This window comes from Seriola aureovittata, chromosome 20 (assembly GCF_021018895.1).
Source record: "Seriola aureovittata isolate HTS-2021-v1 ecotype China chromosome 20, ASM2101889v1, whole genome shotgun sequence".
NCBI classification, from domain to species: domain Eukaryota; kingdom Metazoa; phylum Chordata; class Actinopteri; order Carangiformes; family Carangidae; genus Seriola; species Seriola aureovittata.
Genome location: NC_079383.1, coordinates 15,189,153 through 15,333,331, shown reverse-complemented (window position 1 = coordinate 15,333,331; position 144,179 = coordinate 15,189,153). Strand labels below are relative to the sequence as shown.

The window sequence follows — 144,179 nt, the reverse complement described above, 5'->3', positions numbered from 1 at the left end:
AATATTTCTATATTTTGCCTGTCAATTTTATTTTCCTTTGAGGCTATAGAGTGCAATATAAGTTTAGCTCATTAAACAACAATATCTGGCAGAATAATCTTAATATCTCAATAATTATAATATCTCAAACCTCACTGGTATTCAAAGGGGATTTGTTACAGCTGTTGTTGGTTTAATTATGGTGTTAGCAACCTGCCGATAATTTTGATGGTGTTCGATTTTACTGGGCAGGGTTTGTAAGTTTTAAATGTGGTGATTGAAGTGCAATATTTAATATATACATGATTCTTTTAAAAAGATTTTTATGCTGGTTTTATGTGAAACAAACAAGGACCTTCCTAGCTAAAGCTCTTTTCTTTAGTTTGTTTACAGATGCAAAGCACCGCCATCGGCATACTTCATTTACTTACTGTCATTGTTTTTAAAGGAAGAGGTGTGAAATGAAAAGTATTTTCATATGAAAAAGTCTGTGAATATTATTTATATTTTATTGTTTTCATCTGCCCAAATAAAACTCCTGTAACAATTTCCTTTTTGTTTGCCGTCTTTGTACAAGAACCTTCAGCTGGAAACCAAATAATGACAAATAATGTTTGACTTGGTCAGCTGAGATCAGTCAAAGCAAGTACGCTCTGCTAAGCATGAGAAAGGATCAGGTGTGTGTAATGTGACTCTCACATGGACTGGACTGCTGGGAAGTTGGCTGAACAGCTGACTGTTTTCGAGATTTCACACCTGAGCGGCCAGAGAACAGTCTTCAAGGAGAGAGAAAACAAAGCAGCAAGTAAGTTCAAATCTCAGAGGCAGGATCTGCATTCAGGAAAATGTATCAGCCATTGAAGCCCCAGCAGGTCAAGTTTTTCCATAAGTCTTTATTTGTCTTTCTGTTGAAAACAATGGCTTTCCTTATTTACAAAAAAAGTTTGAATAGCTGAATAATACATAGGGGGGCCTGAGTCTGGGGGCTTTGGTGGAGAATATGTATTTTTCTAGTTAAGTTCCAGGTTTAAAAGTTTGCCTCTCTGTTTCAAAGAGCAGAGTTTTTGCACATGCTCGGGTCACACAGCATCCCAGATAAACGAGAAGCAGAGGTTTTGTCAAGAGGAGAGGGGAAAAGAGGGGGAGAGATATCTGGTCTTTGTTTAGCTCCTCGGGTAGAACATGGCATATTTGGACGTCCGGAAGCCCAGCAAATCCCTCATCTCGTTGCGAAACTTGGAGAGGTCTTGGCGTAGGTCGTTCAGATTTTCCACCGTGGCCTGATCTGTGCTTTGCATCTTTTGGCGCGTGGAGGTCAAGTAGCGGTGAACCAGACAACACATGATTTTTTGGTAGTTCTCATCACGCTTCTGCTTCAGGTTCTTCCACTCCTGGATAGAAAAAACAGTGAAGGGATTCAGATTGGTGAAATTGCACAAAAGCACAGATGACCATTGTTTTAAGATTATAGGAAAGGATTGGATTTACGCTTCCTGGCAGCCATTTGCCTACTACCTTTTTGCTTTAACAAACAATTTTTCTTACCTTCAAGCTGTTCTGTCTCTTCACCTTGCCCTTCGATGTATGTGAACAGATCCACTTGCTCATGCTGGTCACCAAGTAGCACACAGTCTTTGGGGAGGGGAGGATATTGAACGGTGGTGGCAGGGTACACTTGTCATCAAAGTAGCTAAGCCACAGCTTGGCCCGTGCAAACTTCCACTCCTTATCCTCGTGATTCTACAGAGGTCCAAAAGCCAAGAAGAACATCGAGAACACAGGGATGTGAGATAATTAACTTTCACATGCTGTTCTCTAGAAGAAATTCTGAAGATGCAGACCCACTATTTCTGTGGAAATCTTTGAAGGAATGGATTTTGTTTTTTGCACAAGGAGTTGTTTTGTCAAGCATAATGAAAATCAAACGGCGGTTCAAAGGAAGCATAAAATGTGCAGCTGGGTTCCAAAGACTAAAACAATTAAACACATGTGCAACATTTTGGGAGTTACAGTAAAATGAAATCAACAGCAAATTACACATTTAAATTACCCATGACAGTGTTGACAAACCTGTGGGCCAAAAGTTGTTTACACTTACAGCAATTTGTCTGAAGCTTTTATGGAGCATTGCCACCAGCAGCTTGGTCAGGACAATAACCACGACAATGTTGTAGGTGCCTATGATCATGGCACCCACAAAAGAGCGCAGCTCCTCTGTGTAGCTGATGCGGGTGACGAAGAGCGCAACATGTGCAAGGGAGAATATGTACCAGAACAGAGCGTAGCAGGTCCCCATAAACCTGTGAAATGGAAGAAGCAGAAAGCAGATAGATTTAACTGGGCATTTGGGCAACATGTCTGCCAGATGCATTGCACAGTTTAACCTGAAAAACATATTCTGATGACATCTAATTTTACACTTAAATCATGCATTAGAAAAACAGTCATTATGGTACCAGCTGTGTTTACTCAGCCACATATATATAACCTCTAACATCTCTCAACAAGTATTCTGAACATTCATCACGGTTGTCATCACTAAAATGACAGACTTTGGTTGGCCCATACGTGTAGAATGCATCATTGCTCTGTTGCTGGCAGAAGATGCCCTCGCAGTCCTTGGGTGGATTCTTGTCTGGGTCTTTATGGTCTTTTCCATAAAGCTGGGTGAGTCCAATGGTGAAAGAGAATAACACCAGCAGGAAGAGGCCCAAAAACTTTCCAAACTCCTGCAGCATCTGACCCATGGAGATCTGGTGGGAGATTAATATTTGTCTGTTAAACATGTGCTGCTTAGTCTGATCTGATCTAATAAAGTAGACACGAGTCTCTTTTTTTTCTATTTTTCAAAGTCAGTTTTCTGCCAGCATTTCCAGCAATCCTCATTAACCATCAAGGGGGGGTAGCTGAGGTCAGATCTGGAATTTTTTTCTAATCTTTGCAGAGTTTAATTGATTTCTGAAGAACTGAGAAGTAAATATGGCAAAGATAGAGCAGTATGTTTGTCTTCATATTTCTAGGATTCAAATCAAATTCTCCTTTGACTTATGCATTTGGATGTCAGGGTAATGTGGTCTGCAGCGTTGATGTAACTACATTAGATTAACTAGATTTTCTTTTTACTCTCCTCGAGTAGCTTTAGTGTAGTTGCAAACCTTTGAGAATTAGCCTAAGGCATTACTCCAGAAATAAACTTATATAACTACTATCCCAGCAGGCATTTTGATGTTTAGCAGGAAAGACACGGTTGAAACTAATAGCAATAACGACTGGAAATATTCCATTCCAGCTGTCACAGTAAGTTGTGCTATATAACAGCAGGATACACCTAAATGGAATGCAGCCAATGGAATTAACATTATGAGTTACACCTGTGCTTTTCCTACTACGATGTATCAAAATGTGTGCGGCAAAAAATGTCTGTTGACATCATAGCCAGTGTATGGTTGGCATCTGCATTAACATGACCTTGAAGAGGACTCTGACTGTGACATTATAATGCTTTATTATTTACTATAACACCAGTTTATTCAATATAAGTAAAGAAAAACTGCAACAGTATTGTTTCAATCAATGTTAGCACAGTCTCTGCTAGCTAGGTTAGCCCTTTAGCCTGAGCTAAAAGGACACATCAGCATAGCTTAGCAGTGATCAAATTAAAGGGTAGACATTTTAAAAACAGTATGTTTATAATGTCCTTTTCTCCTTTAAATATGGCATGGAAAATACACATGATGCAATGGTTTTGAATAGTAAAAATGTATCAGATTAGCTTACTGGGTATTTTTTCTTTCTGATATCTTGGATATTTAGAATGAGCTGTATTTCAGTTTATTTTAAAACCTCGGATTCCTTACTAGCTCTTTAAACCATTGTTTTCGTCTGTACCTGACATATTTAGCAAGGTAGCTCCGGTATATTTCTACTTGAGTGTGATGTTTGGGTACTCTTTCAACACTTATCCCATGTAAGCAAACTTTCTGACCACTTGTAGCTATTTTTCCCCCCCATGTTCTTGTTTAGCAGCGATTCCCCGAGGAAGTTGAAAAGGCAACATATTCTGGCAGCTGCAGTGCTCTCACCCTACCTGAGGGACGACAGACAAACAAGGTGGAAGCCAGAGAGAGCGCTCGAAGACAGAGAAAGTCTTCTCACGCCATTTGAAACCCACTATTTATAGACCTGAGTGGCTTATCTGTTTACTAGGACCTAGAGATGCTCAAACAAGGTCAGAACACACTCGCCCTTGCAAAACACAAACACACACGGTGTCCAGTGTGAGGGATGACCACTTCGCCTGCACCTCAAGGTGAATGGCGACTGGAGTGTTTGCGCTGAAACCCAGGCAGCTTGTTTGAGGAGAAGGGATAGTCTATTAGGGTGATTCATTCTCTTGTCATGTCTAAATCCCCCCAGTGTATTCCGCTGCCACTTTGTATATGTCTGATTTAGGAGCTGAGGTGTTGCCTGACAGTTAGGCTAACTTAGTTACTGTACAAACAGAGCAGGAATGTAGCAGGTCAGTAGTTCTTAACCCTGACTGGAAGTGGGGGGTCTAATACATTTAAGGTACCTCAAATGCATCTACAGATGCACAAACAAACACTTTCTACTAAAAAACCCAATAAAGCATTCACTACACAGTTATTTGCCAGCATAATATACTATTTTGGCTGTTTATATATAAGAAATTATATACTTTAGCATTCTATCGTAACAGAAATACAAAGTGTGCACCAATAGATGTTTATAATTGATATTTATCCTTTCATTATTTAAATGCATTTCACTGCAATTTCCCTGTACATTTTTGTTGAAATTTGTTTTTTTTTTTTAATCCACTCTATACTGACTCTATTTCCGATTAAATTTAGCAAAGCGAAAGCAAATTGTTTGTCCAAAGACTTTATTTTTATATTTTTTGTTCCTGGAGCCATCTCAACACTGTTCACCATTAGCTTAAAATTTCTTCCAGCTGTGAGTCTCTCCCACATTTTCTTTTCACTATAAATTGTGGGGTAATAGTATCCACTAATGCCACATTTAGAAATCAGAATACTTAATTTAGTTTTTAATTTACAGTGCAAACACACTACTCAATAACTTGTCAGAATCTAGTTTGGAACTGGGGCATAACCTCTGTCTTTTCTCTCATGCTCATACATGCTTCCTCGTGTGCCATCAGTTATGGTAAATGAATACTGTCAGTGAGGTTAAGTTTGGGCCATGAGTGAGTTCACTGCGTGCACACTGGTGATAGCAGATACATACAGACACACATTCACACTTTCAGTCACTCTTTCCAACCTCAGTAGGGGGCACTAGCCAACAGAATGTGAGCTGGCCTCTTCAGGAAGGATGGAATCAGAGAAAGCTGCATTACTCCAACCCACATAGTACCGACTCACTGTCTGTGTATGTTTGTGCATGTGTGGGCGCGTGTGCATTAGTAGAGAGGTGTGTCTGCCATGTGAGTGTCAGCACGGCCACGAACACAGCCACATCTATTTCCAAAGCTAATAATTTTTCCATCTTGCCAAGCCAGACAGTGATGTCACAGAGTGAGTGAGTGAAAGAGATGCGAGAGAAGAAAAAAAAAAAAGAGGGAGGGAAGCAGAAAGATGGAGGAGATTATAGCTGAAAAGTCCTCGTTAACAATCTACAGGGCACCCATAGTGTTTTATAAGTCAACCACAAACACGTCCTCGGCTTAATCACAGGAAGGTATCCCTACAAATAGACTAAGTCACTGAACACCTGAAGGCTGCTTTATTTCATAAAGTCACACACGAGGGAAACATGAAATCCTAAAGGCTGCCAGCACAAAGTCAGACATTGGCTGGCTTTACAAACTCTCTCTGCCAGCTGGCTGGATGATACATAATATCATGATGTGATAAAAAGGGACACCTATGGCACTGAAATTGTTGAGGAGCCTGAGAAGAAAATATGTAAACCAGATTTTTGGCTTAACTGGAAAGCTGGAAAAACAGTGACATAACAAGAACTATAAACACAAACTTTGCTAAGTGAATCACTTTTTGAAACATGTGAAGCTTTAGGCTTTTACCGGCACAGTTTTACACATATTCACCATTTACACGGGTAAGTGGTGAATATTGCTCTTCCATCAGAAAAAAAAGAATAGCACAAATAAATCCTCAATAAATTAATAACAGCCATATTAAAGAAAGGCAACAGTCTTATAGTTAGGTATGAAGCAGTAAACACATTGGCAATGGATAAATCAATGAGAGGGATCAAATAAGATGTGAAAAACAATATCGACATGACATTCATGTTCACATACTGTACATGTAAACAAATGTTTTATGCTAACAAAGGGGAGATATGGACACATTAGGCAGTCCGAGGGGCAGTTAAAGCTCTAAAATGCCCAGTCTTGCAAGATGAAGTGTTTGCTTTTTACAAATTGAAATAGTTTTGTTTGATGTGGGAGGCATGAAGCAGATCAGTAAGTGTATTGCTAATCATTTCCATAATCTTTTGCAAAATAAACAGTGAGGGTCAATCAGGCCAATCCAGAACAGATTTTCCAGGATTCAGAAAAATCTACTAAAAACTTTTCACTTGGATCTTTTTTTTAGACCTAAATCTGCTCCTAATGTACTACACTCATAATGATTATAATTTTAGATGTTTGTTATTAAAGTTATCAGTCGGATCTCCATGCATTTTTCTGCATTAAAATGATTTAAAAACCTGCTTTCTCAGCCTGCAAAAGACAATCAAGAATAAATCCATACATTTTAAACTTTTTCAGCTGTCACTGATCACACGTTATGTAATGACATTATCTTTTTCTTCCTTTATTCCCAGGCAGCCAAATTTGCTGTGAAGCTGGCAATGGATCAGAATTGTTGTATGAGCCAGATTGCAATAAAAATCAATTGCAGATCTGACGAAAATGTGATGTTGGCGAACACACAGCTCCTCCAGCTTTGAATAAGATGAAGTTAGTTTGAATAATAATTTTTTTTGTAAACTAGGCTCTCATTCATTTTGATAATGGAAATGATGATACATATGGTAACTAAGCTGGAAAGCTTTATGATGTTGTGTTCAGTTTTTTATGAGCATATTATTACAGCAGAACAATTTCACTTCCTCAGTTCACTATGCCTTTGCTTCATACTTATGAGGATGGTTATGATATTGCTGCACACAGCTGGTGTGATGTTTAGTGTGGGCTTGTCTTTGAGTGTTCACACTTTACACAGAGAGGAACGGAGTGGGTGGTGTATGTGTGTGCGTGGCGATGTTGAGAGAAGGATGGAAAGGGAAGCAGTTTTATTATCATTACATAAGAATTTGCTCTTTTTTTTATCATCCAAAGTGCTTAAGAGATACATGATTTAAAACCCTATAGGGATCACAATGAAATATTTTTACTGCATGTCTGGCTTTACAACGAATCAAACCTATAACTCTAAAAATGTTAGTTTTGTGCTTTTACCAATGAACTACAAAATCTGAAAAACTCGAGTGTTTCCCTGCTGCTTTCTTACCTGCAAAGGTCCCAGTATGGAGCTGGTTGTGTACATAAAGAAGAGTCGCAGGTAACTGAGAACATTGGCGAAGGCAAACAGGCCTTCAGCCACCAGGATGGGATGGAAGGCATCCCAGTTCTTCCTCTCTGTTTCCTCCACATTCTTGAACTGCAGAACAAGCAAAACACGTTCAGAAACATGCAGCATACAGCAGTCAAACAGTCCGGGATGATACTGACCACTACATTTGTACAGAACTACTTAGCTTAGCATATAGACAGGAAACAGGGAGAACTTGTCTTGTCTTTACACTCAGGCTTTTTCACAGATTAAACTAATGAGATACAATGTTTTAAGTCGTGAGCTTTAGAGGTTCTGGTAAAAAGATTCTTTTGCCAGACAGCTAATCGGCTGCAGACTGTAGCTTCACATTTAATATGCCTTCTTATTGAATGCTTGGCAAGACGGCAGATAAGCATATTTTTCAAAAATATCAAAGTATTCCGTTGAGTATAATATGAATAGAACATTTTTTAATGTTATTAGATACCTCAGGTTTGTGTAAAAAGGACTTGACTTCTCAAGCAGGCAAAGAAAAAAAATACCTGCAGTTATTTATCTCCTAAATCTAAGGTGTGTTATGTGTAATTACCTTGCTATGAGCGACAATCTTGAGGGCAAAGGTGGCTAGGTAAAGGGAATTCATCACGAAGCTCAGCTGGTTCCTTGACTCTTCCAGAAAGTCTTCCAGCCCTTCATACCACAGACGCTTCACATCCGACCAGACCATCCCTATGGGAGAGCAGGAATTCACAGTCACCATACACAGATATACACACACCACTAGAAAAAAAAAAAGGTATCTAGCTGTCAACATTTTAAAACTGCTTCCAGATTCAGCCGTAAGTCATCTCACAGAGGGACCCCTGGGAAAACAGGAATGTACGAGACACAGAAATCAAAGATTAATGTGCTGAAAACATGTCATCTGTGGGGTTTAGAGAAGTGTGTGGAATTTAATAAAGATTGGTGTCTGGAATGGAATTTCATCAATTCTGAATGTACAGTAGGGATAATAAAATTGAGACATTAGTGGCATATTCTCTATGCCTTGATTAAGAAATTATTACAATAGATTGAACCTGACTCATCTGTTACTGGTGTCCATGGTTACAACAGAAACTAAGCCGAGGAGTGACAGACAGCCTTTGGCACAGAAAATCCCTTAAGGTATTGTTTCACACATGAATTGTTTCTGTCTCTGAATAATTTCCATTCATTTAGCCTGCTGAGTAGGATCTTGATACTACGGAAAGTCTGAATTTGAGATCTAATGCAGAAATCAAAGCGCGCACACTCGTAGACAGCGAGCAACGCACTGAGACACATTATGACACACCATACATGTATGTACCAGCACACAGACACACTCGTAGTTTCTCAGAGCATCTGATTTCCATATTAATGTGAGGCATCTGGCTCATGGGAATAGAAGGATGGAGGGAATAGGGGAAAGATGAGAGCAGGAAGGGGGGAGGGGGGTAGTGTGGGAGAAAGAGAGAACAATGCAAACGCAGAGTGAATGACAAGCTGCTTTTTGACTTGTGAGTGCTGTCTGTACACACCCAGCACGTGTAGGAACTGTAATAGCTCTTGTTCACATCCTGATACCATTTCAATCATTAGCATGATCTCATTCCTGTTATTTCACTCATCTTGGATGGTGTGTTGATGCTGCAGGGAGCGTAGAGCGTAAAACCTGCACCACTGCCATCACATCTTGCAGTGAAGCTGTTTTGCAATGAGGCAACCTCAGAGGAAAAAAACTGCTGAACTTGTTGGAATTTATCTTTGATGCTGCTCTTTTGCGGTACTTAAGAGTCTTTGGCCCTCTGGTGGGTTATCTCGGCCCATGGAATAACGCATTACACTTCTGTCTAATGACTCAACTACTGATCTTACTCCTGCAATATACAGAATAAATTGCAAATTACACCGCCACCATCTTAATAACATTGAATAATAGAAGTCAATTGCTTCTACATCCTTTCTATAAACTGTGAGGTGCAGTTATTGGGATGATTTATCAATCTGACAATGAGAGCAATGAAATCCAGCCCAATGTGCTGTGGTTATCGTGTTTAGTGTCTGGTGGACAGGGGAAGGATGTTGCAGCCATGAGACAAATGCTGAGGCAGGGCCATTAAAGTGATTGAATGATCATGCTAATGGTTTCTTGGCAGAGGAGGAAGGTAGAGAGGCTTTTCCCCAGAGATTTCTGACTGTCACTATCCAGCCTCATCTGATAAGATAGCTTGTGCCCCTGCTTGTCTTTGTGCAAATATATGTTTGAATGTATGCATGTTTGTGTGTGCTGAGTCCGGTGATAGCACCACTCGGATGGGCCACCGGGGAGAAAGAAGAAGCCACAGTTCCTTTCTATAGAGCTCAATTAGAAGCAGAACTGAGAGATTTAATCCAGTCAAGCCAGGCTCTCTGTCGTTTACTATAGAACCAGCTGTTTGTCATGTTCTGCCTGATAGGATTATGGATACAGGATACTGGACTTTGGCCAGACCATAACAGGAATCTCTCATTTTCACTCCACTATGAAATTTAATTGTATTAAATTCTCATTTGTATGATTGAAATCTTATTCTGTTTTCAATTCTATTGTGTCTATTTGGAGACAAATAATTCTTTAATGACAGAAATCTGACACCATAATAACTACATACAGTACATGACAATCTGCACATTCCATACACACATGACTATGTGGTTTACTGGGTAAAAAGCTGACCTATGATCCAGAGGATGAGCAGGAAATCAATCTTCTCCAATTCAGGGCCCATGGTGTTTTTCTTGCCTTCGACCAGAGAGTAGAGGTTCAGCAGCAGCAGGAATGTAAAGTAGGAGGCGCTGTGGATGATGAACTTGACAAAGGGCGTGTGGATGATCTGGCCAACACGGGAACGCGGCACCAGCAGGTAGCAGACAGAAAGCAGCGGCCAGAGCATGGCTACGCTCAGCACTGTGGCCATCTTCAGACAGGTGTGTTTGCGCCGGTAGCTGGCCGTCTCCCCGAACCACACGGTGTTGAGGAACTGCTGACAGTTGGACTGAGCCACAAACTGCGGAAGGGGCAACAAGAGACGATAAAAGGAACGTATATACAGGAAAAAGTGATAGTGATTATAATATATAAATTACAGGCTGAATTTTAGGTGTATTATTTATAGCTGATTTGAAGTAACCCGGCAATGTTCTAACCACAGCAACCACACACATGCTGTTTGCCAAGAAATAAATAGGAGTCAGGAATAAGTGAGTAGTTTTCTAATCCAACCTTTAGAAAGAGCCTTATCTGTGTTACTTCTCCAAAAGGAATCAATGCTATGCTATTAGCTGTACTGTGATATACGAGTCAAACTATTCACTCTGAGCCATCCCAGCTGTAAATTGCCCCACAGCCTCAAACTTCCAAGCTTTAGTTCGTCTTTGACTGCTGTTGCCTGGAGGAAGTACTTTATCCTGCCAAACTCATATTTCCCAAAGACAAGCACTACTGTACTGGAGCAGATGTTTAGTCCAAGATGAAGACACTAAATAAGAGAACATTAATAACGGATAGTTACATCATTATCTCTGCACTAATCTGTGAACATTTATCAAATGAAATTATCGGGCAGAATAGCTCAACCCACTTATGTCGCAGATTGACTTGTTCCTCGCATTCAAACATTGATGTGACAGCTGCAGACTTTGCCTGCCTAACCTCTTTTTGGTTGTACTTGATGGCGAGTTTAAGTCGGCTGAGGTTCATGCGCTCCTCGAGCAAGCCTCTCTTGTCAATGTGATCTTCGCTGGACGTGTGATTGAGAATAACTTCTAGCTCTCGAGAGTTTCGAGCCTGAGCCAGCAGGTCCTTGGCAAACATCTTACACTGCTTCGCCAGCTCCTCATAGTCATTCCTTCAGTAAAAGAAATCAGATACAAGCAGACGACATGAAAGATTAGGATTCTTATCTGTTCTCGACTATAAAGGAAAAGGGTCTGTGAGCGTGTATGTACATATGTTTGTGAGCGTGTTTCTCTATGTATGCCCGAGTCTTTATGTGCAGAGAAGTTAGATAAACTTGCTCTGACATGACCGACGGACGTGCAGCAGCCGATAGCAATCGTACCTGAACTCCACCTCGACCAGACTGAGCTCCTTGAGGTCTGCACTCAGCTCAAAGGCCCTGAGTATGGGATCTTCCTCAGTCAACATGATCAGAGAGGGGCTGGCCAGGCACCGGTAGATGTCCAGGCGGAATCTGACCCACGAAGATCAGCGAAGGTGAGGAGGTAGAGGTGGATGGCGAAAAAGAAAGAGGGGGAGATGAAAAGAGACGCAAGACAGATGGAGAGAAGAAGGTCGAGGTGTAGAGATAAAGAAAAGGGAAAATGGAGAAACATTCAGTCCTCTTGCTGTTTCATTTGTACCTGCTTTGACCTCTGTGCTGTTTGCCAGCCAAATTGCAGACTGATTCATTTAGTGAACTGTGTGGGAAGATACACTGCCCTGCAGAGAGAATAAAAATGTCTAGCAGAGGAGATCAGCAAAATCTCATCTGCAAGTCCAAGATGGTATCAGAAAGCAAGAATCCCTACCTCCCAACGGAAACACTGCTGTTTAAAGCTTTTTTTTTTGTTGTTGCTGTTTTTCCTTAAATAATTATTTGTAGTGATTTCATATTTCAGTGTAAAACGATTACTTATATTGAAAAATGAGTATACCACAACCGGCTAAGTTGAGCTTGGCAATACCAGAGAGCACAGAGACAAAGAGTACGCCCATATAAACATTCATGGTACTGTAAAAAAGAAAAAAAAAGAAAAAGACAGCATTTCCCAAAAGTCAAGACATAACTCACTTACTAACCCATCTCTCTCCAGATGCTCATCTCTCGCCAGATGACATTTTCAAACTGATGCTATCATCATAACAAGGTGCCGCAATGTTTTACAAGAACCTTTCCCGAACACTTCACTTGACAGACCAAAGAGATTCATAGCTGTTTTTAAGCCCCAACATACCATAGCAGCGACCAAAACAGTCATCACACAAAATAACGCAGGCATCATCTGCAAGTGCTGTTGACCATTCCAAGTAACAATAATTCAGAGCAACACTGGTCCTCTGGTTTAGATCAATGGGGGCCTTAATGCAGCCATCTGGGCAAAGTCAACACCATTTGTATTGTAACACTTTCTCAATTCTAGCTGATGGAGGAGGCCCGTACCTGGAGTGTCGTAAGCTGTCTTTCTTGTTTTTGGCATTGCAGAGCGTGCACTCGCAGCCTACGGCGTGGGGCCGGGGAAGCGAGATGTCCTGTTTCAGCAGCATAGTCAAGATCTCGTAGTTGTTCCTGTGGGCTGCCAGGATGACTGGAGCCACATCCATGGTGGTGGAATACTCTGGGTTCTGAATCCTCTGCATCAGTTTCTAAAATGAAAAGAAGATAAAAATCTAAAATACTGTGCAGAGGTTATAAGAAAATATGAATTATACTAGCCTGTTCTTTTCATCCATAGTGTAAAAGGAGACTCACAGCAATGGAGGGCTTGGAAGATCGCCTGGGCCTGTGGTTGAGGAGGATGTCAACAGCTCCCACCACCTCTGAGTCTATGGCCACGAGCAAGGCATCTGTCCCCTACAGGAACAACCATTTGACAAACTATCAGATGGCAGATTTTATGTCGAAACAGGGCACAGAGCAGCGGGAAACTTACAACATAATAACACTGAAAAAGTGACATCTTGTGCATGTATTATTCTGTGCTGAATGTGTGTGTGTGCGTTTACTACCTGGCAGCCATGTTCCAGAAGAAGCTGTAGGATGTCTAGGTTCTCGTTCTCAATGGTGATGGTCACGGCGTCTCGGCCCAGCACGTCTACGCAGTTGATGTTGAGCTCGCCGTGTCGGTTCTCCTCGAGGAGCTTCTTCACCATGTAGTAGTCGCCTGAGGAGCACGCCCAAAAAAACTAAGCAAGATACGATGAATGGAATCCACTTTACCGAATTCTAGCATATGTCAGGTCTATAAAAGCTAGTGAAGTATCATCTGCGGGTGACGCCAAGGAGACACACCAACACACACACACACACACACACACAGCTTCAGTCATGAGGCAAACAGTCTCACAGAGCAGGCTCAGCTCCAGCAGTCCTCTTAACCTCATTGGGGTATAACAATAACATCTCCCTCAAAGGACAATTTCTGTTGCTGAGCCATGTTTAGAGAGACTTTATATGGTCACACTGGCAGTTACTGGTCAGCACACCTACAACAGCATCTGCCTGTGCAATGTTCTTAACTTATCAATGAAACATTCCCCCTCCTGTCTGACTAGTTGAGAATGCCCATGCCTCTTTGCTATTTTACGCTTGTACTGTCTGCATCTTGCGTAGCTACACTTTAGTTTTGTTTGTGCTACAACTTTCCTTATCAAAAGACAGCAGACCAGGAAGAAAAACTTTCACAAGAGCAGACATTCAGCTAAATATATCTTAACCTCGGTGGGCAAATATCCACAGTAGCCAACATGTAGGCAGCTGTGAGAAGAATTCACTGGAGGAAAAAAAAAAAAAAAAAGTGATCTGACAGTTTGCTTGCTGCAGTGACCCTGCTGGAACTCTCTCAAGCTGTTAGTCATTGTGTATTTTACCAACAATACATGCAGGCCTGCTGATATCAGATGCAATACTGCAGGGATGTCTTGATTGATCAATATTGAACAGCAATAACCTGATTCCAACAATAATAAGATCTTTTCTATGATCTTAAAACACATCAAATTGAGCTTAAAACAATTGAATAGAAGATTAGGTTAACTCTGATGGGGAAAACAAAGACACAAATAACAAACCTTTCTCGCATGCCAGCAAGAAAAGCTTCTCATCCAGCGTCGTTTCCTCCTTCACCTCTCTCACGTCTTTCAAGGCCAGAAATTTATCCGGAGAGGAAGCGTCCGTGCCCTGGTACAGAGCTGCCATTACGACGGAGAGCGAGTACGGCCAAACACTGATGTGCATCCCACTAGAAACCGTCGACCATTACACAAGAAAGCCCGTCAAGATGGGATGACATGAGAGGAGTCCTTTCAGCTGTCTGTCGCAGCGCAGCAGAGGCTTAAAGCGTCGTCATGAGACTAAACCAATGTCATCAAAGTGTTGTTATTGCCGTCGCATCTCTGCTGTTGCCTCAGCTTCCTACAAAAAAAAAAAAACTCACCTCGTTTAGCCTCCTGTCGCACTAAAAGACTTTAAGACTCGGATTCAACAGAAATACGCGGCGACTGCAGGCTGACTAAACGTTTCCCTCGGCGTGTTTACATGCACCATCTTCTCGCATCGCAGGATCCTGGGGATCTTTTTGGTCCTGATGCTGCTGACGGGGCTTCTACTGCGCATGTTTCCTCCTCCACCTGCTCGTTCATTTCGCAGGCGTAAAGCCTCGCTGCTTTATGATTATGTAACAGGGCTATTCAGTTCAGCGCAGCTCTGTACTGTCAATCTCGCTGTGTATACAGATGCAGATATACAGTGTAGCAATCCTCATACTGCAAAAGTAGGTTTTACAGATACTTGCAAGTGATGGAGATGAGATTTTATAGACATCTTTGGTCATTGTGTAGTTTATAGCGCTGGGCTGTGTGAAATATATATACTATGGCTCTAGGTGGTCTGCATGTATATGGCCATACCAATGTGACAAAGGATACAAAAAAAATCATAGCTATGGCTCCTGGTCCATGTAGGATTGTGTGTCCATACCACTGGACAGGCTATTTCCTCCATGTAGCTGATGTGTTTGGACATGCGTGGGTGAAATTCATCACATATGGATAATGGAAAGAGAGGGCAAGAGATGTCTGTATATGGTGTGCGGCAGGCTGTGAGGGAACACATATGGTAGATATTTTATGTATATATTATATATATATATATATATTCAAATGAGGACATATCAACCTCCACAGTCAGTCTGTAACACCTCTCACAGCCCAGTAAACATTGATGTAAATCATGACGGAGAAATAGAGAAAATGATAAAGCGATTTCCAACTCTGCATTTGTCAAAGGCAAAAAATGTGATGGTAATACAACACAAGGAGTCAAGTCATAAAGTACATACTGTACTGAGAGGCAATGAAGCAATATAATCAGGATCATAAGGAGAATTGTGACATATCAGCTGGGTGTAATTGTCCTTTTCCGCAGGCTTTCACTCATATTATTTAGTCCTGTGCTTTTCCTACTGTGATGTGTCAAAATGTTTTCCATGGAAAAGTAGTGGAATCAAACAGCTGTTAAAAAAATAATTTAAAATCTATAGGCATCCTAATTACAGAGAATTATGTGATAGGCTGTTGCTACCACATCTTGCATATAAACTGCTGTACATGATAACAGGTAATAGGTTTCTAATAATAGAATAGGATTTTTTAATGTAATAAAAATTCATATCAATACTCTGTTGTATATCATATAAATTAATTACTCACTATGTTCTCACTGGTAATGAGGTGTCCTCTTACGTTTCCCGACTTTTCACCCACCTGCAAAAGCCCACACAAAATGTTAGAAGTTTGTTATAAGAATTCAGAGGAAAGCTCAAAATAGTAGCTCCTATAAAAAAAGAAACAGCTCCTTTATTAAGGAGCTGTTAACTTTTATGAGCATTTTAAAATAAACTTCTCCCCATCCACTCACTCCATTTCCACACAATTATACCTGAAGAAAAAGGTCCTGTAGCTGAACTTTATGATCCAATAATACAGCGTCCCAAAACGGCCCTCAGTTAATGAAACAGATAAGGAAAGTAAAAGAACACTATGTACGGAGTAGGTGTTGTATATACAGGCTGCTTTTTTTGGTGCTCGACACAGAAATGACACGGTTGCAGGTTGTCAGATTTTCAGTAAATGATCCCAAACTGAGGAAAACAGTTTACGAATGGAAGATGTAAACAATCCTATGACAGGTCTTTCTAAAAAGGTGACACTCATTATAGAAAATCTGGCTCATCAGCACTGAATTTATGGGAGGATTGAAATAGGTCTGTTAACATGACATGTTGCCAGTAATTTCCATAAACTTGGGAAAAGACAACAACAGAAGTTCCTATTAAATATTAATGCTTTATTTTTATTACATCCATGACCATAAATAGATAACTTACATATACTATACATAAATTCTTTGCTAATATTAGTAAATGTGTTACGTAAAGAATTTAATGGGTAAAAGGAGAGAGAGAAAAGTCATTTTTTTTGTCCTAATGGAAACACTGCCTCCAGCAGAGGGCAGTATGCACAAAGGTTTTGTACTATAAACATCCACATTGGATGAGTACTACAAAATGGGCATCTATGGGATAGAAAGATCGGCAACCACAACACAGTTTACAGAGCGTGAAGACTAATTATTCACTATACAGTCCAATAATCCAACATATATAATGTGAGCTCTCTTCAGAAGCACTTACACACACACACACAGCTTTGCTTGATCTGTAGCAGATGTCTTCTTAGAAAAAACAACACAGCTTTACTGGCTTGAATGAGGACAACATATAAACAGCCTTCTCAATATTAAAGGAAGATTCTGATGGTGCAAGATATACAGAATAAAGTACAATAAAGCGACAATAAAATCAGCATAAAATCACTAAATCCGAATCTGAATATAGCAGACCTAGGAGATTTCTGATCGGGGGTCAAAGGGCCGAGCCCCTTTTCACTCCATCTTTTGTGCGGTTCAGTTGTGTGGAGCTGTAATCCCAAACTGGCAAGCCTCTTAGGAAAGATGATTTTCAATCTGCAGAGCATGTGGTTTCCTCTGTTCAAACACATGGCCTTACAGCCTCCTATGACTTGTCAGTTCCTGGGGAACAGCTGTCAAACGTCAGGTTTCAGCTGATTCCACTTGAGAGGAGTGCCAGTCATTGTTGCTGACTGTTTCCAACACATCCAATAAAATAAATTTAAAAAAAACACTGCACTAGGCCTTTTCCTACAGATATAAAGAAATTTTTACTTTCAATGATTTATTTTTATCCTTTATCACAATAAATATCCCTGTGGTATCGAACAGGAGTATTCTTTTTTTTTTTGCTGCAACGTATGTATGGTACACATTTAATTAATAATAGGATTTTCCTTTAGGCTAGGGAGCTGTTTCTTCTTATAGATCTGGGCTACCCTCTTGAGGCGGTAGTGGGAAAAAACAAATACTTTTAATTTGAAATATTGATTCTCTGCTGCAGTCATGCACTATGAAGAGAACATATATTATAGGGAAGTAAAGACAGTACTCTTAATGGAATAACAACTTGAAAACAGCTGATTTTAAACAAAGAGCAACGTTGAAGACAATGGGGATGGGAGAGATTGTGTCTTTCAAGAGAGAACAATCAAGATCCTGTTGTAATGTAACACCTGGTATAATGTGTAGCTGTGTCTAAACATAAGGGTGGATCGTGGTTATAAGGCTGCAGATAGTGAGGTAGACCTCTCTGAAACATAACAACAGCATCATTTCCCATAGTCTACCATTGCTGCGATCTGTGGGAGCCAGAATCGAGGCTGCAACGAGACAGACGGGCAGCAGGTCCAATGGCGCGGGTCGCTGACGTACGGCGCCACCACGCGGTCCAATGGAGCCCCTCAGTGGGCGGGTCTTTCTCTCTATTCTGATTGAATCGGTCCAGTTTGTATTACTTGGGAGAGCAGAGGAGCAGGAAGAACGAGGGGGGCGAAATCTTATAACCAAACGGTGTAGCTGTGCCGTTCACTTCTCCGTTATGGCAGACGCGGAATGATCTGAGCTCCTGCCCCGCCGCGCCGCGCCGCGCCACAGCCTGACGGTTTCATTGTCTGCGAAGCCTGAATCTCACCAGGCTGCATTTTCAAGGATGCATCAGATGATAACTGCGCAGGGATGCCTCCGCTGAGCATGGGCAAACAGGGCGTCTGTTACAACGATGAAAGCTTCTTCGTTTTTGTTTTGAACACGGGCCACCCACAGAATCACTGCAACGCTGTGGACAACTTAAACGCTCCTCTCACCCGTCGTTCCTATGAAGAGCACTGCGCAGTGCAGTGAAAACGGGATATCGTGTTGTGGATTTCGAATTGGTGGTGAATATATTACCTAATCAGCTGGCACTCAAATCGCTATCAAACCCCCCAGTATATGATATATACATCCTACAGAGTGTGTTGGTATACTGTCAATGTAAGGAACTTTGTGCTGTGGTGAGAGCCACTCTCCGAGGGTACAGATGAGAGGCAAACAATATCATCAACCACTGAAGTTGACAGCGCCTTGGGAGAAGGATGCTGGCTTTGGGAGAAAGCTTAAAACCTACAGGAATCATACCAAGATAATAGCACAGCCTGGGATCGTGATGAAAGTCCTCCGCAGGAAGAGGATTGTCTTATTTATGGCCTATTTCTTACTGCTGGTCCTCACTATGCTTAACTTGGCTAATTATAAATGGACTAAAGAGCCACAGCAGTGTAATCATCAGATGAGGAGCACCACTTACCAGAGCAGATCTGATATTCGCTTCCTATACAGGCCCTCTCTGGCTAAAAAGAGACAGCTTATCTATGTTCTGACCACCTGGAGGTCAGGCTCATCCTTCTTTGGGGAGCTTTTTAACCAAAATCCTGAAGTGTTCTTCTTGTATGAGCCAATGTGGCACATCTGGCAGAAACTGTACCCAGGTGATGCAGTGTCTTTACAAGGGGCAGCCAGGGACATGCTTAGCTCCTTATACCGCTGTGATCTGTCTGTTTTCCAACTTTACAACAGCCCTGGGGGCAAGAATTTTACCTCCCTCGGACTATTTGGGGCCACCCTCAATAAAGTGGTGTGCTCCTATCCCCTCTGCTCAGCCTACAGGAAGGAGGTGGTGGGGATGGTAGATGACAAGGTGTGTAAAAAGTGTCCCCCTCAAAGCCTTAGACTGTTGGAGGAGGAGTGCCTCAAATATAGCACCATAGTCATTAAAGGGGTACGCATATTGGATGTTAATGTGTTGGCCCCACTCATGGAGGATCCATCCTTGGATTTGAAGGTGATACACCTAGTAAGAGACCCACGGGCAGTGGCAAACTCCAGGATCAAATCCAGACACGGCCTGATAAGGGAGAATTTACAGGTGGTACGCAGCAGGGACCCTAAACTTCGCCGGATACCTTTTGTGGATCCTGGTCACAAGGCAAACAAGAAGGATGGCTCAGACTACCACTCCATAGGAGCCATGGAGGTGATCTGTGACCGGACCTCCAGGACTTTGAGGACTGCCTTAAACCCACCCAGCTGGCTGAAGGGGAAGTACATGGCTGTGCGGTACGAGGACCTGGTCGAGAACCCAGTGAAGACCTTGCGGAACATCTACCGCTTTGCCAACCTGACCACCAACCACGACATTGAGTCGTTTGCGCTGAACATGACCAGTGGCTCGAGCTCCTCCTCTAAGCCATTCATAGTCTCATCCAGGAATGCCACACAAGCTGCTAGTGCATGGAGAACAGTTCTGAGCATTCAACAGATCAAACAAGTGGAGGACTACTGTCACCATGCCATGTCTGTTCTAGGTTATGAAAGAGTCAGAACAGCCGGGGAGGCTAAGGACTTGAGCAAATCACTACTGACACACTCCAAACTGTGAAAACGTCCGCACCACCAAAGACCTTCTAATTTAATGTTCATTTTGCATCGAGTGCCGTTTCCTCTTGTTGTGGAATTAAAGCTTTACTTTGAATCAGTGTCCGAGGAGCTCCACTGGCCACATTTGGAATGTATCATGTTTCTCTCAGTTGAATTACAGTGGTATTTGAAGGGACCACTTCTTTTATACTGGAATACTGGGTGTGTTTGACAATGCAAGGCCTACAAACAATGAATAGTGAAGCTGCAACTATGAAAAAAAAAAAAAAAAAAAGACAAACAACTGTATAATTCATGTATCTTGTTATGATGACACTTCAAAGTGGATGTTTTGGGGTTATTTTTGAATGTTCAAAATCTTACAAACAATATGTTTTTCCAGTCTCCATACTGTCTGTAAAAGTGAAAATAGTGGATGAAAGAAAAACAAGAAAACAAAGAACTGATAAAAAAAAAAAAAGTCATTGCTAATGTTTATTTGTAAGATCTGGTTGAAGTCAGAGACAATCAATAAATTGGTTTGTTGCCGTGCCATAGGTAGAGGTGTGATGAATAGGCTACATCAGAACAGCATTAGTGCCATTTCTAGATTTAAAAAAAAAGAAAAAAAGGTATGTTTTGATTTTTGTCACCAAAACCTTGTAGGATACTATCATGCACTGTGGATAGTGGTATGGCTCGGGAGCTGTCTCTCTCAGTGTCAGTGTAAGCAGTCTGTTCTACCATTTCAAATGTTTACAATTGCTTGCTCTTATAAAAACACATGATCTGGGAATATTGCATTGAGTAAAGTTCACAGTTAAGACAGTTGATGCATCTGTGTTGAACAACCTGCACTGCTATACATTTTAGAATCATGAACAAAAACATAATAGCAAGACCAGTGGTTCTCAAAGCTTGGTGCATGAGGCAACGTCTCCTTAAAAATGAAATTATAATAAAATCCAACACGATGAGTCACTGGATTTAATCAATATTGCAATAACAGAGCTTTATGCTACTAATATCTATTTTAATTACACAGTCTTCATAATAGTTTTGTTCTTTATATTTAAGAGATATTTCAAAGCTTAGTTCAGCCAGCGCACTATGCACCACTGTGCCACCCTCACCATTTGAGAACCATCGTGCTGGAATTATCTCATAAATTTGCTATTTGCAATACAACTTAAAGGTGCCCTGTGGAGTTTATGTTTACATTCAGCGTTACTCACCAAAAAGCACTGTGTGTACCCTTGAGGTCAAACAACTGCAAAGGCACATCAATGATTACTTCCTGGCATACTTCTTCTTCCCTGCCTCTGTTGGCGCATCGATACGTTTCCTGGGCCTTCATCACAACCTGTAGAATACTGTGAAAACATTGGTAAAAATGTGCATGCGTGTGCACTTGCATCCTCATGCATGAGAAGAAATATGGTTAGTGGTCAAAACTCAGAAGAATTCCTTTAAGTACATGTCGTAAAAATATTCGTAATGATCTGATATACTGTCTTCCTAAGTTGGTAGAAGTAATTATTGAGAACTTTTGGAGAAATGGCTCAAAAAGGGAAATACATGGTTAAATGTCTAAAAGTTAAAGGAATTTTTTATGAAAACCATCATATCAATTCAGGTTTGCTGTAATTTATTGAGTTTTGTACATTGTATCCCCCCTCAGAAAAATAGAGGCTAAGAACATTTAGTTTGTGATGCTCAAAGTAGCCAAAAAAGTACACCTGAAAAGCTGATCAGACAGTAAGAATTTCCTCAACTAGGTTACTCAGACTAGTTGTAAAATCTCATGAGTAGTTTCTCCCTCCTGAATGGAGATAGATGCTGTAGCTGGTGGGCATACATAAGTGAGTAGTTCTCAAAGGAGGAACTGAAAATAAGGGTTGCGGTTTATCAGAGGTAACCGTCTTATGTGAAAAGAGACAATGGAGTTTAGTTTTTAAATGTCAAATTCAAATGTTGAGCATCACAGACAAATGCATTACAGGGTGTTACAGTGTGTTGAGATGATCCGTTTTACAGCACGAAATTTCTGCAAATCACATCAAAGCTAGATTTACAAATACATTTTTGGAAAAACTGTCCCTTTAAGCATAGGGTTGAAGGCTGATCATCTCTATTTGAGGCCTCATGATGAAAGGCTGTTGCGATCATTCACTCTCTTTTGCTCAGAACAAAACTGTATTCAAACATCGGCACAAGCAAAGGAAAATACATTGTGTATATATAAGAGTTTAAGCAGAGAATTATTCCATAGATGCACCCATGCATTCACAATATAAAATGGAAAGCCCTCAATTCAAGGACAATGGCCTTATTAACATGAGGGAAAAAGTCGGCATATTCACAAAGCCTAACCTTCACCAATTGGATTACTGAAGTACACAAAACCCCGCTTCACTCAAGGGGAAAGGGGCCATGAGATTTATAATGATGCACTGAGAGAGCACCAAAGTGCAATCTATAATTAAAGAAGTCAGAGGAAACCTCACATGCTAATCATCTTTCCCAACTGCTGTTAATATATTTAAGCATATGGAAGTATTCTGGTGCGGCGCAGAATGATAAGCAAGACATGGAGGGAGATGAGGTGGTAATAAATTCAGTGGAATACATTTGAATCAGTTAAAAGGATTGTAGCAGAAAACAGTGCAATAAAAGTTTAATAAGGAGTTGGGGAAGAACAAAACAAAGCTGGCACAGAAATACAATTTCAGCTGATTAAGGGAAATATAGTTGCGTTCAATGGTAGTGGATGTTCATGAGCAATTTTCCCTGAAGCTTTAAACCAAGATGTTATGTAACCAAGTAGTGTGAAGCTGCTCTGCTCCTAATTAATGTGCGACTTATCATGTTGCATTTTCACTGGAACTATTGCATTATAATTTTGCATGCTGTGTGAAATGTACACTGTGTACACATAGGTCAAATTCAGCTTCCTGTTGGTTGTGTTTCAACACGAGGCTCTTAAATTATACAGGTTTAACATTTCTATTTCAGCTGTTAAATTCCTTAAAACTGGAGCAAACAAGCAAAGAAAATCATTAGTAGACTATCAAGGGAAGGCACGTTTATTCATAAAGTACCATTCAGACACAAGGCAATTCAAGGTTCTTTAGAGATGCATATGGAATGCATTGAAAATAAGACATTAAAATTGCATTTAAAAGACAATCAAAGCAGGGCAATTCAAAACAAGTCATTAACAAACATTAAAACTGAATTAAAAACAAAAAATTAAAATAAGAACAAGCAAAAACAAGAAAATAAATTTAAAAGATTAAAAAGGGGTTATGAATGTAATTTATTGATAAGCCACAGCAAACAATAATGTTTTATGCTCTGATTTAAATGAGCTGACAAGTTTGAGCAGACCTCAGGTATTGAGGAAGCCTGATCCACAAGTGGAGAGCATAGACAGTAAAAGTTGCTTCACCTTACTTGGTTTGGATTCTGAGAACACTGAGTAAACCTGTTCCAGATGACCTGAGGGGTTTGGGTGCTTCATTGCGTACTAGTAAATCAGAGATGTATTAAAGCCTGAGACTACTGACTGCTTTACAGACAAGTGGTAGGATTTTAAAATTTATCCTTTGATACACAGGAAGCCAGTGCAGTGATTTAAGGACAGGTGTGATGTTCTCCACTTTCTTGGTGTTAATGAGGACTCTGGCAGCAGCACTCTTGTTGAGCTGCAGCTGTCTGGTTGGTTTTTTACTAAGACTTGTGAAGACACAATTACAATAGTGTAGTCTGCTGAAAATAAACACATGAACACCTTTTCCTGTATCTTGTTTAGACAGATCCTTTAATTCTTGCTATGTTTTTCAGGTGGGAGTAGGCTGGTTTTGTAATTGTTTTTATGTAGCTGTTGAAATTTAGGTACAAGTCCATAACTACAAAATTTTTGGCTGATTTGTAGATTTTAGTTTCATGGATTCAAGGTGAGCACTGACTTTCTTTGTTCTCTGGGGCCAAAAACAATTATTTCAGTTTTTTTTGTTGTACAACATTCTGGAACATCCACTTACTGGTTTGTTCAATGCACTTAAATGTGAGGGACCGTAGTCACCTGGTGACACTGTTATGTAGAATTATCATCTGCATAATCATGGTAAGAGATGTTTCCATAATCTCAGCAAGGGGGAGCTTGTAAATGTTGAATAGAAGAGGCCCGAGAATGGACCCTTGAGGAACTCCACGTGATTTTTGTTAGCTCCGATTCATAATTACCAGTTGACCCAAAGTAGGCCCTATCTTGTAAATATGATATGAACCAATTTAACACAGTGCCAGAAAGTCCCAACCACTTTTCCAAAACTCAACTTTTGACACCCTCAGATGAATGGCATTTAGAACTTGAACAAATGCAGTCTCTGTGCTGTAATGTGAGTATCATGACTGAAAAGCAGTAAAGAAATTCTTTTGCACCAGGGAAAGCTTTAGTTTCTAAAGACCAGCCTTTCAATAATCTTTACTATGGCACATTTGGTATGGGCCTATAGTTATTTATTACTAAGGCATCCAGATTGGATTTTTATAAAAGATGTTAAATAACTGTGGTCTTCAGGGACCTTGAAAAAAGGCCTTAGAGAGAACTATTGACTATCTGTAGTACAATTGAGGCTATGCAGTTAAAAACATATTTTAAAAAAGCTAGAGTGTCAAGGCAGCAGGTACCAGACCTAAGCTGTTGAACAATTTCTGTCAAGGCTGCATAATCTAGAGGGTGAAAATGTGCCAAAGTAACTGGAGTAGTCTAATGCAGAGGCACAGATGTCATTTTGCCCAAGATGGAGTTACAAACTGTTTGTCTTATCCTTAGAATTTTATCTGTTATTTTTGTTAACAATCTCAAAGAAAAAGGATCACCTTGCCCTTTTTAGTTCCACCTTAAAGAAGCCAAGTCTCTCTTTATAGATCTCATAATGAACCTGGAGTTTTGCTACCTGCACTTTGCCTGTCTGAACTCTCTTGAATGGCAGATATATATAGGAGATAAGAGCTGCTCCTCGCTGTCTGGGGTCAGCTATATCAACAGCAGTGGATCACTACCCAGTATGCAGAGGGACACATAAGCTAAAAAGGGGGTCGTGGGTTAAGGACCCAGTCAGTCATATCTACGACCGACAGTCTCCCTGCAGTCAGCATTACAGGGCTGACTGCAGGGAGAATGTCCTTACTTTGTTTGGATAAGTGGGAGCTTTTGGTGCCACATTGCAACATCTTATAAATCCCTTTTATCTGCATCCTTAGCTTGTGTAAGATGTCTCAGAGAGGTGAGCGGGGAGGGTGGTTCTGGGAATGATCCACAGCGTTATCCTTGTTGTGCTGGGCAGAAGAGAAGGATCTTCTTTAGCCAGATTTTGCTGAACCTTTCCAAATACCAGCAGTGGGGTACTGAAGGCCATAGGTTAAGCTGGCAGTAAGTGTACGGACCCAGACTCTTTTCAAATGAACCCCATCCATTCTCTGATGAATTTGTTGCTCCCAGAACAGGTAGAAATAGTCAATGGAGCTCAGTATTTGAGCAGTGCATGCTGAGCAAAGCCATGTATTTAATGCTAGCAAGTGGCTAAAACGTTCAATTTCCCTCACTACAGTGGGGATTAGACCCGACACAAATATCTGAGCTGAGATTTGCTATAGGAAAAGCAATGGCTCTTGTAATTGTTTTAACTCCCTGTGTGTGGGCGTTTGCATACATGTCAGCACAAGGGAGTGGGGGGTGGGGGTGCATGACTTTTGGGAGCCACTGTAACTCGGATTCCCAGTTGGCTCCTCTCAGATGCCCTGCCCAGTGACCCCATTCACTGTGGGAAGCAAGGCCTTCGCCTCAGGGCAGCAGGGGCTGATAAGCTGGGGTTAGAGGTAACTCCTGGAGCCTCAGGCCTCACTGGTGAGAGCTGGAGCAGTGCCAAGGCCCAGGTCTCCCTCAACTAGGTCTTCCTGGTGTTCAGATCCAGAATCCCTTCCTACAAGCTCTTTCTCTGTTTTCTCCAAATGGAAGATGGAGTCATCTGGATCAGTCTCACAGAGCTGCTCCTCATCCTTAAAAGCAAGTGGCAAATCATGATTGACAACTATAATTTCTTTCTATCCTCCAGTGGCGATTGCTCTAAGACTGCAAGGGAAGCTCAGCTTCCCCTAAAATGTCAACAAAATAAGTGGTCAAATATGTACTGTTGTGTGTACATTTCATTGAGTAAATATGCGCTAGAACACGTTCTTCTTTTGTTCAGAATCAGCTACTTATCACAGGTAACCGACACGACTTCTTCTCATTCATCCCTGCAGCGCCACAGAGCTTTACACGGTGTAGAGGCCGAGCGTATACTGACTTCAATGGGGAAGCATAGAGTGGGTTGTTACACTGCAGCGAAACTAGACGGTCATTGGATAAATGCTGGGCTTTGTCCCGCCCATCGGACGCTCAGCGTCTCTGGGGGTCTATGGGACAGTGGGCTGGCCCGGACGCTCAGCTTCTGCATGATGATTGGATGATCTGTCTGAGGCTGAGTCCCTTTTTGATTGACAGCGAAATGAGCGAATCAGCGATTTTGAAGTATAAGCATCCATCGGAGCAGTTTTCAAGTTTTTCATTCCGTTGTTCGGAGTTGATCTGGAGACGTTACTGATCCTCAGCTACTTTGTCTTTGTTAAAAACGACAAGCGTTGTGTTTGGTGACTCTCTTCTGTCACTCTGCGAATTTACATATAAATAAATGGACACATTTTATGATGTTGGCCGAAAATGAGCTTCCCCTCATTATAAGACCAGCAGCCGCCACTGCTATCCTCTATATATTTACAGTATGTAGTAACACAAGAGAAGTCTTACCTCTTGGACACGTGGACTGCCGAAGAGTCTGGCTAATGCTCCACACCACTGTGGCAGCGAGTCGGTCAGTGGAGGGCCACAATGTGTTAGCAGCGGTTTTAGATATCTTTGACCTCGCTAAGGCATGGTGGCAAAGGTGTGCAAGTATCAAGTGTCAATGACAAACTGCAGGGAGAAAAATGTCTTGTTTTTCGCCTTTTACGAATATGGCCTCAGACCACCAATGATAATTTTAGCAGCACCAAAGCACAAATCTCACAGGAAGCACATTATGCGATTATGTGGGAAAAAATGGAATTGCAGCATTTTACTGATGTATTTTGAGGGTTCATGAAGGGTCAGAAGATTATGTTAGAAAGAATTGGTTAAAGTGAGTCACTCTTTTCTAGAGAGATGCAGGTAAGAAACATCCATACATGCACAATATTTTAAACAGAAAATATATATTAGACATGGGAAATTAACTATGGCACATTAGCTATTTTCTTGAACATACTGTAAGAGTTGGTTCTGTCTTAAGATCCCAGTCATTATCATAATACATATTATTCAACGTGTCACCCAAGTACTCCCTTTCCAACTAGACTTTCAGTTCCCTTTTCACTGTGCAAGCAAAAGATAAAAATACAGCAGAGACTAACTCACTTCCACAAGGCACAGCACAATAAGAGCCAAAACAATGACGCAGCCTTTTTCAGATTTCACTGACATCACCACAATGAAACCACATGCCATATTGTTGAAATGATAACTGTCTATGCACTTATATTAAGCATACTATTCCCCTTGTAAGGCCATAGTCATCTCACTGTCATTGAATGCCATTGGCCTTCCTCTTTCAACACAACATACTGCAGAGAGCTGGATATTAGTCATTCAAGCTTTAGGTGCGTGTGCTATTTTTGTTAGATTACTAAGCTGTTAGCATTCTTTATATACATCTACCAGTTCTTGCTGTCATAAAAGGTCCAATGCTATAAAAAAAAAGAAGAAAAAAAAAAGACTTTCCAGGAGGGAGTGCTGTACAAGAGCAGACTGGCAGAGGACCAGATAGAGATAAAAATAATTTACTCACAGAAAAAAAGGTATCAAATGGGGTGTTATCTTGTTTCAGGCAAGCTGGGTCAGACTTCCACTTGATTGAAACCAGAGGCAAGGTCAGAAATGGTTTATAAATGTGTTTAAGTGATGATATAAAATGGTACAGGCAAGGATATTTCTGCTCAGTGTTGAGAGCAGGAGTTAGAAGGGGGGTGTTTTTGAATTGCCAGACGTTTCAGTGAAAATCCTCTGGAGGTGTTGTGGGCTCAAATCAACAAACACCCGTGATGCAATGTAGTCGCTTGATAATAACAATGACATATTATACACCCACTAACACCTCTTTCTGGGACAGATTTCAACATACAATGGCTTTCTAACAGATGGTCTTGTAAAACACTTGATTACGTGTCTTCTCTATTACAGACCCTTAAAAAATGACAGCACACTAGCTAAAAAAAATTCAGATTAATAATTGCCCTTCTGAAAGTTCGTACTTTGCTTTTGCCTTGGAGAAAGACAAAGCAATACTTCATCAATGGTATCATTTCTAGAAAAAGCAACCTTTGTACCTTAGATCCTTTCATGAATAATGTGGGACTTAGAGGTAGCACACAAGTGCACAATCCCCTGCTGCAAGTACAAAACACAAAAAAGAAGAAAATTATCTAATATGTTATTTGGCGGCAATTCTTACATTCTGGCGCTGTTATCAGCAATATGCAAGAGGTAGGAATTATGGCCACAACTAACAGGATTTATTTATAAATCTTTCAAATGAGGGACAGAGAAGAGAAGAAATAAAAAAAGAGGGTAGAGGGTGAGGAGGTAGAAAAGGGGGGAATAATGACTTCCTTGGGACCCACAGGTGTGAGTTGTGCTGTTTGCAGTGTCCTCCACGCGGGTATAATACTAGACAGCGATGGTAATTATAACTGCTAGAGCTGCTTTCTGGTCCAAAATGGTGCAGAGTGAGTGTGTGTGTGTTGGAAAAGGTGCTGAGTAGTAGTGTGGGGGGTAGAGGCCCGACTGCTGCTTCAGCCACCATTGCAGCAAGCATAATGTCCTCCCTTCATGTCCGACACGTCACCTTCTCCTGTCCTCTCATCAGTACATTTACTCGACTGAAGTACTTCAATAGAGTCCTGAGGTATTTATACTTTGAGCACTTCCTTATGACATATATATACACACACACATATATATATATATATATATACACACACATATATATATATATACATATATATATATCATAAGGAAGAGAGAGAGAGAGAGAGAGAGAGAGAGAGAGAGATGAAGTGGAAGTAAGAACATACTGTATACTACTAAAAACAGAGAATATCAAAATCAAGAACAAAAAGGATCATGGACTGTCTCCAGCATGCAGTGATATCCAGAAGTCTCGTCATCACTGTGAGTTCGCCAGGAAACCAGCACAGACACCAAGAAATAGTCTGGCGTAAAACCACAACTTGGAGTTTTCACACTTCATTTTTTGTACGGATTAAACAAACGTAAAAAAGTGAGTTTTGGAGGTGGTGGTAAACCAATATTTTTTACCAGGCTAGACTGGACTGGTTTTATCACTGCTAAATTTTACTACTAGCTACATTCATACGACAGCTGTAGTTAGTAGTATCTTATTATTCAGATCTTACTTGCAAAACATATGACAGATATGATATGATTAAACCACCCAACAGTATATAAATTGAGTAAAATTAGCTTCACTGACTAGCTACAACCATAAAATGTTGCATTAAATGTCCAACAATATCACGCATACAATAAAACAACCGTCAAAGAAGCAGTACTAAACAATGGATACTTCTACATCCAAATGTCAGCAACACATATTTACTCCTTCTGTTACTTTTTATTTAGTATTGTTTATGTCTTACTATTGTGGTATATTATATAATACCATAAATATAGGTAACAAATTGACTTGACTCAAGTCACGCCATGGACTCCCAAGACCCAGCCAACCGCATAATGCAGCCACCCCAGGTCTCTTAAATATGGGTGGCCTCTGGTATTCCAGAGTCAGAACAAAAACATCGCTTTCCAGCCCAGAAAACCACATTCTGCAAACCACTTCAGCAGGAGGGATCAAACAGGCCAAAATGTCCGTCATTTTGATGTCTGTCAAAATCAGTGCATAAGAATAAAATGTTCATCCCAATGAGCCTGAAAGCCAGGCTGACAGGGAAATGGTTAAGGAAGCAGCAGTATGCCTTTAGGAGACACCAGCAAGCCAAGTTGAAGCTCAATTATCTGGCAGTTGGATCCAGACTGAGACTCCTCTCACCTGGTCCACATCAAAGCATCTTAATAATACTGTTTTTTCCCCTCCATCAATAGGAAACATTGGCCAGGACCTTGCCTTTTATCCGACTCACAGCTTCTCTCATTCTCTCTCTCATAAATGTCATAAGTTTAATGTTTGCACTGTCTCAAATTCTGTGTGCGTGCTAGTACATTTATTAACTCCATGGCTGTCTTGCTTCTTTTTTTAAGCTCGTCTGGACCAATATTGTCAGAGAGTATGTATAACTCAATGACAATATATGAAAATATCCCTTTCAATATCTAATAATTACTTGAAGGTAGTTGTTCACAGATGCCCCTTGTCTAACTTGATTAAGTTTACAATGGCATAATACAAGGAACATTGTGAAAGATAATCCCCAAATCTAAAGGGGCCATGTATATACAGGCACATCCAGAAAAAAACCTGAGGCTGTAAGGCTGCCAGTGTTGTCCGAAGAAAGTAATTACTTAAGTTGAATCTTTCTCAGATTAAATCGAAGGCAACTGGACTTGTATTTGTCTGTGGAAGACGTTTCGCCTCTTATCCAAGCGGCTTCATCAGTTCTTATGTATTGGTCTCTCTAGTCCGCACTAGTCTGACGAACTAGAGAGACCAATACATAAGAACTGATGAAGCCGCTTGGATAAGAGGCGAAACGTCTTCCACAGACAAATACAAGTCCAGTTGCCTTCGATTTAATCTGAGAAAGAGATAACTATGACCTGGACGAATGAGAACTTGCACAGACATACTTAAGTTGAAGGCTTAGTTTTCATTCTCTATACATTTACAAAAGGTCCTTTTATTATATTTTGTGCATACTATCTACATAATTCTGATTAAATTCATTAGTTTTAGTCACGTTGCAAGAACACAAAGTGCAAAACCATCGAGGTTCTTTAATACTTTTTTTGCTGCACTGTAAATGCAGATGTCATTACCTCATAAACTCATCTTCTCCGCTCTGCCTAATTAGAATGTAGTGATGTTATTATGTCAGAGAAAACTGACAGCCTTAACATGATTGAACAGGCCATAGTGAGGCGTGTTTCTCATTCTAGTAGACAGTCTGTTATAAATACCTACAACTATGAAAAGGTTAACTCTGAGATTTTTATTTTTAGAAAAGCAGTGACTCAAGGCTTTTTTGTCACAGGAAGAGATGTTTTTTCCATAAACAGAGCATCTCCGATATGTAACCTGCACATTTGGAGCTTTTCCAATCCACAGTGAGTGGTTAACAGTTTACCAACACTCCAATCATACAAATTTTAGCAACCTATATTTCACTTTAAATGCACTCCTCTTAAAAAAAAAAAAAAAAAAAAAAAAAAAAAAGAACATTAACACACTCATGCATTTAATGAACACTCTAAATGAATGCACTATCAGGCCTGCATCTCATTGTTTTGCAGTGGAGATTGAGTCCATAAAGTAAAATTATGTGCTCCTTCAAAAGCAACGGGCTAGGTCATGAGGCCATTAAGTGGTAAAATTAGATTAGTTTAAACCCTAATGCAGTCCTCATGAAATTCCACCGCAGATGACATGACTGTTTCCTTACTGCCAAATGATTTAACTACATCCTCTGCTTACAGGAAACCAGTTCACCCTGTAGTCAATAGCAAACACACAAATCATTAATCACATTGTATCAATCTTCTCATCCAACTCTTGGCAAGAAAGTCAATATGTACACATTTGCCAAAAATGTCACACTGTTCATTTAAAGTGCAAACGTAGGTGCGACTGAATGTATATTTCATGCTCCAAAATTGCACGTGCACGCACACACACACACACACACATAGTGAATAGGTGCTAGCAGACCACCCACCAAAAGCAGTTCATGAACTTCCTGTTTGTTCTGCCATCACAGTACATAAGGGTCTTTTCTTCACGTTCCCTGAAATAAAGTAGTCTGCTATTTCTCCTGTATTTGTCCTCTTTATATAATGCTACTCCCAGACTGGTGCATTAACCATTGTGAGTGTGAGCAAGATGTGAGAGTGCTTTGGAGAAGAAAGCAGTGAAAGGATACTTGTAGTCCAGATGGTGCCACAGGCCTGGTGTTGTGTCTGGCCTTCCTGTAGCAACCTGTAGACCATGAGAGAACCACTGTTACTCATTGACACACAAAGACCCTCTGGGGTGGCCGTATACGCTGCCTGATGGAAATGCTGAAAACCTGCACCCCTAGATTGTCAGCATGGCCGTATCCGATGACCTCTACTTTAACAAGTGGGACCTCAGGCATGGTGATCATATAGGAAAATCCTGTTCTCAAAAACTGCTGAGTCCCCTGAGATCCCTTCCCGCTACAGTAAGAACACGCCCCTAGCTGTCCCTCTGTGGACTCACACTCTGGGCAAGGTTACATTTAGCCATTTCCATAAGAAAGAGCCCTGGAGCTCGGCCTCACCTCTCCATTGGGATCGTCCTCCAGCCTTATGGGCGACGCTGTCTATTCTGTCTGCCCCTCTGGCCTCATAACGCCAGGGAGCTGGCCAGACCATGTCCCTTTCACAGTGTGCAGATAAGAGTGAGGCCATATAAGAAGATGAAAGAGAGGGGATGGAGAGCTGATGGGAAGCAGTGCTGGTAGGGTGGGAGGGGTGCGTGTGGGTGGACGTACCTGCACAACAAAAAGGCACACTCAGAAGGCCTCTGTGCTGGCAAGGATGTGCTACACACTGTCATTTAGCAGGAAGCAAAAGTGCATTTCCTCCTCCTGAACCTCTTCTTCACTTTGATGTCATACAGTGTTAAAATAAACAACAGAGCCAAGATTAAAGGGTAGAAGCTTATTATGTGCCAATAGGCAAGGATGGCAGGAAATACTGTAAATCCCTGTAATATACAGAATGGGCAAAAACTCTACCAACAGCCTATGCCTCAGATTGTGGGTCTGTATGTGCAACTTATTTGGCTATAAAGATATTATCATTAAATTCAATTTATTAGTGATTGTGGCATAAGTTTGAACTTTAGTGAGATGTTTTCTATTTGCATCTGTGATTTCTCTCTACATGTTGTTTTTAAATTAGCTGCTCATTTTTAAAGATTAATGTATACTGGCAATGGCTTTTCATGAAGAATTGATCCCCTGTATACCTAATCCAAGTCATATAAAACTCTTAGACCATTAGGACTACTAGTCCACAAAAAAAAAAAAAAAAAACCCGACTGACTGTCTAATACATCAATACAGTAACACTAATGCTCAACATTCTAAATGGGATTGATGAGAAATACCTGCACAACAACTAGGCTATGCAACGCAGAGCAGCTGAATGGAGGCAGCAAACCACATACAGTCACAGTGAAGGAAATCCTGTTAGCTATTTGCTTAGCTGCTTATATACATGAAATGTTCCATAACATTTTTTTTTAAATTTTTTTTTACAAATTATTTTGCAACATGTGAGATAATTTAAATTATTTACAATTTCCACAGGTAGTTGCTTATTACGCTGTCGGACAGAGGTATCTGTACATCACATTTTGTATGTGTTCCTGCAGATGGAAGCTGATGGTGCTGACATTGTGTTACTGCACAGTTAAGATTAAAATACATTTCAGTGCCAAAAGGGACACAGACTGCAGGAATAAATAGAGCAGATAAAATATGGATTACTAAGTAAACACAATAAAGTGTTTTACCTCAAAAGAAAGGTCCTCCTCACGATGTTCATCTGCATCCACCCCAATTCTGTAGAAAATCAAAGAAACCTGACTCAATACAAACAAATGACAAAGAGACAAAGACAAATCCCAAGGGTTTGATCCTTCACTACATGTGAAACTATATCTGTGCAAACAGTCAGTCTGGTGCTGCATGTGACTTTGCAGTGATAGTGAGCATGAAACTCGACTCAGTGTGAACATGACCTTTCCAAACAGTTTCATCAAAATCAGCCTTGTCTTTCACATCACACCAAGAAAATGTCAGCTGGAGGAAACATTTTGATGAATGACAAACAGCGCCCGCAATTATGCTCGATATTCTGCGCGGCGGCAATTATTACCCCGTCGAGGTGCGGACCCCATTTTGCTGCAAGGCGTGCTCCAGCAGCAGGGCTGAGAGCAGAGGCCGACTGGCTCGCTCTGGATTGAAACAGAGTGACTCAGCGTTGGCCAGTGACAGCCTAGTGAGCTGCTTCATGGAAAACGAGGGCGTTATATCTCAGTGTGCGCACGCCTTCCCTGCAACTACACACGTGCTGAACTCCAACACAGCAGAGCACATGTCACATCATTTTTAACCCTGAATCTGAAGTCAAAAGGTGATCAGAGGGCTGTAGCGTTTTTCTGAAGTCACGTGGCGGCAATTTCTGATGTATTATCCAAGAACATCACCCAAAATCTATCATTTACAGTTAAACAGCAGCCAGACAGCCTCCATTCAGTACACTGAGGGTACAAGATTTCTCACATAGAGGAAAGTGATGCTGGGAGCGAGATGGCTGTTGGTGCTGGCTCCTGCTGGTCAGCTGTTAACTCTAATAGCCTTGCATTACTGCTGCAAAGCTCAGAACACTTTGAGAGACGGCCAACCACTGTTACTGTGCACCGTGTGTGTCTGTCGATGTGTCCGTGAACACAGGCCTCTTCTATGTGCTGATGCCGAAGCCTTTCACTGAGAGGCCTCTGCAATAACACAACGGAGAGGAGATTCTTATCGGAGCATTAAGAGCGCTGCGACTACTTAGGGTTGTGCAGAGTTTTGTCTTGGCTGCATTCCCTCCACAATCGCTCTCTCTCTCTCTCTCTCTCTCTCCTTCCACCGGTGTTTATATTTACAGTGTTTCAGTTCCTCCCTTCCTTATCATTGCTCCTGTTGTTACTTGCTCCTCACATTTCAGTTTGGTCTTCAGTCGGTTTTGTATACATTATGAAAAGAGGCTGCACAGGTCCTGTCCTCTGAAATAGTCTGGAAGAAAACATCTTGGACATGATTGTACTCATCAATCAATTTGATTTGAATCCTGACACATCCATCACTGAGCCATTTCTCCCAGTTGGCTTTCACTATCTCTCCCCGTCTCCTTCCTCTATTTACTCGTTTTCATCCTGTTTTTTCCTTCAAGCTTCCCACACAGCAACATTCATCTTAACCCCATCTATCTTTGTCTCTTTCTTTCCCTAGTTATATATATTTCCTGTTCTTCAACATCTTCTCTGTCCTATCCCCTTTTGCAGCCATCTTCCACTTAATCCAAGTCTCTCTCTCTTCATTTCTCTCACTTTTTTTTTTTTTTTTTTTAAATCATGATCTTCCTGTCTTCATCACCTCCTACCTCCTCTTAATTCTGGTTCTTTGTTTCCTCCTAACACCATCTCCCAGATTCTCTCTTTATTTGCTGCCCACCACATGGATCTATTCTTCTTGCCAGAACAGTAGGAAAGAGGCACTGAGGTTGAAATTGTGCTGAAATTGCACAGGAATGCTTGAGATCTGTCTTTTAATATGCAAGGTTTCTCTGGGTCTACGCTGGAGCAAGTTGGTTTCGGTGTAGCACAAAAGTGTTATCGGAAAAACTCTTGGATGGGGCAAGCTGTGACAGGCACAAACGGCCTGCATTGCACATTACACATCATCCTTCAGCTGGCAGGATACATTCCGGGGTGACAGGCTCTGTCACTGAGCTAAGCTGATAGAAAGAGGAAAGGACAGATAAGGTGTGAAGGAAAGAGCAAGGAAAAGGGAACAGAAGCTGATGGTAGAGCAAAAAAGAATAGGGCGAAGAGAGCAAAAAAAAAAAAAACAGTGACTTCCAATACCTGAATGTGATGGAGGACAGTCTGTGGTGACATGAGAGTGACAGAATGAGTCAGTGCTGCTAGTGAATGTGTGTGAGAGGGAGAGACAGTGAGTTTGTGAGTGTATGAGTGAGAGATTGACTAGGAGACAAGACAAGACAGCCAGAGACAGACAGAGAAAAAGACATAAAAGAGAATAGAAGAGAGTGGCAGTCTCTCTCAGCGCTGATGTGATGAGAGGAACAAAGAGATAACGAGGCGGCGGCGGCGGGGGGGGGGGGGGGGGGGGGGTGTGGGTGTATTTGTGAGTAGGACGACGGCCTGCTTTGTGTCTTGGGGAAAAAATATTTTGCTGTCAGCCAGCCCTGCTCTCGCAATCTTGCACTTTTAAATTGATGTGACCCCTGTGCACTGTTGCGCTTGTGTGCCGCACACTGACATTCAACAAAGACAAATCACGTCCAAACTAAACGGACTACCCTGTAACCGCGAGTTCACATGAGTAAATCTGCAAACGAGTGAGAGTGGACAGCCAGAGGCACACGCTGCAAGAGGAAAGGAACTACAACAGAGTGTAGGGACGGTCTGTAATCTTTGCATGAATTTGTATCAAATGAAGGAAATGAGGGCCAACACAATAGCTGAGTCACAGATACTTCTGTGATGAGTCTCCACAGGAGTATGTGATCTTCCCATGGCCCAGTTACTTCCCATAATGAGGTGGAGTCCCCTATTCTGTAAGGAAATCACATCCCATGCAATAAAAACAGAATACACAATGGAGCAACTCAATCTCCTGGAATCTGGCAAGATTGTAAGACTGAGTTGTGGCTGCTACCAGTCATCCGCAGCCCCCAAAACCAAAGTCTATGCTTCCCTTCTCTGTTAGTGGGGCTCTTTCTGTGCTGATATTATCTCCACCGTCTTGTGTTGAGCTCCACTGTGACTAAAATATCTCTGGACACATTCCAGGATGACATAGCGCTTTGCACGGGGCCTTCACTGACGACTCATCCTGGCTTTTGGGAAACGTTGCTATTAATACGAACGCGTTGTGAGGTTATTGTGTTTTTAAGTACGATGACAACACACACACACGGACGCAGAAAGAACCCACACGGACCCTTAAACACCTCCTTATAAGCTAATATTTCCACTATACCTCAGGAAATACGGAGAGCACAATATCTCGGCCTTGAGCAGTGATGCAGTATGTGTGTGTGCATATATGTGTGTGTGCGCCTGTGTCCCTGTAGTTTTGTTATCAGTAGGTCTGACAGCAGCGGGCTGATAAAGCTGTGCTGGCTGTGCTGCAGGCACGCCGAACATGAGTCCTCAGGATAGAAGACATTGCAACATCACAGGACGTCAACTACTTTGCGCATAAGGCTCGTTTATAATATATCTTCTTACCTCGGAGGAAGACTGTGAGTAGTAGTTAATTACGTTTACATTCGGGCAAAACATTTCCCTTGCAATCATTTCCCTGGGAGGAGAGAATATCCACTGGAAGTGATTAGCAGCACTGGTTAATAAACACTGGGATGAGATTCTTCTTGAGTTCAAGTACTCAAGTAGCATATATACTCAACAGGGAGGGTAAATTAAGTTACGCCACCCCTCCCCTCTGCTGTGCTCACTCTGTGCTATTTCCTTCTCTTGATGTTCTGACACAGAGAGAGAGAGAGGGGATGAGAGAGAAATGTGAGGAGCACAGAGACAAAGAGAGTCAGTGTCTCACAGGGACTGTGTTTGCTCTGTACTGTGAATTTGGACAAGAAGAAAGCTGTAAGTCATCTTTCCAGTTTCCTGTTTTGCAAATCCCATTTGGTTGTTCATCTCACCAGGGACACATGGGTTCCACATTCAACAGTGTACACTCTTCACAACGGAGAGCTGACTTTGGAACTAGCATTGATATGATCAGTCACACACACACTCACAAATAAGGGACAAAGCATGGCACATAGAGGTGGACAGATGCTATGATATGAATTTGTCTACACTTTTTCAGCTATGCAATGGATTTCAAATGTCATGTCACCAAAAGCACACAGGAAGTGTATAATTTTTATATTGAGGATGTTGTTGGTGAAGATCAGAATGTGGTCTGGCCCAAGTAACACAAGCAGTGGTGTTAAAAAAAAAAAAAAAGAAAAACACAATGCAGATATTTTCTGCAGTGACTGTGGCAGTGGCTGTAAGATCTCAGTGTATTGAGTGAAAAGTTACAGTGGCACTAGCTCTCATCCAAACTGTTGAGACGGATGATTTTAAAGGAACAACCTGTTATTTTCATATAAATTACAACCATATTTGAATATGTAACTGAATAGTTTTAATTATAAAATTTTGCATTTTTTAAAATTCTTTTATCATAACTAATTATTTGCCTGCTTGACTGTTTTATTTAGAAATATCACTGATGCAAACAAGCTTTTGACAGCATCAGAAAACATTTTGAATTGTTGTGCAGACTGAAAGAGCCGTCAATCAACGTGGGAGTCGCAGCAGGTTTTAGTTGAAACATAACATTCAACTTGTTTTATGTAATAACAAACTGCAAATGTTTTACTCCAAACAAAAGTTGCCTTGTAAATGTCATGAGAAAGCTGAGCAAACGGCAGTCACCCACACACACCCACACCCACACCCACAAACACACAAACACACACACACACACACACAGCTATGCCGTGTGAAAAGGTCTTAACTTCCACCATGTATGAAACTTTCATATATTTGAACAGTTAATTGTTAATACCTTTAACCCCAGGCAAATAATAATTACAATCCCAGAATCTTGTAGCGTTGCATTTTAACCTCCTAGGACCTGCCGTCCACATATGTGGACCTCACATTTTGGGTTCTCTAGACCACAATACTAACTTTTTCTCAACAAGGGCCTGGTGACCACATATGAGGATATTATACTGCCACTCAGTAATCGAAATTTAAAACTAATGTCCTCATATGTGGACATCATTTTTCTCAGGTCCTAATCAGCCTAAATAGCAAAGAATAGAGTTCGGGTCTTAGGAGGTTAATCACATTCACATTATAAGAGGGGAAAATGATGTACTATTATATATTGTTAGTATTCTATATTTACACTGGATGTAAATTTTAGGTCATAACACATAACTGCATATGAGTTGTCATGCATGAGTTGCTCTGAGCCCTGCATCTCTCAGTGTTACAACTCTGCAGTGGATGAGGAGATAAAACAAAGAACAATACAACATCAGCTTCCATTCCTATTACTGCAGTGTTATGAAAGAACAATCCATATATGGCCAAGTCTCTGACGGCAGTATTTAGGTCAGTCTACTGAAACCTAGAGCGAGAATCCCACTTTCTCTGCAGCTTTAACCCAAATTTCACATCACTTGAGCTGGTGTAAAAATAAAATTGGCAGAGTAGTGTGTGTGTGTGTGTCTGTGTGAGTGTGAATATTTGTACAAGAGTGTGTGTCAGATGCATGTGTATCAGTGATATTAGTCGAGCATTAATCTGTGCATGTTTGCAGCGGGCTGTGTACAACATTTACATAAGTGCACGGCTCATTGTCCAAGAGATAAAGTTTATTGGTACATATCTCATCTAACCAGACAAAACTTTTTAAATTTTCTGCCACATTGCACACTGATGAACAATCACCCACTCAACAGATGTCCAAATATCATGTTATAATTTCTGTTGTTTCAACTGAGTCACAGAACAATAATGGATAGAAATAACTATGGATATATAATGCCAACTTGGATATTGCAGAAAGTCTCGAAGCCAACTACTCACAAACTGTGTAAAAGTTATAACATTTTCACTGTAATTATGGACTTAATATGAATATATATTAATATGAAATGTATTAAATTCCTTCAGTTACATAAACATGATAATACGGCAGCACAAAGGCAAGTGATTAACAATAATGATCCTGAATTCAAAATTTACTCTAAAAAGCTAAAGTAAGTACTTTTTTCTTTTGCCAGGACTAATGTTAAAGTGCCTTCCACATAAAGAATTAGAACTATAAATATATCATTTTAAAAATCGTTCTAATTCTAGTGGATGGCGGAGTCAGTGGTGAATGATATTGCTGGAATCACTTTCAGAGCGATTTGATGAAAGATAGAAACATTGCCAAAAAGAAAGAAAAAAAAAAGAATGTTACTTGGTCAATACACTATGGCACCATTCAACATGGCACATGACATTAGAGAGTCATAACTGAGGTTCAAAAACCCCACCTGTACTTGATAAAACAAACAGTATTTGTAGAGACGCTAACATCTAAGGACATCTTGGATGCAATAGCCCTCAGAATCAGTGGTTTACAGAAAATTATCATTCATCAGTGTGGATATTCACATCGGTATAGTTATAGTTACTGTTCTTGGTGTGAACTGCCCTGACTGAAAGAAAGGGTGTAAATAAACAAGCATGAGTTCCATTCTTTCAGTGAACACGTGGTTATTAATTCATTATTCATGTTAATATGTACAAAGTATCTTAGAGAAAAAGTTGGACATTTTGGGACATACAATACACTTTAATGAGCATTAGATGAGAAGATCAATACCACTCATCTGTACTCAAAATATACAGCTAGCAGCTAGCTTAGTTTGGCATAAAGCCTGGGAACAGGGGAAAACAGCTAGCTCTGCTCTGTCCGAAGGTAACAAAATTTGCCAAAAGGTTCCTCTTAAAGGTCACAAATAACCTGTTGCATCTTTGTTTAAAGCATAAAAACTGCTGCGGGCTTCCTACTTACAGCAATTTGCCAATACTTTTATCTCAGTATCATAGAAGCAGTACTTTAGATCAACAAGGTATGGAGCATACTTTCCTACTTTTAGCTACCGATTAGTTTTTTCTTGTTTATCATTTCATTACTGTATCAGGATCCTCCTGTGCTACATATGCAGTATGATAAAAAGTGAACAAGAAAAAGAATGGGCAATATTACTTTATAATATCTCTTTCTCAGTCTCTCTCTCTCTCTCTCTCTCTCACACACACACACACACACACACACACACACACTCTTTCTCACTGTGTCAACTGCCATGGAAGCTGACAGACATCAGCGTTTCAAGCAGTGTCAGTTTAGCAGTAAGGGAGTCTTTTAGCATTTGAGCCAGCTGGATCCCCTGTGGCTAGCCATGGACAGTTGGGAGCAGAGAGGGCTGTGGGAGCCAAAGATATTATTATCACACAGAATTCATTTCCCTTCTCACAAGGTTCACCTGGATGTCTCAGCATGACAAAGGGAAACGGCCTAAATTTAGTCTAGCGGAATTAGCGGGATATGGGGCATGGCAAGAATCCTTTGGATAACAGTCACTGACCAGGATGATGAAATTTAACATCCAGACTCAAAACTGAATTCAATGTGTATTAAAAAAATGTTTCTTTAAATTTTCTTTAACACACATTGAATTCAATGCTACACTTTCTTTAATGCACATTAAACTTAAAATCAGAAAATAAGTCATTGCTTTATTTCCATTTTTTATACCAAGATGCTTTTTAAGATGAAAAATAAATGTGAAAAATGCTTAGCTTTTATAGACATAAGTGTCTCTTAGCTTCCCCGTTTACTCACAGGAATGGGAGTTATTTACTTTTGGAGAAAGACCCGCAACCACTAGTTTTGGTAGTGCAGATTGACTGCCCTTATGGAAAAATAACATTACCTTTGACAAATATGTTACCAGGCAGATATATTCACAACTGACAAGCTTGGCCCCAGTCAAACTTTCACTACTGGCATGCGAATAAAGCCATGCAATGTAAACGACCATAGTTATTCAAATGCTTTCTATATGCATTGTCGTTAGGTACTAATTCTACAAGAACTACATTAGGGAAATTAAGGCACATCCATGTCGTATTTCTGTCCTTGGATGTCTTGACTTTGCCGTCAGCGAGAACTGTCAATGATTGTATTAACGTGTTAAGCCCCACACAAATGTGAACATCTATACCAAAGTCTCACTTGCACAGTTGGGTCCTTGCTGAATTGCTCTGAAACCTCAAGCTGTTTAATGATTGTTAATGACTAGCAAAGTGTTCGACTAAAAATACCATAATAGTCTGTTGCATTGCTGCTCGCTGGTGCACGCCGGCGGACTGGGAAATCGTAATGAAAAGGGGCTGTGGTCACAGAAATCCAACCAATTTCAAAAACAACGTTGTTGATGAAGCTTTCAGTAAGTGGACTTGTCTGATGGCACTTGCCTGCGAGTCTATTTTAGGTGCCAAAACACTCACAGTGTTGGGACAGAACAAAGCCCGCTACATGACTTTATATCTCCTTTCTTCCTTTCTCTCACTCTTGCCAAAACTGCCTCAAGGATATGAGATCAAATGCCTCCTCCTGATAGCACCGGTGAAACTTTTTCATGTCTGGCTCTGAGGGATGTCTTGATGCTCTGTTTGATTGTCATATTTGGACAGTGCCAACTCTTTATTGTGCAGGATCAAGGGTGATGTCTGCTGGCACCACCTAAAGATATCATGGGAATCTCAGAAGAAGAAGTTGTTGGTATAGGGTGTGGATTAACATGAAAAACAACAGTAGCCTGTTTTCTGTGCTATATGTGGCACTGGGCTAATTGCTTATTGCTTCCTCTTGCAGAGCTGACTAGAGGGATTTCCTTTTCTTTTTAAAAAGGAAAACAGACGACAGTAGCCAGGCTACTAAATTAAACCCGCGCTGGAAGGAGACTTGAAAAAGGTCAAACCTCTGTTTCATCCCCCAGGAGGCATGGAGCTGCTACACTGTCAAGTCCAGAGATGCACAGATGCATGTGTTGCAGGTGCATAAGTGGTCTGTGATAGTTGATTTCGGGTTTGGACAACGGTATCATCACCCCATTATCCTCCCCCTGCTCACTCATCTGCTGCCTCATCATCCCCTCCACTTTTTGTATGCACACCTTCTTCACAATGCTTGCTGCTGCTGCTGAGGGGGGAGACTGTTCTCTATATGTAGGTGCTGATGAAATTCTGAGGGCGAGTGGTGAATTATTTAAGAGGGAGGATTATGAAAGCAGCTTCTTGGCACGTTGCTAGCGGGTATGAATCGATATGAGCCCTCCCCACCTCCCCCTTTTTTCTCCCTGAAACCACAGACCCTCTGAACAGAAGTCCAGACACATGGCCACGGGAAACGGCAAACTGGACAGCCAGATGCACTGTGCCTGTGCGTGTAAGAGGCTCGATGAAATACAGTACACAAGAAAGCCAGCAGAAAGAGGTCGGGATTGTGTGTCTGTGTGTGTGTAAGAGACAGACAGAAGGGCCTAATTCAGACTGACCACTTCCACAGGAACAGATGGCCAACTCAAGGCCTGCCAAGTCTATTCTTCTTTTCCCCTGGTTCTGCCTGGAGGCGGGGGTCTACAGTCCAAGTCAGAAGGGTTAGAAAAACAGACAGGCGGCCTTACACAGCTGTAGAGCACGCATACACACAAACCTACATTTCTGCGGGCAAAGTCTCACCCTTAGCTATGCACCAGTTACATAACAGTTTCACACAGTTGCCTTCGATAAAGATTTGATTTCATGGACTTGATTTGTGCAGTGCCGATGCTCGGAGGCTTTCGAGACCAACTAAATGACCATCTTCCACCACTCTCTCTCTCTCTTTTCACTTGATTGTCTCATAGTGAGTTAGTCTCCATCCATTTCTCTCTCTGTACCCCGCCCCCCTCCCACCTCCCTCCTCTCTACGTGTGCACATTCTGCTGAGCCATTAAGTCTGCCTCTCTTTTCTCATCTGTGTATTGGGCGTCCATGTTTGGCCAACACTGTTGTTCTCTCTCTGGCCAATGATCTCCTGCTTCAAAAACAAGCAGTATGTACCAAACAAGACCCATCTCAGGAGGGAGCTCGGATTTCAGGGCAACGATCAAAGAAAAACGGACAGGTTTCAACCTTGTGGTGAACCTAAATTTCAGGGCATAGTGCATCATCATTCATGAGACAGACGAATCACAACAAGACTAGGTCAAAACCTTCACATAGCTGGACCATGTTTTCTGCCTAGTGTCTGCTGGTTTCAGCCCTTTCTCCGTTTGCTTCTCTCCTCCTAGCTGTTCTCACATACAGTATTTTAATCCAGCTGAATTCCCAATAAAGCTGCTCTCATTTACATGTTTCTGTGGTCTGACAACAGAACAAGTGTCAATTAGTCACTAAAACACAGCACATTAAGAGTACTTGTTAACTAGCAGTCACTTCTAAGCCATTTTCCAGCTGCTCTGCTCTACACTGCTAAAACCTGATTTTATAATCGTGACGTCATCTGACAAAATCACCATACACATAAACCGGCACACAGATCATTTTGAAAGACCAACAACCAACAGGGAAACACTCAGCTAGCTAACCAATAGTATAACCTTATCACTCAGTCACACGGCATTCAGCTGACCAATGATTTAACTTCATCAGTCTGTCAGTCAGTCACTGACATTGTTGACCTACTGCTGCGGTCCAGCCAAAAAGCTCACAGGGATGACAGTCAGTTTGTATGTGCCTTAACAATGACAGGGAGTAGAGGAAGTCCCCATAGGAAACAATAGATCAGTGTGTAAAGAGACAACTGCATCCTTTCAAGCTGTTGACATTCAAGGTTTTTTCATTATGTCCATTACATGGACATGGTCTACATTACCTTGTAAAAATTTGCATTTTCATTGTGAGTATATTACCGTTCAGCTCAAAGCACCACCGTGTCCAAGTACAACTTCACAGAGCTGCTATTGTGGCAGTAGACTCGTAGGCTAACCTTACAACACAATTCACACAGTATTTTAGATAGTGAAACTAAACCTGTCTCACTTTTCATATTTCATCCCCTAGACCCTTTTTTGCTGCATTCTGAGGTTCCAGAAATTAACTTTGGGGATAAAATGTTTTTATAACTGGGAGGACTGAACAAAATAGAGCCATCTCATTTAAAAAAGGGCATAAAGATTTCTCTACCACTGAATGTGGTTTCTTCAGGGCAGACTGGAGGCTGCAGTGAGTCCTTATCGGAGGGTGACAAGACGGGCTGTGGCTAACTGGTTGCCGTGCTAACTTTGGTAGAAGAAAAGATACGATAAGTCACAAGAGTTAACATTGGTGAGGAAAGCAATGAAGTTTGACGCTGAACACACAACGTTTCCTCTAGACTAGTAAGTAAACAGCTGTTCATGCCAAAGTTGGCTATGGAAAAATAGCAAAACTTACAAATTGCAAAACACCCTACATTTTGAATGAAATAAGAAATCTGAAAACTTGATTAAATTGATTTTGAACTCTTTTCATCATTTCAGGCCGTCTCTCCCTGCAATTTTGAGTCTCCATCTTTCCCTTCAATGTTCTTTCTGTTAATTCTTCAAGAGGCACAGGGCTGAAATTATAGAGGGCTAAAAATAATGGCGCTATAAATAAGAGGTGCCCATTGAGAGTGATTGAGAGGCGAGGTCGCTAGGCAGCTGGGGATGCTGGGTAAGCTGGATTCATTAGCGCTGTGTGCTTCCAAAGAGTAGCCATCACAACTCTACCACACAAACACATGACAAAGCCTCCTAGTAAAAAGAAACACACACACACACACACACACACACACACACACACACACAATCTCTACCTCCTCAGCTATTTGCAGTGTTGCAAATTTAGTCCCATCAGTACCATCCATCAACCCTCATTACCACTTTCCCGCTCCCTTGGACTCCATGCAGGCCACATTTTTAACGCATTGTTCATCCACCAGCAGAGTGGAAAAATGTGTGTGCGCGTTAGTGTGCGTTTGAATTTCTGCATGTTTGAGAGAGCGCACGGTAGAGGTACCCTGTGTCTGTTTTATAATTCATACTCATGTGTGGATCCTCTTTCAGCCCACAGACACCTGCTAGAGATACACAGGGCACATACTGATGTCCTCACTATATTTTTCTCTCACAACCGTCTCCATTCTTTCTTTGTCTTTAACCAATGAACTCTAAAATACTCAACAAACTGCTTTGTATCTGTGTGTATTCCATTTGCGTATAGTATTTGCGCATAATGCCGTGGCTCCACATTTAGAGCATCTAAAGAGAAAGCATCTGCTTTCATGCACCCACACAAGTATACACACACACGCACACACACACACACACTCACAAGTGTGCTCTTTTATTGCCCTGATGCTCTTTTTAATGGCCCTCCTCCTCCCTCTCCATACTGACGTCACATCCATTAAGCCGTGCCTCTGGGCCTTTTTAGTGGAGGCTGGAGCGCAGGACTCCAATGTACAAGACCCCCATCCAGAGTCAATCTCCACTTGATAAACTCGCCGTATTGGCTGATCTGACAGATGCGGTTACCACGGCAATCTGTTCAGTCTCTCTGCACACCACCACGACTATCAATCCACAGTGAGAGGGAACCCATTGAACTGTGTGTCATAGGGGAGAACGGGTTGTTAACAGTAGCACATGCGCACGCTCAAGCTCTCACCTGTTTATTGTCTGAGCGCGCGCACATACGTGCAGCTCAACTATCAACACACATAGGGGTGTGTTGATAGTTGAGCTGAGAGAGGACTGCCTGTATCTGGTGCCACAGAGAACAACCCTGGCGGGCTAATGTGAAGAGATAACGTTTCATGTCTGATCAGCATCAGAATCATAATTCGCTGGCCTCTTCCAGCCTCCATCTCTCTCATTATGTTCCCAACAGCAACATCCTTAATTACGTCCCTACTCATCCTGTGATTGCTATATCCGGTGTCTATAGTCACGCACCGAATATAGCACTAAAGTGTCAGCAACACCTCACAACCCAACAAGTTGCCCTTACCGACTCTTTTCCCCTTCATGAATATAGAATGAGTGTGAAGTACATAGGAGACTTCAGCCTTTGCAAAACAGAGTAAGCTAGACTCGAGTGGTGACAATGCTTTGCTGCCTATTGGAGACAGAAATGGAAAATGACGGCTTGGGTCATGTCAATTTGGAGCTGGGAGCCGGCGCTGGATGAGAACAGGCAGAATTTTGATGGCAGAGCCTTTTCCCTGTCTGAAAAAGAGCGGTCTGAAATGTTAAAATGAACCTCACTTCTTCGACACTCACGAGACATAATCAATGGTCAGTGCGGCTGGCTGCACTCGCAGGGCTCCACTGTGATTTAGTGCGGCGCATCTAAACCCTGTCGCTAACTAGAGCTGAGCTCAGTTTAATGAGAAATGAGACTTAACTTTCAGTACAGCGAGGGATGGAAATTCACCCAAGGAGGAACAGGGGAAGAACAAAAGAAAAAGCGGAGAGAGAGACAAAAAGAACTGCAGGTTGTTTTGATAAATAACAGCTACAAAGTATTCCTGGAACAGTATTATAGCTCCAATCCATCACCAGATCATCAGGCTACATTAATAATGAATGTGTTCTGTAGACATAAAAAGTCCAGTGTACAAATCAGACATAGGCTTTTTGCTTGACAAATCACACCAACAGAGAGACAGTCACTTGACCCCCCCCCCCCGATCCACTCCTTAAAAGGACAAAGAAAAGATGGATCATTTCACAAGTTTCCACATTCAAAAAGCTATTGTACAACAAAGATTGCTTTGGAAAACCCATTACATTACATTATGTTAATTTTTTTTAAAGCAAGAAAGAAAAGAATTTGTTCCCTGTCATTTGTTCCAAAGTCATCCTCTGTTGTAGATTGGTTTTCTAATTCACACTTCTCTTATATTTTCTCATTTGTCTTTGTTGCAAAGCAATCACTTTGACTGGACAGAATAAAGAATATACCAAGGAAGGAGACTTCAGGATTTAAGCTTCTCTTGCTCTCCCCCTCTGTCTCATTGTCTCCTTTCCCTATCAGAGAGGGCAAACCTATGCAGCAGCCATTCATCTTTGAAATCCTTTGAAGTATCTTCCATCCAGTCAGGTTGACATCTTTTTATTATGGGCAGTGTGTATTTGCCTGTGTACATGAGGATATGTGGGTGACTTTCCTCTCTCCTTCAATCTGTTATGCCTATATATTAAGAGGTGTGTTTGTTTGTGTGTGTGTGTGTGTGTGTGTGTGTGTGTGTGTCCTGTTTCCCTTTTTCATGTCTTATTCTAGTATTATACTGCCTTCACATGAATGTCAATGACACACAGAGAAAGAGAGAGAGCGAGAGAGAGAAAGAGAGAGAGAGAGAGTGTGATAAGAGGTCAGTGGGGCATGAAGGAGAGTGAGTGACATCAGAGACATGGTTTTCCACCCATCCATCTGTCCACTCAAAACAAACAGGCCAGTCATTAGCCAGGCTCCAGCTGTTATGTCTTAGTCTCCAAGTTGTGAATACTGCTCATTTATATGTACGGAAACATACTGCAGCAGAGAGCAAGGCCTCATCAGTTACCACCATGACATATTTTCAAATGACATCATTTCACAAAACTTTAGAATAGGAAATAGGAAGTCTGCAGCCATGCTAGCAGCTCTGTGAAGCTATGTCTCAGCACAGCCCGTGCTTTGAGCTCCATTCTCATATCATCGTGCTAACATGCTCACAATGACGGCGCTAACATACGGATGTTGAGCATGTCACGTTTAGCATATACAACATCTTAGTTTAGCCGAACATTTGCTAATTAGCACTGAGCACAAAGTACAGCTTAGGTTGATGGCAATGTCATGAGCAAAATAATCGGGCAAATAGAATTTGCCTGATGAAAAGTCATCCTCAGTGTCATATTACCGTATATATCTCTGGAGGCATATTTCACTGCAGTCCATCCAATAGTTGTAAGATATTTCACTGTGAAACAAAAACATGTCAGGCTGCTGGTGACACTAGAGGGAAGGCCAGGGGATCATGGAAGTTTGTAAAATTCATCCTCTGGGGACCATAAATGTCCGTAAAAAAATTTCATTGTGATCTGTCCAATGCAAATTTCTTTCTAATTTTCTTTTTTTGACTGGATTGAGAAACCTTGCCATCCATCGAGCCATGCCACTAGTATAGCTAAAGATCTGCACAGAAAACACTATCTACCCTTTTCATGACATTAAGTGAGTATGGAAAGCAAGAATGTTGTAAGCAAATGACTGCACTAAACACAGAGCAGAAGCCAGACGTCCATAAACATTATTATCGCTACTGTACATCTACCACTAATAATAGATAAGTACAAATGCTAAAGGCAAAATAGAAATAATAGTCTGCGCTGGGGCTTAGAGAAAATAATGATATTCATACTGAAAGGGCATGAAAGAGGACATGACTGGCCAACGTTCAAAGCCTAGGGGCCCCAGACTGCTCCGATCTCCCCAGAGGTGCCCTGCCACCTCCAGCCCTCATCAAAGCAAGGAGACAGACCGAAACTGAGGAGCGGCAGTGTGACATTGTGTGTGCGTCTGAGTGCTTGCGATACCGCTTGAACATAGAGCTATAGGCAAAAGAAAAGACAAAAAACAAACAGAACACAAAAGAATGGATTTTAAACACTCTGACATGGTATAATTATTTAACAAGCAGAATGGTTTAGTCTGATAAAAGCCATGGTCTGAAATGTGTGACACTTTGGAATATGTATTAGCAAATTTACATTTCAGGCATATGACTGATTAATGGTTTGTTAGATAAGAGCTACACTAATGCCTCAGCTGCTGTATATTACACTTTGAATGAATACTACAGTTCTGTAACCACTAAAGAGGAAGAGATTGGAGGGATCATATCAACATAGCATGTCATTATTGACAATGCAAAAATAGTGGCTTTGTGGTCAGAAACAAACTAAGCTGCCGGAGGCGCAAACGTTGGCAGTTTTATCAAGCAAAAAGCAACTTTTTTGCCCCTCTGGCCCTGTTGTGTTTTTTCATGGCACTAAAACAAGACGGGTGGAGTTGAGCGGCCTTAGACAGACATACACACAGACCTTGTCAAAATCACATCAATATCTTTTATGTATGTGGACTTTCCTGCTAGAGAAGCCAACCTAGATTATTCAACAAGTCTCTTCCACAGTGTTAGTGTAGTGATGTGACAGCGCGACAAAACAGCTTTTTCCAGAATAGGTTTGCTTGGCAAAAGCTTCAACCATAAAAATGGAAAAAGCAACAAACCCCCTGGAATCAATTCAAAAAAAGATCATCAGACTTGCACTTCATCTTCAACATATACATGTTATACAGAACAAAAAGAGTTGGCTATGGCTGAAATCCATTCAAATCTCCCCTGCTGATAAACTATTGGTCTTACCAACAATGTATGTATGTATGTATCACTGCACCAAGGCTGAGCTTTCATCTTTGAAACCCAACATTTCTATAAAGTTCAGTTGAGCTTGCGTTTGCACTTGAATGGTGATGGACCCCTTTTTGTTTGTTTTTAAATTGTTAGTTTGGTGATCTTTCTTTTTTTCTCTTGGATGGGTATAATCTACTCCCAAACTTGTTTTTGCCTCCTGCAGAGTAACACTACCATTAACTGACGTGTGTGTGTGTGTGTGTGTGTGTGTGTGTGTGTGTGTGTGTGTGTGTGTGTGTGTGTGTGTGTTTGTGTGTGTGAGAGTGTGTGTGTGTGCGCGCGCGCATGCGTGTATTGGAAAGCAAACATCTCTGGAGGTTTGGCTCGGCCGTAAGCAACAAGCATGACAATGCAGAGGAGAAAACAAGAAACAGAGAAAAGAAAAATGACCATTAGACAGTTTCATGGTAAGTTGTGTTCAAATATATTAATAATTACTATCAATTGCACAATACAGGAAAATAGTATTTTCATTACTGTATGCAGTTTAATGTAAATAATCACTTTATTTTGCGGGGGCATGATGTGTGGGCAATAATGTACCTTGAAATTGAGACTGAAATGGAGGAAAAGAGAGGAACTGGTGAGAGGAGGAGAGGCAGACTGGCTGGGCTTAAAAAGCAAATTTTGTCCAGTGTTCTGAAACTAAAGGTAGCTTTTTTTCCACAATATGATTCTCGTCTAGTTTGCGCCTCAACCGTCTTTGTCAACACGCAGCACATCAATTTCGCATTACATCCTGACAGACAGCTCGCCGCTCTCAGCTCACCCGTTACGGTGTGCATTTCCGAGCGTGCATTTGTACGAGATTGTCTCTCTAAGCTCTGTTTTCTTCTGCTCTTGAACTCACGTGTCCGAAACTTTCTTTTCTTTAACTCTTCTAGATTACTGGGTTGCACTGGGCAGGGGGTGATGGTGATACAAGCATAACCACATGTGCCACACTGATAAATGGAGAATTTCAATAATTCAGACACTTTGTATGTCTGGCTGCAAGACAAGACCGTCTCGCCTACTTGAATCTGTAAACACTTGATGAATGGGAGCAACAACATCCCTCTTCAGTTAGCGCATTGGAAATCACTGGCAAAATAGACGCATCAGACTGAAGAAGAGATAATCATTACCATTTTCTATCTACAGAGTGGAGAAGTGCAGACTGGCTTGATTCACTGTGCCTACACACATGGACCCAGCGTCAAATTACCTGTGGTACCAGCTTCCTTGAACAAATTTCACAAAGTGGAAACAAGAGACATTTTTACTTGCTCCTTTTCTGTTATTTGATGCCTGCAGTGGTGGGTCTTTTAAGGTAGCTATAGTAAAATAAAAAATAAAATAAAATAAAAACTACTGGAGTAATTTCACACAGAGTACAACTTTCAAAAGACTCCTCCACAAAACCATTTCTGAGATGGAATAGAAGTTAAATTTGCTCCAGGTGAAGAGATGTAATGTATTATTCACCAAAATGAAGTCTTTTCAAAGTTGTCCCTTCACTTCATACAATCGGATGAGGGAAGGGAGATGAGAAGGGAAGTAGAGGTGGGAGTTTGGGATGGCAAGCGAGGAAAACAGAGCTATTCTCTGAAACATGACAGCCCTGAAGGCTCGACGCACTGTTCTGCGTGCGGTGTGCTCCAGAGATGGAATGACTACTTACAAAGACAGCAGTGTCTTGGGGATAGAAATAGACAGGTGCATTATTCAGGACACATATCCACAAGTGCACATGTATATACACAGACACACAAGGAGGCAGGATGGGTGGGAGGTGTAACACAAATATAACTCAACAATCATATGTAAAAGTGAAGCCACACAGTGAGAAGATTTTCGGCTTACGCTGCATGCTGAGGGCTCGTAAACAAATACATATATTTACGTAAAAATACCTGCACTGTGTTAAAGGCCCTGGAAACCGCTTTTTCAGTGACCTAGTACTATAAGCAATGGCTTCCTACATGGACACATTATTTTCTGCTAATGTTAGGAAACTGCTCTTTCACTTGAGAAATGTCTGGATTTGTGTTTTGCCTTGTGCTTTTCTCATCGATTTCAAGTGGGCTGATCTCTGCTGGAGAAAAGCTGATGTCCCAATTTTCTATCTACCAATCTGGATTTCACAAATGTTACTTGGATGTTTAACTTTCCCTGCAGAGAATGATGTAAGCGCAGACTTTGATACACATTTATTTCTTGAAGGGGGGGAAAGTTTCTCTGTGGTTAAACTTTGGAGAAGAAAATTGTTTGCATAGTCAGACATTGTAGGTGATCATTGTGGAAGATTTTCTGTGGCGAAATCATATCAGACACTAATTATCTTAAAACAAGTTTGAGGTGAATCTTTAACTTGATTAGTTGCACATATTTATTATTAGTGAGAAAGACTTGTAAACAAGTTGTCATGCGATTTAAAGAGGAGTGACTGAGTCACTGAGTGTATAAATGCAGCCACTAGGTCTCCCAAACATATTCCTACATTATTGTTTTAAATTGTTTTACTGTCAACTGATATTGCGTGACCTTTAGAGACTTATCTTCCAAAAAACAGATTTCACCCGCATTTGGAAGTTGCTGCGTATAATCTCAGACTCTGACCTCTAACACAGTTCAGACTTGGTGAAGATAGGATCTAGAAACAACACAACAAAAACTCCTTAAGCTGCTCAACTGACACAGAACGAGTTTGTGGACACAGATCCAGTGCCCCGGGGGGATTTTTTTTTTTTTTTGCAGAGAGATACTGGATCTGTGTTTGGTTCATAAACGTTAGCATCACAATGAAATGAAGCTTATTTGGCTGTAAAAGCTCAAACAAACAACCTGGCAGATTGAATTACCAAAGCGAATCTGCAATTCATTAACAATAGAGAAGCGCCAGGTTTCGTTTCACATCACAAATTGCTTCATTGTCTGTGTTTTGTTGCTTTGGGAGAGGGCGTTTTAATTTTCAAAGAATAGTCCAGCGTAGGCACTTTTTGGATAAATCCTATATATTTTTTATGTTTCCGCTTTCACTGCAGTTTATAGGGATCCATAATTTCCTTTTCTTGAGTTATTTTCATTTTTATTGAACTTGATTTTATTTTGTTTTCCATGAATGCTATTATTTACTTTTTTATTATGTTACTTTAAACATTAGGAATAGGAGGCAGTCCCTTTTAGTTGATTTCTACACCGTCGGGATGTTTTCCTTACAGTTACATTACACTTCACTGACAGACACAGAGACACACACACACACCACTGACAGCCACTGGAGATTCAAAAGCACTGCCTCGAAAGACTGTGGGAGTCAATTATACCACTGTGATCTGGGCCATAGATTACGCTTATAATAATATTAGTATCTAATTACTGCCTCGCATCCTTCACGCCTCTTCTGCACTCCGTAATCATTATCGCCCACTGGCCTCGAATCACAGATAGTACACAGCGTTAAAAGGAAGAAATAGCACTTACTATTTGTTCTCGTTATAAAGCTACAGTTCTTTTTTTCTTTTTCTATACACACGTTTATGTGTACACTGTGGCAAGCTACATTTATTGTAGACCTGCTTTGCCCTGTGTACCAGCTGTGCAAGTCACTAATGGAGGGCAGAGCTGGAGCAGACACACACACACACACACACACACACACACACACACACACACACACACACACACACACACACACAGCTAAGTGCCTATGTAGAGCTGAGCAGCGAGGGGAGGAGGGAGAGGCAGAATTCAAACATGCAAAAGGAAAGCTTTACAAATAGCTGTTGCATATAAAGTGAGCTGAATGCTTAATGTCAGGGTCTAATTAAGCCGTGTCTGTCTGTGTGGTTATGACAGACAGAGAAAACCACAGATGACGGGAGACGGAGATTGACAGATGGAGAGACGGGACGATAGGTCTGACTTGCAGCACTCTGACTGTGTTTCTCAGCGAGGTGTTAGCACAAACCTGATGTCCAGACAGCGCAGCATGGGATCAGCAGCCGTACCCAGCACCCAGATGGTGAAGCAGACCAGCAGCAGAGAGGTGGTGAGGATGGTGCGCCCCACTTCTGTGGATGTGTCTCTTACAGCCAGGCTCAGCGCCACGGCTCCCCTCAAACCTGAGGGCAGAGAAGACATTTCTGAGCAAACAGTGGGATTACCGCTATCCATCAAACCACAGGACAATCGTCTACCAATCAATTATTTGAAAGAAGCAGTGGAGAGCAATCCAGTTAATAACTCTGTCCGTGGGTAACAGATTACACCCTGACTACCACTGTCATTGAGCAGTTACTGAGCAGCAAGCAGTCCTAGAACAAACTTGTAGATTGCTGTACAGTGGTGACATAACGCTTAAAGCCAAAACAATTCCCGGAGCAAATCCTTTGCTGCCATGAGAAACAGATGGGGGAGTTGGTGGTGGCGGTGGTGGTGGTGGTTGTGGTGGTGATGGCGGTGGTAGGGGAGTTTTGAAAAATAGCAAGACAAGGGCTTTTTACAAAGAAACCTTATGTAAGAGGTAAAGTGGGTCAGGCAAGCAGCAAAACATGCTGCTGCTGCACAACCCCACATCACTCCATATCAAGCATTCCTTTCTCCTGCATCATCAAACCGTCCACAGCTTCAACCTTTAGTCTCCCAGGCCAAAGTTTGATGTACTCTTCCTCCCAAGACACAGCTACAGAAATAGAAAAGGCTGAGAGTGAATTGTTAAAAAAGAAATTAAACATTAGGACGATATAGATTAGTACCTTCTGTAATGAGGGTAGTGAATTATTATAAAGCCTGGGGACAACGCTGGTCTTTGTGTCTGTTTTACTGACTTTATGCGCGCACACACACACACGTCCACAGGGGACATATTCTCTCAGCATCCTCACTAATGCCATTAGCTGCAGGCAGTGAGGAGAATGGAATAATTAAAGAGCTTTCACAGGATAAATCAGGGTAAAAGTTTTCATTTTTGAGGGTCTTGCGGAAATAACATCACCACTCCAACATTTATCACAATCACAGCCAGAGATGTGGCCAGACATACAAAATGGCGCTACAGGTGAATAACAAAATCATAATGAATAATGTTAAAAGGTGTCGTGATCGTTGGTAAACAGTACCTGCAAACATCATGAAGTGCTGGAAGGTTGCGGGTATCTTGTTTGTGCGGCCCAGGTTTAGCAGGAAAGACAAAGGGTAGATGTTGCATGCTCTTGAAATAAAGATGGAGAGCTATATGCATTGAATACAGATTAAGGAGAATACTTATGACTGAGAGACACTCATGGGTTCAAGTACACTTATCAGTCAGCATGTCCTCATGGAAATTTGATTTTTTTTTATTTTATATGAAAACCGCAAAGTAGTATACAAGAAAAACCAACAGCCCTGGGGACAGATTTTTGTCAGAAACGCACCAGTTAGTTTTTGAGTTCTAGTTTAACTGTTTGGGATTAAGTCTGGAGTAAATTATAATGGTCCAGGTTAAGGTAAATTACTGATACGTTTTAATAGTGTAAGGTTTTGCTTTATTTATTAAAAATAAAAATAAAAATAAAATAAATAAATAAAAAAAAATCCCCTTGGCTGACTTCAAATAGCTCGATCCTTCCCATACAAAATACATGAAAGTCAATCCCATGGTAAATACAAGAGTACAAATTCTTCATGAGATCAGGCAATAAAAGCACAGCCATGAATATTACTATACACTTTCATATATGCACATGCACGCACACAGAGATACTTAAAAAAAAAAAAAAAAAAATCTCTGAATATTTTCTGTTTAGGATGCAAACACAGTGTGGCACCATGCCGAGGCACAGAGCCAATCAGTCTGTGCCAGCTGTCTCTGCCCTCCACACACACTTTGATGTTTCACATAGGATGGGACTGAATGCTAAGTGTCCTGGGCAGCAGTTAGGGAGAGGATATCTGTACAATTATCAGGGACATAGCTGCCCTTCTGGATACACTTAACACCTTTTGTCGTACTTTTAGAAGAAGTTACTGCGGCTCTATATAAACTCTTCAAACCGCATACGAGCTCGAGAACAGCCTCGTGGGTAGGTTCTTGTTAGTGGTAGCTAATTCAAGGCTATAGGCCAGATGAAGCTGGGCTGGAGCGGATCAGGCAAGCTTTTTACTCTTAAAAAGAAAACAACACACATTTCTTAGACTCTTTGAATTTTAGTGCATAGAAATAATCTATTCAGACAGGTACCCCTGCTTTAGCTTCATGGGGAGAAGGGATTTGAGCTATTATACAATAATTCTAAATATGATGCCTGGAATAATAAAAGGGACCAATATCTTAGGCAGGGGACCTTAGTCTGACAGGGCTATTACTAAAACAGAGCTCCCTCAAACCCTGCAGTCAATATTAGATCTCATGCACCCTATGGATTTTCAAAAGCAATATCCTGCTCCCAAAAGCAGTCATTTCTCTTTATCAAAGGCCTCTGGGCTATTTGAATGGAGGTAATTAAGCACTTTCATCTCAGCCTCATTTCCAATAAAGCCCATCTCCATTGTCACTGGCAAAGGCTGCAAGCTACAGTGATTAAAATCTACTGCGTAACCAAAGAGCGATTAACAGGGTCGAATTACTGGGGTTATTTCATTTTTATAGACACTTTTAGTGACATACAAGAGGACTTTGACCTCCATTTATTCCTGTTTGTACATCCGGGTCAGCTTCCAGTAGATGTACTTCACCTTTTTTTTTTTTCCCCCCGCTCTAAGTTTTTGTTATTGAGGCACAATTAAGGACAAAGCTGAACAGGCTAAGTGCTCAAGTCAAAAATGTCTCACTGGCAGACCTTCCCACTGAACATAAGAGCATTGGAGAGAGAATCTGCTCAGCCGACTCGTTCTCTGGCTCTTTTGACCCCATGATGGAAGATGGATTGTAATAATAATTGCTGGCCATCTGGGCACTGGACTGTGAAAGAACATCTCCTTGGAGTGCGGCCACTACAGTCTCTCCTCAGGCATACGCTATGGTCATGTCGGCTCTCAGGCAAGGACAATTGTACCATGGGTAGGCAGCAGTCCATTACTAGCCCTCCATTTCCCCTCAGGAAGCAAAGCTGACGGACAAAACAGCAGCTGTGAATATCACACAGCTGCTATGATAATATAACTTTAACATGTGATGAGTATTATTAGGATTATTATTAGCTTCTTTGGATAGCATAGCATGTATTGTAACTGCATTGCATTCTGGTCTACAGAGGCTGCTGCCTGAATAGAAACTAATGCATCTGCCTGTGGTTTTTGAGTCCAGGTACAAAATAATGAATCTAATCAGAAGCTTTTGCTATTTTTAAAACAAAAACAAAAAAACTTTACATTAACTGTTGATGCTTTACATAGCTGTGCATTATTCTCCTGTCAAACTACACTGTAGATGCCCTGGAAGTAGGGCAGCAATTAATGATCATTTTATTATTGATTAATCTGTGTTTAGGAATTTGTGAAAGAAAAAAAATGCTCATCACAATTTCCCAGAGCCAAAGCTGACATTTTCTTATGCTTGTTTTGTCCGACCAACCATCTAAAAACCAAATATTTTAAATTTACATTATAAAAAAAAAAAAAAAAAAAAAAAAAAAAAAAAAAGGAGAAAAGCAGCAAATCCTCACATTTGGGAAGCTGGAACAAACAATGGTTCTGCTATTTTATATTGATAAATGGCTTAAACTGTCAATTGATTTTTAAAATCACTGTCTGGAAGTTTTCGATTGACTAATTGATGAAGCGACTCATCATTACCGTCTGTTCAGTTGCTGGGGAAAAGAAAAAAAAAAAAAAACACCACTAACTAATATCTTGCATTGCTAAGTAAGTAAATATGCATCACTAACAGCCATTTACAATGTTAAAAGCATTTTAGAGCAGATTTTTCCTTTAACAAGATGGGAATACCATCTAACCAACAGCACAGACCTCTTTCACTTGAGTTTCTAGAGCTAATAAGATTTAATCTTCAACCTCAACAGGGATATGGTGCTTAATCCACTACAAATTAAAGTACTGTAAGCTTATTTCAAACAGGCAAACATATTTATTCCACAGAGCTTTGCTAGAGAACAGAAAACAAGCAGCGGCAACAATAATTAAAGACCTATTTAAATTTGTGTTTCATCAGCGTTCTTTAGAACAAACGCTGCACTGCAGCATCTTAATCTGCAGAGATGGTGATCATTGGAGACTGGCTGAATGGCATTTGCAGAGCTCACCAGATCAAACCTGCACAATTTAAGAGACTGACTGAGGGAATCACTGCACTGCAGCAACACAGAGGCAAGGCAGAAAACAGGAATGCCACTCTGGTCAAGTAAGTGACTGATGACTGTGCAGATAGAAATTATGACTGAAGGTAGAGGAGACAGAGCAAATCAGAACAGGGCACCATTTGTGGGGTCTGAGTGGGTTCTTGAGGCTGCACAGTAGGGACTGAAGACGCTCCATCATGTAGCAGGAAAGGATACAAATGCTCCAGAAATGAAGAGGGCTTTGAAGACATGGTAAGGAAACATCAACAATACATATCCCATGAAGCTGAAGATGAAAATCTCCCCGAGGAAGTTGAAGACTTCAAAGAGCTGCAAATTATGAAAGGGATTGAGAGGATCATGAGAGAGAAGGTCATTCGAGATGAGGAGTTCAGGGTGGAGGGTGTGTGAATGCGTGTGTGTGTGTGTGTGTGTGTGTGTGTGTGTGTGTGTGTGTGTGTGTGTGTGTGTGTGTGCAGGGGGTGAAAGTGAAGGACTCAGATCGGAAACAGGTAAACAGGCTTAGATTTGTACAAACATGACAGATCCAGTGTTGATGTTATTCCTCGATCACTTCGAGGTAGCAACTGCAAACATTTACATCTGGATGACATAATGTGGTTGTATTTAGCACCAGATGCATTTCTGTCATTACTGTCTTCCTAAAAATGTTTATTACACACAGGTCGTTTGTGGATACACATGTAAAGAATGACTGGACTTTAAAAGATTTTTGTTTTGTTTCTCATGATACTTCATAGTGGAGGAGGAATCTTACAACACTTCCTACACTTCCTGTAATGATGCAGGACATAATAGAGAGCTTGGGTGTCATTTACTGTAGATATAAATAAAACCGGAAACACTTTTATGAAGTATTTCTGGATAAGAAATCAAATATTAATTAAGGGCCTTATGTTGTATCTGGATTACATTAGAGCAGATGTTATTATTTAATAAATGATTTATTAGTTTCTGTTTCTATCACTTAAACCAGCTTTGCTTTGGTCTAATTGAATTAGTGTACCTTTTCCCTTAAGAGCCACATATAACAAGGACAAGAGATGCCACAGAGAGAAATATTTCTCCTATTAGTTATTCAACCAGTGTCTGTATACGCTAAATCACTTTGTTTTTCGCTTTGAGCTGCAGCTGCATGTATAAATCATAAAAATGTAGATAAAGGCATTCTGCCAAGTAAACATACTGCACCATACACATTCATTGGCTACTACATAGCCAATTCACTTTGTAGGCAAAGGCTTCAACTGTGCTGCATCGCCTTTTAAAAAGGTTTTTCTGTGATAAACAGTTAGCTGCACTGTGGCACCGATAATGAATAATAAATGCGTAGATGAGTATATGTGTGTACTTCTGATTTATTTGCTCTTCTGTGAAGCTTGCCGGTACAGTATGACAGTGGGCTGGCCTCCATCTGTGCTCTGCCTTTTAAGCAGATAGCTGGAGACTAACCTCCCACACAGACACCCACTGGACAACCAGACCACTAATGGCAATTAATGATTGCTTGCGCACGGCACGCAGGACACAAACATTGGCATCAAAAGGCAATGTGAACAAAGTGAGGAGACTGAAAAATACTGTTCAAAACAGACAACAAACATCAGTGGAATAGTGCTCAATCATCCTCCATAATCCTACCTGCTTGGTCCTGGCCCTGCCCTCAGAGGATAAATTATGAATTGTGTATCTTGCTTGGCTCAAGCCACAAAACAGCACTGCCACAATACCTGAAAAAGATAAGAAAATATGCAAGTGAATTTACAAAGAAAATCAGAAAGCAGACCAGCAAAATGGCTAATCAGGTCTTAAACATCCATGACGTGTTTGTTGTAAATGTGAGCATCAATATTTTGTGAATAAAAATTCCTAGCTGACTGTTCTATGCACAGCAGGGAGTTAAACAATGTGCTGTATCTGATTAGTACAAAATATGCGAAATAGCTTATACATTCGCATATTACGTAATCAGGCTGCAAGAATGTATGTTTGTGTGCTGCTTAACACAGAGCAGTGGGGCTTCTAATGATGAGAATGAGCTACAGGAGGTTTTAACATCATTGTAAAAAGATTTTTGAAAGAGATTTTGTCAGACTGCAGACGAATTTTAAAATCAAAGCAACTGACTTCCAGTTTACTCCAAAAACATGATTTTTAAATTAAACCTGGAAATGATGGTTGACGTCTCAGCAGAACAATGCATGTGTGCATTGTCCCAAAGGCCCATGGGGTCCAAGTGAATCCTCCTGTCTGCAGCTACTTCTGCATTTGACCAAGAAGTATGTGACATTAGATCACACCAGCCCAACCCTGTATCCACCCATTGTCCTGGTTCCAGTGAATTCCATCTGTATAAACAACTTAATCAAAATGTGCTGTCCAACCCAACTTAAGCATCCTCATGTTTCTGGCCCAAAACTTTAGTTGTTTTTCTACTCCAGGGATATGAAGCTGTGGAAATAATAGATGCTAAACAATGATATCGTCGCAATAGATCGTGCCAGATGCAGAGGAGCAGAAATTAACAGAAGGAAAACAAATGACAAGCAAAGTACAGACGGGAAAGAAATGCAAAGAAGGCAGCTCCACAGAGACAGGAAACAGGGTGGAGGGACTGATTAGGGGCCCTGCTTGTACAGAGGAGTTTGGCTGGACCAGAGTGCTGGAATCTGAAACGCATAGCATGAAAAGGTGGGTTGCCTCACAGGACATGCTTGCTTTGTTGCAGAAATTCAATTTCACATTTTTGCTCCCTCTGCTTTGAGACAGAATCACAGATGATGGCAAAATGCAAAATTACTGTGATGGGACAGAGCTGGCAGTAATAAATATGGCAGCAGAGAAAAGATAGCACCTGTGATTCTGCCTGGTAAGTGAAACCAGTCCATTACTCTCTCTTCACCATCCGCCTGGATGCTGACCTGTACCTGCATTATGCTAGCTCCAGTAATCCCTGCTCACAATGTCCTTTCCAGCACTGTGCAACAAAGTCTAATGGAGCATGCCAGCATGGCAGATCTCGTTTTGGTTCCATTTGGTTTAGGGCAACATCCTCCTCCTTGGTTTACATAACACAGACAGAGGTAACACATCATCCACCATCCACATAAAGGCTCTTCCGCACCGGGCACTTGGCAACAGATGAGATACATCCCATAATGAGCAGTTGTGAGGGGCATAAGATTAATGATAACAGGGCTCCCTGTGAGGCTGAGGGTCATTAGACACACCCTCACTAAACTCCAGCAATTAACTGACACAGAAAGAGCCTCGGTTACCAAAGGACACCAGGGAATACTCCCATCGCTCTCTGGGTCCCTGTGTATGAGGTGCTGCTTCACCCCAGACAGACCTTTAAAGACCGTTGAAAAGAGAAGCATTCCGCAGATTATTTTTGTCGGGTCCAATTTTGTACCAAGAATATAGAAGATTGCAACAGGACTCATTTTTAGATTACTGTGACCAAACATCAGCATGAAAATTGGTTTTATAACACTGCAGGTTTAAAGTCAAAATGAAGTATTTCACTATAAGCCCCGGTAACACAGCACAAAGTTGCACCTCTGCTAAAAAATACCCAAGGCTTTGCATCGGATAGTATTGAGAATCACTGCCCAAGGTTTCGCTGCTGTTTGCCTCCCACACTGGGCAGCATTCAGAGTGGTGTACTTTATAGACAGGGCATCTGGGTCCAATAGACAAAGGTCAAGTTATTTCATTAAAACTGTCTTCTCCTCCTCCACAGGCCACAGGGAGTGCTGCCAAGTCAGAGCAAGCTCTACAACATCAGCTGAATGAGTGGAATCCCTCTGACACAATCAGGGCAGGAGGAACAACAACACTTAAGTGTGCATATGTACACTACATGCATATTTCAGAGCTTATGTCTGATCGAAGAAGAAGTAGATTGCTCCAACAACTAAGCAAGGTTTTCTTCACCTCCCCAAGCTACTTGTTATTTTGGATACTGTGAATCAATTAAGTGAAAAAATAACAAGACAATAAGTAAGAGAATAAGAAAGAAATAAAAAACGGCCCTTGGTGAGGAATAAAGAAATCAATGGCAGGAATTGTGAAATAGATCCTGCTGTATCTATTTTCACATGTGACCTGAGCACTTTTTGACTTTCCAGGAAGGCTGTGCAAACATCTAGGGCAAAAACACTATTACACGTTGCTGCTATCTGTGGGGCCATCTCCAAACTAAAAGGTGCAAACATGCTCAGACACAGGAGGGTAGACACCATTTTAAAATGAGTTATTGCTGTTGAGCCCAGAATGGGATTGGTAACCGCATTTCCCAAGTAGAGAAGAGATGGCTTAATACTTTCTTATCTAAACATTATTGACTCCCTGTAATGCCAAGGACTCTCAGAGGGTAAGGTATGTGTGTGTGTATGTAAGGAACAGGCTTTCTTCAAATGTACAGGAGGTGTGAGTTGGCTGAAAAGAACATTTAATCCGTTTTTGAGTAAGGAATTGCGCAGATGGTCATGTCTGGACAACCGAGAATGTGCACACATCATTTCCAGGTTTGTGGAGTGCAAGTGGTCGCAGATGCCATTAAAGCAACAGAGCTTGCCAATCAAACAGCTGCTTGTGTCACTGATGCTGAGGAGCAGTAAGCGAGTCAGTTCATGCAGTTGAGAAGGAGTGCCTGAGGGGAAAAGGGCAGCGGTTCACTAACAGGATTTGTATTCTGTCTGACCTCCCAGCCAGCTAGAGCACCATACCATTTGGCCACACACACACACACAAATGACATATAAGCCATATAGCACTCACCTGACAGTCCACTGGCTTCAGCTGAGAGAAAACTGCTCCAGGACAGAAGGAAGAGGACTGATGTTTCCACCAGTGGGCTCTCATGCAGTCGCGTGAATTTGGTGAGGTGGAAAGAGAGTTAAAGATATACAAGAAGATAATCATACAGTATTTCACACATTGCATCAGGCTAATACATGGTCGATATGGCAAATGCAATACAAATTTATGACAGTCGGAGCAGACTACACGGACCCTCCAGTGCAACAGCCTGTGGGCAGAGAAGCACTGCAGTGCTGCAAACAAAGAGCAACTGCAGAAGAGGGGATTCACCATGTAGAGTATTCCAACGGGTCTTAATGAGATCCTTTCTGCGAGTTCTCCAACAAAGTCAACATCCCACTCTTGCCCTCAAAGTATATATAGTAAGTCTTTACAGTGTTCCATCCAGAACAACACAGGACTAGAAGTTCTACATTTGTGATAGTCACACAGAAAGTGAAGGCATACATACTGTAAGTATTACGTTTTAGGGCAGTTTACTGCTCTGCATTCCCAACCGCCCTAAACACCCTGCTGGCTTACAATAATGAAAACACATTTCTAAGTCTGATTGTTTCCATCTGTAATCAGCCAGAGCAGGTATAGTAAGTAATTAAAAAAATAACTGAGCAAATCTATGTAAAACTGGATCTCTTTGAGACATTACTGTTTGAAGAGACATCACAAAGAGCAGGATGTTGCTATGGTTGGCATCAGCAAAATCTAATAAATGCTCACTTTGTACTTTGCCCGCACCCAGAGATTAGTCACTGTAAATAAGAGCTAAACTGTGCTCCAAACCTCCCATGACACATTCATTTTTCATCCTAAAGTCTAATTACTAGAACATCAGAGAGAAATGCTGGACAACAGCGCAAGTCGAAACTTCATCAGAGGCCATTGGCTTGATTGACGACCTCTCTGCGACCATTAATGTCGCAGGAGCATTTAAGATTTAGCCGCATTGCTTTTGTTGATAAAGGTGGTACAGTAGGGGGGTTTGTTAGAGAAGCAATTACCAAGTTGAGGAAGTGGATAGATTGCAGCGGATGGTGAGGGGATAATTGACTTTGGGGTGGGAATGAAAGGATATGAGGGCTGTTATGACTGTGAATATGAAACCCAAGAGGAGGGAGCCGGCAAGCACTCCCAGGAAATAACCAACAGAGTGGAGAAAGGCAGGGGGGTTGAAGGTGTGTCCTGCCCCCATCTGGCTGTAGGTGTTGATGGCACTACAAGAAAAATAACACCACATACTCAAAAATGAAAGAGGCAAATTTCTATGGAACAAAAAAAAAAAAAAAAAAGAAAGAAGCCAATAGCACAATTACAACAGAAGTGAATATGAGTGTTACTGACACTGAAACATTAAAGCAACAACATTTTGTTGTTTATGGCTCTAAGAGAAATGCTGTCATCAGAAATACAGCCCACTAGGTTCCTGGCATAAACCAGTCTGGAGCAGTGAGCATAAATTCACATGTTTAATATGCTGAGCAAAGCCTTTAAATGCAATTTATTGGAGTCATTCCTAAGAATACATGGCCTCCTTTAGAAGTTAAATCCTTTCCTGAAAAACAATCCATTCTGAATTATTTGCCTCTGAGACGTCTCCTAGTAGTTAGAGGGAAACAGGGGAAATACTATTGATGTTCACAAAGACAGCAGCATTGTGCTTTTCACACTGCTATAAATATTTACTTTGTGGGGGGAAAGGGGACTTCAACATGCCAGTCATTGAGTGCAAAAGAGGCCTCACAGGGAGGAGAGAGGGAGAGAAAAATTGGGAAGGAGGGAAAGAAAGAGAGAGGGCCTGAGGTGAAGCAAGCAGAGGCAGGCAGCCATGTGAATGGCTGATGGAGCTGGCTGCCTTTGTGGAATGACAGTATTTCTTAACCCACCATAGACCCTCCCATGTACTGCCTTTGGACTTTGACTGCTTTGAATGAATGTCAAACCTTTGAGACAGCAAAAGCAATGTGAAAGTGGTATTTGGCGTTTATGCTTCCTTCATGTGAACTGGCACAGCTTCTGATAGCCAGGGTAACCCAGAAAAGTTGCAATAATCCAGCTAACATGAAAAGATCCTTACGGTGTCAAAAAAATGTCTACCAAACTGTTGACAAATGAACCAATAATGCATCTACACTTTTCATGGTGTCAGGTTAAAATGAGCTAGTACGCGCCACAACATGCCTTAATCTCCATAGCAAAAAGGGGAAGAATCAATCAAGCTGTTGCTAATGAGCTCAGCAAGCTGAAAAAGAGAAAATCTATTATGCCCTCCATGAAAATAAAGACTCCAGTTGTGTTAGCACATTAAATTTGGCGACTAGTCACTTGTTCTCCATGACCCTCTGTGAAATTGTATCTCTAGACATCTGGTGCTGCTAATTCCAAGTCAAAATTCTTCAAGATGTCAACACAGGATCTGGTTGAATAGAGGCTGCGTCAGGGCTGCTGGAGCAGGAAGTTTAGTGCCTGTGAGAGGGCACATCAGCGTAAGGTTGAGCTGCTCCCGGAGCTTGTTAAAATTCCAGTGCCAGGACCCCGCGTGGCTCACTAACAAGGGCCGGCTTTGTGTGTGGGGCCAGGGCGACCGGCAGGCTAGCGAGCCAGTCAAGTGACAGGAGATGGCACGAAGGCCGGTCACGCCACTCCAGGAACAAACACAGTACTATCTGACTGTTTGTCTGGGAAGACGCACAGGCTCCCTCCTCCGCGCTTCAATGTACACAGAGTTAGCAGCCACGGCGTGAACAGCAATCTCCACACCCGCCTCCTTTTCTCTCCATCTGCCTGCCTGTCTGGGCCCATTTGTGCGATTGGAGAAGGAGATGTCAGAGTGTGCAGGTACTGTACATGTGATGTGTCAGTCTTTGTGAATAGAAAATACAAATATGGACACATATCTTATCCCTGTCAACTCCTTTCCACCTTCATTTGTTCATCTGCCTGCCTGGCCATTAATGTGAACCTATGTGAGTTCTTTACCCTCTCCCATTTCCATCTCTCTGCTCCCCATCTTACCATCTGTTAGCACGTATACTTCACTAGCTTTGTTCACTAGCATTGTGTAAACAGAGCAGACAGTTACTGCAGTGTGTGTGAGCAGGGCAAACATGCATATTTGAGAGCTGCACTGGAGAAAGTGGAAAAAGTGGAGGGAAAACAATGAAGCAATTGAAATGCATCGAGAAGGCATGACTACTTCATTACGCTTTCAATTATTTTATGCTGCACTTGGTCTGAATTTGACAGTAGCTGTGTTAGCCGAGTTTGTTTTGCTGGGAGTGTGTCTCTACTCTGGCAGTGAGTCTCTCCACTGAGTACCTTAATGAGATGCTGACAGTGCCAGGGGCAACTCTCTTACGCAGTCCACTGCATAGCATCTGAGGCACTCATGCTGTTTTGCCATTCACACCCTTTCCTTAAAGCTGGCAGCATCCATCCAGCTTTCCCTCCCCCACACATCCACCTCCATAATGCCAACCGGAAAACAGTGAGCTCCCACACAATTAAACCTAGAAATACAGTAGATTCCGAGGGCAAAGACAAATCCTGAAGCGAAATACTCACTGTGACAGGACGATGGCCACAGCATCATTCAGGACACTCTCACCAAACAGTAGGGTGTGCAGATCTGGGTCCACATGCAGATCTGACAACAGGCCAAGCACTGAAACTAAAAACAAAACAAGAGTTACGGCTGTTTAAGACCACAGATAGCACAACAATTCCTCTGCTAATCACACTGAAAAATTGGTGTGGAATATCACCTCTGCTGCTACAAACAGGAGAAAGCAGAGGAATTAATGTTACACTGTAACAATGAGAGCTGACAGAAAATGTCAGCACACTGACAACACTGGAAGGAAGGTTTTGACACATGGAGCAGCCAGAGTAACTAAACCAAGCAAATACTTGTTCGGCCCCAGCTTAAGACAATACACAATGCTTGGAAAACACAATATTTATCTCTATTTAGGAAGCAGAACAGATTGTTTTGCTGCACTGTGTATGGTATTCATTGCATGAATGAACTGTGTAGTCTGTCATTATGCACTATAAAGAAGTATACACCTAATTTATCATTGACAACATGCAATATTTGACATTAAATAGCAGTCTGTGTGTGGGATTGTGTGTTTTACAGGGTACATTTCCTGTGTTTGAAAATCACACTCATACCACCTGTAGTAATAACATGGCAATCTGTTATTTGCTGGCAGAAGCAGCAGCAACAAGGGCAGATACTGAAAATCATCTGAGCAAAGTAAATGACTGAATTGCTTGATATGATTTGTATACATTTGGATGCTGATAGTTTCCAGCTGTTACAATTTCCTTATTGTTAGTGCTGCAGGTGTTTTTCTGTTTCATATCATGTTCGTGTTCAGTGAGCGTGAATATATGTGGGAGTGTGTTTATTAGCTTGGGGCTTTCCTACAGTTCTCACTACAGAGAGAAATAGCAACTAGGATTTGGGGAATCGTGAGAGGTCGATGGAGGGAAAAGAAGGAGATCAGAGCTAAGATACTGCAGCTGATTAAAACTTCCAAAAAGGAGCCAATTACTGTCTTTTGGGGGGGGGGGGGGGGGGGGGACTACAGATGGAGAGCTCCATGCTTTAAATAACGTCAAAATTTACTCACTGCTCAGCAAGGTCACTCTCACTCAGGTCCCTCTTGCACAATGACTTACAGTGGACATGGGAGTTTACACAGACAAGGCAGTTGTGACTTTGTGTGTATTTGGACATGTGGAGTGCAGTGCAACTGGTAAATGGTACTGTTCGCCGTTAACAGCGTATAACATACGAGCACAGTCAAAACTTGAAAAACTTATCATATACAAACTGTCGACTATGATGAGAAATCAATTAAAAATCAATAATCAAATTTGAATCCCACATTTAAAGCAGCTCCCTTATGCTGCCAGAAAGCTATTTCACAAAGAATCAAAATAATGGAAAAAGTGTAAACTGAGCAGAACACTGGTGTTTTTGCAAGAATGCCAAACTATGACGGTGGAGGTGGACACACAGCTACAGATGAAAAAAACGGTACAAACTCAGGGCGAGCTACAAAATTTTGTATCCTAGCATCCACCAAGCTTAAGACAGTTTGAGCTGAGAAGACAGGATGTCCAGTGATAAGTCAAACGAAACTGGACCTGCTGTGTAGTCTTGACTGTTTCAGTCCCCAATCATTTACTGTAACTCTGTACAGTAGATGATTCAACTCTTATGTGATGTCAAGGTGTGAACCATCTACAGAGATTATGATGAGATTCAGATCAGCGTTGGAAAATACAAACAGTTTTATTACTCACTTATTCATACAGCTGAATCTCTCGACACACTCTGACTGCTGAGAAGAATACGAGCTGAACTCCACGGTGAGTTCGCCATCAGCAAACATCTAGCGGAAGATGCTGAGCATATGAATGAGCGTGTGCACACACGTACACACACAATGTTTGGCACCACAGGATGGCTAAGTGTTGACACTGAGTGACAGGGAGAATACTGACACTGACGAGACAGTGACATGCCTGTCAGCTCTGCACTTCATGACACCTCAAGTATCTCCTTCTACAAGATATCGGTTGTAGCTTTGTTAGCGCTATGTTTACTGATACTGTAGATCAGATTAGATTACATGAGATAAATAGAATGATAAAAAGATGGGTAGACAGATATACTAGATAGAAAAAAAATAAAATACGGGCACAATTATTATAACTGCCAGAGTAAAAACCAGAATAAGTTTCCAAACAAGCAAAACAAAATTATCATATAACAAAAACAACACAAACACACAAAACATTTGCAATGATATAAACATGGACAGGAAAACAGAAACTCAGAGCAATGCCATTCTGAAGGCAAGACAATGTAATATTCAAAACAACAACAGCTCCCAGTAGATTAATATTCTACCTGGAACCGAGATGCAAACAGAATCCTATAAATTAGTTTCAGGAAAATTTGTGATATGAATAATGAGTCAATTCTGATAGCGCCATTTGGCCCTATCGTGAATACCAGGCCAGTGAGGGCATCACAGTCAGGATACGACCAGACTGATAATAAGAGCAGTGGCAAGAGAGCAGCCTCAGGACTTGTTTTGACAGATCTGGCTCTTTGGTCTTTGACAGGTTTAAAGCTCTTCCTGGTTGGGGAAAATCCTTTATCTGGAGAGGGTGAGGTAGGCCCTGGAGTCAGGACCGTTCCATCTCCCTGCTCCCATAATGCCTGGCTGATGACAGCATGTCGTGCACCACTCACACTGCATAACAAAAAAAAAAAAAAAAAAAAAAAAAAAAAAAAAAAAAATGTCCGCCCCACACACACATACACTAGGGTGCGGGTTTGCTGTGTTGTCATGGCAACCCCATCCTACAGCTGTCAAGTGTTCATCAGTTTCCACAGCAACACCATAAGGTGGAGAGACAATTATTTCAGACATAATACAGTTGAAAGGGTCGAATGGAAACCTTATTAGGTCAAATTACCCTGCTGCAGGGGTTTAGCAGAGGCAAAGCTCATGGCCGTCTCAGCCAGAGAGCGTGGGATTTGCTCACTGATTTGACCAAATTAGGGAGATATAATCCTGAAAGTGATGCATTAGAAAAGAGATAACAGTCAACAGGGAATTACTATAATCTCCCCAGCTCCGCGTAAAAAGTGCTCAATTTTTTAGGCATTGACAAGTGCACAAACAGCCCAACAAGACCGCAGCAGGAAAAGCCAGCAACAGTTTGAATGCAAGTTGAAGTAAACCAATACTTTATGATTAGTAGATTTCTAGTTTGTTTTTGAATACTCTGAATCTCACAGTAGTTCATTGGTATGTCAGGACAAGTTCTGGTCAAAATATTCATTAATTCTAATTACCTTTTATAAGCAATTGGAAAAAAGCAAACTCAACCCGTATTTTTTAATTTTAGCTTTAAAGAAATGGAAGATATGAAAGAACTATCTAATTCACATGCTGGTTTTTATATATCTAATGACGCCAGTATTGCACTGAAATCTATGATCCATCACACTAAAGAATTAATTAAGGAAAAAAGCCTGAAGAGTTGATCAAATATTGACAGCTGAGGTGTTTGTGCAAAAAAGACAGACCTATACATTTCTGGCAACTAAGCTACTTTCTGTTTTCATTAGTATAGTTGAACCTATTTATATATGCAGAAGAAGCCATAATAAAAACAAATGCACTGGCCACATGACTAAAATACAGAGTCACAGAGACTGACAAATTGTAAAATGCAGTTTTCCAGCAGTAAATTAGGCTTCCTTTCTCTGTTAATCTTACCAATTTCACAACATCACATTTTTTATACTTATGAATTAATTATTATTGCTAATTAAGGTGTGTGGGCTTAGTAAATAATAGTTGTGGCCTGTCTGTGTTTTCATCTCTGCCTAAATGCTCTGTTGCTACTGCTCTGCTACAATATTAATCCATAGCTCTGTGTTTAATGTTATAAATATTGCACACACCTATGTCTAACTGTTTTTTCAATGTTCACTTTAAGGCTTGGTAGTTAATGCTGACATCTGGACCAGGACTGCAGATGTAAACACGTCATTTCCAAGTCTGGCAATCCAGCTCTGACGTACGAAGAGAAACATATGTGTGCAGTGCGCATGTCAGGAGAACTACTGAAAAATGCAAAAAGAAAAACAGCAGCAAAAAAAACCCCCAAACAAACAAACAAACAAACAACAGTCTTTCCTTTGAGGAGTCAACTGAGGGTTTCACTGACCTTTGTAAGCATCCCTGAGGCTGGAGGATGCAGCACAGCAGGCATTCCACTTTATGACCTGAACCTTATGCCTTGCTCTGAGTCTGAGAAGAACAGGTTTCATGGCTACAGAGCTTTGGGGACTTTCATAAAACTAACAATTAAAAAAAACAAAAACACATTTTTAAATGACTATCAAAAGGGATTTTCAAGACTATAAGAGCTCATTGGCTATCTATACTGTCAACAGATAGATTAATAAAAACACAGAAGACAGATTCAGTCCAGTGTAAAACATTAAGATGTTGCATACAACTTTAACTACTAGTGCCATTACTTGAGGATTTTTCAGCAATGTTCTCACTTGTTCTCTACCTGCTTAATCCTTGAATAGTCAGCAGAGGCTGCAGCCTATCTTCTGCCCATATTGGGGCAACATACTCATACTGAAATTTATTTCTACATACCACCAGACCAGCATCATGTCTTTGGAATATGAGAGGAAACCAGACTAAAACAAAAACAGACAAGGGGTGAACTTACATAATCCACACAGAAATGTCCAGAGACAGAACCCAAAGACCTTCTCTCTGTGAGGCAACTGTGCTAATCAGCACAGGACTGTAGCCAGGATTTTCAAAATCCTAAGTTAATGAATCCAAATCCCCCAATAGCACAAAGCCAGCTGCCTGAGAAATGTTCGAAAAGACACTGAAATATTTCCACAATTTATTGTATTTATTTATCTAGCTGTTTATTTAAATATTCTGGAAATGCTGCTTTAAAGAACCCTCCACACTGTCGGGAATCCAATGTTCAAGGAGAAACACGAAATCTGTTCATTTTTGATTACAGTGAAACAGTCATATGTAAAGAGGAAGACTATGAAGAATATCAGATTCGTCCTTACAAAGCCCACAATGTGATTTTTTTCTGTAACTGTAGATTGTAAACTTCTCAGGTAATTTAAATCTCCAAATTCACAGAAAACATACAAAGGATATCAAATCGGCATATTCAGTGGTAGCTGTAGCCCTACATCAGCATCCAAATTAATAAAATAAATATTACTAGCAATAGCAACATCCCCATGCTGTTGTTACTATCTGCTGCTCTCAGAGGAAGCTTGCTCAAGTCATTAAAGCAGCAACGAGACCCTGGGCGATCAAATATCTCGGTTATATTACAGAAACCAGCGCAAGCAAAGTGGCAAATAAATTGGTCTTCCATTTCACTCAAAGCCTGGCTGGCAGCCTGTGATGACTTTCACTGTGTTCTCAAGATCTCTGTCATTTCAGTCAGTACGTGACATAGTTGCACTTACACAATCAGTCAGCGACACAACCAGCGAGCTGTCACATATGGCTTATGACATGAATAAAATGCCTTATTCCTCAGCACTAAACTGTTCTGGGAGTCACTGTGCCTTTATGTCCGAGTGTGTGTCTGTCTGTGTGTCTGTGTGCGTCCGTGCCTGTTGTTTGGGTGAATGCAAATGTACAAGGGAGAGAAATAGATAGGGAAATTTTAATGGCTCCCTTTCAGAAAATCAAGAGCTGGTGCTATATTTGGACAGCATGAGATGGAGATGGAGACAGCCTAGGGGTCATGGAGTTTGGGCCATCGATGCATTGCAGTGTGATTCTAATCAAAGTGACGAGGGCGCTGGGGTCGGCAGGGATGAGCACAGCGTGGCATGGGAAAATAACGCCAGTCAAAGTGACAGCGGCACCATAATCTACAGCTCCTCTTTGACACTCACGCAGATCAACCACTTATTGGAATAAATAATTCATTACCAAGTGAGGACATTAACATTGCCACTGTCGCGGTGTCGCAGGATGCCTTACGACTTCCCACTTGACTGCTCTTGAAGAACACAGATTATATTGTGGTTCCACTTAGGAAAAAAGTGCAATGAATTCAAAGCAGTTACATTTACTGAGAGGGCATTCGTGACTTTGTTCCTGCATATAGGCTTGGCTATCAATCTGTTATCTGTCACTACTACCCAAGAAACAGGATGGGTATATACAGTTTAAAGCAAGAGCAGAATGTTTTTCATACATTTACTTAGAGAGATAGAGAGGTGTGAAAGAACAGGTGTGACCTTTCAACACATGAAATCTGATATGTTAACTGATCATGTAATCTGATACTACAGAGAACTGCATGGATCTGCAGTAACAAATTAAAAGCCAGAAAATGCCTAAATGAGAAGTACACAGTTACTTCAGGAGTCTCAACACATACTATGTCTTTGTAATTTTTTGTCTGAGAATGTTTTGGCTTTTTTGCTTGTGTTATGAAGCAAAAAAAAGTGTGAGTCTTGTAAATGAGAGTAGAAATCTGCTGTAGGAACCAGAAGTTTATAAGTGCGTGAAACCCACAAGTGTTTAAAAAAAGATCAATGCTGCAACTAGAAGGGATGAGAGTTCCTTTGTAAGGCCAACTACCTGGGTCAGTGGCTGACATAATGGCACCAAACAGGAGGCAGTCAGTGAGGGAAAAGTCTCCATCTGCTGCTTGGCCCAACAGTACCATCAGTCTGGTGAAGCCGTAGACGCAGGCCCTGGGATTGAGGACAAACAGAAAGAGGGATACACAGTGAGGTCATCAGGGAGTGCCGGCCAGAGCAAGCCTATCAGTCATCCCTCTAACCACAGCAGGGCTTCCCCCAGAGTAGTCTGGGTAATGGGGCCAGACACTAGCAGCAGGTGAGCTGACCCGTTTCCAGACGGAGGCCGCTTAGCACAGGTGTACACATAAAGCTGCGACTGTGCCGGGTAGTATTAAATTTAACCAGTTTCAACATGTGTGTGTGTTTGTACCTACGGCTCCCCCATCCCACACCCTCCTTAGACAGTATCTATCCATCTTCACCGCTGGCGTTCTTTTATGGCAGCATTATAAGCACTCCAACATACTAAAACGGCACAAGAATTATGACTCTGTGTGTTTGTGCGTGCACAGAATCACCCGAAAGACTAAAAAACATGAGGAGAGATTGTGAAGGGCATTGTGACAGAAATAAAATACAAGCAGTATTTTTATCAGCTCTGGGGCCTGGCAGAAAAACAAATCTAGAATATAGCTGTCCCAGAATGCACCGCTCCCCCTTATAAAAACACTATACACTGAACAAAGCCGTAATATGTCTATTCAGCTTTTAACACTGCAGTCCAGCTTCCGACTGGTAACTGATGTTTGTTAAGTATTAATCCAGTTACTGTTAAATATCCCATAATAAGCAGTTTGGCAGTTTGTCCTCTAGGGAACCTTTCTGTCCACTGGCATGACTCTGTTACTATGGTGACGGCACACAACCCATCCCCAGGGCACAGATTTAAAGTATTGCCCTCAGGTCGAGCAGCTAAGCTGTGTTATTCATGTATGTAAGGAAGATTTGAAGTTATGGTAATGATGTGCGGTGTGTGTGTGTGTGTGTGTGTGTGTGTGTGTGTGTGTGTGTGTGTGTGTGTGTGTGTGTGTGTGTGTGTGTGTGTGTGAGAGAGAGAGAGATACAGCGAGAGAGAGAGGGTGAGAGACAAACACAGCCAAAGAGCGAATATACTTCATCAGTGGAGTCAGTGAGGATCCTTTACCCCCATGACATTCCCTTTCCCCTGTAGGATATGGCAGACTCACTAACAAGCAACAGGCCTGGTCAGGTCTGGTGCCTAGCATCAAAATATGTGCATGTGACCCAACATGTCAAACCCTGCCCTGCTTCCCAGGAGCATTGGGGAAGCAATCCTTGGGCAGGACTAGTGGATAGAAGAAAGAAGGTAGGGAGGCGAACAGACAACATCTTTAACACAGGGTTTTAGCAGGTTGAAGAAGCTCATTAATTCCAGTTATATAAAGGGTTTGAACTTAAGCCATGGATAAAATCCCCAACAAATCAGTTGAAAATAACATGCAATCACCTAGCAGCACCTTTATAAGTCTAAGAGATATCAAAATATATTGATGTTACATTTTAAATTCAGAGAAAATTTGTATATTACTTTTGGGGGGGGGGGGGGGGGGAAATCAAGGACTTTAATTTGCTCTGATCATAGAGGCCCTTTGATAACAGGCAAATAACAAAACTGGAGTTATGAGGTTTTCACACAGTCTGTGTGCAGCAAATTTGTGCATCAGTAAGAACTGGTTTCAAAAGATCTCAATTTCCTCCAAAGTCTGACAGCGCCATCTAGCTGTATGAGGCCAGAATAGCACAGCTACACATGAGTACTGTTTTTTTTTTATATTTATTTTATTTTTTTTTTTTTTAAGTTTTCTGGCATTTTGCTGTTTCTATAGCCGCAGTGAGAGAGAGGCAGGAAAGTTCGGGAGAGAAAGAGGGCATGACATGCAGCAAAGGGCCACAGGCTGGACCTGAACCCAGGTCGCTGTGGTGCAGAATAAGCCTAAATGGTACACGCTCTACCAGGTGAGCCACTGGGGCACCCCCTGAAATTAAATTAAATCTGCTTGATTTTTTTTTTGACTGAGCTGTTCATGCACACTACAAAAGGTTTTACAGACATGTTCAGTTATCATAGTAAAAAAACCTGTAATTAATAACATTAATGGCAGCTTGGTTTCATGTCAGTCAGTTCCAGAGTCTCACTGTTGTGCATGCTGGCACACTGGAATAGCTTACTGGGACACTTAAAACAGAGCAGTAATTAATGTTATTAGCTACACCTGTGCTTTTCCTGCTATGACAAAAAAGGCCTATTGTATCCTGATGCTCTGCACCAATCAACCAAAGAAGCTACTCACAGCTGCAAATAATTTGAGTTAATTGCAGATGTGATGAGACAGCTCCAGAAAGATCCTTACGTACAAAACATAAGTGTTACATCTTTCTGATTGTGAGGGATATTATACATCTTATCCGAACAAAATAATAAATAACAGACAGTCCTGTTTGATTTGTTCATTTCTATATGCTGTATACTATATGCAGAAACATCATACTATGACAACACATACTGTATTGTATAAGAATGTAGTGCAGAATTGATTTACAAACCGTAAAATACATTATAATTTCTATTGATGAGGAAAATATTAACTGAAAATTTGATTTCATCGGGAGAAAAGAACAAAGACAATGAGTACAAAGCTTGACTTCATTGTTCCATCACTGATCAAATTTCATATGTTGTATTTTATTAATAAATAAGAATGTGGTTTTAATAAACACTCTTGGTGCAACTTAGACACATCATCACATAAATAAATAAGAATGTTGTCAATAAACCAAACCAAAAAATGCTTGTTATTTCCAAAAAATTGTCTTACATTATGACTGTGGGGCTGTAAAAACTCCCTGTTTTCAGTACATTATCTAATATCCAGTTATCCAGTATCTCAGCTATTCTCTTACTTCTGTACACCTTGACCTTTGTGTGTTTTATTGTGTTTTTTGTTGTGTTAATTTGTGTGAATGACCAAAGACTTCTTACCCTATGGTTATAAAGCTGATTATGGTCCCCAAAAAGGCAAAGGTCAGAACAGATCCCATATTCTCAAAGAATCGTTTCTAGAAGAGTAAATGAAAGGAACACCAATTAAACAAACAAGTCAACAATCATTCACCTAATACATTATGATATACATCACTATAAATATAATTCACTTAAATTTAATGTAACAATATAAGGCAGTGCTTCTTCAAACTGATGCCCCAGCCAGAACAGTCCTTTGATAATGTCTTTTTTCCCCATTTTAGGAGACATTTCAGAACAGCAGTCTTACCTGATTAAGGGTGTAAGCTCCATGGAAGATGATGGGTGGCAGGAACAGATTGAAAAGGACCTTAAGATCAAAGATCTCCTGTAAAAGACAGAGCTGTTGTGTTGGTGACTGACAGGGCTCCATGGGGAGCAAGAGGACTCCATTTACTGAATGTGACTGACTGACAGTCAGATATTACACACACACACACACACACACACACACACACACACACACACACCATTCACTTCAGCAGCTCTGGTTTGTCAGACAGGCGCTAGTTTGTTTCCTCTTTGAATCCCAATGCCACAATAGACTCCAGGCACCACGACAACCTTATCTGTCCCCTCTTTCTAAAAAAAAAAAAAAACAAAACAAAACTACCATATGTTGTTTACAGGAAAACGAGAAAATGTGACAATTCAAACTTATGTGCCAGAGTTCAAGCTATGTTAGCTACCAAAAATTAGGATTCCATGTACCCACACAAAAATAAAATGCTTCTCATCAACACACTTTAGCATTGCCACTATATGGTGCATTACATGATCTTAGAGCCATCAGTTGCCTATAATATGATTACTGTGTACTGCATTAGCATTCTGTCCAAGTGCCTTGACTCAGACTTCCACAGCTGATTAAAGTAAAGCATAATACAGAGTGAGAAGTCTAACTGGCTGTGTCAGTCTGCACCGTGGAGACTCCCAGCATTCATTAGAATGGGAATAAGCAAGTACCATTAGTATAGCCGCATGTGTTCAGATAACAGACGGAATAAAATTAAACAAAATCCAAGCAGCCGATCATGACAACATTACCCTCAACACAAACGCTAACCAAAGCACACAGTATTTTTGTACATACTGTGCACGTTCTCAGTCTGTTTCTCATCCTTGCCAGTATGATGCAATGCAAACCACTCAGAAAGGTAGCCTTTCATGTCCTTCATCCTTGAATCCTTTTTATGTCTTTCGTGGGTACATGCTGAGAATCGAACCACAGTGATATTCAATTCAGATCAATTCTACTTTTTCCTGATTCCCACATGCCATCAGGTCTCGTAAAATTGCAAAAAACTTTAATTCAGATTCAATTAAATTTCAGTCTAAAAGGCAAGCTATGATGAAGATGCCTGCTGAAATAGGGCTGTGGTCACAGACCTTTGAGACTGGCCTAGATTTCGCTTTTAAAAAACAGACAAGTTGAAGCAGCCTGAATAGCATGAATATCTGGATGAATGAAATCAAGCCTGTCTCTGTGAAATTTCCTATTTCCAGGACACATTGCATTTTGGTTAACATTTACAAATGCGTATATATGGATGTGAAAGATTGCATTTCTTTCTTAATTATGATTTCTAAAGCCCCATATAGAGTTTTGAGAGCCAGCGTGCTTTCTCAGTAATTCACACTTGAAATGGTTACTACAAATTGCTCCTATCTTCCTGCTGCTATGACCTGCTTCAATATACATTACTTTTTTGCAGCTGCAATAACCCACACACACACACAGACACATATATCTATATATACATATACATATATATAGATATATGTATGTATTTTTATACTGTGTAGCCTGTGCATGACAAATGCAAAAGTGCATTACAGAGATACTGACATGCAGACACTGTTATCAATAAATTATGCATATGCCGGTGGTTTTATTCTAAGTGCCACCTGCACCACAGAGCCGAGGATGGAGGTGTGTTGTATACACTAATTGCCTCTTCAGCTGAGCAACACTAAATTTAATCAGACCACAAACTTTAATGCCTTTACTCCCCGATGGCACATAATGGGCTCAGTAATGCAACAAAATCCTTATCTCTACCAGCTAGGTCCCCATATATATCAGGCTTAATGGCATGAAGGCTACACAGAATGGTCTGACCGATGTAATGGCCTTTGTGGTAGCCTCTGCTGGTGTGCTAATGAGACCCCAGCATTCTAAGGGGCCAAAAAGTCTAAGCCATTAGTTAAGAGTTACACTTGGCCTGGATGATTTGCAAGGTTCATGGTTCACTTACTCCCTTTCTCTTGGGTTGAAAAATCTCTCTGAGATTAATAAATACATTTTCAAAGACACTCATTCCACATCCTGTCATGCTTGTTGGCCATCGTATTGGCTGAATCCCCGGCTCAATGGTTAGGGTTTTTTTTTTTTTTTTTTTTTTTTTTAAATATGACACACCACTGTGATAGCACCATGAAAATATGAAAGCAGGCCAGAAAACAGTAATAATACTAATGACAAGCAGAGGCCCATCTCAAGGCTTAGGCTCTTCTACTTAGCAGTGATATTAGAGCCACTGACTAATTCCTTTTTAACAAATAATTGCTGTGAGTAGTTTGGAGAAACTCTGGTTTAATCTCCAGCTGTAGTTATAGCATTATTTCTGTTGAACCTCTGTGACAAACATAATACAAATATACTATACTTTGATAAAGTGTTTAAGAATTCTTTCATGTAGAGTTCAAATGAAACATGCAGCATTAAAAAGTGCAGATTTCTCAACCTCAACATATCAGTATACACGATTGATAATATACTATATATACTATAATATGTAAGGGTAAAATAAAACAACAGATGTTTCAGTTTGGTTCATTGTACAGAAACATAATGATATTAAATACCTATAAGCGTAAAAAATAAATTATATAATAACTAACAGAACCTCTTTGAGTCAGCAGTGTTTGTAAAAATAACAGATTAGTGCTAATTCAACTCATCAACAGCATGGATACTACCTACTAGACAATACAAACATCATTCCTATGTTCACAGCATTTTGTGGTTTGAAATATTGTTTACAGTAAATAGTCCCCTCCAGCATATAAAAGATGGTAGATATGCACATCCACTACTGAGTTCTGTGACACAGGATGAGATGGCCATCTTTGTCTGGGAGTAAAATGCTGCAGCGCCAGTTGAGATTAACTAACTATCTCACATCTTTCCTGCAGTGCAGAGCAAATCCGGCACCAATATCACTTACAGGAGTATCTCATTATGGAAATCCTGCATGTAAACACAGAACTAGGATAATGTCTTGAGAGGAACACAAACTACAAGAAAAACTAAATAGGATTTTCTAATTGTATTCACATAGTTTATGTTTGCAGTTGTTGTCAGGAATGTGTGTACAAAATGTTGGTATAAGGCCTTTTTTTTTCTTCATTGATCAGACCCTTTGTGCTGCTTTACCTGCTCTACAAGAGTCTTAGTATATAGTCTGTTGTTATATAGTCTATTGGTTTCTGTGTTTAGTTGTCTTCTAATTTCCCCTAGTCCACAAAGCACACCTGAAAATGTAATCTCTCCTATCTGTTCCTTAATAAAACCTAATATCAGTTAAATTGCTCTCTTGCCCTCTTTCTGTCTGTACCACCACTCTCGTTTCCCTAATAACAACAGACCATGTGGGTAATTTAGAGGAAAACCAATAACTAAGAACCATTAGAGGAGACTGTTGTGTTGATGCAAATACCCAACATAGACAAGGGATGAAATATAGATGTGATCAAAGGGAAGATAATGAAGAAAATAAATGTAATCCAGATAAAATAAAACTACATCAGAGGAAAAGAAAAGCATCCTTTGTGGTGTAGTTTGTTTTCAGATGTCCCTACTATGCAGTTTTTTTTAAGCAAATGTTTTATTTTTCACTAGTGCCTTTGTTGTATCACAATGTGAAGCACTAACACTTTTGTTTCTTTGTTTTGTGAAATGCATTTGTAGTGAAGGTCAAATCTTACTGCCATGGTTACCTTATGAGGGGTTGAGATCGGCGGGCATCTTAGGTTTAGTTCTTCAACATGTCTGTAACAGTGGCCATGTGATGAGATGTTGACCGTCAAGAAGTGAGGAGTGCTGTTCAGAGCACCACAACTGCACCCACTCTCCACGTGCACTCCTCGGTCAAATGACAACCATCTCACTATTAACCCCAGAAGTGTACCTGCAGAGGATTTCAAAAAAAGAGAAGAAAGTTATTAAAACTATGGTAATCCTCTAATACCTTAGATACAAGAGAGACAAAAATATTCCATATCATTATCGTCATCATGAAAATACTACAATGCAAAAACATGACAAAAATAATGGCCCACAATAATTGTATAGATGTACAACATTAAAGAAAACTATTTACATTTTGTGTTATAGTGACAAAACATTTATGAAACAGCAAACTTCGGTATATTGCATGAATCAAGTACTGCTGGTTGGTGAGCCCTTAAGAGTTTATGATATCTGGAAATACCTGGCAATTAATGTAGCCTATTTGGTGTAATGATAGGCTAAATTAAATGGTTGAGTTACATTTTTATATCACACCTTTAAAATATCATTATCCTGAACTTTATCATTATCTGAGCTAACTTGGTAGTGGCTGTTGCGCTACTTATGAATGTTCCACATAAAGATAAACCAGTCTGAACAATGTTCTGCAAATAAAAATGGTGTAAAAGGAAGATTAGATGGTGGCCCTCCACTACATCCCTACTAAAACCCAAAACAAGATGAATTGTGACTAAAATGGACTCTATTTTTATTAACATTCTGATACACTACTTAAATTCTGAGTTCAGGAAGTGTTGTCGAATAACTGCTTCCGTGCTCTATATTCTAAATAGGCTATCAGCTAAGGCTACTTACCATAAAACATTGCACCCCCAGTTTCATTTATAAGCCTATATTTGAACTGTTTTAACTTCCACACACTGAGAATGGTTAAAAGTGCTAAGCTAACTGCAGCGAGTACCAACACTGCTGCAGTGTCTTGTCTGTGGCCGACAGTGGACGACATCTTCAAAGCCCAGGTCAAACTTTTCGGAATCAAGTTGAGATGAGATTCAGCTGCAGCAACATCCGCATCAGCAGCCAGTGCTGTGCTGCCTTTACAGCTGCTTGGGAAGCTTTCTTTTTTCTCCCTCTGTAACCGGTGGGAAATAGCCCTACTTGTTTTTTTCCTCATTTTTTGAAAACAACAAAATTGATTATGTAATTAAGATATTTCGGTGAACATAATTTAATTTTATAAATCAAGAGATACAAAGACATTTTTGCGTAAACAAATGTCTACGAGGTACGCTACGAGTAAAGTGCAAGAGCAGTAACAAAAACCGTATGAAATTATAACTGGTCAAGGTGTTATTACAAATTACAGCCTGTTAGGTAAGTAAAAACAAGACAGATCACATTTACTGACTGACACTGCTTATGCCGTTATGTTTTTGCCTCGTTTATGAAATAACTCCGGTAATCCCGAAAGCAATGGAACGCACCAAAGATCGGGTGTCAGCCTTTTATTCTCCAGCAGATGGCAGTAAATACAAATGAATACACGCAGAGCTCCTAAGAGCCCACTGTGAAAGGCCGGGACATTGAATTTCCACTCTCACTGTCCCTTAGCGCTAAGTAAATCAGTCATGGCCCTTAATTAGTAGTTAATTAATTAATTAGTCGTTTAGATTTGGTTGTAATGACTTATTTTTATCGATTACTGTAGGCCTACAAAGTAGCCTATGGTATAAATAAAATAATACTAATAACAACACGATAGAAATGTTAAATCTTTTAAACAGGGTAGATATATGTATCAATCAGCGTTGCCCATGGGATAAAATCTTAAATAATAAACTTAACACGGTTGAATTAGACCCATTGGTTGATGGTGTGGAGACAGTTCTAACTTTCAACTGATTATTTTTGCCCGATAAAGAAAACGTGGGGCTGATTTTTCTTGGCCCAGATATTGCCACATACTTCCAAAGCAATGCAGCACAATAAAACCAGTATGTCTCTAACATTTTGTATCTTTTTATGTGAGCAGTTTTGAGTTGAAATATTGTTGGTTTTAATTATCGTTTCCAGTTTATCTTTTTTTCTTTCTGATCACGGCATGGTAATATAAAAGTTCAATTTTATGTTATGTCACGATTTTCCTGAAAAATGTTGCTTTTGGGCTGATGAGGGACTGAGAAAATAATAGAAATTTTAGCAAACTTTGCATTGGGGGCGGTGTTCTATCAAGACAATATTAGAATATTCGCTTAGCAACCATGGCCGTAAACAGACAGCGGACGTCGTAAAGGGTAAAGAGGCTGGTGTTGAAAAGAGTCGAAACAGAACCCATTGTGGTGTTGGAGAGGAGTGAACCGCTGCCTGAGAGAAGGGGAAATGAGGCAATTCCGTGACCACAAAGGGACTCATGATAAGCGGACTGAAATGGACGTTACTGCACAACACAGACGGTGTTGTCCTTTGTGAAGAGGACTGCGTCGACCACTCGGAAAGATCCGGTATATGAAGAGTTAAGACTCGACATCCCAACTGTTTATTCCAGCAGCTAGCAGGCTAGCTGGCTAGATACCTAGGAGCTAGAAATTGGAAGACCGTGTGAGTTTGCTTGATAAAGATCTTCGTCGACCTTTGAAAAAGCTGTTGTTTTTAGACATTGGCGGCGGCGATTGGAAGTATCCGTCTCCCGCCTCGCAAGTAGCCGCAACTTTGAAGAATGATATCAACTGAGCGCTAAGCATTTTACTACTACAGACCCGGAGAAGAAAAAGTCAGACAGGTTTGTTTCACAGTTGTTTCTTCTCTTTGCAGCCCGCGTTGCAAACGAATCTAGCATTTAAATAACGTGACCTGGCACATCGTGAATTTCAGGAATCGCTTATATGTTAATTTTTGCAACCTCAACCATAACCATTTAAAGAAAAGCAAAAGCAAAAACTCTTTCTCCGGTTTTCAGTATGTGCTAACTTGAAAGGATGTTTGACACTGAGCGGCAGCACGACAGTGTTGTTTTTATAAACACATTCTTATCAGATGCCCACATACCCTGAACGGTAACAGGAAGTTTATTATTACTACCATCAGAGCTGCTGCTGGTGTCATTTTTGTTACAGCAGAACTACCACGGCATCTCGAAATTACCGTTTGGTATGTTGCCTGCCCTGCAATTATTCTTATTATCTTTTCGGTCATTCTTTATTGCACTGGGGAAACATTAGTCATGATAATGACACGTACTTAACCACAAGTTAATCTCGGCAATGACATTAAATAATGCACTAAAATGCAAGGGATTGTCATCATGAACAATGTACTTTACAGCCAGGCTGATGTGGTTAATATGATAGACTAAAATGTGCCCTCTAAATTCCTTTGTCTCTTTGTATGCTGAACGTATAAAATTAAAGCAACAATACTGGCGTTAGGACGGTATTTATTTGCTTGAGAGGCCATTCACATATTAGATTGGTTCATTAGAAAGTATTCCTTTTTTGTGAATTTTGTGAATTGCTTCCCAATTATTTGGCACTGTAGTTTTTGCCTACTCAAAAACACTGTACCTCAACAGGTTTCCATTTGGCCAACTTGATTTGGATTGATTTGCTATGTATTTGCCTTCGTTGTTGGCATGAGTGAACAGGAGGTTGAGCCACTTGCCCATCAGACAAAAAGGCTCAGGCACTGAAATTGAAAGCATAATTCAAAATAATAGCAGAATTGACTTGACCATGAGATTTCCGTGGAATAGTAATTACTGTACGCTCTTTGCAAACTCCTGCCCTTGATTTCTTCAAGGGAAAAATAGATTACCACAACAGTCCTACTGTTTAGTCCAGATAAAGCTTATAATAAGTCCTAAGGAATTTCTCTTTATAGTCTAATGAATACAATGGGCTGCTTAGAATTAATTTTTCCATAACAGGAGACTAATTGTGGAGCCTTTCTGCAAGGTTAGTCGACGAGGGAACTATGAAAATAAGTCAGATGCACTTAAGACGTACTGCTGGTTCTTGATTTGAATGTTTCTCAGCACTCAGCAGGGGAATGTTTTGTAACTGTAGCCTAAAAGCTCTCACGGGAGCAGTGTATTTTTTGATTTTGACCCCCAAACTCAGCAAATCAAACGGATAAAGCAAGTTCTACAACAGATGGAGCCACATTAGGATCGACCTTAAACAAAATAAAAAATGTCTCTGAGGTAATCAATTTTATTCTCTCCCCCCCTCGACACCACCAGCACTCCTAATGTATTCCCTATTTGTTTAAACTGAAGCTTGTTTTGGCAGCTTGTTTTAATCAGTTCAAGTGTAACCTAACTTGGATGACACATTTGTTTTGTAATGGCATTAACATGAGATTTCAATTTATGATAACTTTTCCAAACTCTTGCGCAGTGATTCTGGCTCATGAAAATGTGCACCTGTTTAAATTAAACAACACAAACATGTACGCAGTTGAGGAATCCAGAGCAAGTCTTCCCAGTTAGAGTGTGTCCTCCCAAACAGCTGCGGCAGTTTGGTGCAAAACAGATACCGCTGATACTCTCATTAAAACCTCCAGCTTTTGGTTTGGCCCAGAGATGAATGGACTAATGTTGATGTGGGGATGCTGCTAATTGGTGTATATTCTGAGGACTCAATGTTCCATTAGGCGTGCGAATGTTACTGTCATTCGTATCTCTCCATCACTGCCACATCTTTGCTGTACTGAGGCAATCCGGCTGTGGCTGAATGTTTTTTGTGATCAAACATTATTGACTCCCTCAGTCGATAACCTTGGCAACAGTAGTTCCTCTCTCCAGCTACAGCCGCACATTGCACTGGAAGAGGGGGTGGGTGAGAGGAGGCTTTTTCTGAGCTTTGAGTAGGGCTTCGTGGTAATGCCGGCGGTCTCCGGGGGTAGACGCGCTCATGTGTAGGTTTGTGTGTGTGTCCATTCAGAGATGGAGAACTGCTACTCTGTATTCAAGTTATCTCTTTCCATTCATTTCCATCACAAGAGCAATAGCTCAGAGTTTCTCTCACCTTTCTGTCCATTAGCTATACATCAGTTATATCTCTTTTTGCTCTCTGTCTATTGTACGTACTCCTACACTATATTCCAGTCCCTTTTCACCACTTCTTCTTTGCACTCTCCTTTGCATTTCCAGTGGAATTAATCAAGCATGTTCATGTGTGGCTCGACTTCATTATATCATGATGAAGTTTGGCCTCAGGTGCAGTGAAGGAGATGCGTTAGCCTGAGAGTTGCCTTGCCCTCGAATGCTATTATCTGAAACCGGTTTTACACAATGAGCTGTGGAAAAGATTATTCAAGAAGGAAATTTCTTTTTCAACCCCATCTTTTTTTTATCTAGGTTATTCTGTCAAAATCTAAGTTTAATAAAAGTTGAAATATTAGGATATTACGATGTTATCGTCATCTGCCTCGACCTTTGTCATTCTGTTTTAAGCCAACATGGGGCCTATTGCTTCATCTTGCGCCTTTTCTGTCCCAGTAATGAGCCATTTTGCGGCTCTTAACATCTGCCAAACTTGGAACATTTTGAATGCAAGACTCATCTCCCATGCATGAGGAGTCAGGCATCCTTTGATTTGCCCTCTTTTCTTTGCCTCTCTTTTCGAAACGCTCACCGCCGTACTTTGTAGACTGAGTGCGCTGAAAAACTTTTTTACCCCACTTTTGGCAGCGGCTGTGTATGATGAGAGGTAATTTGGTGCTTATTCTAAATAGGGTTCTCCTCTTGGTATTGTGCATCCCTCCTTCTCACAGAGTGCGGAGGGAGCAGAGGCACCGTGGGGAAGAATAAAGGAGAAGGTGGGGGGGGGGGGCTAATTTAAAACACAAGTTTTCTGTGGGCACAGTGAGGTTTGTCCAAAAGAAAACACTGCTTTAAATTTCACTGCCCTTCTATTCCGGTGGGTAACATCTGTGTTAGAATACAAAGCATCTGGCTTTAATTCAGAGCTTAAAGTGAACTTTACCCTTGTCAAAAACCTGAGTAGGCAACCTTGCCATAGAGCACTATACACTCTGCCTTCCTCTCTGCACATCCTGTTAAATAACTCAGCCATTGGGTGGCATACAGCAATAGAGAGTGACACAGATATATAAACGGTTTTGCAGGTGTACAATTCACAACAAGCAGTCTAGTGGGGTAATTACCAGGGAAAAATATCCCCGTCCTAAATTACCACACCGTCCTTCCAGTAATGTGTAGCAGCAGAAGCAGGCTATAAAAACAAATCTAGTAGCATTACAATTCTTATGCTCTCCTGCTCCTTGCTAAACAAAAGTACAGAATTGAAAATAAGCCATCGTCGGAAGATTCGTGCATTTCACTGTTTACATTTGAAGCATTTTAACATCTGCATTGTCTCTCATTAACAAGAAGAAAATGCCAGGTGTAGCTTATCCTTTCACTTAAGCAATTACTACGGTCATTGACATAATCCAAGTAACGCTCCATAGGTAATTGAGGCCTAACGCTTCCTCTAGAGGAGGGGAGGAATCTATCTATCCTCCTTGTGATGGCCGCCAGCTCGTGCATCTCATTATTCCGCGCGTTGTCTGTGTCTTGGTCCGGGGGCTTGCTCCAGCTTTCTGTTGCTCTCTGTAGCTTACTCTCAAGGATGAAGAGGTGAACATCTTTTTCTGGCACTTGGATGAGGTTATGTGTCGTCCTCTCTGAGCCCTTTGTTGACCCCAAGTAAATCTCTTATCTGCTCCCATGATCTTGCAGCCACATCCGCGCCTTCACTGCCTGTGTCAGATGCTAAATGGGAGTTGAATCGAAGTCGTATAGCAACAGGATATTCAGTCGGCTTCCTCTTGCTCCCTGTAGCAGGAGGCACGAGGCACACATCGTTTTGACTCCCACTGAGGTTGCTTTTTTTTTTTTTTTTTTTTTTTTTTTTTTTGAGTTGGGGGGGTCCTTCACACAAACTTCCTTATTTCCCATCTTCCATTATATCTTCCTTTTCCAATTTAATATAAATATCTTGCAGAATTCAAATTAGTTTTTTTTTTTTCTCTCTCCACACTGTTCAATTACTGTGTTGGCCTTCTTTTTAGCTCATTCTGAAAGAGGCTTGGGTTCATTTATCACATTGCAGGCATTCTGTCAAAGTCAGCTCGATGTAGACCTACAATTTCTTTATTTGCCTTGCTCGACTAAATGCATGACAAATTATCTTTTTGTACTTTTTTGCTTCTGAGATATCTCAGGTCAACGTGGGCACGAAGTAATATATTCAAAACATGTCCTCTAAATGATTCATTTGTACAGGCTAAAATTACTATCATTGTGCTTCATTATAGCACTGAAATATATAAATAAATGTCGTCCCATGTCTTGGAAATTGGTGACATATTACTATTAAGATTTACTGTAGCTATTTGGTTTAATACAGAGTTTTAAATGGTTTAAAGATCACCTATATTTAAAAGATGTGAAAGGAACTCTCATTCACTCTCGCTGTCGTATTATGGTAAGAAGAAAATCATATGCTCACTGTTGAGTTGAGTCACGTTACTTGAGTTACAGACTTGTGGCAAGAATAGAAAAATCCATGAATCATATTTTTCTTTTCTTTTAAAAAAAAAAAAAAAAAAAAAATGCAGTGTAGCTTTCTGTATTTCCCCTATTTGGATATGGTCTATTTTTACATTGCTGATGTTAGCCTGATCTGCTTGAGGTATTTTCAGACAGAGGTTTGAGGTAAGAACTAGCGTATTCAGCTTCTTATCTGACACTCCACAGCCGCACATCTCTCACAGCCGCTGCTCTCTTGGCTGCCTCCAGCCCCCGTGTCCTTCCAGATCTCCGCCACTTCGATCTGAAAGCAAAATGCAAGGAACCCATCGACACGCACACTAATCACACTAGTGTGCCTGCTCGTTAGCCATGCCCTCTCAAGTCAGCTGTCCTAATAGGCATGTCCTAATGAGCTCTAATTGAGGATGGCTAATTTGCATGGCCTGAGTCATTGTCTTTCTTAAAGCTACTTACAAGACTTATAAGATTCATTGCTAAAAAGCTGATTGGGGGGTCTAACATGGCTTCATCAAGGCCAGACTATGGGGGGGCTTGTGAGGTTTTCTGGGAGCATTGTTAAAGCACCATGAGCCCAAATTGTTGTCTCTTTCTTCCCTGCTCAGTTCTTACCGTTCCCTTCTCTGCTGACGTCACTATGCCTGCTGGAGGTATTCACAGACTCTTTTCCTCCCTCGACCACAAACGTTATTTTAGCGACACCAACCATTTTTCAAAGAAACAACTTCAAAGCGTGATTAAAACGAAGCAGGGCAACTCTGATCAAAGGTTAAACTACACACAGCGTGACTCTCTTCACAATGCAAAGTAAGATTTTTCCATTTGAAGCAAAAAAAAAAAAAGTCAAGACTTCTGAGCTCGGTGTAACTGTTGAGGTATGCAGACGGTGTGTAATTTTGCTGTGCATGGGAAGAAAAGTGATGGATACTTCTGTAGCTGCAGAGGGAGGTCCTCTGAGGAATCATCCTCAGAGTGCAGCACATTTTATTTATACTAGGAGAGGATGTTGTACATTTCCTCTTAATTTGATCACTGACACTTTATTTTCCCTTTTCCCATACTTTTATTTATCTTTCTTATGTTGGGGGAGTATACAAGAAATTATTTCCCAAAGAGAAGGAGCTCAAACAGGCACAGGCAGGTTTATTGCATTGGCTGTGGGCCATCTCATTTCTGCTCAAAAAGTAATGAAATCTCTCAAATGACCCAAGCAATTCAAATTTGTGAGACAATTTCATATGCCAGAGAAAGTGCTTCTTTGTTTTATAGGCGGTATTGCATGTTATGACTTAGGTTTTCAAGTTGCAGGCCCAGCAGAAGAAAAATTAAATAAACCCTTTTCACTTGTTATCCATAACCAAAAGGCCAATTTTGCTGTTTTATAAAATGTAGTGTTTTTTTTTTTTTGCCCTGATGTAATGAGTCCCTCTCTCTCTCTTTCTTTGCTTGATTTCAGGCCTGCTGGCTCGAGGTTGCACACAAACACCAAGAAGGGAGAACATGACTCACTGGTCTCTGCCAGAGACTGGCACGGGGCAGCTGTGCCAACCTCGCCCCTGCCTGCCACTTTAGAAGATACCCTGGTTAACCATGACAGAGAGGCATTGAGGTTAACTCCCTGACGATCATCTCAATACCTCTCCTCCTCCCTATCCCTCAAGACCCCCCCCACCCCTGCCCCGTCCCCATCATGCTGCGCTTCCTGCCTCTCAAACTTGGCCGCCTGTACCGCTGTCTGAAGCTCCTGTTGGTGGTGGGATTGTTTGTCATCTTGTTGATGAACACCCACAACCTGTTTGCCTCCTTCCAGAAGAATGAACTCACTGACAGACGCTTCATCAACCTCAACAAATGTCCCGCCTGCTTTGGCACCAGCTGGTGTCGCAAGTTCATGAACGGCCAGGTTTCCTTTGAGACCTGGGGCCGCCTGCGATTCCTAGATGTATTCAATGTCAAGAACGTTTACTTCGCCCAGTACGGTGAGCCCAGGGAGGGTACCCGCCGTGTGGTTCTCAAACGGCTCGGCTCCAACCAGGAGCTGGCCGAGATAGACCAGAAAATCTGCAAGAGGGCCACTGGCAGGCCGCGCTGTGACCTCATCCAGGCGATGTACAAGACTGAATTTGCCCGGATCAACGGTGACGTTCGTCTGCTCACCCCTGAGGTGGTGGAGGGCTGGTCAGACCTGGTGCACTGCCCCTCTCAGAGGCTGCTGGACCGTGTTGTCCGCAGGTATGCTGAGACCAAAGACTCAGGCAGCTTCCTGCTCAAGAACCTCAAGGACACAGAGAGAATGCAGCTGCTGATGACCTTGGCATTCAACCCCGAACCACTTGTACTACAGGTACTTTGTCTGTTTGAACTTTTGTCAGTGTTGTGTGTTTTCGGCACAAAATGTGTATGTGTGGGCTTTTAAGGTTATGTTTTTCATTTTCTGTTGAGGGATGCTGAGTGACTATTACAGCCTTTGAAGAAAATATTGCATCTTGATAAAGAGGTGTCTGTCAGCTGATCTGTGGCACCAGGTGTTTTCAGAGTAGTTGATAAGGCACAGCTCCTGGACTTTGCTACAAAGAGGAGGAGAGCATCTTTACAAAGTAAGCCAGGGTGCTGGCCCACAAAGCCCCCAGTAAATTACAGGGTTGGAATCCTCCTTTCCTCCCTCTTCTATAGATCTGAGATGAGCCATTACACCCTCCCTAAACTCTAGGCTACATCGAGACTACACACCCGCTATCTGGAGCACGAATATTCCTGTGCTTAGAATAGAGAGGGGTTTAAGAGCTGTGGCCTCCCAAAAGATGAGAGATTTTGGCTGGCGGCAATACTGCATATTTAACACTATATGTAGGGCAGTTTTGAATTATTCAAAGATGCATCTGTAAATGGCCCAAGTTGTTTTTAATTTTAATATACGTCTATGTCCGCTGGATCCTTGTCATTTGTGGGAGTCAGTAAGTGCAGGGACTCTACTCTCTACAGGGCTACTAAGTGGGGTCAGCACCAATATTCTTGTTCCTCCACTAATCTTCCAAAAGAATAGCGTTTTAAAGTTTGTGACCTGTATCACTGTCTTTATTTCAGCATTACAATATTAAAAAAAAAAGAAAAATAGGCTGAAATTTACATTGTGAATGAACTGGCGAAAATCAGAAGACATAGTTGTAAAAAATACAATGCCTTTTTGAGGATTTAGTGTTTAGTTTTGATGAGGCCGTGACTGATTGAACACTACTACAACAACCCATCTCTATTCGGTCAACCTGTACGTCAAAACAACCACACTGTATATCATATAAGCACTATCCACTTCCTTTTCCCCGCACTGATTTACAAGGAGCCAATCAATTTCAATTACAGTCTGGCATTGACTGGGTCTCGTGAGGGGACAGAACAACAGTGGTCATGCCCCGTGTAGACATTCAATAACTTACTCTGACCTCCAACAACACCCCTCACTCCCTCCCTCACTTACATATAGGGCTGGGCACCCCCAGGCATTTTCGGAGGACAAAAGGCGAAATCAGCCTTTTAGGTCGGTTGATCTATAAAATCTGATTAGACTTTCGCGGCCGCTTGCCCTCCCCCTACCTTCCTCTCTTCTCTTTTCATTCTCATTACAGCTTTCTTCTGTTCGTGCCATCCTTCCCTCTTTTTCTCTCTTTCTTTTTTTTTTTTTTTGTGTACGCTCCACAAGCTCTGGCCAGATAATTCCATCAGTGTTTTTAATGCCATTATGCCCCAGTTGAGAGGCTCTGTGAATCACCCTCCATTCTTATCTTGCACACATCACACACCAACGCATCATGCACACACATTGTCCACAGCACTCTTCGCTCCCTGCTCCGTGTATCCTTTCCATGTTTACGGGGACTCATGAATTGTTGATCTCATGCTGAACTTGTGACCTGTGGGCATAGGAAAGAACTGCGGGGTCTGTGTGCACACAAGGCCAGGGGTAACAGATGGTGAACTTAGTTTGTGGGGATGGATAATACACAAAGAAATGTGCCAGACGATATCGGAGAATCACAGATCTGGAGGGCCTTGACTGCTCGTCAGCATCGCTGAACTCAAAAGATGAGGAGGGAAATTTGCTGAGAAGCTGAGAGACCCTATGCACAAGGTTGGGCAGCAGTAGACCACAAAGAATTAATGGCGTCTATAGAGATTGGACAGGAGACTTGCTGTACTACAACACCTTGGTCTCCTTTTTTGCCAGAGGTTAGTGCTACTTCAGGGGGGACTGTTTTTAACTAAAGATAGAGGAATGTGGGCTGGATTTTATGTTCACTTATTTAATGAAACCTGATCCTTATTTCAACTATTAATCATCTAACCTTCTTGTCAGGCCTCGAGCAATGCTTCATTTTCCCTGCTATAGTTAAACACCTCTTCAGTAAGTTGGAGAGGCCAGTATCACTCAGTGTATAATTAAAATTTGCTGCATTTAAGTGTAAATGATTTTCTACTCTCATTAGTCGCCAGTGCTGTGTTTATGTGCGGTTTTTTTTTTCTGTCTCTCCTCTGGTTTTGTACAGTTGTATAATGTGAATAACATTTCTGCTGTCTGCTCAGTAAGCTGCACTCTCTCTTAGAATGGCTTCTGTTTCCAGTCTTTTGAAGCCACAGGCAGTAAATCGGCCCTGTTTTCACTATGAGAAACCAGACCTTCTTTGTCAGTGGGAAACAATCTGCTGTGTTGTTTCGGGTCTGGCCAACAATGCGTTTTCTGTGTGCTCTGCGGTACACAAGCACGCAGGCATCCACACACACACACACACACACACACACACACACACACACACACAAAACACCCCCACTCCTCTTGTCACGTGGAAGACAATTTGGCTTTGGGGAATAAATATTTTTGGAAGACAAAACGACGACAGCCAAACAAGAAAATCCTTGTGCAACGAGACTTCATCTGTTTTCTCTCTTGTTTCCTTTTAACCAATGCTGTTTGTCTTAAGGTTGCACAGATAAGTCGGCCCGGACAGGTTTCTGTTACTGCGATCAATCAACTTGTGTCAGGGGAGTTATCTCTTTGCCAGCTGGAGAAATGACATGATGCTGTTTAATTTTACCTCTTATTTGACAATAACTTGGTTTGCATGAAAAGTGAGTAATTCATTGTCCTCGTTTCCCCGGCTAGAATCTTATTTGCCATCCTTGGCTTCTTTCCTCCGGCTTGATGACTCACTGATTCATCAGGTGATGGTTGTGTTTGATGGAGTACATCTGGCTCAACCTTAAATTAGTTCGATTTAGCCTAGTCCTCCCTTCCAAATCATTAAGCTTGGTGAGTTAGCCAGGAGCATGTGACTGCACTCGCACCCTTTTTGGTCCTCAGCCCTGTCTTGCTCACTGAAGCTGAGAATAGGATGTGACAGGCCTGTGGGGTTAACTCAGTCAGCGGTGCTCTCATCTCCTCCAGACTAAAATCTCTGCTCTCCCAGACACCCCTCTCCCTCTTTTTATTACCATCTCTCCCCACCTTGCACAGATCCGCCTCCTCATTCAACACCCCGGCCTCACCTGACACAGAGACATACTCCACAGACGGCAGGAGCCTCTCTCGCAGCTCCGTCTGTTTTTCCCAGAACACATCTGACACTGATACTAAATCAGAGAAGAGACGGAAGACTAGAGATTAGAAAGATGACCTTATCTCCTAAGATTTTTGACAACAGCGTTTTAACGCCAATGCTAAAGTAAGCATTCACAGCGCTTTCAGCAAACACGCAAGCAGCTTGTTTGAATTATTTTAAATGGGGGGGGGGCCTCTCTGGTATGCTGCTGATTTAATGAGACCTCTGCATAATCTATTACGATGCTCATTTACTTTGGGAAGCTAAGCCAAAATAAAGGTGATAAATTTAGGATTTTTACTGGCACAAAGTGAAGCAAAGGTGGTGCCGCAACCATGACCTACTGAACCTCGATGTATTTTCTTTTTTTTTTAGTAGGAAGATAAATTTAAATGCACCAGGTCAAAAGTAGATGTGCAACCTGCCTACACCAGCTATGAGTCAGATAATCTTCTATCTGTATAATTAGAAACAAAAAATGAATCATGATTTGGCATTAAAACATGTTTTGAATGAAACAATAAAGAGGCTAGACAAACAATAATTATTGCAGAGATATTCTTTTTACATCTGTAACATAAAAACATCAAACAGGGACACCTTCGAATCGAATGCAATCCATTAAAACAGCCCTGCCATTCTTTACGAAGGTTAATTGTTACTTTACTCCTTTCTGAGACTGTCTCAGAGGCCACACAGGTAGTTTATGGTAGTGATGGATTGCACAGTAGGAAAATATATTGTCTACAGTAGTAAGACATTAGAGGAAAAAAAGTGGGACATGATACTTTTTGCACACTAAGATGGATGCATCGATCACAACATTTCTACAATAATTTATATTGCGGGGAAAAAAATCCTTTTATTTTCCACATGGTCATGCTCTGGCAAAGGATGGACAGTATGCCTTTATTTTGTCTGTGCAACGAAAATAAACTCTGCAATCTTATGGTCAGGCTTTCTGGGTCATGCCTCTTTTACAAAGAGGATCAAAGCTGTTTTGTTTTTAGTTTTATTTATTTCTTTTCATTTAATCACAGAGACGGCATGCTATCCCGGCTTAAGTGAGAGCTTTCTGTCTCTAAGGCCGGCTCAGTGGCTGAGGTCCACCGGTAAATAGTATTTAAGTTGCTAGTCTGTGATTAGCACCTTTGTTTTTGGGTCTGGGGGATTGTGACGCTCTTAGGACATAAGAGAGGAGGATGTGTACGCCGCTTAACCCTGCTTCAAGTGCTCCCAAACCCCCTTTCATTATTCTTATAGGCCTTTGTGTACAGACTGAATCCTGTTAGGATAAAACAGGGAGTTATCTGGGCCCGACTCCCCTCTTTTGGCTGCCCTCGCTGGATGGAGGCCCTGGTGGAAAAGGGAGAAGAGGAGGAGGAGGAGAGGAGCAGAGGGTTTGTGTGAGTGTGTCCGTGTGTTGTACAAGCCAGAGCCTTGTGGTGTTTTCCCCCCATTTGAATGAGCCAGACTGCTTGTGTTACCATAATCCTTTCTCTCTTTCTCCCTCTCTCCAAACACACACACACATACACACACACACACACACACACACACACACACACACACACACACACGCATGACAGCTGTGTTTGGTTAGGTAAATGCCTGTGGCCTAACCCCCCCTCCCTCCCTCCAATCCCACCCACCAGCTCCTTTTTTAGATTTCTCCCCCCACCCCCGACCCACAGCTTCCTACTGTTACAGCCTGCACCCCCTGCCTACCTTATGCCCTGCTCCTGGAGATGCAGCTCTGCAATGCAAGAGAATCTAACCCCATTCACAACTCTCCATGGGCCCCTTAAGATGGCCAATATGGATCTGTAACGAGTGGCTCTTTACTGTGCTGGTTCCCTGGAGAGCCTAATGTTAGAGCAAAATATGCTTTTTAGCACATCAGCTTTCCTGCAGTAATAAAACCGTACAGTGCATTAAAGCGTCAGGCACCTAGTTCTTGTCAGAAAATATGAGAGGTCAAGGATATACTGTTGTATCTCCCAGTCTTAAACATTTGGGCCCTTGGAATTGGTAAAATAACTTTATTTAATCAAATCCCTCACTGGTAGTGTAGATGTCAAAAGACCTGGCCACAGGCTGACACCTCTTAATGTTTGAAGTCTTTTCTTTCGTTTGAGATACTTGATTGCCCCTTGTGGGGAAAATCTCTGTGTTTTTTCTGTTCTGCAGAGAGGTTAGAGTGCAGGGTCAGTGACAGCAGTCTCCCTACTCACTACAACATTCGACTGCCCCCAAGATAATTGGCGCCTGCTCTGAAATACACAACCCTTGATGTAGGGCTCAAACCCACAGCCCTCAGGTCTGAGGCCAAGTTTCACTTGGGTTCCTCTCCAGCCATGTGGGCAGCAATACCACCTAGACTGAGTCAACACCGCTGCCTATGACTTAATACATTCCTCGTCTTCCAGCGGAGGGGATTTATGAGGTGGCTCTGTGCACAGTGGCTCAGGTTCAGGTCGGCAAAGGGTTTCATCTATCAGCTAGCAGCGGAGTGTGCACTAGCAACCCAGAGCTCCACTGTCCTGTGCTCTCATTCCTCATCCTGCTCTCATTCTCTCTCTACAGAGCAGAGGCCTGCAGAACTCGAAGACCCGGCTAACCCATTTCTATCACTGTTTGGCTGAGCTCACCTAATCATGTGCGCGCTCTTTCCCTCTTCTGTGCCGCACAAGCCAACTGTACGTGGTCTTACTCAGACTCTCCACCTGACTTCTTGGTTTTGCTTTTTCATCTGAGCTCGGTGTTTTTTGACCTCTTACTTTCTTATTGGCTCTGACTTCTCACACGCACGCACGCCCCACACACACCCAGCAGCCCTTTATAGTTTCAGTCTTCTTCATTCAACGATTTTCCTTTTTCCCAAGACCGCTGCCAGCTCTACACACTGTGACTTTGCACTCTTTGAACTGCATGTCTGGTAGAGAAAAAGGCAGGGCCTATTCTAAATTCAGATACATACACTTTACGGTCTCTGTGTCTCGCTGCTCTTCATTCTTTCTCACAGACACACACATATTCTCCTCAGCTTGGTGCTCTGACTTGGCGTTTCCTGGCCTCCGTGTCTGGAACAGACAGCATCACTGCCCTGTATTGCAGGGTTTGGGGATGGAACAAAGTGGGGGGGGGGTTAGCAGGAGAAACAGCTGCAGCAGCAGGAGACAGGAGAAAAAGAGAAGAAAGAGGCTGCGCCATGTGTGCCAAGATGAGGAGTTAACGCCGGCTCCCCTGTGGGGCCTGAGCTCTCGCTGCGGACTAACCAACTGGATTTTAAACTTAAATGGCCAGCAAAATGCCAGACGGGGCTCGCCGCACATCCTCCAGATACACAAGGTCAACAGGAGAGCTGCACAGTAAAGCGACATGTTTTTACTAGTCCAGCTTGGCAGACCCAGCCTTGCAGAGCAGATGTGTCTCCTTCTTAACGCTAAGCCCCTTTGATAAACAGGCTGAATAATGTTCATTTTGCAACATCGTGGCTGAAAGGGGTTTTCTTGTTGCTGTTGCTTTTGCTGTTGCTGTTGTTGTGTTCTGACTAAACGTGCCTGTCCGCCACGCTTCCTCAACTTTACCGTTTGATCCCCGGACTCTCAACGAGTCCTGTCCCAACTTGTTTGCTGTGAAGCAGTGGGGTTTTGTTGAGGACAGAAAATGTTGAGAATTTACACCACACCCTGCTCAGGGCTTTCACGAGCTGCACACATGAAACACCTCCGTGGCAAACTACTAATTTCCTTCTTGCTGTAAGTAGTTGTGGTTGCAGGATGAAGGCGACTGAATTCCTTTCAAATCTTGCATTTATAATCACAGCTGTGTGTCCACCATATTTGCGTGTGCGTGTGTGCGCATCTGTGTATGTATATGCGTGTTTGATGGAACAGCGTCCTTTGCGGGCCAGCCAAAGCAATATCTTGGGAGCTGCTCATGTTTACTCGGCCCCTGAATAGAGGTTGTTATCAGCCCTGGTCACGTTGCATGTTCTCATTCACATGCACTTGGATCCAGTTTCACATAGACACACACAAACATGCACACATGCACAAAGAGCCTCTTTCGAACTCTCTCTCTCACACACACACACACACACACACACACAAACACAAACACACACACACACGCCCACGCCCTCCCCTGAGTGGTCCAGTAGAAGGGCATGCCTTTGTCAGCAGATGTCAGGACGCAGGTGTGTGTTCCTGTGCCTCTCGCTCCATTCGTTTCATCCTCTTCTCCAGAGGCTGCCCATTTGTCTGTGGCCCTGTTTCATTTCAGCCCACTCCAATCTCCCCCCCAAGAGGATGCCGTGTGTCTGTTGTATTACAGAGAGGGGGGTGGAAAGCACAAACACCCCCAGTCAATGCTACTCTAGTGCAACGGCACAACCTTTCAGGATTAGATTAGTCAGACTTGGGCCTAGAAGTCACTGTGAGGTCGTCTTTAATGAGAAGAATCTGTTTTGGTCTGTTTTCCACCCCTTGCTTTCATTGTCTCCTGAGCCAGGCTCATTATTTCTGTAACGCTACAAGAAATTTTAGGAAAAAAATTTAAATAAAAAATGTACCGAAAATAAGAGCATCTGGCACCAGGTCTATAAGTTAAAGGTTTTACTAAGCAGGAGATAAAAGGTTTTTATCCAATGTCAGGGACAAGAGCTGATAAGACCTTTAAAGCCGTAAAAGTTGCTGGGATGTGTCATTGGCAGTTTTGCAACCTCAGCATTTTCCAGTAGCATAACATCACTGGGAGACACCTGGAGAAATTCACTACCTGTGCAGTCCCCACACATACACACTTCAGTACCTCCCAAGTCTGCTCGGAGATAATGCCGTGGATGTAATATTAGGCTGGGCTTTCCAATTTATTTCTCCCCCTCCTCAACGCCTCATTGCGGATGTTAATGACTTCTGCAGAGTAACCGTTTAAAGGGTGCTAAGGGAGAATGATTGGTGAGACACGTGGAGTATTTATCAACCCCTGCATTGGGCGCGTATGAATCCAAAGCTCTCGTACCCACTTCCATGTGCCTGCCTACACTGTTCAGTAGTTCTCACCTTTAGACTTCTGCATATAAAACTTAAATAAAGGAAGCTCATAAAAATGGCACCAAGGTATGAGTTGTCAGGACCCCGGTAATTGACGCGGCGCACTGAGCCTGTCAGTGCAGCGAATGAGCGACAGCTATGTTAGGAACCGCGGACGAGGGCCGCACAGACATGAAGGCGTTCTCATAACAGCCATTGACAGTGTCTGAAAGTAGCCGTAGGGCATTCATCCTTCTCCTCCCTCCCATCAGCCAACCCCCCCCCCACCCCCCACCCCCCATCTGCCGCCGCTCTACTTTTTCTCCCATTCAGGCTGCAACCTGACAACAAAGAGAGAGATGTGTTTAGCAGGCAGGTCTTTGCTGGTTTATTCCTCCTGTCCACTGGAGCGGAGAAGTGAAAGACACTCTGTTTGTGTCTTCTGTTTGCTGTCTCCATCGTATTCTCTCTTCTCCTTTCTTGCTCTCCCACCCGCCACCCTCCCCCGCCACCTCTTCCCCACATCTATCCATCCACCCTGCAGGGGTGAGAGAGGGAGGATAGTGTTTTACATCGCAGGTTTAGCCGCAGCATTGGACAGGCTAAGTTTTGTCAACAAGACCAAGAGCCGCTTAGATTTGCAGCAACATAAAGCGATCTGAGGTTTGAATCTGGGTCGAAGGGAAGCGGGCCTAATAGGGATGTACCACCAACTGATCCAGCTTCAACCTAATCTTTCTATACCAACTTCAGAAATTAGAAAGCCATTTTAGATATTTAGCCTGTTAAGTCTCTAATCCTAAAATCTCACATGTCACGATGCTTGTTAGCTAGCAATATCTCAGTAGTCCTGGATTGTCTCTTTTTCAGCCGGTATTCAGTGCAGTCAGTCCACCATTATCCTTTGTTTCTTGGTATCTGCTGGAATCCCTCACTTTTTTTTTTCTTTTTTTTTTTTTCTTTTTGAGACATACCTACTTCCTCAGATTCTTCTTCCTGTCAACTTTGTAACATCAGAAAATGCAGAGGAAGGCTATTAAGCCATGAGTTTTAGGGAAGTTCGGTGAGTCATTGCCAAGTCTAAGGACGACAGGAACAGACAGACAGGCTGCTGGAAGCCAGTAGTGCTCTCTGGACAGACTTTTGTCTGGCTCACAATTGATTGGGTCACCTCAGGGAAATGGGCTCGACCAAGACTGCACTGCATGCAACTTATCATTGTCCTCCCCTTTTGGTGGTGGATCTTTCTTAAAACTGATGGGAACATGAGATTCGCCCAAGGTATAGATTTACACCGCTAAAACAGACTGCGATAGACTGTGAAAGTGTGCCTCTGTTTTTGCTGCTGTTGCATCAAGATTTCAATTTTTCATCCTTAAGATTATTCCAAGGTTGTTTGTCCAGTCAAGGACCCCTTGGCATTCTTAGCCCTCACTTAGAATTGCAAGCAGCTTGTTGTATCACGTACTATAGTACAGGTAGGATACATATGCTTTGTCCTTCAGTACACTTAGCAAATTATAGCCCAGTCAAGGGGTGTAATAAAGCAGCTTAAGAGCAGCATAGTTTGAGGAGTGTCTGAGATAAAAATGTCTCGGCACTAGTCAGTGGTATATTAATGAACCTGCAAATTACTGCATCGCCACCAAACCATGGTTTCTTTGTCAAATGCACTTCCTCAATGCCAAAGTCTCTATGTGGCAAGAGTCCAGCTGGTGTCTTTGAGATACAGCAGACTTAAAAAATATATGTTTTTAAATAATTTGTATTCCATTAAAGTTTCAAGGGAGTTAGGGCAGCCATGCATATTTAACCCCCTCCTGTCCCATGGCAGAAATTGAAAGCTGGTGAGATATTGAATTACCACGTGTAAAGTAAGACGCAACAGTCATAGTAGTTCACACCTCACCTGCAGCAACATGGTGTGTTCCCTGCCATATCTTCGATACAATTGGGTTTCAGAGAAGGAGGGCTGCTGAGGCTGCCGTGAAACATGAGTGCTCCTGGTTCTCTGTCTGTGTCTGTGCGGTGGCTGCCTGCCAGAAACAGCAGCCTAAGAGAGATTTGTTACATAGGAATTGTGGGCTATCATTAAGCTAGCATATGCCCGGGTGTTTATTGTAAAAGATAGAAGCCTATGGCAGGAGGGTTTATTGTAAAAGATGGGAGCTTATCACTTGTAGCAAAACACATGTGGGCTGCAAAAAAAAAAAGAAAAAAAAAGGGGGGATTTCATTGTATTATTTTCCATTAATTTGTCCACACATTGTGATAGCCTGTGGCAATGAAATGGATGAGGAGGAGGGAAAGAGATGTAGGGAAAGTGTGAGACACCAGAGCTCATGGAGAGAGAGATGGAAGCAATAACGAGACCTACAAAACCCTGTCCCTTAGCAGCCCAAGTTTTCCAAATGCACTTTATGCCCAACTCATTTAAGTTGTCTGTGTGTTTGTGTTTGTCTGCGTGCGTGCGTGCGTGCGTGCGTGCGTGCGTGTGTTTGCCAGTGCAAACGTTACCGCTTGACCTTGAGTGATTGCAGATGATGGCGCATGTGTGCCTGTTTTCATTGACCTCAATAAAGTGGGGTAAATCTGAGACAGATTAGGGTATTGTGCAGCAGCAGTGATACCACTTCCTGCTAGCGGTATTACCTTGTTATTATCAGTCGGTTTTAACCCATAATACACAGCGATTTCTTGTCAGCGTGCCCAAACTGCATTAACTTGGTTAGCCAACATCATGCTGCAGTTTAAATCACCCCGCTGCTGCATCACAACACATCAGGCTTTCCTGCTAACGGCTGCTTACCACAAATCACCTCCTATCAGTTCTCTGGAAGCACCGAGTCTAGCAGCGTACATCAGCTCATAGCTGTAGGGCTTTAACACAAACTGGCCCTTTTCTTTTATTAAATTTAATCTGTTATACCCAGTGCCGGCTTTGTTTCACGTGATCCTTTGGCAGATTTTCAACTATTGTACTTAAAATTGTGTATTAACAACTACCCAAGGCTGCACATGGCAACTTTGTGATTGGTCTCTGTAAAAAAATGTTTTTTTTTTTTTTTTTTTGCCTCTGTACTGAGAAACTGATTTCTGTGCAAGATAAACAAATATTTTCTGACAACCTGAAGTTTCTCACAACTCATGTTTTAGCCTCTGTTTTTTCAAAGCCAATGGGGTATTTCTTTCAGCCAACTCTACTCTACACAGCTTGACTTCTTTTATCTCTGTTTCTAAATCAACCATTTCTGTTCTCATTTGTCTCTCCTTCCCAGAGCTTTCCTTCAGACGAAGGGTGGCCATTCGCCAAGTACCTGGGAGCATGTGGGCGTGTGGTAGCTGTCAACTACGTGGGCGAGGAGCTGTGGAGCTTCTACAACGCACCCTGGGAGAAGAGGGTCGACTTGGCGCGCCAGCTGATGGACATCGCCGAGCAGCTCACCAACAACGACTTTGATTTTGCCCTCTACCTGCTCGATGTCAGCTTTGATAACTTTGCAGTCGGCCCACGCGATGGAAAGGTTATCGTTGTTGACGCCGAGAACGTTCTCGTGGCAGACAAAAGGCTGATCAAGCAGAGTGAGTGGCAGCGTCCATCATTACCTGAACACACATGTACTCTGTGTGTGGGTGTATCTTCATACGTCTGTGAATAATGCCCGATAGTTATTACCCCAATTGCTATGACAATTTGTCTTTGTTCGCGCAGATTGCACGTCTATCACACTTTAAACATTACCACCTCTGAGGCGCCATAAGAGAAATGCTGCTCATTTTTACAGCATACTATTTACATTAACACTTAAGGCTACTTCACACTCAAATTATAGAGCTGTCATTGGTGGTTTAATACTTGTTTGAGATTTATTGCTTTTCTTAAATGAAAAAAAGTGATAATTAACCATTCATTTTATTCATAAGACTAATCATGCAGTGGCTGTTCGTCCTTTCCAAAGTCTAATTGAGTATTACAGACTTTCCAAAAGCCAGATTGTGATTTAAACATTGACCAGAGCTCGGATTCTCTAGAAAGCTCTGCACTTAATGTGAGGACTATAACAGCCAACTGTAGCTTATGAGGCAGTGACGAAGGTTTGAGTAAGGGCCTCGAGGGACAGACGGCTGTGGGCAAATCTGCACATGCTTGAAGCCTCCTCTCTTCTAAGAATTACATGCCTCCAGCAGCCCTTCTGCCTTCGACACACTCGTCCCCATCAAAGCAAAGATAGTTCGGATAACAAGCCATCTCCTCTGCCCTAGTTTTTTTTTTGCCTCTCAGAATAAACCTCATAACAAGGACAGAGAGAGCCATACATCACACACTCAGTGTGGCAGTTTCCTCCACCTCAGCCCCCCTTCCTGGGGTTACTTCAGAGAGAGGGACGACCACCCAGTCAGGCTCTGAGATTTGTCCCGTCCTGTGGAAATCCTATTAAAGTGATAAACTGTTGTGTCGCTAGGTGTTGAGGTTCGACCATTGTGCCCTTTGACAGATATGAACTATTGTCTGTGTGTGTGTGTGTGTGTGTGTGTGTGTGTGTGTGTGTGTGTGCGTGCGTGCGTGCGTGCGTGCGTGCGTGCGCGCGCAACTGATTGTGTGTGGACACTTTTTTTTTTTTTAAGTTGGAGGGGAAGTGTTGTGATGAATTAATCCTGAGATAAACTGCTGTTTTGCCAAATTATAAGATCTAACACCAGAAAACCACAAATAGATGTACAACATGTCAAGGTCTGTCAACATGCCCTATAGTTTCTCCCCTTGAGTTTATACTTGATTTCCTGTGCGATTATGTTTGTTTGTTGGTTTTTACCAATAGCTGCAATTTTCCACCCTGTCACACTCGCCCTTTGCAAGTCCCGAAGCACAATCCAGGTTGAGACTCCCTTTGTCTGGCCAACACATTTAGAGCTTGACAACTCAAGCTGCTTACCCTCGCCCTTCAGAGTTTAAGCCTCAAGAATGTTTATGTGCTTCTTGTGTGTTTGTGGGCCTGGATCTGTGTGTGTGTGTGTGTGTGTGTGTGTGTGTGTGTGTGTGTGTTTGTGTGTTTGTGTGTCTGTGTGTGTGCCAAGAGCCAGGTTGCAGCAGGACGAAGAGGGATGACGGCAGTAATGAGCATTACGAGGTCACGGCCATGTGTCGGGACAGCGGTAGGAAATGGGCACTATAACCTCCCAAGGCTCCAACAAGCAGAGAATCCGATCCCTACAATTAGAGCCCAAGTTTGAAAGCGAGTTCAAGTGTGTGTGGTGCGAATCTCATCAGTCTAAACTGAGGCCAATTGATTTGCAAATCAAATGCGCAGAAAGCTACGCGCCGTTCCACCCTCTCGTTAGGGGCATCCATATTGATGCGGCGGGTTTGCGGTAAGATAAAATGCATGCCGTGTTCAAGTTGTGCCGTGCGCGGTGTGTTTGCACAGTCCAGTGGTGCGAAAGGAGCCATTCCCCATCATTGGGTTTATAGCGTTTGAGGATGGTTTCACCCCCAGTGGTTTTTGGAAATACATGCTGTATAATGTAACACACACTTCACTCACTCTCATTCTCTTCCCTCCTCGACACGATCGCTGACTGACTTACACAAACACACATGCAACAGCACTTGTCACACGCACACACACAGGCAGTCTCTCTCTCTCTTTCTCTCACTTTCAATAATCCAACACGGGCGTGCATTGTGAAAAACCGGTTCGTACTCTTGAATGTCACCAGTAAGGCCACGCTAACAAGCATTTCAGGCCCAATGTCCCTTCTCGGCTCAGCCCTGAGAAGGCAGAGGAGTGAGGTGAATGTATACAAGTACGACCTGAGCTCCTTAACATGGAAGATTCCACATACGTAAGAGACACGAGAGGCTAGACAGCCTAGCCTGTCCACTGCTCTCCCGCTCATTTGAATTGGAAATGATTTTGTTTGCTTTGGAAATGTTGTAGCTTTGTTACACTCAGTCCTGCTGTAAGAATGGAACAGAGGGGATTGAGGTACAAGCAAATAGACCTCAGACTTCTTTTTGCTTTTAGTTGAGCCTCAAAGTGCTTTTTTTTTTGCTGTGCTCATCTTCATCCTTGAGCATGAACCTTCTCCTCCCTCCTGTTCTTTTGAGGCACTCTGTTTGCGTGTGTGTGTGTGTGTGTGTGCGTCAGTGCGATTGAACAAGAATAGGACAGTCTCCTGATGCCATCTGTCAATCAGTGCTGAGGTGTGATGCATGGCCAGCTCTGAAACATTAATTGCTTTCACCTCACCTTGCTGCTTATGCGTGCATCTCTTTAAATATGTGTGTGTGTGTGTGTGTGTGTGTGTGTGTGTGTGTGTGTGTGTGTGTGTGTGTGTGCGTGCGTGCGTGCGTGCGTGCGTGCGTGCGTGTGCGCGCGCACGCTCATGGCATGCATACACAGGCAGATCCATCTTCATCACCTACACTGATTGAGGTTGATGTGCCCCTCCTCTTCGGGGGGCCACATGGGCCCCTTGCTAACAGGGCAGCGCTGGATGTTTGATTGAGCTGTTCTGATGAGCCAGAGGAGAAGTGCATTACAACGCTGATACACTGATTATGTGTTTGCATCCTCTGGGTCCGTCCCCCTCCCAACTATGTTATTGATCTGCTTTTTAACGCACAAACCAATAGCTCTCTCATCATTCCAGGTTATTTTCCCCCCCGCACAATCCCCTTAAGAGAAAAAGCAACGTGAAATGAGCTTGAGAAAGAATTTTATTTGCTCAATAAATCTGGAAAGTGGTTCATTTCTGTCAAATGAAACGGTAGATGAGTTGTTTGGCTGTGTGCTTTGAAAACGAATTTCGTTTTAGTGCCCGTGGGATGTCAAAAGTGGCACCTTGGTCCTGTCAGCTTCTGGTCAGGTTAATGTCATTGAAAAACTCTTGTTCTTTAGTCAGATGCGGTTGACCAGTGGATTGTTATCACTTAAAATCAGTTATGTTTCAAATTTGATGGTCGAGAAAAATTCTCATGACACAAAAAAGAGGCCATCTACTGTAAACTACAGGCTGGTTGGAGCTCCTAAGCCATATACAAAAAATGTTTAAATGCATTTTTCTCTGCAATAAATTCAGGACCTCGTGGCTGTATGATTTTCATCAGACAAACTTTACAAGACCTAACATCCTGATCTCAGTACATATTCACCTGATGAAAGCTGTAAGAAACAAGATTATGATCCAGTAAATGCTTTTATATATTTGAAATGAATGTTATGCATCTACGACTCCATCAACATAATTGACTATTTTTTACGATCAGTATATTTTTTTTTTTACAGCCGCGTGTTAATTCAACTGTCTCTCTGTTTCCCTGCAGACAAGCCAGAAAACTATGACGTGTGGTATGAGAGCCGCTTTGAGGAGTGCGACAGGGAGGCCTGCCTGTCTTTCTCCAAGGACTCTCTTTGTTCCAGGGTCACTGTGGACCACAACTACTATGCCGTTTGCCAGAACCTGCTGTCGCGGTACGCTACCTGGCGGGGCACCACTGGAGGCCTCCTCCACGACCCTCCCGCCCACATAGCCAAAGATGGACAACTCGAGGTTCTGTTGGACGAGTGCACCAAACCCAAAAAGCGCTACGGCCGCTTCCAGGCGGCAAAGGAACTGCGCGAATACCTCACACAGCTAGCTGCCGCTTCCTCCTCTGCTACGGCCAGGTAATGAATGGAGTCGGCGTTAGCCTTAAGCACTGAGAGACTGGATCGTGTACTCTTTATCTCTGGACTCTTAAGATCCTGGTTCTTGTACATGATGTCATTCGCTCCCTTTTGTGCGCTGGAGCAGGAAGGTGTTAGAGGTCTTGCATCAGGAAGTGTAAGAATCAAACTTCAAAGCAGATTTGTTAAAGCTCAAGCTTTTACCTGACTTTGCTCCTGTGTGAAAAAGGAGTATGGCGCTAAGAGATTCTGGTTAGAACCAGGATAGAGAAGGGATAGAAGTAACTTCTCCTCTACCAGGGTGGTCCTGCCATCTCTTTGGGGGAGGGAGGGGGGGAGAGAGAGAAAGGGCTCTGGTGAACGCACCCTTCACTGGACCCAGGCTAACGCAAACCAGAGCGTCCAGGCAAACAACAGCAGCAACATCACTCAGCCCTGAACACATCCATCCTGCCGTTCACTCCTCGATTCATCAGAACTGTTGTGTTTTATAACATTAAACCCTAACACCTGTTTCATTATGCCCCCAGGATCTCTTGTTGGTTTTTTTTTATTTCATTTTATTTTTCCAGGGCTGAATTTAAGTAGATTGGTGCGTTTACATTTTTGCTGTGCCATGGCTTTTTTTTTTCTCTCTGTAGCATGGCTGCAGGGAAGGTGGAGGTAGCATGAATCTCCCACTTTCAGGCAGCAGGGAAGGCCGAGCTACTGCGGGTAGAGCAGAGAGAGGCAGGGGGTTGGGTTTTGGCTTTTCAAGAAAAAGAAAACCCTCGACGGCTATATAAGTCCAATTTCCTGCTACTTCAATCAATCACTCGATTTCCAGGTTCCAGGATTGTGGCAATCATCTTTTTGTTTTTTGGAGTGTTTTATTTTTCCCTTTAATAGGAACCAGAGAGAGTGAAAAAGTGGTACATAGGAAAAGGAAAGGGGTGATTGGACAGTGGTGACCCCTTGATGCAGATGTGCCTATACCAAAGAGGCTGTATGTAATATTAAAAACCCCGAGCAGTACAGTGACAGCACCTTTCCCTCCAGTTGTTCCCCACTAGAGCTGTCCAAAGGAACCTTAATGTGTACACAATCTTCTTATGAGCCAGCAGGCCGGCATACTGACTTTCTCCTCAGTACCAAGACAAAGATTGCCAATACTTCCTCTCACACAAGCCCCAATGCTTTGCTAATATCCCTTAGGATTGATAAATGATGATGAGTTCAGCCCAAACACATTTCTCTGCAATAAGGTTGAAAAAGCTTGACTTAGAAAAAACAAAAGAAAAAACGGGAAAATGAAGTGATTCTTAAGAGGACTGAAAAACACCATAAAACTGGCCTCCAGTGCCAGATTCTCTTTCTAAATGTCTGTAATCGATAAACGAATCCTGTTGTTAAACGTCTCCTACCAGTCTTGGGTGCCATAAGCTCTATCAAGCAAATGGTGTAATAAAGGGAATGAACAGATCCTATTTTCTTTTTTTTTTTTTTCCTTGCTCCAGAACCGGCTTCTGACCTGTATTTTAGGTTTTACAGGCCCGGAATTTCAGTTGAATATTTAAACACTAAGCACCGCTTAGAGGTCGGGTTGATTTTACATTCGGAGGACCAGCTAATTAAAGCATAATCCCAAATATAGGTTCATTGGGGAATGGATTATTAGAAATCTTCCTCAACGTTTAACAAAAGAAAATCCCCCCTTCTCGCCCCATATGTTGCGTACGTCATCTGTCTTGAAGTTGTGACTCAGACTCTTAAAGTCCCAGTGGAGTGTTGTGTAGCACGGTCAATGAACAGGCCAATAATCTAGTAAATATGAGTCACTCACACATCAGAGCCGTTGCTTTTGGTCTCCTGCAAGGCCAAGAGAGCTGATGTGACCCCTGTCAGTTTGGAAAAGCAATAAAGAGAAGTTTGGCTAATGTATTTCTGGTTTTGGAGCATCCCCCTCCTTTGTTGTTAGATATATTTCTGTTTTTCCCCCTGTCTGGAGGAACCTGGAGGGATTTGTACGTGCATAACTAACTGTTCACTTTTGTACTGTAATTTTTCTTTTGAGTATTATATCAGCATTGTCTGATTTTTCCTGTGCCTTTCATTCAAAAGTTGTATTGACAACTTTTAGTGGGTTTAAATATTAAAATAAATGAAGATATATATATATATATATATATATAGATATATACAATTACGCTCTGTGTGGACTCTTCTTGATTCTGTCTCAATCTTGTTCTCATAATTGACCATGTAACTTACATATTACCGTTTTAAATTTTAATTCAGTGTGGCACAGCTGGATATCAGTGTTTGCCAATTCCCATTCCTTTTTTCTCGTTCCTCCTCCTCGATTTTGATCTTTCATATCTTCATCTTTCCTCTGATTTGGATCCTAGCGCGGGTTCCCTTTGTTGTGCTCTCCACTCAGCTAGGATGCCAGTCCAGTCCTTTCCATATTTGGTGGAGATCATTTTTGATAAGAGTTTTAGAGGAGCTTTAATTCTAAAAACATAAACCATATTGCATTCTCACATACATAGATACTCATTGCCGTATGGATTTTATTTTTTAACTCGGCTCTTTCTGCTCATTATTTTTGTGCGTGCGTGCGTGCGTGCGTGCGTGTGTGCATAGTATTTTTAGTGTGTGTGTGGAGTATAGTCCTTGCTAATTCAATAGCTCTTCTGTCTCTCGCTGTCTCTCTCTCCCTCTCCCTCTCTCTCTCTCTCTGTCTCTGTCTGTCTTGAGCCAGCTCATGCTCGTAGCATAAAAGCCTGTGGTGGAACAAAGTAGTGCTTGAGCCAGAACCAAAATTAGAAGCTACATGACTGACACTCACTGCCTCTCTTTCTCTCTCTCTCTCTCTCTCCTCTCTCTCTCTCTCTCTCTCTCTCTCTCTCTCTCTCTCTCTCTCTCTCTCTCTCCCTCCCTTTTTTTTCCCCCTCTGTCTCTCTCCGTGGTCATTTCTCCACCTCTTCCCTTCTCCTTCTCTGTAATTGTGCTTCTCTTTGACACACCCGCTGGTTTGTGTGGAGAGTTGATGTCACACTCATTGTGGTGAAGTGCTGTTTAGCCCTCTGCGCTGTAGCTACACTTAGCCCAGCTGATGAATGGCTCCGGGGTTGGCTGGCTATAGGAAAACACCACAGAAAACGAATGAGGCACCAGGCGCTCTGCAGCCACCCTCGAAGTTTAAATAAACATGAGGCCATTTCAAGGCACAGCCACCGGGGACTTTGTACATTGAACAGGAAGGAGGTGGATATGATGGAAAAAATAAATAAAATGAGACAATACAGTCGAGGAGGAAGAGCATCTGGAAATGTATAAACTCTAAACTACAGCAAATATAACCTCAATGCATTATCCAATTTGCTGCGAGAGAGTTTCCCTCCATAAATTGCAGTCTAAGTTGTCAAAGCCACAATGGAGGCAAGAGCAGCTTATTTTTTGCATATTGTGTTTCGCAGCTTTGCAGCCACTACCCAAAGGAAGAGTAGATATTGTTGTAATTCATCTGCCAGTGGTTGAGACGATGGGGAGCATTACAAACAGGTAGCAAGTAATTGTGCTGTCTGTCATGTGACTCCCTTTGCCATATCAGCAGGCACTTTGCGCAAATCCAAAGCATTTTGAAATCCAACCCCGAATTCCTGCTTATCAGCATGCGGGAAGTCTGAAAGGCAGAGGTGGAAAGCATTGTAAAGTGTTCCGCAACCATATTATCTAAATCTCTACATGACTTCAGCCTCGCCTGTCATATGCCAAAACCTGGCAAACCGCTGATATCTTATTCAGGTCATAAAACCGAGAGTGAGAGAACTGCCATATGTTAGCTTACAGCAACAAAAGGGGATGAAAAATGAGCAGCAACAAAAAAAAAAAAAAAAAAAAAAAAGGGGGGAAAGTTTCTTGGTTGCTGTTGCTCGGCTAACGTGATGTAAAGTCTATTTCATGCTCTGGCAAGCCCCAGGGAGAGGCAGCCATTTTTAGAACCGGAATGACCTATATTTTTTTTAGAAGTGGGGGGGCGAGATAGATTTGGCCACTGTGGAGGGTGGGCTGTGAATAACAATGTATGAAGCTGTGTCAGGCAGCGTTTGCCTGTGTGCACATGGCCTCTTGTTTTGGGGCTTTTCCGGGTTTGGCCGGGGCTCAGGAGAGAGCTAAGAAGACTCTTTGTAAGCGCCTCTTGGAAAATCATCACTAATGCAACACAGGAGTTGCTAGAAGCAATGTTCCTGTCAGGCTGCTTACATCCCTTCAACATGGTTATGTCACCCTCACATCTATTATGCCTCATTTAGATAGTGCTCTGGTTTTTTTTTTTTTTTTTCTCTTCTAAGCTGTCGCACACATCAGCCCAACAAATAAATCCATTGCTGAGGTTATTTGTTGTTTGAAAATACAGTTACAGCTTACGTGACAGGGACCAAAAGGAAGCATCATGGGAGTCAAGTTGTTTGAGTTTTTTAGGAAGTTAATCTTGTTTTAGTTTGATCTTCTATTTCTGCACCCTCTGGCATCAGAAGGTGCTTGTGGACAAAAAAGGGTTTTCAAAAAAGAATTTACTGAAAAACAATTTTGTCACTAAAGGCCAAGGGCGTTCAGGATGGGCCACAGTTTCCTTTAAAAGTGCAGCTCAGGAACATCTTTATTATGGGGGTGACAACCCTTCTCCACTGAAGCGAGTCAGCCAGTTATCATCAAAGCTTTGGGCAGAATTTGATGATAGTAGCATGAAAAAACCTTCACTTCACTTTATGACCTTTCAAGTTCAAGAAAAATGACTTTAACTTTGAGTTAAACACATTTGCGAAGGTGCGTTACATTTGGTTGAATGCTAATTAACAGCATATGTCAGCCCTTGAAGAGGTCTGGCAATCAAAGTAGCTTGATATGCAAGTTTTCAAAGGAACACGAGGCAACCAGCCGAGATCCAAAAAGGAGAAATCATCTGTGTCCAGACCTGAAAAACACTGTAAAATTACTCAATATGTCAAGAGGCACTGTCTGGAAAATCATTACAACATCGGCCAACAGAGGCAGGCTGCTTTGAAAAAGAGGTACAAGAGTCACAAGTTGAAACTAACCAACAGAGAGGTGACAGAGGGATACAGGAGGGTGACTGGAACTGATTTGCATGCAACTTAATATGACTCACCGTCAAAACAGTGTTTAATCTGTGATCCTGCTGCTTCAAAATTTTCTGTATGTGCCAGAATTAAACTCCTGTATACACACTGGTAACTCGGTGAGTGTTCTGAAATCTCCCTGTTTCATCACAGCAAATTCGACCCTTGTTTTTATTTGTTCCTCCCCTATACTTTCTGGCTGTGGAAATGTGAACACCTACCTTTTCACCTTCCCACCATCACACCTACCATTGCCCTTTTGTCTCATACATGACACCTGCAACCTAAACACAGACACAGACACACAGACACACAAACACACACACACACCAAACAGAACCATGCTGTGACTCCCTGTCCCAGCTAGCGGGGAGGAGGTCAGCGGCGCTATCAGGGGAGCTTATCCAGCAGGAGGCCAGCGTGCTCACAATCCCATTACCCACCCGTGCTGCAGTTTAGACTCACATTATTATCTGCCTTGGAGGGACTTGCTTGGACAGATGATTGGAACTCCTCATCTCCCAACCCCCACTTCCCTCCCCTGCGTCTCCCCAGGCACATTAGCTGACACCCAGGGCTATGATTATAAACATCATTTATTCAGCAGACTCACTTATCCAGGCTTGTATTCATCCCAGCTAAAGACAAAATATTATCCACCGTGCACGCAGATCAGTACGAGCACCGCCGCCGTAGATAGCAGAGAATGCCAATCGCACATCCTCGCTCAATGAATCAAATTCGGATGTGCACATCTGTTCAAAATTGAGGCTTTATTTCAACATATTTTTCAGGGTGCCTGCAGTGAAGCTCTGATAAGATTTTTTTTTATATAAATCTTATCACCCGCCATATGGTATGCTGTGACTCAGACAAGATGTAATAAGCGTTTAGCAGGTTGGAGATGATAGTAGGTGACATTTGGACTGATTGTGGTAACTGTTTGCGCTTCCACTTTAAAGTCAGGCTGCACAATGTTGGCAGGGACCAACGCCACCACAGCCGCAGTCACAGCACCCTAGATAAGACAAGTCATACATCTCTATATTGCAATAATAGGAAAATCCTATAACCCACTATAACATGAGTGCTGTTGCTTGCCCTTCACCTGTCCTATCCTAGTAGGTACACCCTAATGATATGCTTAGTTTCCCTGCCCTCCAGAGCATGGAAAAGGACGACACATCTGACATGAGCCTGGACCCAGACCGATGTCCTTAACACTCTCGGGGCTATATTTACTCCTCTGTGACCTCACATAGCATCTCCACCAGAGCTGTGAAAAGCAGTGCTAAAATCCATGGTGCTTTTCACATCTGCCCCGCAGGCAGCAGCAGAGCCGCAGCCCGGGCTCGCTCTGAAGGCATCCATCACGAAGTGACACTTGAGTGGACAAAATGGAACATTTTCTCTGTTGACTGTCCACCTCAATGAGTGACATTCGACTAAAGCTGATAGCATGATGGAGAGTGTCACCCTGGATTTTGTGCCTCTTGTGCTGAATTTTCCATGTGAGCTGGGAGACAAATGAACAGCGCACAAGTAGGATTCAGCAGGCAGCAAGATAAAGTTACTGTCAGTCAACTTTCTTTATTTCCAACAGAGCAAAGGGGCCAGGGACAATGGGAAAACATGCGTGCTTCCTTGTTTTTCTATCAAAGTCCATTTGTTTCATGAACAATAGTTCCCTTCTGACAAGTGCAAAAGTTCATTACAGCTATTCAAAGATTCCCAGCTCTCTACATCATTGATCTGAAATACAACAGGAGTAAACAATGCCTGACTACACACTAGACACTCACATCCATTGTTAGTGTCTGTAGTGAGCTCTGAGACTATTTTTATTCCTTTTGTTTTTAATTAATGCTCCAGGTATTTGTTTTAAATCAAATCAAATAATCTAAAGTGGAAAACAGCTAAAGGCAAAGCAGGAAGAAAATACAGAATTTACACCATATACACACATTCAGAGCCTTTTGCAGATCATTTTGATCATTGCAGAGAAATTCACCATGATGCTCTCTGTGTGCAACATCCACCTGCAGCTCTTGTACTATAAACTGTAGGAAATTCTTGGGTGGACACCACAGCTTGCCATTGTCTGAGTGTTTGGCCTGTCTGGGCAAGAAAGTACAAGATAATATTTGGTAGAGAAAATCTCCATTCAGAAGCTGTCTTGTCCATCTGCCGGGGTCAGACCTGCAGCTATTATGCCCTGCCTGCCCTTCCTTCCAACCTCTCATCTGCCCACCAGCCAATCCGACACTATGTGGATCATGGAAGGCTCCACAGATGTGAACTAGCATGTAGTGCACGCCCGCACCATGCCACTTCCAAACACGCTGACAGAGACTTCAAACAACTCTGTTAGTGAATCACAAAGGGATTCACCAGACGTCAAAGCAGCCAACAAGGAACGACAGACAATTATTTCCACAGTTTCCCTAGTCAGCTGCTGCTGCACAGAGATTGTGGCTTGCATGTGCAAGTAGAGCACTCCAGAGAAACTGCATAATAAGCAATTCAAAGCTGTCGTCTGAATGCTGAGACATGATGCACACAGGCCTACAGCAGGCTGGACAGCAATTTGTTGAGTAGTTATGGTGTCTCACTGCCAAGTTTTGCCTTTTGCATATGTGTGTGTGAGAGAGAGCGAAAGGGAGAGGATGTGTGAATGAACGCATCCACATGTTGAGACAAAACATGACCTCTGTCTTCCTCCGCCAAAGGCCCACACATTATTTTTATGGCTCCCCGTTGGCTTTGAAAATATTCCTGTAAACTTGAAGAACTCTTTTCATCTAAAAAACAGTTCTTCTCCAATTCAACTACAGATGGTGATATTTTTTTATTGTGGCAACGTCTCCTCATCATTAATCTTCACACTAAATTGATACCTGTTACCTGCATATCTGTGCTAAAATGTGAGTTGTACATGATCAAATTGGTGATTCATTCTCAAAGTTTGGCATGTTGATGTCAAAAACAGCAGGAAAATGAGTTAAGGGAAAATGAGATTTGAGCACAGATGAGCAAAGTGCAAAAGTGTGACCTTGACAGTGATATACTGCATAAATTGGATCGTGACTCGCCAATCAGAGACTTTGCAGCAACAAAAAGGTGAAGAGTAAGGTGTTGGAAGTAACTGCAGACTTGGATGAGCTGTTTAATTAGAACCATACAGGATGATACTGTAGGTGGTATTTATATGCTGTCTAATTGTGTTCTCTAATTACATTTTACACTATGTGCTAAATGTTGAGTCCTTTTATACTTGGATCCCAGGACAGCGCTGTGTTCAATTGTGCAGGTGAAATGTGTGTTGAAACTACCCTCATATGACATGATAGATTTAATGACTTTCTACTCGCCTGAAGTTCCAACTTGAGAGGTGGAAAATATGAAAACCAGAAAAGAACATTGTATTCTGACTCATAACAGCGATTGTCCAATCATAGCATAGCAACTATAACAGTTAGCACAACAATCCAATGAAGCTTTGGAGCATGGGTCTCTAGTAAAAGCAATATATGTTTAAAGAATTTGAATGGTGGTGTTTGCTTTCTAAAACCAAAAAACCAGGATCAAAAAACTACATGCTTATCTGCTCTGAGGTCAGCTGCACACGTTAGCATGCCTGGCTAACTGTCTTACTGTAGTAGTAGACTCACCCAGCAAGTATTTCATCTTCTACATTATTTTGTGGGGTTATAGGTTACATACAAAAAACAAAACAAAAAAAAGAAAAACCCCAGATTGATAGAATATGCAATGTGTCGAATTTTGTCACCGTATGAAAGCGGATCCTGGAAGCTACTATGCATTAGCAGCTCCTGCTCTTTATTAGAGTTTCTTAATTTTACACTCCAGCAGGCCTAGCCAAACTCGTTACCGAAGAAAGCAGTATGTTTGTCCTCATCTGAAAAGCCTTTTCTCTTGTAAGGTTACATGTGATTCATACTTTTTGAAAACGCTAACAATAAAACATATATCTAAACTTTGTCTTGCTTCTCTTAATATGTAGGCTTATCTAAGCAGCTAAACAGCATTAGCTTTAAATGAAATACAAGTCAAATTTGAAATTGTTCCTTATCATCTTTATAGTACTAGCACTAGTTGCTGTTTCTTTATTTCTTTATTATGTCTTCTGTTATTAATTGGTCTGGATGCTGACTTTTTTGCCTGTGAGGTGCAATTGTAGCCTCAGTCTTTTAACACAATACCATGCATGTAGCCATCAAGAGTATACTCAAGACGCTCTTATAGGGATTCCATTGTAAAATGGCAGAAACAGACAGAAGTCAGCCAGAGACAGTGTTTTCAACCAACTCACAGAGCTAGCGTTAGCGTAGCTTATTAGTTTGCTAGCTGCAGTTAATAAAAACCTCAAAGCCTCATTTTTTTAATTACTTAAAATTTTGATGTATTATCGGAATTATTGTAAATTGAATGTGTGTATGTGTATTATGATACAATTTTTGTTCAATTGTACCAGGATCCATTAGCTGTTGGTTCTGTAAACTATTGCTTTCATTGCACTCCAGTGTTGATGATATCGCCTGTGGATGAGCTTGAATGAGATAAACAGCTACCCGACCAGAACCATGCTGAAAAATTAATTGAATTCTCACTTGGTTAGTAGTTGTGTCTTACATGGAAAATCGACTCTAGCTCCTGTTCCTACATGTCGTAATGCTGGTACAAGAAAAATTGCTCTACCATTAACAGAGAGGGTTAAAGTCTGTAGAAGCTTCATTTCCACTGGTCATCAGAGGTCATAAAAGACAGAAAAAGAGTGGAGAAAGAGGAGGAGAGCGGCTATTTTTACTCCCACATTGCAAATGAAAAATAGGAGGAAAGATACTGTATAGGCTGAACATTACAGACGGTTAGGAGGACATGGTTGGCATGGTGTGTACTGCAGTTTTAAGTTGACAAATACTGGTTGCTTTCTGTGTCATGTATTTAATCTTTGAGATACTGCACATTGTGTAATTACTATTCTCATGACATTTGCTTCTGGTTTTGCTGTTGCATCTGATTCTTTATCAATATAAATGGCCTGTATAATTTATATACAGATCAGTATAGCATTGGTTTAATATGCGGTTTTGTTTCCTCCATATGTCCATATAGTATATATTCATGTATAATAGATGCAGAAAGGTTTATTTATTTATTAAGGCAGATACTGTGTTAGTTGTTAAGGGTCTCTAAATGGCTCAAGGGGCTGTGGACAATTTAATTCTTGTTCGTGTGTGTGTGTTTATGTGTATCTGCATGAACAAAAGATGAGAATAACTATGTGCTATTCTCTTTGTAGTATCATTAAAACAACATTAAAAAAATAACATTAAACCTGAGAGTCACATCAAAAATGTGACTCTCAGGTTACTGTAGCCAAAACAAGAAGAGAAAAATATGTCCACATTTCATCCTGAAAATTTGCCCTTTCATCAGGAGAAATAAAAATGTCAACGCTGATGTGTCACACTGTATTAACTGTTGTATTGAACTGATCGATCAGTTGATGCTGGTGGTTGTAGCATGGCATATTTGCTCTGACACACTGTCTGGAGCTTGTAGGATTCAAACTTGAAAAAAACAAGTTGTTATGGCTGGTTACGACCCACAGTCATGAAGATGTGAACTAATGATGTATTGAATGTAGCAAAGACTTTGAAGATAGATCAATTCACTGTCTGAAGCTGATCTTGGACAGTTCCAGGGTATAAACACTACATATATAGTGTGAGTTAGTCAGTGTAATAATTTCTTGTCCACTGGCTTGTCCACTTGTCTAGTATGGGTGAAGGGAGAAGATAGGATGAGATCAGAACACTTCAAATATAGCAGAACTCTTAACCTGTGGCAAATAGAGATTCAGCGCACATCCAAAACCAATTGATGAGGGGAGCGAAGGGTATCTTCAGGAAGACACTTGGATGAGATGAAATCTAATGCTGAAATAAAGCAACACAAAGGATTAGATGTGGCTAGGTACTCAGAGATCACAGGAACCAAAGGATTAGCCAGAGAGAGGGATGTGGGTCACACACAACAGATAGTGAAACCAGCCAGTCAGCCTGCCCGGAGGTCTTCCCATAATCCACCATGGATGGTGAGGGTTGTGCCAGATGTATGCCGGCAGGAGTGGGGGTAGGGGGTGGGAGGGTTAGGGTGGGAGCAATTGGGGTCACATTTGAGGGTTGGTCAGGGTTGTGTGGCTTTTACAGGGAAACATCTGTGGAAACCAATCAAGCGTTGGCTACCAGCCTTGTAAGTTGCACTTTTACAAAAAATGACCGCACACTGTGAGTAGCTCAGGTTTTCATCAGGTTTTTCTCTAGAGGATTGTGCAGTTCCTGGGTCCTGCACTTTGACCCGTGGCTTAGGGAATAAGTCACTAAGAGGACAGTCTGACAGAGCAGCAGACGATGAGGATTACACCATTAAGCTCCTTGTTAACCCTGTGGCACGAAACAGACCTGAGTATCACGAGAGATGCTTAGACGGATGCATGTTAAGGATTCCACGGTACTGTCTGGAAAATGATAATAAGCATATTTGCAGGCAGTTTAAGATATCCCACATCACATGTTTCTCATTACCTTGTTTATTTTGGATTTATTCATAAAAAATCATGCTAATTTTCAAAATAAAATCCTGTCACATTCAACGATAAAGCACATAAAAGGAGGCAACAATGCTGGGATTTGGCTTCTTATTGCCGTTAGAGGATAAGTGGGGGTAGATGATATCATGGTGCGGTAATTACTCTGACTTGGCCTCTCCAGCTGTCTCAAAAGACGTGGATTTTCCTCTAACACAGGAAGTAAGATGGAGCTGAAGATCTGATAGGATGTCATGGCGGGAAGCAGCCTTAGAAACAACCTTCTCTTTATCTGATGGGATCAGTGGGAACGCAGGAATTTCAGTGACCTACATCTCCTTCAGACAGACATCTGTTACTTTCCATTCCACACCCTGGGCCAAAGTAAAAATTAAAAAAAAAAGAAGCACCAATTACTTTGATTAACCACTTTCACAGCCGCCCCCCTTGCGGCTACTGTAACTCTGAATGATCAGGTGGAGTATTACATTCTGTTGTCCGGAGAAATGAGCACAAAGCGTGATTTTTTGGAGAGGATTTTAATCAAATGTTGCCATCTGCAGCACAGGGATAATTACAAAGATCCATGGTGGCATGTGGTGCAGGCGGGGGCACAGGACAGAAGGAGGAGAGATGATGATTATTATTATTGTCGTATCATCATCTGAATAAGATTGGTGTGTTCAGTCTTGTGTTGTAAGCCTTGGAGGTCAGAGCAGAAGAAAGAGGATTACAACCTAGGAGCCAAGTAGATTAAATAGTGGCTGACTCTACTGTACTGTGCTTGACTCAAATCAAAACACACAGTGATTACAAAAGGGTTACGCTGATTACTTGAGGTCACATTCTGAAGGAGTTGTAAAGGATGAGCAGTACACATGTGTGTGTTTGTGTGCGTGTGTGTGTGTGTGTGTGTGTGTGTGTGTGTGTGTGTGCATGCAGCTGTGTCTGTGACTGCAGTCACTCTGGAGCAATCATCAGCAATAATCAAAGGGAACTAGTAGCTCAAAGAGAACAATCAACCAATGCAATTCTGCTACGTCGGCACGGCCTGATTGTGCCCTCATGCAATCACTGGTTAAAAATAGACATTGGTAATTGCTGGAATATTTCTAAAAATATGCACGCATATCATCAAAAGATGTGATTGATGTTAAGTCTAAAAAGTCTTTTATAAAAAGTTATTCCAAGAAGAGTGAATGAGGCTTTAGGAAGTAAAGAGAACCTGAGACTTTTTGGTGTTTTGTGAAGAGAGGATATCTGTTCCATTTTAGACTTTGGAGCTTGAAAATGATCACGTAGAGGCATGTTTGCAAACCTCTCCCTATGCAGTTGAAAAGGAGTAATTTCATTAATGAATAACCAACATGCTCCGATTTGCTCGTGCACTTTTTACATGGCTTCCTCAAAACAACTTAAAATACCAGCTATTGCACGGGGAGTTACGTGCTCGCGAGGGAGTCGCAGAGAAGGAAAACTTGAAGCATCTGAATGAATGAAATGGCAACATGGCCTATGGGCACTGAGTAATAGAGGGGTTGTATAAACAGAGTAGAACTGTATGCCTTGAGGCTGATAACAGGGTTAATAATAATATGGAAGGCTAAAAAACACCAATTGAACAAACTCTTTATGTTCTTTATGTAAGGCCAATCTCCCCTTAGGTGATCCCTTAAGTTTTACTATAGCTACCCAGGATTTCTGACAGTGACCAGCCTAAACACGAAATATTATGTGTTATGTAAAGGGTGAGAGCTGTTATTCAAGGAAAGAACACAGAAGCCATGAATTTCTAATGCAGTTTAGTTGTGAATTTGTTCTAGAATCAGTTGCGAGGAAAAGAAAGGGTTAAGACATTTGGAGGAGGTATTGTGTATATGGAAGGCAAGTCTGAGCCATGGTAAACACTTCAACACACTCAAGCGACTCCTTATCTAAGCATGGCAAGTGTGAGGGTTCATCTTATTAGACTTTCAGAAATAGACTGGAGTGAATCTCTCCCCTCATATGGAGAGATTGGCAGAGCAGTCAGGGAAGTGATTTCAGCACTGCATAGAATTGAATTGCTGGGGGGGAGGTTGGTTAAGCAAGGGGTTTAATTTGCTCTGGAGTATGTATTCTCATACAGATATGCCAAAATGTAATTGGAGTCAGTACAAGAGCCGGTCGTTTTCGTTTAAGATTTGAGGGTGTTCGTTTGCAGTTTGAGATTTCTTCAGTGGGAATTGCATCGTCTGCAACAGTATGTTTTACCCCTACCTATACTACATCAGTGTGCATAGTGCAAAACGGGCTAAAATGTAAACTCATCTGATAGGGAATGTAAATGAACTGTGTTCGTGGTGATACAATCTTATCTTGCGAGATAATAAATGTGTAACACGCAGCCACCACAGGCAACTGCATGTGTTTATTTACCCCAAAAACCCAATGTCAAATCCATGTGCATGGCTTGTGGTTGGCTGGGGTCGTGACATATGGAGATGAATGTCAGCAAACACAAGGCGCACCCACTGACTCACAGCCACTTCCCACACACCTCTCCCAGTGTGATTCCTGTGTAATGATCTGGGGAGTCTGGACAGCCGTCTGCTTAGCTTCGCCGCACCGTAGGGTAGTGAGCTGAGAGAACAAGAGGGGGGGGGAGACAGGAGGGGAAAATCTCCTATTTTCATCCCGGCAACGCTCTCCATCCTGTGCAGAGATGTGAGAAATTAACAAACACAACCTCCTGCAGAGACAAAACAAAAAAAAGATTGAAGTAAGACTCCTAATAAAAGACAGCGGTTCACTGAACCCGCTAAGAAAATCAACATCTACCACGAAGATAAGGAACCACAAAGAATCATCTCACCGTGACTTATGTGTGTGATTTCATTTGGAGCATCATTACAAATAAAAAATAAAGCTGATGGTGATTGTAGTCTGAACCAGTTACATTAACGATACAAATCCCATTATTCTAGATGAAAAACAAAGAGGAAATTCCTTGGGTCTAGTGATGCAGAAACACAAATGCCCTCTGTAGCTCTCAATCCCTTTATGAATATTTTAAATGCATTGTTACAAGTGAAACCAAAGACATTAAGGATAAAAAGATGTGAAGTTGATCTTTTTGTGAGGTCTGGACCCTCAAGACCATTCGACTAAGTCTTCCTGGAACTTTGCAGTTGTGAAATCAGTCAAATGGAAGCACATCACACTGCTGGCTAAAGTAGGCCACTCCTGCTGAGTTGTTGCTTTATTTTTGTGCCCGGGCCTCACACGAACTGGTGAAGCTGTTGGTTTAGGAGAGGGAAAGATTATGATACAGATTTGCTTTCACTTGGTAAAGCTGAATACTGAATGCCAAGTGTAAGCAGTGATAACTGTTGTTACCTTTTCCCGCTGTTTGACTCGGAGCCGTATTTGGGAGTTCATTTAGCCTGGTTCAAAAACTCAGCTGGTAACTAGCTTTCAGTCCGGACAGCTCTCCTGGGGAATGATGAGGCGTTAACGTGGCGCTCAGAACGGGGAACTTTCATGCTGCAATCCTAAGATTATCCAGACACTTTGCTCTGACTATCTATATGTATTTTACTGCGGCTGCAATAGTATCCAGTACCTTCTCACTCCTCCTCACTCAATGACTACATCACACACACAGAGGCTACACACAAGGTCCCTGCCTTTAAAGCAGGGCTGGTAACAATGTGCATGGAGAGTCATATGAATCCCTGAGGAGATGAAGACCTCTCCCTGCCCTTTCCAAAGTGATCCAAGGGTGCATAAAGACAGAAAAAGGCTGAGTAACATATGAACTTTTCTTGAATGTCATGAATGTCTTGCTCCAATCACAAAGACACAGAGAGAGATGGAGGTGAGGTTTTGGAATAAGAGGCTTATTGGGAATACTGGCCTACTATCTAAGCAGAAAAGGAAAAAAAAAAAACAGGAGAAGGATAGGATGAAAAAAAAGAGGAAGCTGAAGAGGAAAAAGAGCAGAGGCGGCAATGCACGGGAGAAAAAAACCCTAGAGGGGTCTATAATCCAAAAATGAGAGAGTTGTGACTCAGAGACACTCAATCTGACAAGATGCATTAAAGCAATGGAAGAAAGGGAAGAGGCAAAGCCAGATAAGAGGGGCTGCTTCCAGGAAAGAAAGAGAGAGATGGGATGATGAGCTGGAGATGTGACAAAGGAGATTGTGTTGGAAACCAGCCATCAACAGATCCATGAAACAATGGCACCATCCTGGGCAGAGCACACAATCACTGGGATTATGCTGTGTGACACACTTTCATTGAGTCTATCTCGGCGCTATGAACCTTAAAAGAATGTGTTATGTTTTTCCATTACAGCCCAAATCCATTTTAACTAAGCCTTTCAATTATGGGTCCACACCACAGATTGTCATGGTGTTGCAAATATAAAAAAATCTCTTTGCAGAGCTCATATGACAATAAATCATTATACATATTTTTTTCTTTATAACAATGAATAAAAGTTTTTAAAAAAATATGTGTCAAAAACTACAATTAATTTTAGAATATCAGAATAATAAACAAAAAGGATCAATTATGGGTAAAGGTAACAGCGGTGAAACCATACTCTGATTCCATACTGACAGGAAATCCTGGCACTGTGATTGTGATTGTGGATTACAATGCACTTCTAAAGTAGACTTTAACTAAAGGAGTAGTTCAACATTTTGGGAAAGTACACTTATTTGCTTTCCTGCTGAGAATCAGATGAGAAGATTGTCACCATCCTCATGTCTGTAAGGTAAATCTGAAGCTTAGAGTAGCTTAGTCGTATAGCCTCATATTTAGCATAAGACACGAGAGTGGTATCTATCTTCTCACCTAGCTGTAGGGCGAGAGAGCGAATTGGCGTACTTCCCAAAATGCTGAACTAATTCTTTAATTCAATAGCATGCTTCAGGGCTGTTATGCTTACAAGATAAATTATCCCCACTGTTTGTATGTTACTGCTTTAACTTCAGGTCACAAATTTTGTATTTATAGAATTTCTCCTTGGAAGGAAAGCCAACAAAAGGCGATGAAAACGCACATACAAATGAAGAAATGATACTCATGCTGCATTTTTCCATGAATCTTTTTACAGTGACATGGTCTGAGCTTCATCTAGATACAAATCTCCTCTGCCTCTTAAACAACATTGAGGTCCCACAATTTATTGATCCACAGGCAAACTGAGCAGAGAGGGTGAAGAGATCACTGATATCTTGCTCTGATTCTTTGGGTTCAAAATGCAGTGACTTCATCTACTTTTGCGAAGTGGTTAAGTTTTTTAAATTTAGAGCTCAACATCGACATGAGTGCTTGTACAATTATGCAGTTTTTTTGTCAGAATTTGCACCAGTGGATATAAAAAGTAATATGAATAGAACCACAGCCCTGATGTAATTATTGTGTCAATCCAACTATCAGGAGTTTTTTGTGTCTCCCAAATGAGACCCTGTGCACTGCTGGATATCACAAAAACAAATTTGTTTGCTTTGGTTTGATGTTAATTAAAAAAAAAAACACACACACACACACACACACACACACACACACACACACACACACACGAGGAAACTGACAAACCAAACCTACGCAAAAGTTAGAAAAGAAGGAAAACAAGCACGCTGGGGTTGAGGGTCAGGCTAGAAAAGCAGTATCATTCTGTCAGAGCGTTTTATTTACTCTGCCCACATGGTTAGAGTTGCTGATGTTTTAAGTGGGATCTGAAGGATTTTTTTGGTTCCTGTGAAAAGATGACAGCAAAGACTCATTGCCCAAAGAGCAGTGTCTGTTTAGTTCAGATAAATCTTGCCCACCCTACGGCATCATTTTATATTAATTTGAAGTGGTGGATTTTTTTTTTTTTTTTTTTTAAAAGAAACTGTTCAGAGAGAATGTTCAAATTAAATTGCTGAATATTTAATGCCACTGTTATGTTGGACATTACATTTTATTATGCAATTATTTGATATGAAGACTTTCTTGTGAAACAGCTATTTCATTTTTGTATATTGTAGCTATCGGGTACAGTTAAAGTTCTTGTCTTGGATTCCATATGATTTTACTCTGACAATTACAAATTACATAGGAAGACTAAAGGTGGAACAGGGTTTTATTTTTAATTACTTATTAATACTTTTACAATCTTGTTCAACAAATACAGCAGATGGAATAGGAACAGTTTCGTAGAAATGAGGCCAGACAACTCGCTGCTTTACATCCAGAAAAAACAGTAACAAACTGTTTGGATGACTACACTCATTGAACGCACTCATCATCAGTGTAATCTTTTCCCCAACACAATGTTGTTGATGCAGAGCTGGCTGTCGGTGACATGCGGAGAATGTTTTGCATTCTTTCCTGTGTGAATTGGTGTCAAAAAGCCTTGGAGGCTTCTTAATCCTTCTACATCAAAATAGGACGCGTTTCCCATAAATTACAATGGTGTAGTCGCATAATTACTGTGGCCCCCGTGTTACATAAACAAGTGAAAGATGCTGATGAGTTAGGATGCTGTGCTACTTGAGTGAATACATAAGTTTGACATTACGGTGGGTTTTGAAGCGTATCATATGAGTCTCTCCAATGACCATGCAATTGCCATGTACTTATTAAATTTACATTGAGAAGCGGTATTTATCTTTTCGTTAATATTAACAATGGATCACATGACTACTTGTATGTGAAAAGGGTGTTCCTATGATACAGACTCTGCAGTGTCTCTCAGCTCCAAGGAGCATGTCAGCTCTTTTAACGTCACTGTTTTATTCACTAAAACAAACAAGGTAAGCAACTAACTGGTGAACTTAGTGGAGCATTCAGCTGCTAAAGAGATAGATATTTCCATCAGGAGTTGGTGGAGACCAAAACAGGGCTACAGGAGAGTGGATATTGGACTCACATTCATCAGGCAGACACTAACTCCAAGAACTCCAGATTAATGTTTAGGTTTCTCCAAATCTGATGGATATATACATGGCAACTGTTTGCGAACAATTTCCCCATATCAACTTAAAGAGTTGTGTTTACAACCTGGCCAAAAAGTTATTGCAGGTTTAACATGCAAATAGACATGAAAGGTAAATACAAGAAGTTCTGTAACAGTCTGACATAGAAAAATTCATTTTTATAGAATCATTTTCATATTTAACCTCTATTGTGACCGGAGCCTTTTCCTAGAACTTCAGCAAAATGTTTTTTGATGTCTGACCCCTTGACAATAACCCAGGTTACTTGCTTTAACTTCAAAGAATAGCTTGACATTTTGAGATACAAGCTTATTTGTGTTCTTGCTGCGAGTTAGATGACTCTGTCTAAGTATTGAGCTATAGGTCGATTAGTTTAGCTTTGCTTCAGGAATGGAAACCAGGAAATAGTGAGTCTGGCTCTGTCTACAGGTACAAAAAAATAAGCCTAGACGTAACTCATCTGTACATAAGAGAAATATAAAAAAAAATGGTGGTTATGTGCTGTAACCATTTCTTTATGCACAGTGGCTGCACACAGCGACCTTATCGACAACCGAGGTTGCCCGGCAACCAGAAAAGACTCCAGTGGCTGTCCTACAAGATCCCCAAAATAACACCCACTTTTATTACATAATCAAAGTTCCACATCATGTGATATACCAACCAAAACAAGGTTTTGAAACACACTGTGAGTGAACCTTGTTTTAACCACTATCATATCTCTTCACAAGACAAACTATTGTTATGTTACATAGTACAATGTGTCATCCATTGTGTGATGGGGTGCAGTCTGTATTTACACAATTCACATCTGCAACATCTGTACATATCTGTACATATTTAGTCTACACTTGTGTCTGAGCCTGTTATCCAAATGTAAGGGGTATGTAGCAGCACACTGTCAATGTCAGAACAGCTTTTGGAGAGTCATGCTCTGGTTTTGTAAGATATGCAGTGACACCAGCACTCAGTCAGAGTCTAGCACTTCCTATTAAAGTAATAGCCACCAAGGTGAAATAATTTGCAGATTAGAATATGTCTCCAGATATTAGTTCACTGCATGATATTTCATTCAATCAGTATTATCCTGTTTTCATGTATTTTTCCACCGGAGGATCGTCCCCTTTCGAGGTGTCAGCTTGGAGGGATTGATCTGTTTTCTTTCAGATATGTTCCTCTCACCTCATGGCAGCTGGTACTGTATGTCATTGTCATTCAAAAATTATTAATTTATTCAATGCCAATCCTCAGGCTTTCCAGGGGACCTGATAGGTGTCTCCCTCTCACCATCATTATGAAAATCAGACACTGTATAAGCTATGCAGAAAAGCGTGACAGATTTTTTGTATAATTACTTGTATACAAGGAGGAATCCAGAAAATGCTGGCATGCGTCATTAGCTGCAGATATATGAAACAATCTCTGTTTTTTTTTTTTGTCGTTGTTTTTTTTGTACTGATTACATTTTTTATGCCTCTTGAAAAAACTAATCAGCCACAGCATATTGCTAAATGCTGAATGTGACACAAAGCATAGTATGTCTCATAGGAAGATACCATAGACTGACAATATATGTAAAATGTACTGTGTAATACAGTCTGCAAGGTTACTCTGATTGGTCTGTTTTCACATGCTGTAGCCTTCATAGTAAATACCATTTAAACAAACAAGGTAAATCACATTCGGTTCTCCAGATGTATCACATGTGCCTCTCTCAAATCATTTCAAGGAATAAAAAATGTATGATATCTTAAGCAGTTTTATTTCATCAAGAATATTAGTTTTGCAAGATTTACAACTCTGCTGGGAAAGATCATAAATATTTTGATGATTTTCTGGCACCACTGAGAGCACCTCATGACACAATGTTGAATACTAGTAGGATAATGGACACCGGTAGCTGGCTCTTAGAAATAGACAGTGGCTCACTAACACTGATGCAAGCACCCATCTACAAGCAGGGTCCCTACATTAATCACTGACACACAAGCATACACACTGACATGCAGGTTTTGCGATGTGCTAAATTTTAAGCACTTTATTTATATCCATCAAGCTAATTAGAGTGCACGGGATCCAAATACTGAGAGGTTCTTACAATGTTTGGACAATTATAAATACATAAAGCGCCATCTGCGTGACACTGCCAGGCTACTAGTGGCAGCTGAGATGGGGCAAAATTTTGCCAACAACCTACTTAGATCTGAGTTATCATCTTATGAATTTAGAGGCTGTTGCAAAATGCAGTGATTTATGTCAACTCAACCTTGGGAGTTAAAGCCAGACAGCGAAAATAAGTATGTTGTTTCCTGTGGCTACCCATGGCATCAAGACTTTAACAATAGCTGTGTCCCCTATTGTTAACCTGTTTATTGAACTTGTACATACACAGTAGGGCTCTCTTCTCTGCTTAATAATCATTTCTCTCATAAATAATAAGTTAGCTTGTGAAAGCGCAGAAAGGCAGGTTTTCAGCATTATGTATTGGGAAAACAGGAAACATTAAGAGGCTGCCAGCATTTTTGTAAGTATCATTGAGTCACAGTTGCTGCATACAAAGAATATGGTGTGCTGAATCTTATTTACCTCCCAGATGCAATGTATGTGGTAATATTCAAAGTTGCATTGCACATTTAAGCTTTCGGAAAGGCAACTCATATCATTTCAACTATTGTTTAAGGACCATTTATATTATTGTGATAAACTAAAATTTTGAAATGATGAGCATTATTAATAATAAGTTAAAATTATATACAGCTTCCAGCCAGCAGGGGACAGCGCACAGCAGAGTGCAGCGGCTCCAATATAAACGAAAAAGAAAGTCCGCGCCATCTTGGATTGAACTTGTGAAGAGTGTTATGTGCTTGGTTTAGTGGCGTTTTGCTGAACATTATTGGAATAAGTCAAGTTTTTGTCTCTTAATTGACGATATGAATTCTGTCGAATTGTTGCTGAGACATACACCTGTCCTTTCATGGCTTCATGTTTTCAACACTTGACTGATAAACAACTTTGCTGGCAGATAATGCCTACAACTGCTGCCTCACCCAAATAGCCATTCTCCACCGATGCTAACTAGCAAAGACACACCTGAAGTTTTCTACGACAGATATTGAAAGGACAGGAAAAGTCTGCGGCACCTGGCTAAGAGGACCATTTCCTACAGAGGAAGAGCTTTCCAGCTTTCAAACAGGAGAAAACAGAAAGAAGAGAAGAGAAAGACCCGCAGCGGCATGAAGGACGTTATTGCGAAGGAGAACTGGCACCGACAGGACTTCATGTAGACCTTCAAGAAGAAGTTCATCTCATAGTAAGTACGATGTTTGGATTTTTGCTAATGCTGTTTGTGTTGTATGGGCCGCCGTGCCATGCAATGTATACCCTACTTGTGGCTTCACTTGTGTCTGTGGAGCTGTAACCTGTAGACCTGCTCTCGCACTGTTGCATATTGTGAAATTGTGTTTTCTTGAATTGAGTGTTGGTTTTCCCGCCGTGTCTGAGCCATCACTCTACCTATAGAGTTGTTCTCACCTGTGCCTATGAAGCTTTAAGAGGTAGCATCAAAGAGATAATACAGCCTAGGTCTTTAGAGGAAGCTTTATACAAATTCTAGATTTGGATTTGCAATATGTTCACCAGGATTTTAGAATCAAAGTAACCCTGCTTTACACACTTGAGATTAATAGTGATTTGGGAGATTGCAACGGAAAGTCAGATGTGTCATTATGTTTTATTAATTTCACATCAGTTAGCTTGTTTGCATTTGGTGTTAAAGCGTCATTTCTCTAAAAGGATATGCTCTCTTAGATGTGACATGGGTTGTATTGGCTTTAATGTAATTAACCTGCACTCCAGTGGAGTCAATTGGGATGTGACATCAATGTGAACTTTCTTCGGGTGAGGTTGAGGAGTTCATTAGTCCTTTCATGGTTTTGTATTTTCAATGTTTGGTGTTGGAAAAGCAACTTTATTAACACAGAATGCCAGAACTGGTGGGTGCACTTCTCTGAAGCACCTATTTCTAACTAAGTAATAGATTCTAAAGAAAAGAACTCTTGAAGTTTTCAGAGTTCAAAGGAATAAGGACATTTTGTGCACAGTGAGGACCAAAGTAGAGCTGTATCAAAGTAAAGGGCAGGGAAACATTTCTGACAGGCGAGTATGTTTTTTGGCTGGTAAACAGATGAAAATATCTACATACATCATCTGTATCACCATAATGGACATTTCTGCAAGGAAGGACTGGTGCATGAACCGCTTCACTCTCGAGTAATCAGTAAGTACAAGTCATTGTTTTGAATTGTGTTGCATACATTGCAAGTCATTGTTAGCATTTGGCCTCTGTTATGTTGCACTGTTTGGCCTCCATGCCATTGTGCTGATGCTGTGACCTTGCTTGTGGCTGTGGAGCTCTAACCTGCAAAATCTGTTATTATTAGACTCACTATACAGAGGGTCACTCTCATACTGTTGCATAGTGTGTTTATTAACCAAGTGTGGTTGGATGAATAAGATTCTCTAGGCTAAATCTTTACAGAAAACTTGGCACAAATTCTTGTTTTTCATTTGCATATGGTATGTCAGTGCCATTTCAAGGTTTAAATGCTTTTGAATCAGCCACAGTCGAAGGTATTTTTTGGGGGTTTGCTGCGCAGGAAAGCCATGTGTTGCATATTTTTTTTCTATAGTTACATCACATCATTTGGCATAAACTTCCACTTTATGCTAGTCATTGTTTGTGTCATCTCCTATGCAGTTCTGTTTGTTTTATGTTGGCTGCAGTGTCATCACTGGTATATCTGTGGAGCTGCAAACTGCAGATTTTCTTGTTATTACATCCACTATAGGTCACATATACATTGTTGTGTTGTGTTTAGTGACGGATAAACAGAATTAAAGTTTGTCAGTTGACACTGTACACAAGTATTTTAGTAAGTTGTATTACTGGCAAGGACATAATATTTTGTTTGACATTGGATGTGAAAATTTAAAAGAAATTTCGTGAAATGATTTTATACTAATTAGGTTTATTATGTGTAAATCTGGCTGTGATAGCAGCCAGTACCTTCTGAACTGCTGCCTTGACTTCACCTCATTTTAGCCTTGTGGTCCCTGCCCTAGTTCACCTTTTAATATTAGCATTTTCTATGATAAGATAAAATAGTGGAAGATACAGAGTGGCTTGTCTCCGCCAAAGTAGGTGTCTTTGTATTGCACGCCGCTGTAATGCTGCATTTGCAATCGCTGCATTACAGCACCTTTAATTTACCAGTGCAAACTTTCCTTTTGCATGGCTCCCATAATTACACACTTGTGCTAAAAATGACGAGGAGAATTGGAATCCGGCACAAGGCTGAGTGCCACCTGATATTTTGAAACAATGTTGATGGTGCCAAAGTGTCCAGGCTTGGCCAAACAAAGAGACTGGAAGCATTAACTGATTCCAAAGGGATTGTTATTTTGTCTTGTTGAAGAGGTGCAAAAAGCAGATAGCACCACTGCTGGGACTTCAGGCACATAATACAGTATGTACAAGGTGCACATAAGGCAAGTCTGCTACACAGGCTATATGGTCAGCATGAGCAAAGTGTTGGTCCGCATGTACACTTATGATGCTCACTACACTTTACATTATTTCACTCAAAATTTAAGATATGAGGGCACAAATTCAGTGATAGGTACTGACTGTAAATTAGATTTGGACTGAATAGTACTGCTGCTACATCCTCTCCGTCTTTCACCAACGTGGCTTAATTTGTCTCTGTGCCTAAAAAGCAATGTATTACAATTATTGGGAAAACTGAATACAGTAAGAATGATTTCATTTTTTGTGATGATTTTTTTTCCATGATGAAACCGTGGACTAGGGGTGAAGCAGGTGGAAGTTGCACTGGGATGTTTTATAAGCAGACGTCAATCAAAAACAGACCTTGCAGTTCATTAGTCAACGGCTCTTTCAGACTGCTTACATTTGCATAGACAACATGCGCTTTCCTTTCAATGTGTCCCTCTTGCCGCCTTGCTTGCAAATGTTCAGCGCTCACGTTCAAGTGCACATGTTCTTGTCCAAATGAATAGTTGTAAGTTTGCATGTGAATTTTGCTGCCAGTGGACTTTTCACCACAGGGTTTCCTTGGATTTAACCTCTTAAACCCTGTCGGACCCACAGCTGGGGTTATCATTAAAATGCATGGTGCAAGGACGAGCACTGCTCAAACCCACAGAAGTGTATTTTATATTAGTCACGACACAAACATTTCCAAAGACGCCAAATATGTCAGGTTGAATCAGAGGGAAATGGGTTTACAGTGGTGTAAAAAAAACACAACTTGGGTTGAAATGTCACTCAATGTAAGCGTCATGTTGCTTCAGTAAAGATGTGGAAAAGATTTGGAATATACTGTAAATATGAACTCGTATGAAATAACTCCTTTTTTAACTTTTTTAAGCTTCTTAATGGGAAATTTGGGTTGAGAAAATGGGTTCAGATTTATAATAAGAATGCATTGTACAAGTAAACAAACACATAGAGCCCAGCTCTTATTGAAGTGCTCCCAAGCACTGAATAGCATAAGTGCAGTCTGAGTCAGACCTTGGATTCATGTAGATTAATTAGGACATTAGGTGGAGGCACAGTAGGTACATTAACCATGGCCCTTTTGCTAAAGAACATGGTTTATTGAACATCCGTGAAGGTGGCACTGGCAAAGTACAAATAGCCTGCATTATATCATACATTGCCATTTTACAAAACCAGTATCTTAAACTGATTTAAGCTGAACATCACACATACTGCAGATGCACAAGATAAAAAAACCCATTTTGCATCAAGAGAAGTGTAATCTCAAACCATGAACCATAAAATCTAAAAATGTTGATCATGTTTGGGCATGCACTTTGAAGCCAGGGCTCTTATTCTGTCACTACTGTGTTTTTATTTAGTATTTTGTATCTGTTTTAGACTTGACTCAGCAAACAAGGATCTTTAACTTCAGTCCTGTTTGATTAGTCAAACTTAGATTTTCCCGTTTCTGGACAAAAAAACAAAACAAACAAAAACGAAACGTGATGCTTTACCAAACTTAGGTGAAAAACCTGAACTGACTGGGTGCTGAAAAACCTTTTCACATTTCAAACACTTCAACAACAGTGTGTGTGCTTTAACACAACAAATGAGACAGTTGCAGTTACACATTTCAGTAAAGTGACGGTATTGTTGTGTCAGGGAAAATATTATTATCAAGGTGGTTTGCAGTCCTTGCAGATTATACGGTATGACAGCTCATTAATGGATCAGCTGTTCCTGCATTTCTTATTTTTACAGTAGAGTGATGTCACAGGGCTTGTTTGTCATATCACAAACACACGTTACCATACCATTTGGACTTGTAGAGCCTGTTTCATAAAAAAAAAGAAAAACAGAATACGTGTTGTTTTGCCACTATAATGACAACATTAGCTCCATACAGTAGCTCTTTCTACTGTGTATTTGCTTCACTATTCTATCTACTTCTATCACTATAGCTGAAATCAATGCAAAATAATGAAGGCAAAAATTACAGCTGTAGATTGTATTATCGTCATAAAATTCATTCACTTACAAAATGAGGATTTATAGCAGAATTCCTCAGTGTTCATAAAGTATGTTAACATATTTTGAATATTGTTTGCTAAAATTGTACAGTAAAGTATGACGATGCAGTCTCATTTTGTCCTTCAAGGACAGCCCTGGGGATTATGGTATTAATAGGAAAACTGCAGATAAGATATGCTAAGATGATGTGAAGATTTATAAGTTCAAATACATTTTCTATGATAATATGACCTCTCCTTTTTTTATTAATTGCATAATCCTATATAGAACAGACCTGATTAGTGTACTGTTTAGCATCAGCCATCTGAAGTGTCTTCTCTTCAAAAGCTGACCTTTGTTTAACTCTTGAAGATGGTAGGAGCGCAGTCCAAATCAATTTGTTGCGGAACTGTTTTCAAACGTACAAGTGTGAAAAACTTTTGAGTGTAAGAAGATTTTAGTGAAAAAAAGTGTGTTGAAAGAATGTTGTGTCTGTGATGTTATGCGAGATTGTTTCTTCACAGATACATTTCATTGAAGGCAGAGGTTTAAAACACAGTCCACTGGTGAGTTGCGTGATACTGCTCTGTATTTATAAGGCCATTTTGAGTGTTATTCGTTTCTCTTATATTCACTCACTGCCTCTAACCTTTTTAAATTTCACACATAGTAAGTGCAAGCACACACAGCACACGCTTGCACATTAACTGAGAAATTGAGGTTAAAGTGAGACTTTTGCCCTGGAATTTTACACCTTTTCCTGTGCATTTGGTTGCCTAGCGAGTTAGCGAGCCAATACTGACAGATGCTCCATTGACGAGACAGCTGCCAGCACTCAATCCAGAAACTGGGTCAAGTCCTTCTGACATCCATGACAAGCTCCTGCCATGAGGGCTGTGCCATTGTCCCCCAGGCTCTGTGACATACCTACACTATGTGTCACCTGTGCTCCCTGGAGGCCTTTGAGAGAACCTTAGGAACCTTGGCGATTCTCCTGTGGTTCAGATTCGGTGCTCGCATGCCTGTGGACAGGAGAGGAGGCTTTCTCTTATAATTAGGCTCTTTGGCATCCAGGGGCATACAACTTACGCCTGCCGTTTAGGGATGAAGATGACTGCTCCTTCCCCATCCTTGCTGCATTATTAAAGGTGACAGGACTCGTTGCAGAGTGTCTCTACCATTCTCTTTGTACTGCTTCCCCTTACTCTCCACCCCCCCACAACCCCCCGGCCCTCCTCGACATCCCACCGCCACATGTGTCCTCTGTGAAATGGAAATACCGCCCCATTAAAAACCGTCAACCTGAAGCAGATCACTGCTGCACTTATGCTAATGTAGACACAGGAAAATATCACACAAGGAGAGAAAGGGGGGAAAAAAAGTTAGAGAGGGAAGCAAATCGGATAAAAAATTACCAGTTTCACTTGAGGGATGAAAGTATAGTGTCTCTAATTGGAAATAAATACTGTTGTAGTGTGTAGTGAGGAAATATTCACAATTGTGCAGGAGTGGGAGTTGAGGATGTACCGGAGAGGACAAGGGGGAGAGAGATGGGAAATACAGACAACAGCAAACTTGTATTGGAGATAATTAGGCCCACAGTTTGCCCATGCATTGAACAGCGGAGGCATCCGCATACATCAACATTTGGATGTGGCCACAATGCTGTGGTTAGCGAGCATGCAGGCTGGATTTACAGCTGGTTATACATTTTTATGATTTTCATTTATTTCAAGTTGTCAAGCAAATGTTGTAAAATGTTTTTTTTCTTCCACTCTTAAAGCACAAAGTTGTAAAAAGTAAAATGTAGCTGTGGCTTCTGGGAAATAGGCCTTACAATCACTTAACAATTAAAAACTAACAAGACTTCAGTGTACAAGTGATGCATAAGATTACAGCAGAAAATAAGGGTCCTCTTACTAATCTGTTTGGTTGCGTCTTGGCGGCCTGGGATCAGCCCCTCTGTCACCATGGAGAGTGACAGTAATGAAAAACCGTAATCAAATCTGCTCCCGTGAGGGTCTACCTCATTCTTCACTGCACATAATGGGGAGAGGGGAGTAAAATTAAGTGTCCCTTTGATCCATGCAGCTGAATACTGAGCATGTAGCAAATTAAAAAGAGATGCCTGCTGCACCTGCTTGGAGAATTGCTGCCAAACAATGTAGTTTTGAAAAAAAAAAATACTATGACATGCTTTATTGTCAGTCTTGGACCTTAATTTTCCTTAAATGCAGCAGGCGTGTCTCAGTCTGGAGTCAGATTTATGTGTGTTATCAGAGGGATCAAAAAGTGAAACTTTTTATGTAAAGACAAAAGTAGCACACTTTTCATTTAAAAGACTGGAACAATAAATACAGTACTTATGTTGTGTTTTCCATTGAATTTGACTGTTTGACTCTTTACCTTACCGTTGGTCGCGAACTGGTTCTGATAATGTTCATTACAAATGCACTCACATATGCATACAGTGGTGGTGAAATTTACATAATGTGCTGTAGCTTTGAGATGGAGGAAAAAGCAATATGAGTGCTGAATTTTACTCACAGTGCTTTTATGAGTGCAAACATCTGCGCACCTCCCTTGCAAATGCAGGACATCTTGATCAAATGTGTACTTTATTTTAACAGTTACCATGACTACGGTATGGTGCTAATAGGATTAAGTGATTGCAGTTCGCTGTGCGAATGTCATCATGTCACACTGGGTGTTGCATTGGTCTGGTATTCTAAAAGAGCCTCTTTCTTCAGGTGGAAGTATGTGGGCATTGATTCATTTCTTGCTGCACACACGACGATGATGATTATGGCGATGATGAAGTGTTGATGACGGTGGTAAAAGGTAATGATTACAATAACAGCTGTCGGTTCCCAGATGCATAATTCTGTGTGCTATAATAAGATACATGCCATGGCTGTAGAGGAAATTAATTTCAGACCTGATTGTCATGTTTTTTCATTTTTATTATAGATACCTCCAGTTAAAGGCTAGTGACAGGTCTGAGCATGTCAGTCTGTCACTGCTGAAGTTCCTTGATAATTCAAGATACAATGTACAATGTAGCTTCCCTTCAGTTAGTTGTCTTTGATAGAAAAAAAAGAACCCATAATGAAATATTATATATATCATTCCTTATTTACAGTAACCATCTCACCATCTGACTAGCAAAACCAATACACTCCAACCTAAGCAGACTAACCAACCAAACAAACAAACGCAAACCATACCAAACCAACAGTATCGTTCAATAACTGTTCAGTATCTACAGTTCTATCATTAACATCAATCCTCCATTTGTTGTTAGCTATGTAATGCTATGTTCACAAAGACGCACAGCTGCTCTCTATGGCAGAATGCTCTATTCACCAAACATTTTCCTCTGTCTCGCCTTTATCAGCAAAGTTTGAACGTTTGAAACTACTTAGATCATGCGTTGAAGAGGGATATGCTAAGGTCAACTGTAGAAATTTTAGTTCACTGGGTTTTGAGAATCTATTTCATCCATTAATTGGTTCAGGTGAAATCTTGTAAACAGTATTTTGGAAAGTTAGTTGTAATATTGAATATTTTGTATTTATAGTCTTTCAACTTCCTTTTGTAAATTTTTTTGTATGAATGAAGTAAATATTATGACTAAATATTGTATTTTGTTAAAGCCATTTTACAAGGTAAAGCTAGCTTTTGTTTTGTGTCATTAGTATGTATGGTTACATATGGAATAGATGAACTGGCTAAATGTAGGGAAACTAGAAACAACATCAGACTCGGAAGAAGACCAAACATTGTGCAATGACTTTTAATGGACAGGCGTTGAAGCTCACACTGGTCTGCCTCCCGCTGTGAGTCCTTAGAGTTTCAAAATTAAACAGACCTTTTAATGTTAAAATTCAGTGCATAAAATAATCAGGTATTTGGTAATTAGAAGAAAACAAGATATAAAAAACATGAGATGTTTTTGAGGACTGTTGAATCCCTTACCATCATGAGCTGCCAAAGTTGAAAATTGTGTCACCATGAATAATGAAGTTCCTCTGATACCAACTGTATGATCTGAGCTCGCGTCCTGCTGACTTTGGAAGCCCTCCAGTTCAGATACTTCTTAACTAGACTTGTGAGTGATAGTATTGTTAAGTATCATGGCCCAGTGTTGTCAAGCGCTCAAACCCCTCAGGGGGGACAAATTACTCAGAGAAATGTGGAGGGGTGATGCCTGGCCATATTACACATTACACGGGTGAAAACAAATGTAGCACTGCACATGAGAGTCATTGAGGCAGAGTTTTAATTATTGTCTGTGTCAGACTTGAGCATGGCCTCCACTCAGGGAGGCAAAAATAGAAAGGGAATTAGCCCCTTTTCACTATCCCTGACAGCTAATTACATATAAAATGGCTAACACCGCAAAACAAAAGCAGCCAGACAATTACACTTGGCTGCAGCTTGAGCTGAGCTCTAAAGACTAACACGGATGCTTAAACTTTGATTTTGAAGAGGACTTTACACTTGGATCTTGTGAGGATTCTTAATGCAGGAGACATCGTCTCAATGTTTGTATAATTTTTTATTTTTTGGGGGAAATCAATATAAACCTGTTCAGTCTGGCAGCAAATGGGGTGTACACTCAGTTTAGATTTGGCCTTGCCTCTTGATGCAGCCTTGAGCAGATATCAGAGCATGTGCTTGTGAAAAGTCAAACGTGATGAATGCTGAATATGAGTGCAGCCACGAGGACTGTTTTATTGGTTCTTCTCTAACTGAACACTGACTTCTTCATCTATTTGATACATTTCTAACTTCACCCAGGGAACGATGAAGAGGTGGACATCATGAAAAATGATTCTGTCTTGTGTGTCTTATTCTACTATTTTCAGTTAATCATATTCAATACGGTTTAATCAATCTAATTGGGGGTCAATTACTTTTCCCCTCTGCTCCTGTCCCGGATCTTGGCAGGCTAGTGGCTGAATGGGAGCTGGTTTGAAAGGGAATGAAGGGCTTTGTGGTTGTCAAGGCTGCTGCTTTGTATCCTTTCCCAGCCTGGCACAGGCTCCCTGCTCTCTGTCCTCTAAGTCAAAAGCCACCTCACCAGCCAGAGATGGACAGAGCAAGGGAAGAGACACAGAGAGAATGGCCCTGGCCTAGTTTGATCTTTGGGACACTGAGACTCTTGAGCTTTCCCCTGGAGGGAGAGAGAGAGAGAGAGAGAGAGAGAGAGAGAGAGAGAGAGAGAGAGAGAGAGAGAGAGAGAGAGAGAGAGAGAGAGAGAGAAGAGAGAGAGAGAGAAGAGAGAGAGAGAGAGAGAGAGAGAGAGAGAGAGAGAGAGAGAGAGAGAGAGAGAGAGAGAGAGAGAGAGAGAGAGAGAGAGAGAGAGAGAGAGAGAGAGTGTGTGTAAAGATGGTTATCTGCTATTCCTGTTTTGGGCTAAGTTTGCAATATGATACTGCAGGTGTGTTCTCGCCATATGATTATAAGTAGGCATGTTTGTTTGGGAGGAAGAAGCCCAGGAAGCAGCTGTATGCGTTTGTGTCAGTGATCCTAGACCAGCTGTATCACCACACCGTTCGTCCGGGCTCTCATTGCTTGACGCTGGCATAAACAAGCAAGAGCTGATCTGCGACATCCTCGCATGACAGCTTAACAAAAGGATACACAAAGCGTATGTCGGCCTCAATGACATCCAGTCGCACACCCTCCCAGTGTGCTGGCTGCATCAAATTTACCCACGAGGCAGCAAGACCGCCTATAGTTCCATGACTGCTTTAATTATTTCCAAAACATGTTTGGTCTGACCTAAGTTGAGTCCGTATTTATCTGGAAGGTGACAGCAACGGCTCCTTCAGATAATGTTTGAAGAGCCAGCTGGACTCAAACAGCTTTTGTACTTTCAGAGTCTTTGTTCTCACCCAGCTGTTTACCTAGCTAAATTGCTGTGGTTTGAAAGTGGCACGGTAGCGACAGCCACACATTTGAGACCAATGAGCAAAAATCACATGGACTCAAAGAGAGACTTTAGGCACCAGCCGATCTGTTGAAACCTGATTTTAAAGCTATGAGGCTTTGCACGCTGTGTTGTCCTTTCACTTGTAGTTAACAAGACTGTGCTTGTGCCTCGGCTGTGTCTCTTGCGCCACCAATCCAAAGAACCTGTGGCAGCGCTTTCATTAACTAGGATTATTCGGTTGCAGGGAACCTGGACTTCTTGATACTGGTAGAGAACCTGGACGATCATTTTCTTTGGTTATAACTGGTGGTGAACTGACACATTACCATGCTGCATAGAACAGTAATGATTGACATCAGTTCCTCATCACTACTCTAAGCTTCCTATGTTAGAGTGTGAAATGGGATAAGACATAATCATAAAGTTTGTGTAAGTGCCTCTGTCCTAAGCCAATTTTTTTTCTTTTGCAAGTCTTCTGGGCCCTGGGTAAAATTGTAATGTAGTTAATGCACAGAGCGAATGTTTCTAACTGATGCAAAGTAGCAAAATTATAATGCTTGAAAGCATTGGCAGTGATTGAGGAACAGTAAAGCACTTCTAAATGTGTTCAGCTGATAGACGTTTAGGGGCCCATTAATTTGAGAAGAAGTAGTTGTGGAGGTGGGAAAACGAATTAGACTAAAAGCCCTTTAAAAGTGCTGCTCTAGGTGACGTCCAGGAAAAGCAAAATAGGCTTTCTTTTCATGTCTCCAGGGAGAACTCTTACCATATGGGTAACAATACAAGAGAATGAAGTCCAAACACACAATTCCATTTTTTCATGTGGTTTAGAGCCGAGATGTCTTGTCATATTAGCATCTGGTATGAACAAGCACAACTGGGGATGGGGCTCAAATATCTATCAATCAATGGCAAAATCTTCCTGGCTGTGCTATGCTTGGTTCAGTCGTTTCAATTGATTCCTCTGGAGTGTACAGTACTGTTTCACTGCTGAAAGATTTATCAAGGGAAATTCTTTAATAGTTGTCACCGCATCCAAAAACATAAACAGTCCACAGTTTGACATTTAACTTCCCTGAAATATGTTTGATGAATAGTCCATGGCGTGATCCAAGAGCTTAGTACAAGACCAAAAACTGTCCACTTTATAAATAAAAGAACTCAAGGGTGACATCAACATTGAGTCAGGAGAAATATAAACAATATGAGCGGACCTAATAAATCATGGCAGAGTTTGTGGAGCAACTTATGGTGATCATTACCAGTAATGTTTACATTAATCGTCTAAGTGTGAAATCTTATTAAGTGAAGTGCGAAAAAATAAAATGACTAATACCTTTTTCTATTATAACACGAGCTTACTCTGCAAAAGCCTGTCCACTGTTCACATGTGGTAACAAGTGCAACGGTGTTTGTCAGTTCAATGCAAAACTTGCAGAAATTATGTCTATTATATAAACGTGTAGGTCAATACGGTTATCAAATCATCTTTAGTTGCATCGTGGGATCAGACCCCAGGTGTTGCTGATGAACTGACTGTCTGCTGGTAATGTTCTACAAAGAGATCCTCATTTCAGTGAGTTTATAGGAAAAGATTATTATCCCAGGGAGATGATGCTCAGTAGGTGAGCAGCAGTTGTGTGTGTAGCCAGGTGTAACTGATGAGGTTCAGTATAAATGCTGCACTCCTGCTGAGTTCACAGGGCACTGCTCCAGTTTCAGTTTTGCAGCATCGAGATTGCACCACAACAGCCGTACATACATCCTTCCCCTATAAATCTGTGGGTGTAAGCTTAATGGGGGAGCATAGCCAGCAGACCTTAAATAGAGGTAACTAATTCCACTGTTACACTCGGCCTACAACTCTGCTGAGACATTTACAACAGTGTGCAGCTGCCAATACCTAAACAGACAAATGTATTGCTGGTATTTTGGTCACCATTTAGCAGGAATTAAAGCCCTAAGCCATTATTGGTTTACAGTGTAATTTATTAGACTGTACCCCTGTTGGTGTACAGACTGATGGGGGGGAAACAACAAATACAGTGATTGCTGGGGCCTTGAAGAATAAGTCTGGGGATAGTTTATACCTTTATTATTGTCAACAAATCCATGAAAACATCATAACCAGCAATGAACCGATCCCACTAACGGGTATTGCCTGTGTAGGCAAAGCTTGATGAAACTGACTCCTCTATGCCATAGACCTGCATTTTTGTCCAGAAAAGATGAAAAACAAATCAGTTACTGTTGCACTGGTAACATGTATCTGTCATTTATTTTAGGTTGATCCCACATATACCATCCTGTTGCTGTAAAAACTTGCTTGTGCATCATATCCATGGCTGAAAAAAAAAAAGTCCCCATCATTTTTTTTTTGACAGTACATTCATAAGATGTTTTTATGGGATTTGGTGACAGTAAGAGAAAAAATATTATCATTAACCTTATTTTTTATGGTTGTATAGTAGTTCAAGGTATTTTTTTTATGACCTCTCAAGGTTTACACAGCTTAGAAATTTCCTTTTAAATGTATTTGTATTGACAATCTCTTATCTGGATCATTGCTTCAGGTCACAGTAAGGCTAGAAGCCCAGAAGCTTTTGGAGCGAAAAAGCAAAAAGAGATAAGCTAATTGGGCAAAGTTTACTTCAGAAAGCTCCAGTGAAGTTTGTATTCATCTGCCATAGCTGCAAGATGAAAATGTTCGTCCACCAATACCCAAATGGAAGAAATCTTATTCTACTCTTCAGCTTTTTTCTTTCATTCAGTATTCTCGTGAGTTTTGAGGTCGACATTCCTTGGCAGACTGAGAACCATTACTCCTTGCTAGGGAATTGTAAGTACGCAAGTTTTTTATATATATATATATATATATATATATATATATATATATATATATATGCCCAAGGCAGGAGCATGCTTATTTGCCACGGCTTGCTTTCTGCATCCCATGGTACCTTCCCATCTCAGGTGCCCCACATACATCATATCTGGCATTTCTAATCATAGCATGCAAAACAACTTTTTTTGTATATTCTGGTGAACTCAATCTTATTTGTGATCTAAATATGAGCAGGTGTTCAGTTTTGTTTCCTTTTTTAATTTTATAGATTTCCAAACTGTTCCTTATGATCGATTATTCCGACAAGCTTTATGGAAATGGCAGCTTGTGATGAGGGTTTTGACACTGATTACAGTCATCTTTGCTTTCAGGAAAGAAGTAATTGATATTGATATATTTCATACAATGACGTAGCATTAAGACTGGTTATATTTTTCTTCTGGGTCTATTTTCTGACTTAGAAAGTTTTATATTCTGCAAGACTATTTATTCCCTTCAACCCAACTAATGAAAATGCACCTAATTTACATTTTATTTTTCTGACATTTCAAAAGTGCAATACAGATTCTCTTGACAGTTATATGGAAACAGTAATAGAGTTGCCAACTGAGGGCAACATGGAACTTACTGGCAGTTTGAAAGAACAATTAAACCTGTAAAGAGATGGAAAAGAGAAATAAGCATAAAAATGAGGGACATTCTACATTTTTATGATAAGTTGTTAAGGTTATAGTCAGCCTAAGACAGATGAATGGATCTCACGGTGGTGAGGAAGATGGAAAAATGGAACATTAAAGCCCTGTAGGACTTTACCATATGTCATTACTAAAGACTCAATATTTGTGCAAGCAAAATGTGTTGTGAACTCAGAGGCACGCTCACAGTGTCCTGAGGAAATGAAGTTCCATGACAACTCAGAGGAGTCAATTAATCGCAGGGCCTTAGTTCAGGCAGAATGGCGAGGTGGGGTTAAGTCTGCTGGGCCACTAATTAAAAAGAAGCAAAGCTCATCTCTGTCTTTGCAACACAATGGTATTTTAGATTGATGCTTGTGCTTGCTAGAGTATACACACACACACACACACACACACACACACACACACACACTTACATGCAGATGCGCACACAAGTAAACACTCACTCACTTTCTCACACACACACACACACACACACACACACACACACACACACACACACACACACACATATATACAAAATTGAATTCTCATTGGCTTACACTGTGGATAGACTGCTGTTGGACTGCTGTGCAAAACCTCCCAATGCAGGAGAATTACCCTCAGTCCCAGGTCTGCGTGGGATGTTAAAAGCATAACTCAGTCTAGTAAAATCTATACGATTATCTCAATCAAAGAGGTGATGGAGAGCCACGCGGATGTTGGCTAATCAACTCCATTAATGCACAACATTTATTCAATAGCAGTGTAAAACACAGTAACATGACATTGAGAAAGCAATTATCAGCGAGACAATAATTTGGTTAATAAAGATCCCATTAACAATCATTATGCGACTTTGCTGATTCTTTTATCTCAAGGCGAGCAGGAGGGAAAGAAGACAGATGCCCTAACTGCTGACAAAGACCTTATTTCATTCTCTTTGTTAGAGGCAAAAGACTGTATTAGAGATAGGCATGGTTTTTTAGCCCTTTATAATGTATCAGTTGTGTTCATTTTCTTCCTGAGTAATAAGGCTTAGAGGAGGACACTGGAAGAATGGTTCACCTCTTCCTCTTCACCTCAATTTACCTTGTCCTCCACAAACTCTGCCTGAGAGCGCCAGCGCTTTGATTTGCATTTATGCAGCTAAATAATGAAAGTGTGTGGTGTAGTACATCAGCGGAGGGCCCAGATTGCATTTAGGCAGGTGGCCCGGAATGCAACCATGCATCATGATATTTTTGGTTACACAGAGCCCAAACGCAATCCTGTCAGTCATGTAATGGACTAAATGGGCGCTTAAAGGAACCACACAGAGTTCCTGACCACTAGCAGTACTGTGGAGCAATGATTAGATGAGCCGGTCCATATTTTCTTTGTATCTCATGCTGTGGTTGTCCTTTTCATACTGTTCGGTTGTACAGTTTGTGGATGTAATGTGCCAAGAATCGTAACAATGCACCAAAAAAAAAAAAAAGGTATAGAAGACGACTGCTACTTGACGAACATGGATGTTAATGATACAGGATTCGGAATGATCAAAAAAGTGGTTTTTGCAAATGTGTTATGAAGAATGAGAAGCGTTCACACAAGCGTTTTGGCATGGAGTGCTAAATATAAACATGACTGAGTGAGTTTCGAAGAAAACTCCACAGGGTATCTTTTTAAAAGCCCAGAATGTATTTGTCTTAAGGTTAAGAGAATGAAGAGA

At 41.4% G+C, this 144,179-nt stretch overlaps 5 protein-coding genes across 6 annotated transcripts in view; 3 read left to right on the top strand and 2 right to left on the bottom strand.

Moving 5' to 3' along the window:
* Positions 1–530, top strand: part of pcolce2b (procollagen C-endopeptidase enhancer 2b) — an 8,175-nt gene extending 7,645 nt beyond the window's left edge. Inside the window, exon 9 of the mRNA XM_056364146.1 lies at positions 1–530. This exon is cut by the window's left edge and continues 649 nt beyond it. The gene's annotated coding sequence lies outside the window, so the exon portion shown is untranslated.
* Positions 531–852: 322 nt separating this feature from the next.
* trpc1 (transient receptor potential cation channel, subfamily C, member 1) lies at positions 853–14,946 on the bottom strand. 2 transcript variants are annotated; one of them, XM_056364143.1, is made up of 14 exons: positions 14,772–14,946; positions 14,407–14,576; positions 13,345–13,499; positions 13,088–13,189; positions 12,779–12,981; positions 11,678–11,809; positions 11,269–11,464; positions 10,294–10,624; positions 8,143–8,282; positions 7,509–7,658; positions 2,548–2,732; positions 2,078–2,279; positions 1,525–1,719; positions 853–1,370 (listed from the first exon to the last, which is right to left on the bottom strand). In XM_056364143.1, the coding sequence occupies exons 2-14, from the start codon at positions 14,570–14,572 to the stop codon at positions 1,143–1,145; spliced, it is 2,385 nt and encodes a 794-aa protein (XP_056220118.1). In that variant the 5' UTR covers positions 14,573–14,576; positions 14,772–14,946; the 3' UTR covers positions 853–1,142. The 2 variants fall into 2 exon arrangements, with proteins under 2 accessions (XP_056220118.1, XP_056220117.1); XM_056364142.1 differs by having other exon boundaries at positions 14,407–14,946.
* A 3,285-nt stretch (positions 14,947–18,231) lies between these two features.
* chst2b (carbohydrate (N-acetylglucosamine-6-O) sulfotransferase 2b) lies at positions 18,232–21,177 on the top strand. Its single transcript, XM_056364257.1, has one exon. The coding sequence runs from the start codon at positions 18,825–18,827 to the stop codon at positions 20,220–20,222; it is 1,398 nt and encodes a 465-aa protein (XP_056220232.1). The 5' UTR covers positions 18,232–18,824; the 3' UTR covers positions 20,223–21,177.
* Positions 21,178–22,860: 1,683 nt separating this feature from the next.
* LOC130161190 (sodium/hydrogen exchanger 9-like) lies at positions 22,861–81,896 on the bottom strand. The gene is made up of 16 exons (XM_056364258.1): positions 81,721–81,896; positions 80,832–81,022; positions 77,080–77,157; positions 76,788–76,864; positions 73,782–73,897; positions 67,144–67,249; positions 64,658–64,796; positions 63,544–63,649; positions 60,400–60,488; positions 58,954–59,067; positions 55,579–55,690; positions 54,429–54,582; positions 34,078–34,126; positions 32,456–32,511; positions 27,057–27,162; positions 22,861–26,266 (listed from the first exon to the last, which is right to left on the bottom strand). Exons 1-16 carry the CDS (start codon positions 81,869–81,871, stop codon positions 26,102–26,104), a joined length of 1,809 nt encoding a protein of 602 aa, XP_056220233.1. The 5' UTR covers positions 81,872–81,896; the 3' UTR covers positions 22,861–26,101.
* Positions 81,897–83,180: 1,284 nt separating this feature from the next.
* dipk2ab (divergent protein kinase domain 2Ab) lies at positions 83,181–108,902 on the top strand. Its single transcript, XM_056364709.1, has 4 exons — positions 83,181–83,644; positions 89,877–90,764; positions 102,326–102,629; positions 106,375–108,902. Exons 2-4 carry the CDS (start codon positions 90,111–90,113, stop codon positions 106,719–106,721), a joined length of 1,305 nt encoding a protein of 434 aa, XP_056220684.1. The 5' UTR covers positions 83,181–83,644; positions 89,877–90,110; the 3' UTR covers positions 106,722–108,902.
* Positions 108,903–144,179: the final 35,277 nt, after the last annotated feature.

Excerpts from the sequence above, each read along its gene's own strand:
- trpc1 (XM_056364142.1), bottom strand. The coding sequence starts at position 14,572 with ATGCACATCAGTGTTTGGCCGTACTCGCTCTCCGTCGTAATGGCAGCT. Across the intron at positions 12,982-13,087 it reads CTTCCAAGCCCTCCATTGCT|AAACTGATGCAGAGGATTCA; the intron begins GTGAGTCTCCTT and ends TTTTCATTTTAG. Across the intron at positions 7,659-8,142 it reads AGATTGTCGCTCATAGCAAG|TTCAAGAATGTGGAGGAAAC; the intron begins GTAATTACACAT and ends CTTGTTCTGCAG.
- chst2b (XM_056364257.1), top strand. The coding sequence starts at position 18,825 with ATGAGAGGCAAACAATATCATCAACCACTGAAGTTGACAGCGCCTTGG.
- LOC130161190 (XM_056364258.1), bottom strand. The coding sequence starts at position 81,871 with ATGTCGTCCACTGTCGGCCACAGACAAGACACTGCAGCAGTGTTGGTA. Across the intron at positions 63,650-64,657 it reads TCACAGTCATAACAGCCCTC|CTCACCAAATTCACGCGACT; the intron begins ATATCCTTTCAT and ends CTCTCTTTCCAC. Across the intron at positions 55,691-58,953 it reads TCTTCATTTCTGGAGCATTT|CTCTCCATCTTTATTTCAAG; the intron begins GTATCCTTTCCT and ends CAATGCATATAG.
- dipk2ab (XM_056364709.1), top strand. The coding sequence starts at position 90,111 with ATGCTGCGCTTCCTGCCTCTCAAACTTGGCCGCCTGTACCGCTGTCTG. Across the intron at positions 90,765-102,325 it reads CCGAACCACTTGTACTACAG|AGCTTTCCTTCAGACGAAGG; the intron begins GTACTTTGTCTG and ends TCTCCTTCCCAG. Across the intron at positions 102,630-106,374 it reads CAAAAGGCTGATCAAGCAGA|ACAAGCCAGAAAACTATGAC; the intron begins GTGAGTGGCAGC and ends GTTTCCCTGCAG.